Here is a 139,996-nt window from a genome sequence, read left to right on the forward strand (position 1 = left end):
TTTCTTGCCCCAAGTACTCAACAAAAATTCCAATGCTTCACTTTGATTAAACCCCACTGAGCCAATCACTGCGGCCCAGAGGTTTTCTTAAGCCTATCTAATCCTCTCCTCAGGAGTTGTAGGTGGGAGAGATCCTGCCCCCACCCCCCACCTCTGGCAGCCACTTCTTGCAGGGAGAGAGGGCAAAATGGGAATCCACCCCAGTGTCCTTATGTCGCCCCAAACCAGTATTTCTTCTTAACAATCTTCAAAGAGTGTAAATGCCCTGGTAAACCTCCACTCTGAGACCTGAAACTTTTGTCTAGAACCCACGGGGTGGATGTGTTTTCTACGCCCGAGGGCCCCTGCCTACAACAGTCCCATTGTTGGCTATTGGAAAACACAAAGCCACACCCCTCCCACTCCACCCACTTCCAGGAAGGGAACCAGCTTTCGGAATTAGTCATGCTGTCAGCGTCCCACACAACGAGCCCATTGACTCCAAAGGGCAGCCCAGCAGATGGACTGCTGATATTATTCCAGTGGTACAGATGGGGAAACTGAGGCCCGGGAAGGGAGACTTCCTTGCCTAATGTCACACAAGGAGAAAGTGGCTGTGCTAGGATTTGAACCCAGACTTTCAGGCTCTGAGCCCTTCCCTTTCTGTCTGTGGGCCTACTGTGTGCTCCCAAAGCTGTGGCCAAATTAGGGAGGTGGCATGCCTGATTCATCTGTGGTGGGGCCTGGGATATATAGTAACTCTCAACAATGGTGTTCATTAGTCCGGGCATGGAGGCTCACACCTGTAATTCCAGCACTTTGGGAGGCCAAGGCGAGTGGATCACCTGAGGTCAGGAGTTCGAGACCAGTCTGGCCAACATGGAGAAACCCCATCTCTACTAAAAATACAAAAAAATTGCACTTTAGGAGGCTGAGGCTGGCAGATCACCTGAGGTAGGGAGTTCGAAACCAGCCTGACCAACATGGAGAAACCCCGTCTCTACTAAAAATACAAAATTAGCCAGGCGTGGTAGTGCATGCCTGTAATCCCAGCTACTCGGGAGGCTGAGGCAGGAGAATCGCTTGAACCTGGGAGGCGGAGATTGCAGTGAGCTGAGATAACGCCATTGCACTCCAGCCTGGGCAACAAGAGCGAAATCCCATCTCAAAAAAAAAAAAAAAAAAAAAAGAGCATTCATTCATCCACTCATTAAAAACTTTCTGAGCACCTACTATGTGCCAGACCCTGGGCTCAGTGCTGGGGAAACAGCAGTGGGTGGAATGGTCAAGATCTCTCCGTCGTTGTGGAGCTGAGATTCCAGAGGAGAGACAGACAATAGGCCTCACCAGTATGAATTATATAGTTTGTCAGGAGGCCGTGTGCGTTCGTGTGAGGGAAGAACATACAGAACAGGATGGGGAGGGGCAGTGGTGGCTTCCAGATGGAAAAGATGGTTTTAAATTGAGAAGCCAAGGAAAGCCTCCTTGAGAAGGTGATATTTGAGCAGAACCCCAAGAAAGAAGAGGAGAGAAGGACTCATGTGTGCATCTCGGGGGTGAGTGAGTCCTGCAAGGGCTGGATGAGGCCTGGTGCGTTGGAGCTGAGTGAGGGGCTGGGGAGAAGAGACGATGAGGTCAGAGAGGTGACAGGGATCAGATGGTGGGGGACTTATGGGGCTAGTGAGGACTTTGCTTTTACCTGGAGCAAGGTGCGCCCAGGACAGGGCTCTGAGCCAGGTGGGCCCTAACGGGACTCAGGTGGTCCCAGGCTCCCTTTGGCTGCAAGTGGGAACAGACTGCGGTGGGGTGGGGACCAGAGCAGGGAGCCCAGGGAGGAGGCTCTGGGACGTCCAAGCTGGAGGGGACAAAGGCTGGGCCAGGGTAAGGGCAGTGGGAGGGGAGAAGTAGATGGTTCTGGAAATATTCTCTGGGGTCTTATCCCCTCTTCAAACCCTGCCGACTGTTCTTGGGGCCCTCAAGGTTACGTGGGCCCCTGGTTTTGTTTTTGTTTTGAAATAGAGTCTTGCTCTGTCGCCCAGGCTGGAGTGCAGTGGCGCAATCTCAGCTCACTGCAACATCTGCCTCCTGGGTTCAAGCTGTTCTCCTGCCTCAGCCTCCAGAGTAGCTGGGATTACAGGTGTCTGCCACCATGCCTGGCTAATTTTTATATTTTTAGTAGAGACGGGGTTTCACCATTTTGGTCCAACTGGTCTCGAACTCCTGACCTCGTGATCCACCTGCCTCAGCCTCCCAAAGTGCTAGGATTACAGGCGTGAGCCACCACGCCCGGCCGCCCCTGTTGTTTTTAGTACTCCTTGCACCTCCCGCAATCACACAGGGTGTGTGTGCAGCCAGACGTGGGGTGGAATCCTGACTGCCCCTTAATTAACTGGGTGACTTTCCGCTAAGCAACTAAGCCCAGGTGCTGCAGTTTCCCCAAGTGGAAGAATAACTCCCCGCAGGCAGTTAAGTCCTGCAGCCACAAGCACCAGGATTGTTGGTTGAGAATAGAGAGAGACAGTCAGCAATTGTAGGTAAATGACTCAGGCCCGAGCAGGGGTGTGGCGCTGGCGCAGGCTGAGTGCGGCACTGCCTTCTTGGATACCAGGGTGCAGGGGGAAGGGGATGTGGAGATGGGCCCCAGCTGCCAGCAGGCTGCTGGGTCAGTGCCTCCCCGCAGCCGAGGGTGCCAGCCAGGCTCTTAGAACTGCAGACTCATGGTCCTGCCTCTGCAGCCAGGAGGGAGCCTGCCAGCCCCAGCACCAGCCTCAGAGCCTTGGGGTTCCCACCGTTCGGAGGGCCGGGGCTGGGTGGCCAGGAGAGGTTAAGTCATCCACAGCCAGGAAAGGGCAGAGCTGGGCCCCAAGGGGCTGTGGACGGTGAAGTGATCCAGCAGGAAGGAGAAGGAAGACATTGTGGGAGGGCCAACAAGAACACAGGCAAAGGAAAAATATATAGACAGTAAAAGGAAAAAGATATAGAGATAAAATATTTAATATATAATCTATAGTAATATACATAAATATATAGTTTCTTCAGTTCATTTAAATTCTGTTTCCTTAACTGTTAGTTTACCAGATTCTAAATTTCCTTTTCCTTCCACTTTTTCGGTGTTGTTTTTTATCTTGTGATTTATTATTTTGTGTTAACTTTAATATTATATTTTTAAGGGCCGGGCGCGATGGCTCACGCTTGTAATCCTAGCACTTTGGGAGGACCAGGCAGATGGATCACTTGAGGTCAGGAGTTCGAGACTAGCCTGGCCAATATGGTGAACCCCACCTCTACTAAAAAATTACAAAAAATTAGCCGGGTGTGGTGGCGGGCACCTGTAATCCCAGCTACTCAGATGCTGAGACAGGAGAATTACTTGAACCCGGGAGGCGGAGGTTGCACAGTGAGCCAAGATCTCACCACTGCACTCCAGCCTGGGTGACAGAGCAAGACACAGTCTTGAAAAAATATATTGTTTAATTGATTTTTTCCCCAACTTTTGAGATTTTCGACTATAGAAAAGTCATGTAACCCGTACACTCCACTCAAATACTCTTCACATAGCTTCCTCAATTCTTAATATTTTGCCTGATTCGTTTTATCTCTATATATCTATGTAATTTTCTTCTGAGTTTCTGTGTCTCAGAAATCTTTTCCTGTCCCTGTTTACTTATCCAGGCGTTTTCCAAAGACTCAGTCTTCTCTGTTGTTGGTTGACCAATAAATAAATATTTAGCCTTTTTCTGGAGGGAGATCACAAAACAGGACAGAGCTCTTCCCGAATCCTTTAGGCGGATGTGCCCTCTCTTCCTGGTCTGGGGAGGACAGTTCTGGGTAAACCACGCCCCGAGGCACCCTAGATGCTGCATCTGTAGAGTCTGTGCTGTAATCATGGCCTTGAAGGTGGAAGGCAGGTCTGACATGGGAGGTGACCGGAACAGATCTGGGCCGGAGCAACCGCAAGCCCCCCTCTCCTTCTCTCCCTCCCTCCCTCCCTCCGTCAAACCAGGCAGAGCTAGGGCCTGGGTCACCCCAGGGAGACAGACCTGCCACCTCAGCAATGGCTTCCAGGTGGGAGTGGGGATCCTTTTAGTCCAGACCTTTCCAGAGATGCTGGAAACACAGCTTGTTATGTTGAAATGTCCTGCTGTTTAAATGTTCGCAATTATGAATTTTTGCAGTGCTTTGTAAACTAAAGGAAAGGTACAATAGTTGGGTTCCGCCCTGGGACCGTCAGTTTGCATTCCTTCTCTTAGGGACTGCGTCAGGCTGGGAGGGGGCTGCAGGGCTCCCACTTGAACCAGAAGTCCCTGTCCCAGATGTCTAGCGCCAAATGTGTTCCCTGCCCTCTCCTGCTTCCCTGCCCTCTCCTGCTTCCCTGTAGTTCCTGCCCACACCCAGGACCCCTAGCCATCCACCCAAGCCCTCCCCACCCCCATCACACCGCCCCCACTCCCCACATGATGGGGAAGCTGGCCAAGAAATTCATTCCTCCACACCCCCTGACCCCATCAGCAGCTCCACCCTCAGCACCCCCACCTCAGCTCCTGCAAGGCCTCCGTGGATGGAGTGTGGTGGCGGAGAAAGCCTTTCTTTTATAATTGTTTTAAACGTACTTTTATTTTTATTTTTTTAGAGACAAGATCTCTCTATGTTGCCCAGGCTGGTCTTGAACTCCTGGACTCAAAGGATCCTCCAGCCTCAGCCCCCCAAAGTACTGGGATTACAGGCATGAGCCACAATGCCCAGCCTGGTAATTAACAGATACTTCGTGACCACCCACTATGCACCAGGCCCTGTTCTATAATTCAGATGAAAATCCCTGAGAGGAGCTGACATGCTAGCAGGGGAGTCAGATAGCACCACAAAAAAAAAAAAAAAAAGCAAACAGAAGTTTCCTAGAATATGCTTTGAAGAGAGCTAAGTCACAAGGTCATAGAGAGATCAGGGGGTAGGTGCGATGGTGGTCGGAGAAGGCCACTTGAGCCTCATGGCTTTGAGCTGTCCAGATGTGGGAGAAAAGAGAGCCAGGCAAGGGAATAGGCATTGCAACGGCTCTTGGCCAGAAACATGCCTGGAGTGATCCAGGAACGGCAAGGAGGCCCAGGTGGCCGGAGCAGAGTGAGTGACAACAGGCGTTGGGGGGGACCATGAACCTCCTCTGAGTTTGCCTAGTCTGTAAGATGGGGGGCTCCAACTGGTGGCCCCAGGGCCTTATCCAACCACTGGATATTTTTCATTCTGTCTACAAAGTGTTAAGAAAACTAAGTTACCAACATTTAAAAATCAGGGCCAGGTGCAATGGCTTGCACCTGTAATCCCTGCACTTTGGGAAGCCAGGGTGGGAGGATCTCTTGAGACCAGGAGTTCAAGACCAGGTTGGGCAACATAGCGAGACCGCTGTCTCTAAAAAAATTTAAAAATTAGCCAGGTATGGTGGTGTGCATTTGTAGTCCCATCTACAGGGGAGGCTGAGGTGGGAGGATCATTTAAGCCCAGGAGTTGGAGGCTGCAGTGAGCCATGATTGGACCACCATACTCCAGCTTGGGCAACAGAGCAAGAACTCACCTCTTAAAAAAAAAATCAGGAAGGCCGGGCTCGGTGGCTCGTGCCTATAATCCCAGCATTTTGGGAGGCTGAGGCAGGTGGATCACTTGAGGTCAGGAGTTGGAGACCAGCCTGGCCAACGTGGTGAAACCCCGTCTGTACTAAATGTACAAAAATTAGCCGGGTGTGGTGGCACACACCTGTAATCCCACCTACTCGGGAGGCTGAGGCACGAGAATTGCTTGAACCTGGAAGGCGGAGGTTGCAGTGAGCTGAGATCATGCCACTGCTCTCCAGCCTGGGCGACAAGAGCAAAATTCCATCTCAAAAAAAAAAAAAAAAAATCAGGAGATTTCATCATAAAAATCTCCATTTCTAGCTTCTGTGGGTAAGTGATGACGTCAGAGCAGCACAGAGGCAGGTGTCAGGGAGCCTGTGGACTCTTGGCCACCGTGTCACCTCACGTGGCTCCTGGAAGCCAGGCGGACAGCGATACGTCCACAGCCACACCATCCCCATGGTGGCAGGACAGGGCTGCCTGCCAGTGCCCACTCTTCTCCCACAGATACTGAGACCACAACACTGTTCCACAAAGCCCCAGGAAGCCACATCACCCTGCCCACTGGCCCCTCTAGCCCCATCTTGCCCAAGATGTGGGACCTTGGCGTATCGCTGTGACCATACCTCCCAGCCGGTCAGCCTGGCTGCTCAGGCTCTACCTGCAAAGGCACGGCCCCACCCAACCAGCACCCCTCTCATGGCTGGGGGTGCCTCCAGGCTGTCCTCTCTAGGGCCAGGAGCCTGCAGAAACATTCCCAGCCTTAAATAAAGAGCAATGAAATTATTGAAACAAAGTCAATAAAAGTTTGAATCAGGGATGGTATAACATGCTCTGGCTTTGATTCTGTGCTTTAATTCAGCATTCCTGAAAACCTTGTGATGTCAGAAACTATCTGTAGGTTTGGTTTTTTTAATTTTGCAAGAATTCCCAGGATACGGAAAAATCACAGCCACTCACAGCCTTAACAGGTTCTTTAGGCCCAAATGATTCCAAAAGCAAAACGAGAGAAACTTTTTCAAATATGTTTGTTATGTATATTATATACAATATATTAATAAAACATATTACCTATGTGCATTTAAAATATAACTGAAGTCAAATCGGCCTGGAAGACTCACTCCAAAGGAGACCTAATCCCCGATAGGGTGCAAGTGACTGCACAAACTCTGCTCCTCACAGCCCTTCCTAAGGGTCTCAGTGTGCTCATCACACTGGGGTCTCAGAGTCCTCCTGACCATAAACCCAAGCCCCAGCCCCAGCCCCAGCCCCAGCCCAGCACACACTTGGATGCTGCATGTTCACGTCCAGCCTAGGAAGAATTTGTGGTTGACCTGGGTTGGGTGAAAACCGTAAGCATCTGTACATCAGAATGTAAGATCATAGTGTTTAAAACTACAGAACATTCAGAGGCTGTCAGAAGCCTCTAATTGCTGGTCCCTGAGACTGAAATCAGCCTTTAGATGTGTTTTGTTTGACCTGCACATTTTTTTAAAATCTGAATCAAATTTTTAAAATTAAACCTCTTTAAGGTAGTACATTTTCAGGATGCAAAATTCAAAAATATAAGAGGGCACGTGATGATGGGTGAGTCTCACTTCCACCCCATCCTCCAGCCTCCCAGTTTTCCTCCCCAGCAGCACCCATGGATGCGAGTCTCCAAAAATATTTTATTCATTACAAGTATAAGCATATGCATTATTTTACCGCTCACAAATGGTAGCACGCTCCACGGTTTCCCTACACCTTGCTTTTTTTCCCCTTAGCAAGCTGTCTGGGAAATACTTCTGTATCTATCCACGGGCAGGGGTGTTCCTGCAGGATTTTTAGACAACAGTTCTCCAGTTCACCCTGTTCCGGTGAAGGGCAGAGCGCCCCCCGCCCTTCCCAGCCTCCCCGCACACACCCCGACTAGCTCTCGGATGCCTGCAGTTCCCGGCCTCTCCAGCAGAGGGAGACACCATTCCACTCCCAAGACCACCAAGGGGTCGTCCCAGACACAAGCTTCAAGGGTCTGGGGAAGAGACGCTATCCGCCCAGACACAAAGCCCCCCTTAGCTAGACTGAGTTGGCCTCCGGGCCTCCCCTTTCTGTTTCTATCTCCTCCTGGACGTCTTGCTTAGAGCCCTACCCCGAGGTCCCCCCGCCTTCCTTATGGGAACTGGCACCGCCTTAAGGGTGGTAGGAGGGAGCCTTGTCCTTGTCTAGGGCCTGGGATTGACAGCTTGCCCCAGGGAACCACATAGAGAAAGGGTGTAGCGCTGGGTGAGCATTCCCCGCCCCCATCCCTCAGCGATGACAAATGGGGGGGGGTCCTTCTCTCTGCCCCCAGCATGCCAGTTTCCCGAAGAGCCTTGACCCAAACCTCCTTTTCCTGTCTTGTGCTCCACACTCCCAGCAGCTGCTTCTCCCTGGCCTGGCCCTGCAGCCCTCTTCCCCGCCCCCACGATGGTGTTGGGGTCGCCTGGAGTCCAGCTGGTGTCCAGGGCAGAGCTACCCCTTTCCTGGCCCTACCCCTCCCCGTGACCCCAATCCTCCGCCAACCGCTCAAAGGATCCTTGTTCTCCATCCAGCCCCCAGACAAAAGTCCCTCTGTCTAAGAAGGCGGAATTGAGGGGAGGGGGCACCCCCAACTGGGACCATGGGGGAGCCTGCACAGACCCCATCCGGAAGGAATGCCTGGAGGAGGAGGAGCAGGAGACAGGGAGGAAAGGGGGAGGGAGCCTTGTACAGTACAGGGGGCCTTATCTGGACTGGGAGGCAGCCGCCCCCACCAGTGCCCACTCTGCAGACCCAGGCGTCTGGCTCCCAGCACCCACGGAAAGAGCCTGGCTAGGAAACTCCAGCTTGGTGCCTGGGAGCCAGTTCTCATTCTCCCCAGGGCAGGGAGCAGGTTATGACCAGGACTAAGGTCCCAGAGTCCCCACCCTTACCCCTCCCTACTGTTCCAGCCGCTCCCTCATATTATCCACCCCTGCCCCATCTCCTGACTTTGGTCATGCTAGCATCTTCTGCTGGTCCTGAAATTGTAGCAGCAGCAAGATGTGGCCTGGAAGGGGACTTTAAGTTCCCCAAAACTACCAGCAATCCTTCCACCAGGAAAAACACATCGTCTAAGGAAAAGAAGTGAGGTCGGAACACCAACGCATCATCTCACTGCATGGCCCTGGAGGCTCTGCTGTTTAAAGACCCCAGAACCTTCCCCATTCAAGGTCCTCTCCTGTGCACAGGGGATTGGAGAAAGCTCCTCCCTTAATTCCAGGGACCTCGTTCCAGCCCATCCAATTATCCATCTCACCTGAGGCTGCTGTGGCCCTGGTGACCCCAGGGAGCAACCTGCTGCCCATGGCTGGGGAGGGGGTGAAGCTGTCTCTTTAAGAGCAGGAATGGAGCCCCTGGGCCTTAGGGCATCTGACTTGTTTTCTACCTGCCCAGGTTTGCTTAGGGCGTGGCAGCTTCGGATAAAGGCAGGACTCCGCCTGGCAGCCCGATTTCTCCCGGAACCTCTGCTCAGCCTGGTGAACCACACAGGTGAGCAGCTGGGGCCCCCTTCCTCCAAGCCCTCCTTGGCTCTGCCCCTAAATTAGGGAGTATCTACCTGCCCACTGACCCCGCCACATAGAAGCTCTGCTGTTAAAGAGCCTAAAATCTTATGAAATGCTTTTCTGGAGCCAGGAGATAGGAGAAAGTCCTTTCCCCTAATGTCCCTTTCCCCACCATTCTCCTCTCAGGGACTGGTTGAACCAGCTGGGGTGAGGGCAGGACCGATAAGTGTGGTTGGGGTGTCTGGGAAGACTGATGTCTGCATAGATTAGGGATATCTGGGTTGGGGATATCTGGGTGGAGGAGAGGGCGTGCCTGGGTAGGTGGGGGTATCTAAGTGGACCAGGGGTGCGTAGATGGACTGGGGACATCTGGGTGGATGAGGAGTGCTGGGTGGACTCGGGGTGTCCAGACATTGAGGGATCTGGGTGGATAAGGAGTGCTTGGTGGACTCGGGGTGTCCAGACATTGAGGGATCTGGATTCTGGAGACCTCTAGGAAAAACGGATGGAGCTGCTGGGGGAAGCTATAAATGGGGAGTTGCTTAGGAGATTTCAGGAGCACAGAGCGGGCAGGATCTTTCTACCCACCCCTGAACATGAGACCATTCTCCCCTGGTATGGAGGAATAGAGGGGATAGCAGAGGGCTGGTGGGGGAAACAGTCCTCAGGCCGGCCTTGGGACCTCATGGCCAGGAAGGATCAGAGCAGGTAGATAGAGCATCAGCTGCAGGGCTGCCTTCCTCTCTAACCTGCCCACCAACCACATCAGTTCGGAAGCAGCCCATAGCGTCTTCAGACAACAGCCTGAATGGGGAATGTGAGGGCAGACCCAGCTCCCGGCTCCCTGCAGCCTCCGGAAGCGTGGGACTGGACATTGTTTTGCAGAGGCTGGGGCGAGGAGGATACCATCTGTCAGTCTGGGCTGGATGACATCATGGGAAGGGGGTGTAGTGGGGCCTTGCAGGCCAGAGGTGGCTTGGAGGAGCCCCTGGAAAGAGGCTAAGAGGTGAGACTCAACAGCCACGGCGACAGAGCATAGGGCTTTAAGATGAATTTGCAGGGGTTACAGGATTACAACTGCAATGTGGGCTAATAATAGTGCCCCCTGCATTAAGCTGCAGAGATTGAGTGAGTAAGTGGGAAGCTGAGAAAATGCCCCCGTGGGGTAGACACTCAATAAGCGTGTGCTGTTATTACCAGGACTCGTATGGTTGTGGGTGACAGCTTCAGACCACAGGCAGTCCACCTACAACCTGTGCCCCTATCCACCATGCCATCCTGCCCACCCACCCACGCCAGCTCCCCCCAACCCCCAACACTTTTGGGGATCCTAAACACTTCCTGGGCCTCAGTAATGCTCCCCAAAGCCTCAGGCTTTCTTCCCACAAAAAAAAAAAAAAGGAAAAGAAATGGATGCTCCAACTAAAATTGTGAGTTCAGCATGTGGAATTAACTGGGAAGCTGAGAGGATTCCCAGGCCCTGGGGTATGCAGGCAGAGGGAGGAGTCTGTGCCAACCTGCAGGGACCACCCACACCATTGGTTGCGGGCACCACCCTCTCTCAGCATTTTTGCTGTTCGTGAAATGAGGACATAGTGGACGACCTCGGAGATTGCTGGGGGGTTAAGTGAGTGAGAACACGGCAAGGTCAATGTGCACTCCAGGGCAAGGTGGAGGAAGTGCTAGCTCTTGCTATCAAAATTATAACTAGGCCAGGCGTGGTGGCTCACACCTGTAATCCCAGCACTTGGGGAGGCCGGGGTGGGTGGATCACCTGAGGTCAGGAGTTGGAGACCAGCCTGGCCAACACGGTGAAACCCTGTCTCTACCAAAAATACAAAAATTAGCCGAGCATGGTGGCACACGCCTGTAGTCTCAGCTACTCAGGAGGCTGAGGCAGGAGAATCGCTTGAACCCAGGAGGCAGAGGTTGCAGTGAGCTGAGATTACGCCATTGCACTCCAGCCTGGGCGACAGAGGGAAACTCCGCCTCAAAAAAAAAAAAAAAAAAAAAACAATTATGATAACTATGCACTCAGCATTTGGGCAGGGACAGGGCAGGGGAGGGCATGCTCGGAGGCTAGGGCTTGGCTGGTGAGAGGGCAGGACTGATGCCAGGTCAGGAAGGAGAGAGAAACGAGTTCCTTATGCTGAGTAGGTCTACCTAAGAAAGAGAAAGTGTTTGCTGTCACCAGGAGCTCTGCGGGGCCTAGGGTAGGGTCAGGGGCTGGGCTGGGGACCCAGGCTAGGCAGGGCCAGGGCTGGGACCGGGAAGGGCATGGGTGTGGGATGAGGGGCAGGAGGTTCGGGGGAACAGAGATGGAGCTGGGGCTGCAGCCAGGAGGTAGAGTCCCCCTCTACCCCCTGTCCCAGCCTCAAGTTAATTCCTCCACACACGGTCCCACCCCAAGCAGCTTGAAGAACCTGCTCAGTCCGCAGCCTGAAGTCTGCAATGTCCTGGCAGGGCCAGGCAGGCTCTGAGCTGTCTACGGAGAAACTCCCGGGAAGCGGGCCTCCTGCCACCTGGCCCCCAATGCCCTGCTTCCCCAAACACCCCAAGGCCCTGACAGTCCCTAGTTAGGAGCAGCAGCTGGGGAGCCAGGCCTGGCTTAAATCCTACTTCCTGGCTAGAGCACCTAGTTTCGCCTCTCAGAGCCTCAGTTTCCCCATCTGTCCAGTGAGGACAACAGCGGGCAGTGGCGCCCTCGTTTGGTTGCGGGGCGATTCACAGAAAGCCTGAAGTCCATGTCCAGTGAGTTATTATGGCTCCTCCCGCCTCAGGCCCGAGTTTCACCCAGTCCCCACTCCACGGTGCGGCTGTGGCTTATCTCTCAGCCCAGCGAGATGCCGGCCTTCCTGCCCTGGGTGAGCTGCGCACCCTGCCTGGGGAGCAGGGGAGGAGGGTTGCAGAGCCATAGGCACAGGGCCAGCCTCCCGGTGGCTCTGCTAAGGCCGGACCTCCCGCCACCCCTCTAGGCCAGCGCTCTGACATGCAGAAGGTGACCCTGGGCCTGCTTGTGTTCCTGGCAGGTGAGTACCCATCCCCCGAATGCCTTTTCCTCTGGATCCCCTGGATGCAGGGATCCAGCCTCTGTCGCTCTCCTGTGCTTTTCTACCTCCCTGGGAAGGTGGTAAATGTTAGAACAGCATCTCCCTGAGGGTAAGAAAAGTCAAACTAGTGATTGCCAGGGATACACAAGACGAGCTGGCTCACACAGCTGCAAAGTCACCGTCTTCCCCATTCTCTCGCTCTCTTCTTTTTTTGTTTTCGTTTTTGTTTTTGAAAGGGAGTCTCTGTTGCTCAGGCTGGAGTGCAATGGCGCAGTCACAGTTCACTATAGCCTTGAAGTCCTGGGGTCAAGCGATCCTACTCTCTTAGCCTCCTACACAGCTAGAACTCCAGGCACAGCCACCATGCCCAGCGCATTTTTAAATTTTTTGCAGAGACGAGGTCTCACTGTGTTGCCCAAGCTGGTCTCAAACTCCTGGCTGAGTTTGATCCTCCCACCTCAGCCTTCCAAAGTGCTGGGATTACAGGCATGAGCCACACTGCACTGGCCTTGATTGACTATTAAACAGAAATAAGGGAAGCTAGAAGATGATGAAATGACACCTTCAAAGCACTGAAAGAAGTTAACTGTCCGCCAGTTCTCTAAAAACTTCAAGTAGAAGGCTCGGCTCAGTGGGACTGCATCTTTAACTTCCAAACACTTTTCCCTTTTCTTTTCTTTCTTTCTTTCTTTTTTTTTTGAGACAGAGTCTTGCTCTGCTGCCCAGGCTGGAGTGGCATGATCTCGGCTCACTGCAACCTCCACCTCCCGGGTTCAAGCGATTCTCCTGCCTCAGCCTCCCAAGTAGCTGGGATTACAGGCGTGTGCTGCCATGCCTGGCTAACTTTTGTATTTTTAGAAGAGACGAGATTTCACCATATTGGCCAGGCTGGTCTCGAACTCCTGACCTCAAGTGATCCTCCTGCCTCGGCCTTCCAAAGTGTTGGGATTACAGGCCTAAGCCACTGTGCCCAGCCCCTTTTTTACTTTTTCACTGCAGCCTTGACCTCCCAGGCTCAAGGGATCCTTCCACGTCAGCCTCCCAAAGCTTTGGGATTACAGGCACATTTTTTATCCATTACATAGGGCAAGACTAGTATTCCCTGCAGGGTAGTGATCTAAAATTACATTTTCTATAAAGTCTATTTAAGTGTATAATAGTGAGTCATTTTCAATGATGTGCAAACACCAGACCAGGTGGGTGAGGACATGGTGGAAGCGGAAGGATGGGCTTTGAGCATGATCAGACTTGGGGAAACAGGAATCTGGGAACTGAAACCATCTGTCATCTTGACCAGAAAAGTCCCCCGCTGCTGCAGGAGGCATGGATTAACCATGTGTCTGGAAACACGAGACCAAACAGTGGCCAAAAACCTCCTAGATTAGAACCAATTTCAGGTGGCAGAATGCTGGCGTGACTCGGAGGTGTGGGGCTGAGTGGGCGAGTCCACATTTCCACGCTGGGATATGAGGGGATGAGGTGGCTGCTCAGTGACAGGACCCCTGTCCCTCAGGGGACCCTTTCCCAAGGCCCCTGAAACTCCCCGGGCCAGGGCCGGCATCACCATCTCCGCTCCTTCCCCTCTTCTCCCACCAGGCTTGCCTGTCTTGAACGCCAATGACCCAGAAGGTGAGTCAGACTGGACTCTTTCACCCATCCCACCCCCAAATTCTCCCCTGGGTGTGGGGGGGCCTGCATCCTGGCTATAATCCTGGATTCATGATCTTTTTTCTTTCCTTGCAGATAAAAACAGTCCTTTCTACTATGGTGAGAGCCTGTGCCCCATTCCCCTCCCCCCAACCCCACATATTGCTTGGTGCCAAGGGTTCCCATACAGGGTTGGGTGAGGGTCTGATGTGAGCGTCACAGGACAAAGATAGAAAGGGACTAGGATGGGGGCACTGAACAGGCCACACAGTGGATTAAAGGAATTAGAGGCAGCAACCTGGCCTTTGGGAAGGTTCTATTCCAGCAAGATAGACACACGCAAGAGGTGAAGACAGTTTGCAAGAAGCCATTGTTTGGTTCAGATCAACTGCTGGGAGAAGCGTTGACTTGAGAAAACTTCCTGGAGGTGGTGAGCTATTTGGTCAAAACCCTCATCTGGCCTCCAGGTTCCAATGACCTGCTCCCTACTCCCCGCTCTGCCCTCACCTCCTCCACGCTCCTCACTCCTTCTGCTCCAAGCCTTTCAGACACAGCAGACATAATGCCAGCCTCAGACCTCTGCACTAGCTGGTTCCTCTGCCTGGAACACTTCCTTCCATAGAACCACATGGCTCCCTCCCTTCCCTCTGCTCAAATGCAGCCCCCTGAGAGGCCTTCCCTGATAACTCCCTCTAAAAGAGCTGCCCTCTGACTTTTTTTTTGTTTTAGAGACAGGGTCTCACACTGTTGCCCAAACTGGAGTGCTGTGGCGTAATCATAGCTCACTGCAGCCTCAAATTCCTGGGCTCAAGCGATCCTCCTGCCTCAGCCTCCTGAATAGCCGGGACTGCAGGCATACACCACCATGCCTGGCTAATTTTTGTATACTTTGTAGAGATGGGGTCTCACTATGTTGCTCAGGCTGGTCTAAAACTCCTGAACTCCTGAAGTCCCAAAGCACTGGGATTATATTAGGTTGGTTCAAAAGTAATTGTGGTTTTTGCAACTGCTTTTAATGGCAAAAATGCAATTTTTTTTTTTTTTTTTTTTTTTGAGGCAGAATTTTGCTCTTTCACCCAGAGTGTGACTGGCTGGAGTGTAATCTTGGCTCACTGCAACCTCCACCTCCCAGGTTCAAATTATTCTCCAGCCTCAGCCTGCTGAGTAGCTGGGATTACAGGCGCCTGCCACCAGGCCTGGCTAATTTTTGTATTTTTAGTAAAGACGAGGTTTCACCATGTTGGCCAGGCTGGTCTGGAACTCCTGACCTCAGGTGATCCGCCCGCCTCAGCCTCCCAAAGTGCTGGGATATCAGGCGTGAGCCACCGTGTCAAGCCAAAAACGCAATTACTTTTGCTCCAACCTAATAGGTGTCCGCCACTATGCCCAGCCTGCCCTCTGACTTTCCATCTCCCACCTCGCTTATTTTTCTTCAGATCACTTATCTCTGCCTGACCCTGCATGACAGATCTTGTTTGCTGGTGTGTGAACCAGAATGTGAGCACCTGGGATTTTGTCTGTTTTCTTACGGCGGTGTCCCCAGCACCCTGTGCATCCTAGGTGCTCCATATGTATTTGTCAAGAGGATGGGGGGACAGATGGAGAGGACACAGCCTGGCACTGAGGTTCCCTCCACTTTCCTCCTAGACTGGCACAGCCTCCAGGTTGGCGGGCTCATCTGCGCCGGGGTTCTGTGCGCCTTGGGCATCATCATTGTCATGAGTGAGTGGAGGAGCTGGGGGAAGCAGGTGGGCCGGGGCTGGGGCTCTCCTCCCCTGACCACTCAGCTCTCTCCAACAGGTGCAAAATGCAAATGCAAGTTCGGCCAGAAGTCCAGGTAAGATACTGTTCCGGCATGCCCGCCTCAGGCTGGCTGGACGCTTTTCAGGGTGAAAGGGCTAACTCTCCCAGCAGGAGAGGCCTCCGGGCTCTGCCTTGCAGAGTTCCTGCCACTGAGATTTCCAGGTTCATTGTTTCTAGCTGGTAACCCCCAGGGGGCCCCAAATCCTGAAATGCCTTGGCCCCTGGGATTGCACAACCCCCCAAATGGAAAAGCAGCCAGGAAGACATGTCTGGGCAGGCTAAGAACCCTCTACCCGGAGGGAGAAGGCAAATGGGGGCGGACACGGATCTCACCACTTTTGTCTCCTTAGTCACCGTCCAGGGGAGACTCCACCTCTCATCACCCCAGGTAAGATGGGGCAGCATGGGGCTCAGGGGAACATGGAAGTGGTGTGTGTGTGTGTGTCCATGCACATGCACACTGGAAAGAAAAGAACTCAATCCACCCTCACAAACGGACCCCATCACCTCCCCCAGGCTCAGCCCAAAACTGATGAGGACAGACCAGCCGAAATTGGGTGGAGGACCGTTCTCTGTCCCCAGGTCCTGTCTCTGCACAGAAACTTGAACTCCAGGACGGAATTCTTCCTTCTCTGCTGGGACTCCTTTGCAAGGCAGGGCCTCATCTCACCTCTCGCAGGAGGGTCTCTTTGTTCAATTTTTTTATCTAAAATGATTGTGCCTCTGCCCAAGCAGCCTGGAGACTTCCTATGTGTGCATTGGGGTGGGGCTTGGGGCACCATGAGAAGGTCGGCGTGCCCTGGAGGCTGACACAGAGGCTGGTGCTGAGCCTACTTGTTGGGAAAAGCCCACAGGCCTGTTCCCTTGTGGCTTGGGACATGGCACAGGCCCGCCCTCTGCCTCCTCAGCCATGGGAACCTCATATGCAATTTGAGATTTACTAGTAGCCAAAAGGAATGAAAGAGAGCTCTAACCAGATGGAACACTGGAACATTCCAGTAGACCCTGGACCATCCCAGGAAAACTGGGACATAGGATCGTCCTACTATGATGGAAGTGTTCAGACAGTTTATAACAGTAAGATCCCTGTGACCCTTTCACTCACCCCCGAGACCTCACTTTATTCCAAGATCTTTCCAAATACCCAAATGTCCCTGCAAGCCAGTTAAATAATTCCCTATGCTACCCTTAATAACATACAATGAGCACATAGTGTGAGAACTTCCAACAAGCCTCAAACTCCCTTGAGACTCCCCAGTACCTAATAGGGCATCCAAAATGTTCCCATGAACTACCCCACAAAATGCCTAAAACTCAAAACACCCAAAAATATCTCCTCCAATGTCCTGAGACATGAACCCAAAAAGAGACTCACAATAAACTCGTGACTTGTCCCCTCATCATGCCGTTTTATCCCTCAAACATCCCCTGAGTCCCTCCATAACCACGAACCCACACTCAGAGACCATGAGCTGCGGAAACGCCTCCCTGGGACCTCCGCCGCTCCGAGCACTGCTCCAGGGACACCATCCCCGCCCTGTGCCGTTCACAGGACATCCTCTCCCAAGGATCCACAACACTGGGCGGGGAGGGTGCACAGCGCATTTATTGAGCTCGGACTCTTCTTGTCCTTGCCTCCGTCGCCCATCCAGGAGGGCACCGGGCTCCCCGCGACACCTCCCGCTGTTCCTCCCTGTGCCCCGGCGCACGCGCAAGAGGCGCAAGAGGCACAGCTTGCTGGGCGGCCGCACGCATGCGCACAAGCAGCAGAGGGGACCCCGCCCAGCGCTGAGTTGTCTTCGAGGTTGGCGCTTCTCTAGGAAAGCGACTGGCTGCGTGGAGTTTAGAATGGGAAAGGAATGCCATCAACCCCTCAGTGCTTTCAGAGGGACCAGCGGGGGTGGGAGCGGGTTGAGAGGGGGGCTTCCGGACCTCATGGAGCTCTGCACGTGACCTCCACCTCGACTCCATGCAGTGCACCAGCCTGCACCCCCCAGGTTGTTTTTGATGGGGAATCTGCCCCAGCCGAGATGTCCAGATGTTGCTTTAGACCTGAAGGGCAGCTCGGGAGATCCAGTAGGCTGGGACCCTCTGTGTCCCCCCGCGGGTGCAGATCCTTTAAGAAGTGAGCTTAAGGCCTAGACGTGCGGCTGATGAACGTGGCCCATGGTCAGCAGCTCACAAGCGGGCCATCACCCCAAGTGGGGCCGGGGGCTAGCCAAGGGGCCGTCCAGGGGCCCCAGCCATGCCCAGCCAGAGTCCCGTTGGTGGTCTCAGGCACTGAGGTCGATCTCGTGATGCTGGTAGATCTGTGTGGGGCCCTTAAAGCAAGCAGCAAAGAGGAAGCGTCTGCCGGCCATAGTGATGTGGGCGAAGGCACGCGGGGCCACCAGGGCCGGGGGCCCCAGCTCCTGCAGTGGCTCCAGGAGCCCCTTGTCAGGCTCAAGGCGGAGGACCTGGCTGAAGGCGAAGTCGCTGCCTAGGATGGCCAGCTGGTCCCTGGCGATGAGCAGTGGCTGGAAGACGTGGGCACCGCGCGAGGGAAGTTGCTGCAGCAGACGAAACATGGAGCCGTCCCAGCGCATGACCTGTGGAGGTGTGGCCAGTGAGGGCCTGGGGTCCCGGGAGTCTCTGGGGGCCCTGGAACAGCTTGGAAGCAGAAGCCTGTCGGTCCCCAAACTCCCATAGCTTTCTTATCCTCATAAAGGTCACCACCCACCTGTTCGTCCACACACAAGCAGTTCTGAGCCCTTCCCTTGCCCTCACGCCCCACACAGAAGCACTCAGCCATGGACTCTGTCAGTTTCACCTTCTATAGTTGTACATTTCTCCCACCACCTCTGGCTGAACTCCATCCCCTCCCGACTGGACCATCCTGGCAGCCTCTTCCCTGGTCTCTAGGCTCCTCTCCCTGCTCCCCCAGTCTGTTCCCCACCCAGAGACCTTGTGAACACCTGAGTCAGATCAGGGCCCTTCCAGACTCAGAACCCTCCCCTGCCTGCACCTCACTCCAGAAAGAGAGTGGGCAGGGCTTAACCCCAGCGTCAGCCTTGGGGGCTCAGTGTCAGGGTGGGGACAGGTGTGGCTGTGGTGAAGTCTGGAATGCATCCGAGTCACAGAGCCAGCATCTGGGGGTAGAATCAGGATGTTGGGGCCAGCGTCAGTGTCGGGGACTGGGGAGTGGTTCAGAGTCAGCCAGCCTTGAGGGGGTCAGAGTCTTGGCATCAGTGTGGGGTGGGGTCCTGGTTCAAAGGTCGGCATGTGAGGCTAGGTCAGAGTTTAGAGGCTTAGTGTGCAAGATTGGGTCGGTGCTGAAAAGCCAGCCCCCCGCCCCCAGGCCCAGCCTCACCATGGAGTCCCCAATGTAGCGTGTGAGGCACAGGAACACGTCCCCACCAGCCTGGAAGTGGCGTGTGGCATAGACATCCTCGGCCTCAGGGATGTCTGTGCGTCTCTCGAAGCGGCCACCAGTCCAGTGGAAGAGCACTGGCCGCTGGGAAGCCGAGGCCAGCAGCAGATGGGGCCGGCCGTCCAGCTCCAGGGCCTCAGCGTCCGTGTCCCGGTGCCAGGCGTGCAGGCTCTGGTGCGGGTAAAAGCCGGGCCCGTCGCGGCACAGCAGCGTGGTGCTGCCAGCCTTGGAGGCATCGGCCACCACGAAGCAGGGCTGCCCTTCCAGCCACAGGAGCTCGGCGTCATTAGGCCGCAGCAGCCGCCGCGGGGCCAGGGTCTGCGTTGGGGCCAGGCGCAGGCCGGGACTGGGCCGGGCCCACAGCTGTGAGCCCCCCCACAGGCGGGCAGCCAGCACGAAGAGGCTCGGGCCCAGCACCAGTGGCTTGCAGGACACTACGGAGGCCGCTGTGGGGAGGTGGGGAGGCAGGTCAGGCCGGCCAGGCAGGCTGCTGGACAGGCAGAAGGACGGGGAGGGGGCTCACCGGGCAGCTCTTCCTCGGGCCGGAAGCGCTGCAGGCTGTAGTCCCAGGAGAGAATCAGGCAGCGGCCGGCGAAGGGCTGTGCCAGCACAATGTGAGGCTCCCCTTGGTAGGAGAAGGGCTCTACGCTCAGTGCCGACTCCCCCACCGTCTGGAACCAGGACAGCTCTGCGGGTAGAGAAGAGAGTCAGGCAGGCCCCAGGACCCCCAGGTCCTCATTGCAGAGCCTCAGTTTGCCTACATCTCTGAAATGGGGGCCATTCATGGTACTCCCCTCATAGGGACATATAACGGGAATCTTGATCTGTAGATGTTTGTTTGGTTTGGGTTGAGGGGTATTTTGTTTTGTTTTGAGACAGTGTCCCACTGTGTCTCCCAGGCTGAAGTGCAGTGGCACAATCATAGCTCAATGCAGCCTCCACCTTCTAGGCTCAAGCAATCCTCCTGCCTCAGCCTCTTGAGCTGCTGAGACTACAGGTGTGTGCTACCATGCCTGGCTAATTTTTTATTTTTTGCAGAGATGGAGTCTTGCTATGTTGCCCAGGTTGGTCTGGAATTCCTAGGCTCAAGAGATCCTCCTGCCTTGACCTCCCAAAGTGCTGGGTTTACAGGCATGAGCCACCTCCACCTCCTGGGTTCAAATGATTCTACTTCCTCAGCCTCCCGAGTAGCTGGAATTACAGATGCCTGCCACCATGCCCAGCTAATTTTTGTATTTTTAGTAGAGATGAGGTTTCACCATGTTGGCCAGGCTTGTCTCGAACTCCTGACCTCATGATCTGCCCACCTTGGCCTCCCAAAGTGCTGGGATTACAGGCGTGAGCCACCGTGCCCGGCCCATAAACCTTATTTTCTAAGCTGTGTGGCATCACCAAATAATCCCTTAGAAACAGCATCTGGATTAATTCATTTAACTTCACAACATCCCTATGAGGTACATTCTGTTATGATTTCCCCTTCGCAGATGAGAAAACAAAGGCTAAATGGCACAGGCAGCCTGTTATCCAACAAAATCCATCCTTCCTACCTTCCAGGAGAGAGGACTGGAGCTGGTCACCAGGCCACCCAGCTAGAGGCTGCATTATCCCGAGGCCCCCATTCACTGCCCTCCCTGAAAGTTAGATGTGGCTGTTTTGAGACTGAGTGACCAATGGAACAAAGGCAGATGTGATGAGTGTAATGAGCCACCACACCTGGAAACAGCTTGTCCCAACTTGGTCTCCTTTCCCACCATGTGGGTGTGCCACAACCTGGTTTCAAGCATGAAAGCAAGGATGATGGCCAGGGATTGCCCCACGCACCTGGACAGCTCACTCCAGATCCCTCTGTCCTTAATTCATGGTATTTTGAGAGTTTGTGACAGCGGGTTGGCTTTCATGGTCACTGGGGCACCAAGGCTCCTCCGCTTGTTAGTGGGGGAGCTGGGCGGTTGACTCCAGGCTGTAATATTTCACTCTGCGTGCCAGGCCCTGTTTCCAGGTCCCAGTGTTGAAGCAATGAGCCAAACTACATATAATGCCCACCTAAAGGGCGAATCTTTTTAAAATGGCTATCAAATCCCCTCTTGCTCAAAACTCTCAGCGGAGAGTGGTGGCTCACACCTGTAATCCCCACACTTTGGGAAGCCAAGGCGGATGGATCAGTAGAGCCCAAAAGTTCGACAGCAGCCTGGACAACATGGTGAAAACCCCATCTCTACAAAAAGTACAAAAAATCAGCAGGGCATGGTGGTGGTGCACCTGTAGCCCCAGCTGCCAGGGAGGCTGGGGCGAGAGGATCGCCTGAGCCTGGGGAGGTCAAGGCTTCAGTGAGCTGTGATTGTACGACTGCACTCCAGCTGGGCAACAGAGTGAGACCTTGTTTCAAATAAACAAACACACAAAAAAACTTTCCATTCTTGCCATGGCCCAGAATAAAGTCTCCTGTCCTCTCTGTGGCTTCCAAAATCCATACCTGTCCCTCCACTCACTACCCCTGAGCCACACCTGCCTTCTTTTGATCTTCAAACAGGGCACACTCTATGCTGCCTCAGGGCCACCAGCCAAGCTGTTCCCTGTCTCTGAAGAGCCCTTCCCTCTGTTCCTCACTTAGCCACATCCAGACCTAACATCCCCACTTGAGAGAAGCCTTCTCTGGCTCCCATAGGAACCCTCAGTCTCTCATCACTCCTTGTAGTTATCACAATGTATAGCACACATTGATCTGTGCAGTGTTTGTTAAATGTCCATCTCCCCCAAATTCCCAGGACTGTAAGTCCTGTAAGGCCAGGGCTCAGGCCCCAACCACAGTGACCATCACCTCTCACAGGGCTGGGCACTGAGTGGACTTCAGTGAACATTTGTTGGATAACTTGAATGAAGAGGGACTCCCTAAGTTAAATCCCTTCTTCTATGTGTCCCACAGACCAAAAATATGTCTTTCTTACACTTAGAATAATAATAATTATACATTGATAATAATTATGTATGTATATATAATTATATATATATTATATATACATGTTGTGGGGGAAAGGAAGAGAGATCAGACTGTTACTGTGTCTATGCAGAAAAAGGAAGACATAAGAAACTCCATTTTGATTTGTACTAAGAAAAATTGTTCTGCTTTGAGATGCTGTTAATTTATAAACTTAGCCCCAACCCTGTGCTCACAGAAACATGTGCTGTATTGACTCAAGGTTTGATGAATTTAGGGCTTTGTTAAAAACGTGTTTGTAGGCAGGATGCTTGGTAAAAGTCATCGCCATTCTCCATTCTCGATTACCCAGGGACAAAATGCACTGTGGAAGGCCGCAGGGACCTCTGTCCAAGAAAGCTTGGATATTGTCCAAGGTTTCCCTGCACTGAGACAGCCTAAGATGTGGCCTCGTGGGAAGGGAAAGACCTTACCGCCCCCTAGCCCGACACCTGTAAAGGGTCTGTGCTGAGGAGGATTGGTGAAAGAGGAAGGCCTCTTTGCAGTTGAGATAAGAGGAAGGCATCTGTCTCCTGCTCGTCCCTGGGAATGGAATGTCTCGGTGTAAAACCCAATCGTACATTCCGTTTACTGAGATAGGAGAAAACCGCCTTATGGCTGGAGGTGAGACATGCTGGCGGCAATACTGCTCAGCTACTCTTTACTGCACTGAGATGTTTGTGCAAAGTTAAACATAAATCTGGCCTACGTGCACATGCAAGCACAGCACCTTTCCTTAAACTTATTTATGACACAGAGTCCTTTGTTCACATGTTTTCCTGCTGACCCTCTCCCCACCATTACCCTATAGTCCTGCCACATCCCCCTCGCTGAGATAGTACAGATAGTGATCAATAAATACTGAGAGAACTCAGGGACCAGTGCCGGCGCGGGTCCTCACTTGCTGAGTGCCAGTCCCCTGGGCCCACTTTTCTTCCTCTATACTTTGTCCCTATGTCTTATTTCTTTTCTCAGTCTCTCGTCTCCACCTTGCGAGAAATACCCATGGGTGTGGAGGGGCAGGCCCCCTTCATATTGTTATAGATAATAATAATTATTGCTGTTGTTATTGCATTCATAGCATCTGTGGCCGGGTGCGTTGGCACATGCTTGTAATCCCAGCACTTTGGGAGGCTGATGTAGGAAGATCAATTGAAGCCAGAAGTTCAAGACCAGCCTAGGCAACGTAGCACGACCCTATCTCTACAAAAAAAGTTTAAACAAAATTAGCCAGGCACAGTAGCATATGCCTGTGGTCCCAGCTATTTGTCAGGCTGAGGCAGGAGGGTCTCTTGAGCACAGGAGTTTGAGGCTACAGTGAGCTATGATGGCGCCATTGCACTCCAGCCTGGGCGAGAGAATGAGACCCCAACTCTTAGAAAAGAAAAGCATCTGTGTAAAGACCCTTCAGGCTTAAACTCCTTCAGGAAGCCCTTCCTGTCCCCCCAGCTCTGTGTGGCCCTGGCCCTGACTCTGGGCTCCCTCAGCTCCCACGGCTTCCCCCATCCCTGCCCTGACCCCTCTGGCTGGGCCTCCCCATCCTGCCCAGATCGTCCTGGGCTGTCCTGTCTGGGCCTCCATTCCTCTGGACGTTGAACTCTTTGAGGGCGAGACCCAGGGCTGGCCTCATCATTCTGTGCTCTCTGCACTGCCCAGTATCCTAAAAGGCAACAAAATCTATTTATAGAAAAGGCAAGTCAATGTAAACGAGGTGACAGTGCACCTGCAGTTCTTAGCACAATACTTGGCACTTAACGAAGAATTTTTAAAGTGGTTGCTTTTATGTTAACAAGGGTGAACGTTTATAAGGACCTCCTGTCCCAGGCCCGGCGCCAAATGCCGAACACGTGAAGATGTATCATTGAATTCCCACGGCACTCCTATATCACTGTTTATTACCCCCACTTTACAGATGAGAAAACTGGGGCTCAGGAAGGCAATGCTGCTTGCTCAGGGTCTTCCCACTCCGGGAAATGGCAGGGCAGGGAGTGAGGCGAGCCCCTTGGCCCTGGCAGCTATTCCCCGGGATCTCCCGCCTCCCACCCCATCGGGAAAGCCCCCCACCTATGGCTCTGCACTTGAAGGTCTTGGGGTCGAGGTGGCGGAGCTGCATGTGGCTCAGGGCAGCGGGGCCCGTACAGGCGCCGGTCCCCACGCTGGCATTCACGGTGGGCATCCACTGCAGGAGCCAGAGGACGCGGCAGTCACACTGGAATGGGTTCCCGCGGAGGTCCCTGGGGCAAGAGGCCGGGGAGGGGCTGCGACCCGGCTTCCACGCCCTGGGGGCCATGCTCCTGCCCCCACCTCAGGCAAGTGTCCCCAGAGATGAGGCCCCATAGTGGTAAGAAAAATACGTAAGAACCACTGCAGCCAAATGCACGCACGCCAACCAGAAGTGGGCACGGATGCCCCCCCGACACAAACATTCCCCAACCCCCCACATTCCCAGCCCCCATGAGCCTCACACATGAGTAAGGGTGTCCAGGCCTCGGAACAGGAATCTGGGGAGGGCCTCCAGATGGTTATTGGCCAGGCTTCTGGTGGAAGAAGAGAAAGCACTGTCAGCAGCCACGAGGATGCCCTGTGTTCCCCGGGGGGTGGAGCGTGGGTGCCTCTCATGGAGGGCTGGGGCGGTGGAGGCACGCACAGGTGTGTAAGGGAGCGGAGTCCTCTGAGGGCATTCTTAGAGATGGAGCCAATCTCATTGTCCTCGATGAAGCTGTGGAGGGAAGCTGGGGTCAGGGGGAGGCCCACTGGAAGGTGCCGAATTCTCTTCCAATACCATGGACGATCCCAGGAAAAGCCTCTCAAAAACCTCCCCTCACCAAAGTCCCAGCCATCAATTCTAGGAGCCATGAAACTGGCCCCATAGTCATTGCCAGTTTCACTGTGAACATTGCCCTGCTGCCACTACCACAATCACCATCACAAGTGCTAACACCCAAATCACCACCAATGCCTCCAGCATCATTAGTAATGACCAACACCAATGCCAGCACCCTCAACACCCATGTCTTTATCACCGTCATCAACCCCAGGACCAATAACTGCCATTATCCCCAACACCATACCCTGCTACCACCATCACCACCACCAGTGCTAGCACCCACACCACCACATTACCTCCAGCATCATCTGTAATGACCAACCCAATGCCAGCATCCCCAACACCCATGTCTGTGTTACCATCATCAACCCCAGGACCAATAACTGCTGTTATCCCCAACATTATACCTTGCCCCTATCATCACCAACACTAGCATCATTGTCACCAATAACATCACCACCCACACCCATCAACACCAACACCAATATCATTACCAAACTCCACACCAACAACACTGATAATCATCACCAACGACACAACCTTCATGATCAATACCAAAAAGATTGTCACCCTCATCTCCAATGCTGCACTATCACACACATCAGCATGAGCGCCACCAACACTGCCAACACCAACAACATCTCCATTATGCCCAAAATGCACATATTCGCCCACCGCCAGTACTACCACTGCCAGAGTTTCCATAAATACCAACACCTTCACCATCATCACCAACCCAGTACCAACAACATTGCCATTCATACCAACCCCAACATCCTACCCACAGCCATCACCAACATCAACACCAATACTGTAATGACCCATCCCCACAACATTGATAATTATCACAGACACAAGCCCCAAGAACTTCATCATTGACTTCATCCATAGCATCATCACCACTGGAGCTACCATTTTTACCAACATCATCCCCACTCCATCATCATCAATAATGCCACAAACCCCATGTCAGCAGCAGCAGCAGGGTAATCACCACTGCCATTATCATCAACGCCATGACCAACACCAATGCCAGCATTGTCATGCTGTGACTGCCACTGCCCCCACCATCACCACCACTACCTAATTCAGAGTTGTTTCCTGGTCATTTGGAACGTTTCTTGTCTCTGACTTCTTTACACCCTTCCTGGGTTTCCATGAGTCAGGTAGAGCCAGAATCAGGCTCTGATTATCTGGGCCCTTTGTAGATCTTGAAGCAGAGAAGTGAGGTGATAATCAACACTGATAAGCATCATTGACACCAGCCCGGAGAACTTTGTCAATATCACCCAAAGCATCATCACCATTGGGTTCACCATTTTTATCAACATCATCCCACCATGATATCCAAACACCTGCTCCTCAGGGCCCCCTACTCTGGGAGCCACAGAAGGGTCCCTCCTTCTCCCAGGCCCACCTGCCTCCATCCCCTGGCCTCACTCACAGGTACTGCAGGTGGGACAGGCCCGCAAATGCATCGTCCTCAATCACGGAGAAGGAGTTGGAGGTGAAGAGGCTGGCAAGGGGGCAAGAAAGAAATTTTTCCAGAATTGCAGCCCCCATCTGACATTTTAACCCTGGCTTCCACCCTCAGCCTACACAGGCATGGGCACGCAGGTGTGAGTATGTGCATGGACACAAATCCTTTTGCACACACGCGTGCACACACCCCCACACACATGCATGAACGCCCACCTGACATCTGTGTGAGCATACACTCCCACACATGTGCATAAACGCCCACTCCCTTGAGCTGGTTGTCGGCCCAGCCAGGCCCCACTCACAGCAGGTGCAGAGACGGAATTCTCAGGAAGCTGCCAGCCTTCAGCTGGGTGACTCCAGTCCTGACGAGTGAGCTGGGGATGTGGGCAGTGGTAGGTGAGAGGGACACCACAGCAATGCTCCAGTTGCAAACCAGAGCCTTCTGCCATCCGGGAGACCCCAGCGTGCCACCCTGACCCTGGATGTGTCTCTCCTGCATGCCAGAGGAGGCAGGCATTTGCCCTCCTGGCTTGACAAGGACCCTGACAGCACTCAACCCTCCTCCTGGGCCCCAAATGCTGTCCTTTCCTTCTGGGGTTTCCCTCTGCTCCTTCCCAGATGCCAGCACCCCTCTTCAAGGCATCCCGACAGCCTTTGCTGTCCATCTCCTGAGATCCTGATGGGCCCCTGTTTCTCTGGAGACTTGGCACCACATCCCAACCTCTGGGGTCCCAGGACTTCCGTCCCCACCTTCGGGCATGCAGAAGGCTGGACACTCACAGTGACAGCAGGGTTGGAGAGAAGCTGACGGGCAGGTCCGGGGAGCCCTCACACAGGGCGCTGTCTTTGGAGCAGGAGCAGCGCAGGGGACACTTTCCCTTTGGGGGTCTCCAGGCCACCATCACCCCCGCCCCAGCCAGCAGCAGCAGCAGAATGCCTGCCCCTGCCATGCCCCCACCCCCGCGCTGAGGCACCCGCTTCTCCCGGCCCACCCAGCTCAGCCCAGGCCACTACGTCTCCTCCTCCACCAGGCCGCCCTCCATCCGCCTGCTGGCACGCTCGGCCCTGGCTTCTCTCTCCTCTTCTCCGTCTTTCTTTGAGTCGGCCTTCCTCCCTGTTCGTATGCCTTTGGTGTCTAATTTTCTGTTTCTCTTTCTCCCTGTCTTTCTGTCTGTATTTCTGACTCTGCGTGTTAGTCTGTTTCTATTTCTGTCTTTGTCTCTCTTTCTGTCTGTTTCTTTTTCTGTGTTGCTGTCAGTCTTTCAGGCTTTAGGTAGCTGTCTCTCTGTTGGCCTCTATGTGTGTGACTGTATGTGAGTGTGTGTGTGTCCCGCTGCCTGGTGTCTTGATTTCTTGTCTCCTGCCCCCCCACCCCCCCTTCCAGCTCCCTGCCTGTAGTTTCTTTGCCTCCTCCCACCTCCCTTCTCCCTGAAGGTTTGGGAAAGGGGTTCGCTGGACACCCAGTGCACCCGGCAAAGTAGGATGGGAAGGAGGAGGGGGTCAGAGGCCATGAGAAGGTCGGCCTTGGGGGAAGGGACTGGACAGCCCCACGGGAGGGGGAGGGGCCACTAAGGGCTGGAGCCGCCCCACCACTCCCGCCAGCCCCCTCCCCAGATTCCCCACTCAACCCTATTGAGGGAGCAGGAGGACGATGTCACCAGGGTGGGGACCGGATGGCTCTGCAGACTGGAGCAGGGTGGGAGGAGAGGCCCCTGGGGGCTGGGGACATCCCGTCCTGGCCACTCTCTGCCAGCCCCCTCCCCTGGCTCCAGGAGGGTGTGTTGGGCGCTGTCAGTAGGGTCAGATCAGGTCCAGCTGCTCCCTCTGGTGGTCATGCTCGGCAGGACCTCTGCCTGGCCTCAAGCCCTTAGCCTCCCTCCCCTACCCTGAAATTAACCCTCGAGTGCCCAACACCCACTGGGGGGCAGCACCAACCCGAGGACATGATGATGATGACGATGATGATGGTGAAGAAGATGATGATAATGATGCCACCCCTTCTTCAGCGTCTACTCTGAGCCTGGCCTTGTCCTAAAAGCTCATCTATTAACTCATTCTGATCTTGCCAAAGCCCTCTGAAGTTGGTGCTGTCATCATCACCACTTTACAGCTGAAGGAAGTGGAGACAGAGGTCAGGGAACCTGAACTCTAGGTTGCCCAGCTGAGGGCACAGCCAGGATTCAAACTCAGGCATCCGGCTCCAGGGCTGCTCCAGGTTACTTTGCATTCTTTCTTTGGAGATCAGAGTTCATGGACAGATGGATAATTGGTTGTTTTAATCTGGACTAAATTTTAGTCATTTGGATAGATTCTGTCCACTAAATAAGAAACATAAGTAAATGACACTTGTTAGCTAACATGAAATAGTAGTAATGTTTATACTCACTCAGCCTTCATAGCCACCCTGTGAGATGGGCAGTACTGCTATCCCTGCTTTACAGATGGGGAAACTGAGGCACAGGGAAGTTATGTGATTAGTTTCCTGGCTCTAGTCAGCTCTAAACCTAACTCCTAGGCTGTACCACCTCATCGCCTGAGGACGAGACTCGCCCTGTGATTGAGGAATGCATGCAGTTTCTCTCGACACTGACGCCCACGCCCAGAAGCCTCCTTGTAGGATAAGGGGGCTTAACAGCTTGGAGGTCAGGCAGATCTGGGTTCCAGGCCCAGTCCTGTGTGGCCTCAGTTTTCCCATCTGTCAAATGGGGACAATCGTGGCACCCACTTCCCAGTTGTGGAGAGAACTCAGGTGATGGAGGCAACTCATCCTTTTGGGGTTCAGCACAAGGTGGCCATCCCACAGTGGTCGGCAGGCTTGGGGATGGGCTCCGGATCCAGGTCCTAGAAGAGCAGACCCCAGCAGCTTGTGGTTTGAGCCATGCCCTTCAGCTCTCAGTTTCCTCTGCTGACTATTGGGTATGATAAACAGGGTCCCTGAAAGTGAAGTTGGAGAGCTGAGTGCCAGGGACACAGAGGGATCTGAACCCACTCTCAAAGGGTGCCCAGCCCAGCAGTCCAGTTCACAAGGAGAAGGATGACAAGGACAATAATAATGGGCAAGGCATGGTGGCTCATGTCTGTAATCCCACACTTTGGCAGGCTGAAATGGGAAGATTGCTTGAGGCCAGGAGTTCAAGACCAGCCTGGGCAACATAGTGAAACCGAGACTGTACAAAAAATTAAAAAATTAGCCAGGCGTGGTGTCACACGCCCATAGTCCCAGCTACTCAGGAAGCTGAGGTGGGAGAATCACTTGAGCCCATGAGGTGGAGGCTACAGTGAGCTATGATTGTGCCATTGCACTTCAGCCTGGGTGACAGAGCAAGACCCGGTCTCAAACAAACAAACAAAAAATGAAGTTAATCATAAGACAATGTCAAGTTCAGAGACCTCTGAGCACTGTCCAGGATTATACACGTGATCTTAGTGATTTTTCCATTTTGGAGCATGTGAAAATGAGGCACAGAGCTGCTCAAGTTTACACAACCAGGAGTGCAGTGCCTGGGCCTGATTCCAGGTTTCCCTGTCACCAGGACCTGTAAACCTGGCCTGCCCATGGGGACGCCAGGTGTGTTGTCCCCGACAAGAGCTCAGTGGAAGGAAAGCGTGGAGTTAAATACATATCTGTGGTTTTGGAATGTGTGAACATGCAAGTGTGTCAGCCTCCGCGTCTGTCACCATGGCCAACCATGTGCCTGTTTGCCCAAGCATAGGGTTTGAACCAGTGTATGTGTTTCTGCTTTTGTGGGTATGTGTGAGAGCAGCAGGTTGTCCTTGATGGTGTTTCTGCTTGTGTATCTGTGCCCATGGAAATCTGTCTGTATGTACACAAGCTCGTTGGCCTTCCTATCTTTGGGACTGTGTAGGAGTGCTGACTGCATGTCTGTACCTTTGGTTTTTTTTGTTTTGTTTTTGTTTTTGAGACACAGTCTCGCTCTGTTGCCCAGGCTAGAGTGCAGCGGCATGATCTCAGCTCACTGCAACCTCTGCCTCCCGGGCTCAAGTGACTCTCCTGCCTTAGCCTCAAGAGTAGCCGTGATTACAGGCGCACGCCTCCACACCCAGCTAATTTTTGTATATTTTTTAGTAGAGACGAGCTTTCGTCAGGTTGGCCAGGTTGGTGTTGAACTCCTGGCCTCAAGTGATCCTCCCGCCTTGGCCTCCCAAAGTGCTGGGAGTACAGGTGTGAGCCACCGTACCTGGCCATGTTTGGCCATGCATCTTTGAATGCATTTATGTGTGGTGTGCACATACTTGTGTGCTTCTGTATGGCCATTTGTGGGTGGGTCTTCACAGAAACATGCATTTCTGTGGCCAGTTTGTGAGTGTAGATGGTGGTGTGGCTATGTCTTTGACTGTATCTCTGTGTGGCCATCCATCTACATGAGCGTGCGTGGGTCTGTGTAGACATAAACGTGCTTGTTTGGGTATTTTGCGACTGGCATAAGAGGTGCTGGTTGTGTGTCCGAGTCTTTGCGTTTCTCTATGAGTGTGTCATTCTGTGTGTGTCTGCTTCTATGGATGTACATACATAGGTGGTTTTGTCTGGTTTTATACCTGTATATCTGGGTCTTTGGGATTCTGTGTGTGTGTGTGTGTGTGTGTGGTGCATTTCTGGGGATCTCACTGCAGCAGATAGTGCACGCACGTGTGTGCGCGCGCGTGCACACACACACACACACACACAGACCTCTCTCCCGTCCTCTAAAACAGCCATGTTAAGGACCTCACAGAGCACTGGGATCGGGGCTCAGTGGGCTCCTGAGAAGTCAGGCTGGGTGATCTTAGGCCCTGGCTGGACCCAATTCCCAGGGGGCAGCCGCCTCAGCCCAGAAGCTCTTGGAGGCGTGCGTGTGTGTGTGTGTATGTGTGTGTGTGTTCACAACCGTGTGTGTTCACAACCCTGTCCTCCACAATCCTCCTGGCCTCTCCAGTCTGCCTGCTGGCTGCCTGCTGCTCCTCTCTCTGAACTGAGAGAGTTAACCTAGCGGGCCAGGGCAGTCTGGGCTGGGGGCCGCCCCCTGGCCCCCCTCCAGCCCCAGCTCCAGTTACAGCTGCTGGTTGGGGAGGGCATGGGTGGGGTGGGGCTGGGAGGGGAGCCTGCTGGGGGCGGCGCGTCCAGCTCTGGGCCAGGGGGTCCAAAGTGTTCAGCCCCCGGGGCACAGCAGGACGTTTGGGGGCCTTCTTTCAGCAGGGGACAGCCCGATTGGGGTGAGCGTCTCCCACTCCTTCCCTCCAGGCCTCACCCCTGGTCTGGCTGGGCCGCCTATTTTGGGAGCAGGAGTGGCCAGCCCGAGGCTTCCCAGGCAGGCCAACCCAAGAGGGAGGGAGTGTGGTTGAGGCAGTGGGTTCTGCAGGGTGGGATGTGGGCGACTCCTCCCTGCCCTGCTGGTGCGTGTGCACCCTGGCAGGGTGTGGAGTTCGGACACACACGTGTGTAGGGCTGGTTGCGTCACTGCGTGGGGGCACCGGAGGCCCAGAGGAGGAGTACTGGATGCCTGACGGTGTTTACACCCCACGTCCTGCTCCAACCAGAAGTTTGGGGAGAGGTTGTTGTTCATGTCCATTCCAGCCCCACTGTGTGTGTGTGTGTGTGTGTGTGTGTGTGTGTGTGTGTGTGTATCCCTGCCCCAGCATGTGTTTTCTATCTCTCAGGCCCACTGGGCTGGGCCTCATGTCACTTGCCTGACATCCGATTGTGAAAGATGTCACCCAGAGGCGGGCAGAGGGGCTGTCTTTTCCTTTTCTTGTTGCTGCCCAGGGAGGAGACGGGGTGGCCTTTCCCACAGGGGCAGCCTGTGGCTATGTGGCAGCTGGGCCTCACCCCGGCAGGGCTGTGCGTGACCCCCTGAGTGGGGGAAGGCAGGCTGTTGCCATGGTGGCCTGAGAGAGCAGAATTCCTCCAGGGTGAAGTGGGAGATATTTATACCCGGGGTCAGACCGGGAGCGGGCGGGCGGAGAGGGCAGGGAGCTGGGATTTCGCGGGGCACGGTGAGGCCGGGCATGTAGGCAGGTGGGACTTGAGCGTGCCCTGCTGTCTCCTGCTCCGTGTTTGTGTGAGGCAGCGCCTCCTCTGCCCTGCCAGGGTAGGTCTGGGAATCGGGGGCCTGGTGCGGGAGGTGGAGGTCCAAGGGAGGCCCCCGGGGACTGTGTGTCTCACCCCTGTCCCTGCTACGTTGTGTTGTTGTGTGACCCCATCGTGGAGGTTGTTTTGGTGACACTGTGTCCCCACGAAGCTGGGGATACCCGTTTCTCTAAGCTTGGAGCCACCAAGCTAGAGGACGAACACTTCTGTGATTCAGTCCCCAAACTGTCTCTGACTTAATCCCTTGGGTTCAAGCCCTATGTGGGAGAGCAAGGGCACACACTGCCTAATCCGTGGTGTCCCCCCCAGGACAATGGCGTCTCTTGGCCACATCTTGGTTTTCTGTGTGGGTCTCCTCACCATGGCCAAGGCAGGTGAGTGCAGGGGAGGCTGCCTGCTAACCATCTCAGCCCCAGTGGTGGCGGCGGGGACCGAAGAACCAAGTTGGAGACCCCAACCTAGACTGAGTCGACTGGGGTACCAAGAAGTTTGGGGGTCTCCATGTGGGGTCCAGTCACAGGATGATATTTGTGGGAGGGGAAAGGAAGCCCCAGATCAGGCAAAGATGGGGTGGGATGGGGCTGAATCCCTGTGGGATAACTGGGTCACAGACAGCCTGCCGTGAGTCAGGGAGCTGGGGCGGTTAGGTGCCGCCTGCCCCGTCTGGGACAGTGCAGAGGGGGCAGCTGGGACCCAGAGAGGGTGGGCAGCCTGCCTAGATACCCTCAGACTCTCAGCCCAGCAAGGCAGAGCCCCCAGTGGTCTCCTTATGCCCCTTCCTGTCCAGGACCCCAGGAAGCATTCAACCCCTGATTTCTCTCTCTTTCCAGAAAGTCCAAAGGAACACGACCCGTTCACTTATGGTGAGCGGGGGTCTAATTTTGAGAGTCCTGGGGGAGAGCCTGGCTTTGCTGGTCCTTTGATTCCCCCTCGCCCTCCCCCAGAGTCCCAGTATTGATATCTCTGTCATTCTCCTTCCCTCTATTTTGTCCTTCCTCTCTGATTCCACCTGTCTGCATCTTTCCCTGTCTGTGTCTATCTGTGTCACTGTCTATGTGATACCTCTCTGGTTCTCTTTCTCTTGCCTGGGTCTGTCTCAGCATCTCGTGGCCCATCCTCTGCTTCTTCCCATCTTCTCTCCCCTCTGTCCTCCTCCTCCCTGCCTCCTCCCTCTCTTTCCTATACACCCGTCTCTTCTCCCTGGTCCCCCACTTTCCTCCTCTCATATCTGCTCCCCCCTAATTATCTTATTTTCCCCCTTCTCCCTGCTGGTCCTTTCTCCCTGTTCCCTCCTCCCCAATTTACCCCTGTCTTATTCTCCCTCCTCTCCTCCCTGCCCTCACCTTCCCTGCTCTGCTGCTCACAGACTACCAGTCCCTGCAGATCGGAGGCCTCGTCATCGCCGGGATCCTCTTCATTCTGGGCATCCTCATCGTGCTAAGTGAGTGCACCTAGCCCCCGCCCTCTATCCCACTTCTCCCTGGCCCGCCCTCTCCCTGGCCCCGCCTCGCCCCGCCCCAAGCCCTCCCAGGCCTTGCCCCGCCTACTCTGCCTTGGCTCCCGGGCCCCGGGTCTGGCCTCTAGCCCCGCCTCGTCCCCCAAGCCCCGCCCCTCGCGAGGGCGAGCTGGAGCTACAGCGCCGCTTGGCGCCCGCTGGGAGGGAGCCTCAGCCTCTCCTGCTTCTCCACGCCCACAGGCAGAAGATGCCGGTGCAAGTTCAACCAGCAGCAGAGGTAAGACACCCCTACCCGCCTTCTTCATCCGCTCCTGCTCTGGAGGGCGCCGCGGGTGAGGCGGGGAGTACCCCTGACCCGCAGCCCGATCCCCATCAGCGACTATGTATTAAGCACCTACTACGTGCCATGGCCCAAGCCTGGCCCTGGGACCAAGCGAGGAAAAAACCTCCCGCCCTTCCTGGCCGAGCTCCCAGCCTAGTGGAGGCGGTGGCCGTGGGTTCCAACAGCCCCACAGATAGAAAAATCACAAAGCGTGATAACACAAAGTGCAGGAAAGAAGAAACGGCGGTGAAATGAGATCATCTCGCACGCGGCCCAGTTTAGCTTAGAGTCCTGTTCCTAGCTCTTTGATTCCTCTTCGAATAAAATGTTAAAGCATGGACAATGTATGATATGTTAGAACAATTATAGATATTATCATAAGTAGTAGCTAGCATTTATTGGGTGTGTACCACGTGTCAGATACGGTTTCACTTCCTCTGGGAGGGAGGTGCTGTTATTAACCCCATTTGACAGATGAGGAAACTGAGGCACAGGGAGGTAAAGTCACTTTGTTCAAGATCACTCAAGTGGAAGATGGGGGGTTCTGGGCTTCCAACCCAGGCCATCTCATGGCAGTCTGCCAAGTCCCCATGACTATCCCTCCCCTACCAACTTCACATCCCTGCCCCCAAATCCGCGGAGGTACTCACTGTTAACCAGTTTAGAAGCCCCCTGCTAGCACTTAAGCTGCTCCTGGGTGCTCCTCATTTCTAGCGGACCCCGAGCCTGCTCTTCGTCCATATCTGGGCCTAGTTACACCAATCTGGGAAAGGCTTGTACTGGGGGGTTCCTAGAAGGCCAGCCTCTCCCTCTTTCCATCCCGAAATCCCTCTGCCTCTGCCTTCCCAGGACTGGGGAACCCGATGAAGAGGAGGGAACTTTCCGCAGCTCCATCCGCCGTAAGTCTGGGGAGACTGCGGATATTTTGGGGAGAGGGCTGGTTCCAAGGACCACTTTTCCCGGCCCTCCCTGGCTGCGTAGAGGGAGGGGCTGGATCTCCCTCCCCGCGGAGGGCGGGGAGTTGCCCCGCCGCGGGCCCCACCTGCCCAGGAGCTGGGGATGCCCCTCCTGAATGACCCCCGATCTCCGTGTTCCCCCCAGGTCTGTCCACCCGCAGGCGGTAGAAATTGCGCGATGGAATCCGGCCAGGTGCTGCAGCTCTGACACGGCGGTGGGAGGGAAGGAGGGAGAAGGGAAAGGCGGGAGAGGGAGGGGGCCAAGTGCCAGGGTTGGAGGGCGGCGAGGGGTGGGGCTGGACGTCCCCCCTCGCCTCTCACCCTTTTCACCCTCACAGGACTCCCCTGGCAACTGACGTCTGCCACGCTCCACCTGCGCGCCCACCGCCCCCTCCGCCGCCCCTTCCCCAGCCCTGCCCCCGCAGACTACCCCTGCCGCCCAGACTTCCAATAAAACGCGCTTTCCTCTCGACAGCACTTTGTCGGTCTCGGTCCCTCAGCGCGAAAGCCCAGCGCCCCTGGGCCCCAGCAGGGGGCGCCCCACCCTAGAGGAAGGGGCGGGGACGACGGTGGTGGGCGGGGGCGGGGGCGGGGGTGGACTGCACGGGGGCGGGCTCCCCGGGCCCCCATTGGCTGCAGGCCCCCCCACGCCAGGGCTCCCCCCAGCTCCCCCCCACATCGGTCCGTCCTGCTTCCAGCTGCTGCAGCGCGCCTTCGCCGCCAAAGCATCCAGCAGCCCCCTGCTCCGGCCCAGCATGGCGACCCCGACCCAGACCCCCACAAAGGGTGAGCGTCGTCTGGGGAAGGGGTTGCAGGGGGGCTCCGGGATCTGAGAGCCTAGGAGAGAGGGTGTCGGGAGATTCCAGCAATGGTAAGGCAGGGGAGTTGGGGGAGGGAGGTCCGCTTCTCCTGTGGGCGGAGGCCACTGTAATGCACCCCCCCCGATGGCCCCTCCGGGTCTCTGGGACACCTCCTCCCCGGCCGTCGTCCTGTGCCAGACCTGCGGTCGGAGAGTGGCAGTCCCGGGAGAAGGGATGCTCGGACAGGTCGCTATGGCAACCGGGTGCCTGGTCCCGCACCGTGGTGGTAGCAGACGGGGAAGAGATGAGCTTGCAGGGTGGGAGCGGGTGGGTCTGCGACCAGAGACGTTCTGGAAGATTTCAGGGTCCCTGGGGTGGGCAAGGGAAGGGGAGGAGGTTCATGTCCCTCTTCTTTCCAGTGCTGTCTCCTAGGGTGTCTGTTTCCTGAAACCCTTGACAGCCAGGTTCAGAGGAAAGGAGTGAGAGCTGAAGGAAGAGACAGAGAGAAGGGATATAGCAAGAGACAGACAGGGAGAACCTGGAAGAGACAGAGACCAAGAGAGGCAGGAGATCCAGAGTCACAGATACAAAGACGCAGGAAGACAAATAGATGGACTCAGAGAGATTCCCAGTGGAGGGGAGAGGCCGAGAGCAGTAGACAGAGATGCAGAGAGACAGAGAAAAAATGAGAGCCTGGGAGATAGCGGGATTGAGACCGCTAGGGAGAGAGAAGCAGAGAGACGAGGGAGAGAGACCCGTGGGGAGAGAGGGGAGTAGAAAGAGAAGAGAGCCGTGTGGGGTGGGGCCCAAACCACTGCAGTGAGCCCCCATGGGTGGGAATGGGGTGATGGGACCCTCCTTCCAGCCCACAGCAGGGGTGTTTTCCAATCCCAGAGGTGCACTTTGGTATACCTAGCTGCCCCTACTGCCCCCATCAAGCCGCACACTGATTTCCATTCCACACCCATTAACCCAGTTATGCACCCACTTAAACACCCGCTTCCACCGTCACCCCCAATAGACCCCACTGCTAAGCCTGCTTCTGCAGAGCAGCAAGGCACAGACTGCTTTACGAGGGAGCGGGTGCCCAGCAAGGGTCTCCAGCACTGAGGGCAGGGGATGGACCAGGGGTGCTGAGAAGCCCCTGACAGTGAAGGGAACCCGAATTCCACTTGGATGGCTCCCTCTCTTCCGCGCTTCCCAGCAGGCGGGGGCTGCTGCACTGAGCCATATCTGCAGAATTCCAAGCAGGGCGGGGGGTGGGGGGGGGGCTGCAGAGGCTGGAAGCTACCCTAGGGAGGGGGCAGGGCTGAGGCAGCAGGCCTGGCGGGAGCCCAAGGCTTCTTTTTGCAGAGGTGGTGGTTAGCAGGATCGATGGCAGCAGACAGGCAGAGGTGGGAGGACAGACTCCTCAACCCAACCTTCTCTGCCTCCCCCTTTCCCAGTCACAGCATGACAGGGGACCGCAGGTCTCGGGAAACCCCGGGGGAGGAAAAGCATGTTGTGCATTGCAAGCCGCTTAAGGAAACTAATTAATGATTGTTGGGGAGCGAGGGGAGAAGAGGGGAGATTGTATCCCTCCACGCTGCCAGAGAACAGGAGGGAGAATTAGGGGTGAACAGAAGAGGGATGCAGGAGCACAGCTGGGTCCAGGTCCCTATCCCTGAAATGGACCCTTAGCTTGGCCAGAAGCCAGTCCTGCAGGGGCAACAGCAGGAGGTGCAAAAGGAGGGGAGAGGGTCAAGATTGAAACCTGCATCTCACACAGGACCTCACAGGGGACCCCACCCAGCCTGGGGTGCCGGGACCTATCACCTTTCTTCACTTCGCAAGATGCCCCAGTTGCCATAGCAACCACCTCCTTCCTGATATCTCCTTGGCAGCTGGCCAGGAGTAGTGCACATTCCTTTGCCTGACTCTTGGCCCCACCCTTAGCCCAGCCACACCTGAGGGCCCAGGTTGCTGGGGCAGCAGGGACCAGAGGAGGATCTTCCGCATGGAGGAGGATCTTCCACATGGAACACCAGATTCTGGGACAGGTGCTCACCCAGTGGGCTCCCGATAACTTTGGGGAAGGGCGGGTGTGTGGAAAACAGACAAGTGAGACAATCCACCTTTTACAGCCTCCTGCAGCCTAGGACCGCCTCATAATCATTCCTTCATTCATTCATCCCAGAAAACTTGAAGAGCCTTTCATAAATGTCAGGATGAACAGCAGCGATGAGTCAAACAAATTTACTCTCTGGTGGGGAAACTTACACAGAGCACAAGGGACCCTGAAGCAGTGTTTCACCATCTTGGCGCTTTTGAGTACTACCATCACAATTTTTGCTTTATTCAAATATTCCTCACACTGCTATTTATTTAATTTTTTTCCTTCAAAGGATTAGCTTTTTTATTTTTATTTTTTGAGACAAGGTCTCACTCTGTTGCCCAGGCTGGAGTACAATGGCACGATCACAGCTCACTGCAGCCTCAACGTCCTGGGCTCAATCTATCCTCCCGCCTCAGCCTCCCGAGTAGCTGGGACTACAAGGCACTCCTGCTACACCCAGCTAATTTTTGTATTTTTTGTAGAGACGGGTTTTGCTATGTTTCCCAGGCTGGTCTCAAACTCCTGGGCTGAAGCAAATCACCCGCCTTGGCCTCCCAAAGTGTTTAGGATTACAGGCGTGGGCCACCATGCCCAAACCAGGAATAGCTTTTTAAAAACAATGAGCTTTATTTTATAGCACCATCACAACTGGAAAATTAATCTTCTTCTTTTTTTTTTTTGAGACAGAGTCTGGCTCTGTCATCCAAGCTGGAGTGCAGTGGCATGATCTTGGCTCACTGCAACCTCTGCCTCCCAGGTTCAAGCGATTCTTCTGCCTCAGCCTCCCAAGTAGCTGGGACTAGCAGGGGCACACCACCACACCCAGCTAATTTTTGTATTGTTAGTACAGACGGAGGTTTCACCATATTGGCCAGGCTGGTCTCAAACTCCTGACCTCGTGATCCGCCCACCTTGTGTTCCCAAAGTGCTGGGATTACAGGCATGAATCACTGCGCCCAGCTGGAAAATTCATCTTCTTTTTGCCTTAAATTGAAGGCAGCATAAGAGCAATCTGAAGCAGGTGATTTCGCTTTTCTGGGTCTGGTGTCCCCCTTCCAGGAAATGGGGATGAAGATAGCCCCCATATGAAAGAGTTGCTATGAAGATTAAGAGTAAATGCACTGATACCCCTCAGATGCTTAGCAGGGAGGCTGGAATGGAGTCAGGGCTACCCATTGCTGGTAACATCAATAAATAAAGGAGAAAACCAAATAATGCCACAAAATTCTGCCTAGATTTTATTGCCTGCTGAAGACCTGGAGCCCAAGGCCTGTTTTCTCTTAGGTAAAGAGGGAGATTAACAAGGGTTGGAAGATGTTAAAGATACCTCAGCACCAACCTAAGACATCCTCTTTGAAGACTGGACAGAGACCTGGGAAGGGTAAACTTGCACATTGCGTGAATCATGGTCTTGCTTTGGGGCCACCTCTATCAGTCAGTTTCGGCTAGAGAATGCTGTGGTAACAAACGGGTGTTGCTTTGGGGCCACCTCTATCAGTCAGTTTCGGCTAGAGTATGCTGTGGTAACAAATAGTACCAAAAGTTTCAGGGGCTTATGACAACCAGGTTCACGTATACGTCCATCACAGGTTGACCAGTCACCAAAGAAAACTAGAGCAGTCACCATCGTGAACATTCAGGCCACCAGGCTAGAAGTGAAACAGAGCTTTGGCCTGGAGGCCTGAATGTTCCTGAATGTTTAAATGCCCCAGCCTGGAAGTGACAGTGCACTTCTACTCACAGTTCCTTGGCCAGAATTAGTCACATGGCCCTACCCAACCTCCAGGGAGCCATCCATCTCTGAGCCTGGAAGGGGGAAGGAGAACACCAATGACATCAGGCATCACCCTGGCACCCTTCACCCTCTCCCCATGTGGCAGAGAGTCTGCTGCCAAATTCTGCTCTAGGGAAGGCCAAATATAACAAGAACTGTCAGAGGCATTCGAGAGCCATCAGGATGAACTTGTTGAATGGGAAGGATGTTCTGAGCTCTCCTGCAGGGGAACGTGATTAGGGCCAGGAAGGTGGGAAGTGGAGAAAAGTGAACCCAGAGATACACACACATTTTATCCACATGTGAACATTTCTGAAATCATTATGCGTCTTCTAATGGATGGGGACATTTCACGCGGTAGAGTTCCAAACATATTTACACATACACACACATACAGGGAAAACTATTACAAACTCAATTTTGAATCTTAAACTTGATGGTGTCTTAGAAATAAGTAATAATGGGCCAGGCACGGTGGCTCACATCTGTAATCCCAGCACTATGGGAGGCTGAGGCGGGCAGATCATCGGAAGTCAGGAGTCTGAGACCAGCCCAGCCAACATGGTGAAATCCCGTCTCTACTAAAAATACAAAAATTAGCCAGCAGTGGTAGTGCACACCTATAGTCCCAGTCCTTGGGAGGCTGAGGCAGGAGAATTGCCTGAACCTGGGAGGTAGAGGTTGCAGTGAGCTGAGATGGCACCACTGCACTTCAGCATGGGTGACAGAGCAAGACCCCGTCTCAAAAAAAGAAAGAAAGAAGGAAAGAAAGAAAGAGAAAGAAAGAAGGAAGGAAGGAAGGAAGGAAGGAAGGAAGGAAGGAAGGAAAGGAGGAAGGAAGGAGAAAGAAAGAAAAAGAAAGAAAGAAAGGAGGGAGAGAGGGAGGGAGGGAGGGAGGGAGGGAAGGAGGAAAGAAAAAGAGATAAGTAATGTGGGGTATGAATCAGCACAGCTTCCCTGTACTGAATGGAGTGTCAGGAGTGAGTGGATGTCAGCAGTAGCAGCAGGTGCCTGTCGGAGCCCTCAGGTGTTTAGGGAGTGTTTAGGGGAAGCTGAGACATTCATTGGTCCACCAGTGGAAATGGGGTCTGTTTTAACCTCATGACATCATGTGCAAGTGGGAGTGCATCTGTGTTTTTCAGGGAATGAGTCCATAGCTTGCATCAGACCTCCATAGGGGTCCAGAACCAGGACTGCCATGTAGTTTGGGTGGATTGTACACTGCATAGAGGATGGTGCTGACTGATGGAGTGAGTAGGGGCTGGAATCCAGCTTGAGCTATGCTCTTCCAGCCTTGCGGCCTGCCGTGAGGCCACATCATCCAAACCAAGGGGTCTCTATCTGACTTCCACAAAGAAATGATTGGGTGAGTGGCTCCAAGTTATCTGGATCCTAAAAAATATTAAGAAATACACTGTTAAGTTTTTTTTTCTTTCTCTTTTTCTCTGCTTCTTTCCCTCAGCTCCTGAGGAACCTGATCCATTTTACTACGGTGAGTGTTGGATTTGGGGATAGGGCTGGACTGGGGAGTAGCTGCAGGTGCTCACAGATCACTCCGGACATGGCTTCAGCTATGGCCACACGATACCTGCTGGGCCACTGGCCATGGGACCATATATATGGGTGTGATTCACATCAGCTGGGTTCGTGGAGGGCAGAACCAGATGGGGGAGTGGGGGTGCCTCACACTCTCTCTGAGCCCCCTTCAGGTCTCACCGGGATTAGGCTGGTGCCTTGATGTCGTCAGAGAAGCAGATGAAGGAAACCTTAGAAGCAATGACTCTGAGCCCAGGCTGCCTGGATTTGAATCCTGCCTTATCCACTCACTAGCTGTATGGCCTCGGGCAAGCGACTTTGCCTTTCTGGGCCCTTCTGTAAACAAGGGATAGTAATAGTTCCCACCTACAAGGAACGATACCTGGCGACAAGATACCTGGGGAAAGATACCTGGCTGGTGCCATTAAATCTCCTCCATGGCACTGAAGCTCAAATAAGTTACCCCAGGCCTGGTAGATCTGGCTCCAGTTTCCCCTCTGAACACCCTCCTGTTGCCCCCCACCCCACCCCTTTGCTCATTCACACTTTTCGCCTAGGTATCAATTTCTCTCCCATCTCAGGACCTTTTGCATGTGCCATGATTCTGCAGGAATGCTTCTCCTCTAGCTTTGTACATGGCTGGCTAAGGCTCTCCCTTATTCAGGCCTCAGATCAAACATAGACTACTCTGCTGGGATAGGCCCTCCTGACTCCCTGGCAAAGAAGAGCCACACCATACCCAGCTGGGGTCGCATGACTTGTTTTTTGGGGGGGTTGTTTCTTTAATGCTTTATCACAATACGAAAGTCAACTCCTTGAGGGTAGAGGCCTGGACCACTACTGGTACAGAGTGAGTGCTCCATAAATTCATATCTCAACAAATACTTAGTGGGCACAGGCTCTATGTCTGGCAACGCTCCAAGCAGCTGGAGACACTGCAATGAACCACACAGAAAAGAATTCAAGAATCCAAGAATTCCTGCCCTCCTCCTGGACCTTCCACTCAATGGGAAAGAGACAGATACTCAAGAAAGCAAAATATGAAAATTGTATATTAGACAAGAATATTATTGGCCAGGTACGGTGGCTCATAACTGTAATCCTAGTGCCTTGGGAGGCCAAGGCAGGAGGATCGCTCAAGTCCAGGAGTTTGAAGCTGCAATGAACTATGATTGTGATTTTTTTTTTTCTTTTTTTAGATAAAGTCTGACTCTGTGGCTCAGGCTGGAGTGCAGTAGCACAATCTCGGCTCACTGCAACCCCCGCCTCCCAGGTTCAAGTGATTCTCCTGCCTCAGCCTCCCGAGTAGCTGGGACTACAGGCCCACACCACCACACCTGGCTAATTTTCATATTTTTAGAAAAGACAGGATTTCACCATGTTGGCCAGGCTGGTCTTGGACTCCTGACCTCAAGTGATCTGCCTGCCTTGGCCTCCCAAAGTGCTGGGATTACAGGCATGAGCCACTGTGCCCAGCTCTACATAAAAAATTTAAAAATTAGCTGGCCATGGTGTGTGCCTGTAGTCTCAGCTACTTGGGAGGCTGAACAGGGACAATCTCTTGGAGCCCAAGAGGTGGAGGCTGCAGTGAGCCATGACTGCACCACTGCACCCCAGCCTGGGTGACAGAGTGACACTACGTCTCTTAAAAAAAAGACAAGAATATCGTTAGGCAAGAATAATTCCTATGAAGTAAAATAAAGAAGGGAATGAGATTGGAAAGTGTGGAGGAGAGGATGGAAAATTCTGAATAGGACAGCCAGAGGTTTTGCTCACAATCAAATAAAGCCCAGACACTGGTGAGGGAAGGAGCCGTGTGGATATTTGGGGGAAGAGCTTTCAGGCTGCAGGAACAGCCAGTGCAAAGGCCTTGGGATAGGATCATGCTGGATATGCCCCAGGAACAGTGGGGAGGCCACTGTGGCTGGAGTAGGATTGATGGGGAGAGTGAGGTGGGGTGAGGTCCAAGAAGGAAAGGAACTGGATCATATGGAACTTTGAGGGCCGTAGTGAGGACTGTGGTTTCTACCCGGAGGGCAATGGGCATGAGGAGGGCTCTGAGTAGAGGAGAACCCAGATCTCACTCAAATGTTGATGGGTCCTCATGGCTATCAGAGATGGGAGTGCAGGCAGGCCAGCAAGACCCTAGAGAAGGCTGCTGCAGAGGCCAGATGGGCGACAATGATGGACAGAACCAGGGCCAGGGAGGAGGTGGTAGAGGGAGAGTATTATGTATACATCCAGGGTGGAAAGCACAGCGGGAGAGGGCAGGGGAGGAAAGTAGAGGGTACAGAGGGCAAGGGGAGCTAACGGTGCCCAAGCCCACACCCTACGTCCTCACATCAACCCCCTGAAGGAGTGTCCAGCACGGCCCACAGCCTCCCTGGGCGATTCTGGGCCCCTGGCTGGGCCACCCAGAGCCAGGACTGGGCTCCAGGTGGAGCCGAGGTGCTGTCCCTGCCTCGATGTCCCCCGTTTTCTTCCCCAGACTACAACACGGTGCAGACTGTGGGCATGACTCTGGCAACCATCTTGTTCCTGCTGGGTATCCTCATCGTCCTCAGTAAGTGTGACCCATTCCTGGGCTGCCTCGGCCTCCGCTTCCTCTGCTGACTTTCATCCATATCCTACACCCTATGTCCTGTCTTCTTGTTCTGTCTCTCTCTCCCAACAGGCAAGAAGGTGAAGTGCAGGAAGGCGGACTCCAGGTCTGAGAGGTGTGGCAGCAGTGGGCAAAGAATGGGAGGGGGCCTCGGGGTGCCTCCCTAGCAGATGGGCAGGATCCGCTGGGCCTGCCATGTGTTTTCCCCAAAGCCTATGGTTATTTAACCTCTTTCTACTTTTCTCTCTCATCTCTGCCTCCACAGCCCAACCTGCAAATCCTGTAAGTCTGAGCTTCCCTCTTCAGGTGAGGGTGAGAAACTGTGTGATTCTGGGAGAGTTTTAGGTGGGGAAGGGAAGGGAACCCTCAGAAGGGAAGTTGCGTGGATGGACTGGACGGAGGGGGTGGGGGTGGGGGTGGGGCACCGGCAGACATCACAGGACAATTCCCTAGGAAGCTGAGGAAATTCTGCAGGTGAAAGATGCTAAACCTGCCCAGGTGCGGTGGTTCATGCCTGTAATTCCAGCACTTTGGAAGGCTGAGGCTGGCGGATCACCTGAGGTCAGGAGATCGAAACCAGCCTGGCCAACATGGTGAAACACTGTCTCTGCTAAAAATGCAAAAATTAGCCGGGCAAGGTGGTGTGCACCTGTAATCCCAGCTACTCTGGAGGCTGAGGCAAGAGAATCACCTGAACCTGGGAGGCAGAGGTTGCAGTGAGCTGAGATTGTGCCACTCCACTCCAGCCTGGGTGACAAAGTGAGACTGTCCAAAAAAAAAAAAAGAGAGAGAGGAAGGAAGAAAGGAAGGAAGGAAGGGAGGGAGGGAGAGAGGGAGGGAAAAGAAAGATGATGCTAAACCATGGGGAGGCTGTGGGATGTGACATGTCCCAGAGTCCACAGAGATTCCCAGAAACAAATGCTCAAGCCTATAAAAGCCAGGACAAGCTGATTTGCCAGGAGAGGAAGCCACAGGCCTGTGAAGAGAAGGGCCCCATGTGGGAGGAGCTCTGTCAATCAGGAGGGAGAGAGAGGGAGCACTGAGGAAGACGGGGAGAGGCTTTCCAGACTTGATCGTTCAGCCGGGCAGATCCAGGATGAAATAGCCGAGGAAGCGGGACAGAGGGAGGGAGGGAAGGTTTCTGAATAGTTGCATCAAAATAACAAAAAGAGAGATGAATAGAATGCAGATTTTAGAATTCACATTGGAAAAGAACATATGGGATGCAGGGAATGTGAGGATGGAGAAGAAAGCTGGGAAGCACAGGAGGGGATAGAGTGGAGAGGACGGAGGTGTTGGGGAGAATGTGGGAAGGAAGAGCCCAGGAAGGAAGGGGAGGATGGGAGGAGGAGGGCGTGGAGGGTGGAGGAGGGAGAATGGGTGTAAGCATCGAAAGTGTAAAGGGAGAGCGAGAGGGATGCAGGGCAAGCATGTCGATGAAAGATTTTGACTCCTTTGGGGCTGTTAATTTTAATTATGTAAAAATATCTTGACCTGTTTTTAGTGGAAATGCAGCCTTTCTGGAGACTTGTAAAAAACCAGAAATGGGAATTTCTGTGTCTCTTATAAAGTTCTTATAACTAAAAAAAAAAAAAAAAGCATGAGGGGGACACGGGTTATTCCATGGTTGAGGAGTATTTGGTGTGGAATTTGTTTCATGTTCCTTTTTTTTTTTTTTTTTTTTGAGACAGAGTCTTGCTCTGTCCTCTGTTGCCCAGACTGGAGTGCAGTGACACGATCTCAGTTTACTACAACACTGCAATCTGTGCGTCCCGGGTTCAAGCGCTTCTTCTGCCTCGGCCTCCCAAGTAGCTGGGACTACAGGCACACACCACCACACCTGGCTAATTTTTATATTTTTAGCAGAGATGACGGTTCACCATTTTGGCCAGGCTGGTCTCAAATTCCTGACCTCAAGCGATCCGCCCTTCTCGGCCTCCCAAAGTGCTTGGATTACAGGCGTGAGCCACCGCGCTCGGCCTGTTTCATGTTTATTTAATGAGTTTTAAAACATGAACAGGGCACTTATGGATGCGTGGAGCAGCATGGGGGTTGGCCTTGTCACCTGGGGCACAGCTAAAGACTTTGCACAGGTTTCTGGTCTATCCTAGGTGAATGATGGTCTGCAGCGGGTGGGGAATGGGGGAATTCCCGTTGTATCCAAATGTTCAGGACAGGGAGTGTAGGAAAGGAGTGAGGGTGTAGGAGGAGATTGCAGATGGGAAGGGAGATAGGGACTCCCTTTCTGGCAAGGGGACAGCCCCAAAAGCCCAGGTTGGGTCTGGGGTCGCCAGCCCCGTGGCAGGTGTTTCTCTCCATGACAGCAGCCACGAGGTGTCCCCAAGGGAACCAGACATTAGAGTCTGGGAGGCAAGACAGCTCCTCAGTGTTAGCTCTGGGGTGACAGTCCCTGGGATCTGGCTTCCATGGTGCCGGGGAATGGAGAGCCAACGAGCTGTGGGGAGGGAGGCAGTTTCCACCTCTCTGGTGGCTCACGCACCCCCTCTCTCACCAGCCCCTGGTGGCGGCGGCGTGTAACACCTGCCCGAGGAAACTCCGCTGCCGACCCTGCCTGAGCGCGGGAGCCTGAGGACCGGGTGGAGGCGGTGGGGACCCAGCCGCGCGCCGGGAGCGCTCCCCGGAATGAGCCGCCCCACCCACCCCAAGGCTGGAGCCGCTGCACCCTGCTGTCCCTCCCCAGGCCTTGGCAATGACGATCCCCCAAAGAGCCCGTCTGCACCCCAGACCCGGGGCCTCAGGCCTCCAGCTACTGGGATCTGGGAGTCCATCCCGGCCCAGCACCCCCAGCATCCCCGTGTACAGCCCCCCTGCACCTCCTTGTCTCATCCTCGAAGATCCGTCCCCTGGCCCCTCAGTGTCCATGTCTTCAGCTTAATAAATGTGCATTTGGTTTTTTCCCCTGTTCTGTCTGTGTGTTCTCATCTGTGGGGCACGGTGTGGGTAGGGGTGCAGAACTGAACCTGGGGTAGCTCTCCCCTGCGTGCCCGGGGTTTCCCCCTCTTCCTTCTCCTCCCCCAGTGCCCCGAGTTGCCCCCCTTCAATCCCTTCTCCTTCCTCAACACCTCCGGATTTGTCCTTTCCCTTCCTCCAGCGACCCCAGAATAGACCCCTCCCCTTTCTCCCCCTGCTCTCTCTGAGGCGCCCACTCACCCTAGACCTGCCTGCCCCATCCCCGTCCCCACCCTCCCCCACCACTATGCCCTCACCCCTGCCCCCCGTCGCCCTCAGCGTTTCCCCCTCCTGCTCCCACCCCGGGCTCTGAAGCCAGGAAACCCAAGAGGAAATGACTGAGCCCGTCTGGGTCCCCGCCCGCTCGCGCTCCCCTGGCCACACCCTCCGCCTGGACGCAGCAGCCACCGCCGCGTCCCTCTCCCCACGAGGCTGCCGGCTTAGGACCCCCAGCTCCGACGTAAGTCCCTCTCGCGCGCCACCTCCATCCGCTGCCCCTCTGCCCACGGGCCGGGCTCAGGTGGGTAGGGGTTTGACTCCTATCGCTCCTCTCCGCCCCCCATTCGCCCACATCTCTCTGCCTCCTCTCCTGGGCTACAGTGGGCCGCTCTGCCTCGCTCCCGCACCCCTGCCTCAGTCTCCCCAGATCTCTGCCACCACCCTCGGACCAGTGCCTCTCAGATCTCCCCAGCGCGCCATCCCTACAAGGCGGCCCCTGACACCAACTCACTTTTTCCTCTGAGCGCAGGAGGCGTTACTCACTCTTCCTCCTTCCCCTCCTCGCCGACTCCTGGGCTCTGGGCCCCTGGGGGAGGGAAGAGGCCTCCTATCTACTCCTCTGCCCCAGTCCCCTCCTTGCGTCAGTCCCAGTGAGGGATAAGCGCCTGGCGGAAGGCGTAGGGAGGTGTTTCTCTGCTTCAGGAGTGCCCGCCAGCCCTTGCAGCTGCTGGGAGACCCATTTATCTCATGCTTCTTGTTTTCTTTGGGGACCTGCAGGGGAAGGAAGCAGGGTAACGTTTTGGTATCCCCACCTAAGACCCTCCTCTTTCCCCTGAGGCCAGCCGTCAGCCCTGGCAGGGGGTCCTGGAAGCCAGAGGTGTTTGCCCAGGGCAGGGAAGGGGCTGCAGGATCCCCAGGGGCTGCCGGAGGTCGGCCTCACTGACGTCATGGCTGACCCCAGCATCGCCTGGTCCCACAGATGTCGCCCTCTGGTCGCCTGTGTCTTCTCACCATCTTTGGCCTGATTCTCCCCACCAGAGGTAAGACCCATCTCTGGCCTCCACCCTGCCCCAGAGCCCCCAGCCAGGTCAGCCCCACGTGTGCTGCGGGGTGGGTGGCTGGCCCGGGTGAACGTTGTCCCGCCCTGTCACCCTCCCACTGAACCGGCACCAGGAAGTGGAGATCCCTATGGCGGGGCGACGTTACACCCTCTTTGGACACCTCAGACCCGGGTGGCTGCTTCCAGTGAGTCTGGCCAGGGCCTGTCCCGCTGAGCAACCTCCAATTTCACCTCCAAGAAGAACTCACTGAGTTTGATTTGGCAGGGAGATTGGTGTCGGTTTTCTACTCAGCAGCCAGGAAACCTAGGCTCCCAGAAAAGAGGATCACTGGGTCCCCGGGCATTACACAGTTAGGCAAAGCTGTTGAGCTGGGGTTAGTCCAAAGAGTTGGCGACATCTCAGCCTTGCCTGGAAAGTGTCTCCTGAAAGACGGGAACCGCGGGGGGGCATTGAGCATCCTTTCTGCTGGCAGGTGTGATGTGTGTTAGCTCAGTTAGGCTTTGCCTCTGACAGTCAGTCACACCTGTTGTCATGCCCATTTTACTGATGAGGAAACTGAGGCTCAGTGAAGGGAAGTGCCCTGTGTCAGAGGAGAGTGGGTGGAGGAGCTGGGAAAACAACTGTCCTGCCTGCCCCCAGAACGCAGAGTGCATGTCCCACTGAAGGCGCCCTCATTTCTCCTTCATAAAATGATTTTCATATACTCATTCAGTCATTTGACAAATATTTATTGAGCACCTACTATGTGCTAGATATTCTGTGCACTGGGGAAACAGCAGTGAATAAAACAAGAGGTCACACTCTAGTGGAGAGAGACAAGTTAGTAAATTACATCGTGTGCTAGGAGGTGATACGTGCTTGCAGAAAAGTAGAGGTAATGAGGATTGTTTAAACTGGGTGGTCAGGGAGGGCCTCACTGAGGAGGTGACATTTGGACCAACAAACACTTAGAGGAAATGAGGGAATGAGCTTTGCAGGTATCTGGGGGCTGAGTGTTGTCTGGTGTGTTTTAAGAATAGCAGGCAGGTGGGGTGGCTGGGTTGGGACGAGAAGGGGCAGAGTGGGATGACGAGAGAACAGAGAAGTGATGGGACCAGATGGAGAAGGACTTATGGGCCACATGAGGGCTTTGCCTTTATGTGGAGTGAAGTGCAGCCAGGGCAGGGCTCTGAACCAGGCGGGCCCCGACCTGACTCAGGTGGTCCCAGGCTCCCTCTGGCTGCAGTTTGGAACAGACTGTGGGGGCGGGGACAGGAGCAGGGAGCCCAAGGAGGAGGCTGCTGGGATGTCCAGGCTGGAGGGTACGGAGGCAGGACCAGGGTGGGGGCAGTGGGGTTTTCCAGCACTGACCACATGGTAAGCCGTGTGGGAGACCCTTTCCCTGCTCTGTGTCATTTCACCCTAGCTACAGCCCTGTGAAGTAGATTCAATTATTTTCCCTGCTTTGCAGATGAAGCAACTGAGGCTCAGAGAAAGGACTTCACTTGTTCCAGGTCACACAGCAAGAAAGTTGTTGGGGGCAAGATTTGAAACCAGGGCCCAGGCTGACCCTAGCACCTGGGCTCACTAGACTAAACTGACTTTCCCATCCCACAGGGATGAGCGGGGAGGGGGCCTAGAAGAAGGGTTCCCAGGCATTGGCATAGCCGAAAACACTTTCAGAATTATGGATTGATACAGCCAAAGCTGAGTGATTCCACCAGCAGACAGGACCCCTAAGGTTTCACCAGGGAGGGGAGGGCGGGGGTGGTGAGAGCAGGGGGACCAGGCTCCCTCCTGACTTCTCATCCTTGATTCCCCAGGACAGACGTTGAAGGATACCACGTCCAGTTCTTCAGCAGGCTCAACTATCATGGACATTCAGGTCCCGACGCCAGCCCCAGGTGAGGAAAGGGACACATCTATCAAGATCCTGTCATTGCAAATAACAACAGCAACAAAAATCCCAAACTTGGACCAAACAAGGGAATTTATGGATTTATGTAATGAAAAAGTCCAGGTACAGACCTTCAGGCATGGCTTGATCTAGGTGCTCAAATGATGCTATCAGGAACCTCTCTCCACCTCTTGGTTCTGTTTTCTCTGTGTTGGCTTCATTTTCAGGAAGGGTCTCCTCTCATGGGGCCAAGATGATCCCTTGAAGCCTGGGGTTCTCATCCTGTCTGCTAAGAATCCCAGCAAGAGAATTTCCTTTCCCCAGTCCAGCAAATGTCCCAGAACTGAGTTATCTTTGGCCAGGCTCAGGTCGTATCCCTGAGCTGGCCACTGTGGCCACAGGCATAGAAAGCTGATCGGCCAGGCCTGGGTTCCATGTCCAACCTCCACCACGGCTGGTGTCAGCCCCACTGAATAAAGTGGACCAAGAGTCAGGGAAGGATGGTCCCTAAAGGAAGTTCTGGTGGCTTTTATCAGAGCAGGTGAATTTGGGAAGCTGCGTTAAACATGTTTTTTTAGGCAGCACTTTTCAGAGTCTTGAGAAAGCTAATTTGCAGCCAGCGTCTCGAAGAAGTAGCTGTAGTGTGGCAACTGTGGGATGTAAGGTCCCAAAGAAGGGGACATATTGGTAGTACATTTCAGCAGTTAGCAAATGGCTGGATTAATTAAGCCATTTCTATTACATTAAAGTTGAGTTGCTATGGGGATCTCTGGCATCTCCATCCATAGACCTTGTCCACTTCTTTTTCTCTCTCCTTTTCTCTCCCTGACCCCTTGTTTCTGGACTCCAGATGTCTACACAGAACTCCAGCCCACCCCTCCGACCCCAACCTGGCCTGCTGATGGTGAGTAGCACAGGGGCAGGGGGTGGGGACAGGACCAGGACAAACAAAGTTTCCCCTCTTCCTCTGACACTCTAGGTCTTTGGTTGCCCATTTCAGTCCCTACTCCCAGCTCTGAATGCCCTTGTTTACTTTGGGTGGGGCAGCCAGCCAACTCCATTCAATTCTTTAGAAAAACAAAACCAAAACACTTTTGAAATTGTGAAATTAACATGCATATAGAAAAATACAAAACCCATAAATTTACAATATAATGACTTACTCTAAATTGAATCCCTATATAACTACCAACCAGGTCAAGGAGCAGAACTTTGCAAACACCCCCAGAAAGTCTCTGTGTGCCAGTCCCATTTATTTCTTCCTTTCATCTCTTTTTTCTCTGATCCCTTTTTTGAATTTTTTGAACAATTTTTGGACATTTTCTTGGAGTATAATTCAAAAAGTGCTCCCGGCCAGGCACAGTGGCTCACGCCTATAATCCCAGCACTTTGAGAGGCCAAGGTGGATGGATCACTTGAGCTCAGGAGTTCTAGACCAGGCTGGGCAACACAGTGAGACTCCATCTCTACAGGAAAATACAAAAATTAGCCGAGTGAGTTGGCGTGCTCCTGTGGTCCCAGCTACTCAAAAGGCAGAGGTGGGAGAATCACTTGAGCCCAGAGGCAGAGGTTGCAGTGAGCCAAGATCTCGCCACTGCACTCCAGCCTGGGCAACAGAGTGAGACCCTGTCTCAAAAAAAAAAAGTGTTCCCGATTTTTTCAGTCGATGTTTAAAGACACAGTAGTACATAAACACATTCTACCTGGAAAGAATAAAACGATTGTAGGCAAAACTAAACCCCTTTGTCACCTCCTCTCCCCAATCCTCGTTCTCTCCCTCTGTCTCTGAGAGGTCCCCACTGTTAGCACTGGGGTAGGTCCCCAGTGATGCCATATCCCGTGTATATTACCTGGAGAAAATGCACTGACTGTGTGCTGTGTTTGTGTGAGCTTAAGATCATATGATTGCTCTGCAGCTTGCTTTGTTTCTTCGTGCAGTCATATGTTTGGAAGTTCTTCTCACATCACTGCATAAAGACTTGTTTTGTTTTTTCTGCTGCTTGGTATTCCACAAGGCGCCTATGTCACAGCTCATGGAGTCATACACTTCTTGGTGAACATGTTGGCCATTTCCAGCTTTTTCTGTCTACACACAGCGCCACAATGAGCAACCTTGTCCCTTCTTCCTTGAGCAAATGCACTTGGAATATGTACTGACTGTGTGCTGGTTACGGTTCTAAATATTTTGCATATGTTAACTCATTCAACCTTCACGCAAACCCTAAGAGGCAGAAATTACCATTGTCCCCATTTTACAGACAAGGAAACAGAGGCTCTGAGTAACTGGTTCGAGGTCTCACAGCAAGTGAGGGACGCAGCTGGAATCGAAGTCCAGGAATCTGGCACCAGAGCCTGTGCTTTTATCCAAAACAGTACAGGGCAAAGGACATGAATGCTTAATGTTTTAAAATTTGCCCTCCTGCCGCCCAGGCACGGTGGCTCATGCCTGTCATCCCAGCACTTTTGGAGGCTGAGGTGGGTGGATCGCTTGAGCCCAGGAATTTGACACTAGCCTGGGCAACACAGCAAAACCTATTCTCTACGAAAAGTACAAAATGATTAGCTGGGCATGGTGGCATGTGCCTGTAGTCCCAGCTACCTGGGAGGCTAAGGCGGGAGAATCACTTGAGCCCAGGAGTTCAAGGCTGCAGTGAGCTATGATTGCACCACTGCACTCCAGCTCAGGCGATAAGAGTGAGACCCTGTCTCAAAAATAAATAAAAATAAATAAAAGTAAAAATAAAAATTGCCCTCCCAAGTGGCTGTACCCATTTCCTAACCCACCAGCAGTGTGCAGGAGTGTCCCCCTTCCCAACCCTACAGTGACACTTGGTATATTGACATTTTCAGGTTTTGCTAGCCTCTTAGGTTTTTTCTGCGATGGAATTTTGCTCTTGTTGCCCAGGCTGCTGTGCAATGGCGCAATCTTGGCTCACCACAACCTCCGCCTCCCGGGTTCAAGCGATTCTCCTCCCTCCGCCTCCCAAGTAGCTGCGATTAGAGGCATGAGCCACCACGCCCAGCTAATTTTGTATTTTTAGTAGAGACAGGGTTTCTCCATGTTCGTCAGGCTGGTCTCGAACTCCTGACCTAAGGTAATCTGCCCGCCTCGGCCTCCCAAAGTGCTGGGAATACAGACATGAGCCACTGCGCCCGGCCCCAATTCTCTTTCCCCAATGACTCTTTCTTATCCTTCCCTCCTTGCTCTCCTGACCTGAATAGAAACACCACAACCCCAGACCCAGACCCAGCGACCAGCAGGAACGGATGGGCCTCTAGTGACAGATCCAGAGACACACAAGAGCACCAAAGCAGGTATAGCATGGGACTGAGAGCAGCAGCCTACGATTTTTGTTTAATTCTCTATCTAGGTCAACATTTCCCTCAGTACGTTTCTCAGTGCCCCTGTTTGGGGAATTGTTAATACATTTAAAAAAATGTTTTTGGTTTGTGGTCAAAGTTATTTGGGGAACCCTCAGTTAAAGTTAACCATGTTTCTTTATGGCAGGACTTCTGAGAGTCTTGATTAAGCTAATTTTCAGCAAAGGATCCCCAAGGGGCAGCGTGCAGTATGCAGTGTTTCCCTAACTGATAGACTTCGGAACTTTCTTTCTGTCAGTTCCCCTCGGAGGGCTGGGGCTATAAAATGTGTCTGTGGATATTTCTTTTTTGTACATCTTCTTAATGTTAGAGCAGGAGCTTTTCAGTTGCAAAACACAGAAAATTCACCTTAAACACACACACACACACACACACAAGAATGATTGGCTATATAAGTTCTGGAAAGTCCAGACGTAGCCAACTTCAGGGATAGCTGGATCAAGGTGAGTAAGCACTGTCATGAGTGCTTTGTTCCCTCTCTTGGTTCTGTTATCTTCATTCTCGACTAACTTCTCCCCTCTTGATGGCAGAGATGGTCCCATAGTTCCAACTTTAGGTATAACATGGTGGCTAGAGCACAAAATCTTTCCCATTATTTCTAGCCTGAGGCCTACAATTGACTCTCATTGGTCCAGCTGGAGTCACATGCTCATGTATGAACCAATGAGAGCCTGAGAAATGAGCTGCTCTCATTGGTCAGGACTGAGTCTTGTGCCCCACCCTGGGGCTAGAGAAGAGGCTCAGCCAGCCATGCCTGAACCACATAGACCAAGAGTCAGGGAAGGGGGGTTTTCCTCTGGACAAGTGAGTTAGTATTACCAGAAGGTGTGGGAAAGGAGACTGAGCTGAGATAAGGCAACAGATCGCCTCTAATGCCTGTGTGATGATTCTTATTTGAGGGGCAGCCCCACACTGGAAAGTGTTGTAGCATAGGCCACTCCCAGAGAGACATGTACAGTTGTGCAGACTGGGCACTGAACAAGAGCACCACCTCTCAGGCCATGCCATTCCCTTTGTTGGTCTTTATAATTGTTCCAGTTTTCTAGTGATAGCAGTAAGGCATCTCATTCTTACAGAATCTGTCTATTAAAACAATCCTACAACAGATGGAAATAAAGTGCCTTACAGAAGGGAACTTTTCTAGTTTGTACAAAAGTGCACCTATAGGGGGTGGGGGATAGCAGCTGTGTCCACACTTATCAACTGATAAAGCATTCACACATCTCTGCATTAATTTACTGAATCTTTGCTGACCTGAGTTGCTCTATGTATTGGTCCATGTTCCTGGATATATGTGACAGAAATTCATCAAGGACAAATGGCTGTCACTGCTGAGCCTCTGGCTTGCCTAGATGCTGGGCACAAAAGCCCCCAGGCCTCTCTTCCTCCTCTATCTTTGCTTCTCTTCCACCTAGGAAGGAAATGGCTCATGTTATTTGAGCCTCCTAGCTCAAAGCTTCCAGGCTTCACCTAGGGTTTTAATCTGCTCAGGTTACCATAACAAAATACCACAGACTGGATGGCTTAAACAATAGGAATTCATTTCTCCCGGTTCTGGAGATGGGAAGTCCAAGATCAAGGTGCCAGCAGGGTTGGTGTCTGATGAGGGCTCCCCTTGGGTCACAGACAGCCATTCTCTTGCTCTGTCTTCACCATGTCCTCTCCATGTGTGGATGGGCTTGTGAGCTTGAAAGCAAGCTCTCTGGTATCTTCTTATAAGGGCACTAATCCCATCATGAGGGCCCCACCCTCATGATCCTATCCTACCCTAATTACCTCCCAAAGGCCCTCGCTCCAAATACCATCACATATGGAATTTGGTGGGGTGGATAGAATTCAGTCTATAGTACCTAGCTGTCACTCAATATCCCTACTTGGGATTTCAAAGGTGTCAGGGAAGGACCAGACTGGGGTCACATGCTTCCTTTTGTAGCCTGGGTTATAACTGGGGAAGGGAGGGCAATGTCCTCCCACAAAGAAAGGGGGAGCTGTTCCAGAAGGAAGAAGGAGAGCTGAGCAGACAATAACAGCAAGGGCTGACTTTTGCTGAGAGCTTATTCATGCTGGGCACTGTGCTAAGCTTTTGTGTATTCAGTCATTCGATGCTTGTAATCATCCTGTGTGGTGGGAACTGTCATTACTCCCATTTTACAGGAAAGGGAACTGAGGCCCAGAGAGGTTACTCAGCTTGCCTTAGGCAATACAGCCAAGAGTGGCAGAACCGGAATTTGAGTCCAGACTGTCTCGCCCCAGGGTGCATGAGCATCACACACCAGTATGGCTGTCTTTGCATTCCTGTGGTCTCTGCCGTCGATATGGCTTATACCTTCCTCTGGGCAATGCATTCCCTGAATATCTTGTAGTCCTTGGCTGCCAGTTCCTATTTAGGGTGTGGGGCACTGAGATAGTTCCAGGGAACTTGGGTTTCATGAGGGAGCTTCTGTGCCTGCTGGCTTCTTGTTGAGGCCTCAGATGTGGTGTGGGGGCACTTCTCAGTGCTTGGGGGAGGCCTTTTCTTTGGAGGTACTGATTTTCTTTTTTTTTCAAGAGAAGAACCCTTTGGCATTTTCGGTCTGGGGGCAGAGGTGATATTCAGAATAGTTTTGTTGTTGTTGTTGTTGCTGTTGTTGTTGTTGTTGAGACGGAGTCTTGCTCTGTTGCCCAGACTGGAGTGCAGTGGCGAAATCTTGGCTCACTGCAATCTGCACTTCCCGAGTTCAGGCAATTCTCCTGCCTCAGCCTCCTGAGTACCTGGGATTACAGGTGTGTGCCACCAGGCCCAGCTAATTTTTGTATTTTTAGTAGAGGCGGGGTTTCACCATGTTGGCCAGGCTGGTCTTGAACTCTTGGCTTCAGGTGATCTGCCCGCCTCAGTCTCCCAAAGTGCTGGGGTTACAGACATGAGCCACTGCACTCGGCCAATATTCAGAATGTTTTACAAGTATCTCCAGACTATGTAGCTGGGTCAGAGTCCTTGGCAGGTGTTGTCCTTTAGTTCCTTTATCTCCTGGATTATAGTGTGGGCCAGAAGGTCCTAGGAGAGGGGTCTGGAATCCCTTGGGGATTGAGGCAGATCAGATAGTCGTAACTGGAGGTACATGCTTATTTCAGCATTTCAATGCCTGCCATTACTTATTGCCTCTAGGTGTGGAGTAGAGGGGATGCCTGACCCTGCACACCAGCTGTGTAGATGTGGGAGAGGGCTTTCTTCCAGATGCAGACTCTCAGTAATATCCCTTGTTTCTGCCTCCATGGCTCACTCCTGCCCTCCACTGATCTGGCCACTCTCTCAGCTCATCCCACTGATGACACCACGACGCTCTCTGAGAGACCGTCCGCAAGCACAGATGTCCAGACAGACCCCCAGACCCTCAAGCCATCTGGTCAGTAACTGCCTCCCCAGACTGGAAGCAGGCTATTTTCTGTTCATTGTGTATTTCCAGCACCTGGAATACAGCCCAGCACAGAATAGTTCTCAGTAAAGACGTGATGGGAAACTAAATGACTTCAAGCCTGGCAGAGGGTGGGCACATGATAAATGTCTGAATAGATAAATGAATGCATAAATTATTGCTGCATACAAACCACCTAAAAACTCAGTGGCTTACAAGGATAACCATTTATTTAGCTCTCATTTCTGCAATTTGGAAATCTAGGGTGTGCTCAGCTGGCTGGTTCTTCTGGTTTCAGCTGGACTTATGCATCTGAGGTCAGTTGTGGGTCAGCAGGGAGCTCTGTTTCTAGGGGCAATTTGATTCTTTCTCTGGTGATCTTATCCTCCACTTCCTGCCCAGTCAGCCCCCCAGTGAATGAATGGAAATGATATGCCCATGGGTCACATAGAGAGCCCATTCATCCATTCATTCAACAAATATTCATTGAGTACCTCTGTGTGCTAGGCTAGGTTCTAGGGGACAGAGATAGAGTGGTGAACAAGCCAGAAAAAATCTCTGCCCTCATGGAACTACTATTCTAGTGGTAAGAGAAACACAATAAGAAATAATCATAATAATTATGTATCACTTGATTCCAACTTGCTATCAAGAAAAATAAAGTAGGGTTAGAGAGTGACTGGGGAGTACAGGTTGAGTATTCCTTATCCAAAATGCTTTGGACTAGGAGTCTTTCAGATTTCAGATTTTAGAATATTTGCATTTTACTTACCAGTTCAGCATTCCTGACCCAAAAATCTGAAGTCCAAAATGTTCCAATGGGCATTTCCTTTCGGTGTCATGTCAGACTGTTACCAGAAAGGGGTCCCGATCCAGACCCCAAGAGAAGGCTTTTGGATCTTGCACAAAGAAAGAATTCAGAGTAGTCCATAGAGTTTATTAAGAAAGTAAAGGAATAAAGAATGGCTACTCCATAGGCAGAGCAGCCGCAAAGGCTGCTGGTTGCCTATTTTTATGGTTGTTTCTTGATTATATACTAAACAAAAGGTGGATTATTCATGAGTTTTCTGGGAAAAGGGTGGGCAATTCCTGGAACTGAAGGTTCCTCCCCTTTTTATACTGTATAGGATAACTTCCTGACATTGCCATGGCATTTGTAAACTGTCATGGTGCTGGTAGGAGTGCCTTTTAGCATGCTAATGTATTATAACTAATGTATAATGAGCTGTGAGAATGACCAGAGGTCACTGTCATTGCCATCTTGGTTTTGGTGGGTTTTAACTGGCTTCTTTACTGCAACCTGTTTTATCAGCAAGGCCTTTATGACCTGTATCTCGTGCCGACCTCCTATCTCATCCTGTGACTAACAATGTCTAACCTCTGGGGAATGCAGCCCAGTAGGTCTCAGCCTTATTTTACCCTATTTGAGATGGAGTTGCTCTGGTTCAAACACCTCTGACATGACATCAAAAAGTGTCAGATTTGGGAACATTTTGGATCTTGGATTTGGGGATTAGGGATAGTCAACCTGTATTTCATATACAAAACGAGGGAGGGCCCCACTGGGAAGGGAGTGAAGGAGGGAGCCATGCAGATGTCTAGGGAAAGTGTGTTCCAGGCAGAGGAAACAGCCAGTGCAAAGGCCCTGAGGTGAGAAGTTGTCTGCATGTTCAACAGCAGGGAGGCCGGTAGGGCTGGAATGCAGGGAGTGAGGGGGATGGGAAGGAAATGAGATTAGAGGAATAATGGGAGCCAGATTGTGTGCCATGTTTGAGGATTTTGGGTTTTGTTCTAAGGGTACCTAGGTGTCCCCCTTCCTGACTTTGCCATTCACGTATTCACTTCACAAACCTTTGCTGAACCCTGACTTGCTCTTTGTCTGCCTCTCCAGGTTTTCATGAGGATGACCCCTTCTTCTATGGTAAGTTATCCACAGGAAGATGTGGGGGAAGGAAAGGTGAGGTCCCTCTGACTCTACCCCTTCATTTTTCTCTCTGCAGATGAACAGACCCTCCGGAAACGGGGGCTGTTGGTCGCAGCTGTGCTGTTCATCACAGGCATCATCATCCTCACCAGTGAGAACTGGGGTTGGGTGGGAAGGGCACCAAGACCGGGAGGGGGACTTATGGCTGAGGGCTGGGTTCTCAAAGGTCCCTGGGCAATTTTGTTTTAAATGTATCTATTAGCTGCATATCCATACAAACCACCACAGAATTCAGTGGTTTAAAATAATGACCGTTTATTGAGCTCTCAAGACCACAGTTTGGAAACATAGGCTGGGCTCAGCTGGGTGATTCTTCTGGTCTCAACTGGATTTACTCTTGCATCTGAGTTCAGTTGTGGGTCAGCAGGAAACTCTGTTTCTGGGGCGCCTTGGCTCTTTGCCTCATCATCTTATCCTTCACTAAGCTAGCCTGGGCCTGTTTGCATGGTGGTGGCAGGGATCTAAGATAGAGTGAATGCATGCAGGCTCAGAACTGGCCATTATCACTTCTGCCTCATTCCATAGGTCAAAGCAAGTCACAAGGCTGGGCTTCATTCAAGGAAATAGACTCCACCTCTTGATGGGAAGACAGGCAAAGTCACATGGCAAAGGACATGGATACTGACAGGGAAGGGTAGAGACTAAGGGCCATTTGGCAGTCAGCATACCACCCCAGCAGTCACAAGCCCACTGCACCCAGGCCTGGCAGGGAACAAGGGCTGAAAAAGACTGTGTCAGGAGGAGATAACTGAGGATTAAATGCCTCATGGAACAACCCCACCCACTCAATCCAGCAAGAATAGAGGCTTGGAGCAGCCAGAGTAACTACTCTTTTAAGAGCTTAATGTTTCTGTAAAATCTTTTGGTACTCAAATGTTGACAGCTGTGTTGATCAGGGTCCTGGCAGGTGGCAGAAGGACCTGCAAAGGGTTAACTGGAGAACATTTAATAGAGTGATATCTCCGGAGGTACAGGCAGGGTAATGAGATGGTGCAGTGCCCTAGGACTAGCAAGGATGGGGACCTGTTATCGCCCAGCCTGAGGGACGAGAGGAGGCACTGGCTTTGCAGGAGGCCTGGTGAGAGATGGAACTGGAGGTGGGGCTGCTGGCAGGAGCTGTGGCCTCAGAAAGAGGGTTCCAGCCACTGCCTCACTTGTGACCAAACCAGGAGGGAGCAGGGGTGGTGGAGATCAGATACCTAAACCTCCCTCTCCTCCCACCCTCCTGTCTCCTGCCAATGCTTAACCAGAGGGCAAGGGACCCAGGGCCCAACTCAGGGAGAGGAAGTTGTGGGGAAAGGCAGAATAACAAGCAGAGAAACTAATTTTTAAAAAAGGTTTTTAAAATGTTGTGGGTGAAATAAAACACGAGCTATCAGTTAATCTGTATAACCAATGCCAAGTTTCATTACCTCTCTCGTCCAACTTCCTCATCAAGAAAATGAGCATAGCCACATCTTTTTTTGCCTTAAGGGGAGAGGCAGAATTCTAACAATCATAAGACATGATTCCTGATGTATGCGTGATCCCCACTGAATCTGAGAGTCAAGCACTATTGCCTCGGTCATACAACATGTATGTGTTGATCCTGACTTTGCACCAGGCCCTATTCTCACCCCAGTGGCAAAGTTAAGGCTCAGAGAGTTAAGGAGTTTGCCTAAGGTCACACAGCACATAAGAGTCAGAAAATTCATTTGCTGGCGGGACACGGTGGCTCACTCCTGTAATCCCAGTACTTTGGGAGGCCAAGGTGGGTGGATGGCTTGAGCCCAGGGGTTCAAGACCAGCATGGGCAAAATAGCAAGACCCTGTCTCTACACAAATACTTTTTTTTAATTTAAAAAAAAAAAGGATCAGTGAAGGATTGGACCCAGGTTTGTGGGAGAGCAAAGCCTGAACGTTAGGTCTGGGGCCACGTATTTTTCCAACAGCAAATATTTGTGGGCACCTAGTCTGTGCCAAACCTATGCTGGGTGATGCTGGGGGCATGGTGGTGACAAGCAGCCCTGGTCCCTCTCCTCAGGAGCTCACATCTGGTCGAAGATGATAAGCAAATAAATGCATGAATGAGTGGATACAGAGAAAGATATCTGCCAAATAAAGCAGAGTGACAGGGAAAAGAGGGGTAGGGAGAGAAGCCCTCCCTGGAGTGGTGAAATTGGAACTGATTCCTGATGATGAGATGAATCACCAGATAGAGAGAGCAGCAAGTGCCAAGCCCTGGAAGCAGGAATGAGCTGTGCCCATTGCTATAGCAGCAGAGGAGGCAAAGTAGCCAGGACTGGGTAGGCTGGGGGAGAGGAGAAGAAGACGAGGCCAGAGAGCTGAGGGGCTGGAGGAGGCAAGGGTGGCAGGTGTTTTCTAAAGTACCGTTGGCTTCTAAGTTCCCCCTTCCCTCACCCTGGAGCAGCCACAGATGAGTCTCTGGAACCCATCTGTGTCCTCCTACTTCAAGGCCTTTGCGCTGCTGTTCCCTCTGCCTGTAACACCCTTCCTCCAGGTGTCTCCCTTACCTCCTTCAGACCTTTGCTCAAATGTCACCTCCTTGGCGGGCTGCAGTGGTTCACGTATGTAATCCCAGGACTTTGGGAGGCTGAGGCAGGTGGATCCCTTGAGGCCAGGAGTTCAGGACCAGCTTGGCCAACATGGTGAAACCCCGTCTCTAGTAAAAATACAAAAATTAGCTGGCCTTGGTGGCACGTGCTTGTCATCCCAGCTACTCAGGAGGCTGAGGCGGGAGAATCGCTTGAATCCAGGAGGTGGAGGTTGCGGTGAGCTGAGATTGTGCCACTGCATTCCAGCCTGGGCAACACAGCAAGACTCTGTCTCAAAAAAAAAAAAAAAAAAAAAGTAACTTCCTCATTGAAGCCCCAGTAGCCATCCCTGTGAGGATGAGCCCAGCTCCTGGGCCTCCATGCCTCCTTCCTGGCCTTATTTCCCTTCGTAGGACTTAACACCCTCCCACTTAGCACTCGATACATTTGACTTTGTTATTTTTCTCCTTGTTGGTCTTTCCCCACAGAAAGACAACTCTGCCAGGGCAGGGATTTTTTCTTTGTCCTCAACTGTGTTCTTAGTGCCTGAATGAATGAATAAGTGACATACAAAATAATGGGAGTTTCCAAACGGCTCATCTGTGAGCGTGTGTGGGGAGGGCCTCTCGCAGGGCCCCAGCACTGGCTGTTCTCAGTGTGTTTCTCCATCATTTGTTTGTGGAGTTGCCTTTGAGCTTCCCCAGGGGCAGGGTTGATCAACCTGGTTCCCCAGCCCCAGAACACACGATAAGAATCAATATCGCTCTAGCTCATGACTGAACCATTTCCTTCACCCACAGGTGGCAAGTGCAGGCAGCTGTCCCGGTTATGCCGGAATCATTGCAGGTGAGTCCATCAGAAACAGGAGCTGACCACCCGCTGGGCACCCGAAGACCAAGCCCCCTGCCAGCTCACCGTGCCCAGCCTCCTGCATCCCCTCGAAGAGCCTGGCCAGAGAGGGAAGACACAGACGATGAAGCTGGAGCCAGGGCTGCCGGTCCGAGTCTCCTACCTCCCCCAACCCTGCCCGCCCCTGAAGGCTGCCTGGAGCCTTGGGGGCTGTCCCTCAAGTTATCTCCTCTGTTAAGACAAAAAGTAAAGCACTGTGGTCCTTGCCCCTGGATCTCTGATCATTTGGGACAGGGGAGTGGAAAGAGGAGGCAGGGGCTGCCTCAGGGCCCTCAAGGAATAAAGGAAAGGCCGGACGTGGTGGCCCACACCTATAACCCCAGCGCTTTGGAAGGCTGAGGCGGGAGGATCACTTGAGGCTGGTAGTTCAAGACTAGTCTGGGCAACATAGTGAGACCTTGACTCTACAAAAAATAAAAATATTAGCTGGGCATGGTGTTGCGTGCCTAGAGTCCCAGCTACTCAGGAGGCTGAGGCAGGAGAACTGCTTGAGCCCAGGAGATCGAGACTGTAGTGAGCCGTGATTGCGCCACTATATTCCAGCCTGGGTGACAGAGTGAGATCCTGTTTCTAAAAAAGAACAATAAAAAAAGCCAAGGCAGGGAATAAAGTGAGGGAAGCCAGTCTAGTGTGTGGCAGACAGGATGGCGGTGGGTGGGTGCAGGTGACTGTGTGCTGGGTGACTCTGGCCAGAGAGAGACCCAGGGCTGGCTTCTGCCTACAGGCAGTTTGAGAACACTGGCATGGTCCCCATAGGGGAGCAGGTACCTAGTATCAGCTCACCCCTAACATTTTTAAGGGTTTGGAGGTCCCAGATCACAGGGATCCCCTCTCCTTCCTACTTCTAGTCCCTTCCCACACTGGGAGGGGCCTTGCACACATGAGTGTGGATGCCACAGCCTGCACCTCCAAGCTCCATCCACAGCCCCCAATACACAAATGGCCACCCTCTGGGCCACTTCTTGGCTTACGAATGTGTCCACCAAGAAGACCCTGCAGGCCCCAGCATGGGCCTACAGCAATTTGACAGAGGAATTCAGGGGTCCTAGGGATCTAGAACGTGGTCAAGAAGAGCATAGGTGCTGGTGGGCACTTCCTGAAGGCCTTTTTTTTTTTTTTTTTTGAGATGGAGTCTTGCTCTGTCACCCAGGCTGGAGTGCAGTGGCACAATCTCGGCTCACTGCAAGCTCCGCCTCCCGGGTTCACGCCATTCTCCTGCCTCAGCCTCTCCGAATAGCTGGGACTACAGGCGCCCGCCACCATGCCTGGCTAATTTTTTTGTATTTTTAGTAGAGACGGGGTTTCACCGTGGTCTCGATCTCCTGACCTTGTGATCCGCCCGCCTCAGCCTCCCAAAGTGCTGGGATTACAAGCGTGAGCCACCACACCCGACTCCTGAAGGCCCTTGGGCTCGACCAGATTAGGCCAGAGCAGGTCCCCTGAAGTGCAGGACTTAGACCAGAGCTCTACCCAGGCTTAAGGTCGTGCCAAAGTGAAGAGACAAGGTCTTGGTCACAGGGCTTACACAACAATGTTTCACAACTTCAGGTCACAGCCCATTCATGGGTTACTAAATCAGTTTAGTGGGCTCTGAGTAGCATAAGAAAAAAGAGAGAAAGAAAGAATAATTTTTAAAAGACATTAGTACATCACTAATAAATGTAAGATTGTATATATATAATATACATAGCATGTCATATATATCATATGCAATATAATTATATATAATGTATAGAATATGACAACTATAATAACATAATTGTTATTAATGCATCACTATAAATGTTATTACTGCATCACTAATCTCAAATATAAGACTGTATATATATAATATATAGCATGTTATATACATTATATAGGTATACATATATACATTATAATATGTATATTATATACATACAGGGGGATACTAAAATTATTTCATTATTGTACCTACCACCTAAAGCAGAACAGATGTCTAACTGATCAGGAGGGGATGTCATCTAGATATGAGTATACATTTACATATACAATGGATTATGTCTTTTTTTTTCTTTTTTTTTTTTAGATGGACTCTTGCTCTGTCACCCAAGCTGGAGTGCAGTGGAGTGATCTCAGCTCACTGCAACCTCTGCTTCCCAAGTTCAAGCAATTCTCCTGTCTCAGCTTCCCAAGTAGCTGAGATCACAGGTGCCTGCCACCACGCCTGGCTAATTTTTGTATTTTTAGTAGAGATGGGGTTTCACCATGTTGGCCAGGCTGGTCTCCAACTCCTGACTTCAGGTGATCCACCCGCCTCGGCCTCCAATAGTGCTGGAATTACAGGTGTGAGCCACCATGCCCGGCCTGATTATATCTATTAAACTGAATCATTTGAAAATGTCAATATTCAAATGTGTTTGACCTATAAAACTAGCAATGTCATATGGCTCAACCTAACAGTATACATGATAGTGTGATATGAAATGCATTTCGTACTGCAGGTCACTTTTTGAAAACGTTGAGAAGCACTGGGGAGTGGGGGATATAGGTTGTGGCAGGGAAGATAAATTTCTGCTTAGAACAGAAAATGCTGGCAGCTAAGTTTGCCCACTGGCTGGATGGTGGCCACACCAGTGTGTGCAAGATGTTTCTAGTACGATAGTTCTCAAACTTCAATCATCACATATTCCCAACTTCTGACATATTTTCACCCCATCTGTACTATTATTCTCTCTTTTAAAATATCAACTCCCTTTTTAGCTTAAACATATTTATTTTAAAAGCTACAATCATGTATGGAAAATCAGTACTGCTTGTTATAGATAGAAGATAGCTATAAAGATAAATCCAAGGCCAGGCGCAGTGGCTCACGCCTGTAATCTCAGCACTTTGGGAGGGAGGCCGAGGTGGGTGGATTACTTGGGGTCAGGAGTAAGAGACCAGCCTGGCCAAGATGGTGAAACCCCATCTCTACTATATAAAAATACAAAAATTAGCTGGGCGTGGTGTCGCGCACCTGTAGTCCCAGCTACCCAGGAGGCAGATGCTGCAGTTAGGTGAGATTGTGTCACTGCACTCCAGCCTGGGTGGCAGAGTGAGACTCCATCTCAAAAACAAACAAATAAAAAAATAAGAGATATTCAAAGGTGATTTACTTTCTGACCACGTGACTCAATGTGATTTTACCTTGTTTGGGGCCTAAAGCCATGTCGTGTGCTACCACGTCAGTTCAGGAGAATACCTGACAGCTTCCTTGAGCAGAATACAGGCGGTGCTAACTCAAGGGGGGATGAGTGGGATTGGTCCTCTGTGTTCTCCCCCCACTCATTCTATCTTCCATGGGGTAGAGATGAAAACGCTAATACTATGTTTCCCAGATGCGCTCAAAGATGTGGTTTTGGGTGTGGATTCAGCTCTATGAATTAGAGGCCCTCACAGAAGACTTGGAAGACCAAAAGAGACCATCTTTCTGTGCCATTTGCTGTTTGCTGTGAGCTCATCGGATGGTGAAAGTGTTGGGTATTTTTTGGCTGTACCATTCCAGTGTCCAGTCACTAGCCTCATAGGTACTAAAAGGCAGTTATGGTCATAAAAGAATATCTAAATTGTCCAGGCGTGGTGACTCACGCCTGTATTCCCAGTACTTTGGGAGGCTGAGGCAGGCAGATCACCTGAGGTCAGGAGTTCGAGACCGGCCAGGCCTACATGGCAAAACTCCATCTCTACTAAAATACAAAAATTAGCCAGGCGTGGTGTAGTCCCAGCTGCTCAGGAGGCTGAGGCAGGAGAATCACTTGAGCCTGGGAGGCGGAGGTTTCAGTGAGCAGAGATTGTGCCATTGCACTCCAGCCTGGGCAACAGAGAGAGACTCCATTTTGAAAGAAAGAAAGAGAGAGAGAGACAGAAAGTAGAAAGAAAAAGGAAGGAAGGAAGGAAGGGAGGGAGGGAGGGAGGGAAAGGGAAATCTAAATGGCCAATAAGCGCATGAAAAGATGTTCAATATCAACAGTCATCAGTAAAAATAAATGAAAATCACAATGAGATACCACCACACACCCACTAGGATGGCTAAAATTAAAAAGACAGACACTTCCAAGTGGGAAGAGGATGTGGAACAAGTGGAATTTCCATTCGTAGCTGGACCAGAAAGGGATACAATCACTTTAGAAAACTGGCAGTTTCTAGGCCGGGCACGGTGGCTCACACCTGTAATCCCAGCACTTTGGGAGGCTGAAGACCACCTGAGGTCAGGAGATCAAGACCAGCCCAGCCAACATGGTGAAGCCCTGTCTCTACTAAAAATACAAAAATTAGCTGGGTGTGGTGGCGGGCGCTTGTAATCCCAGCTACCTGGGAGGCTGAGGCAGGAGCATCACTTGAATCCAGGAGGCAGCGGTTGCAGTGAGCCGAGATCAAACCACTGTACTCCAGCCTGGGCAACAGAATGAGACTTGGTCTCGAAAAAAAAAAAAAGAAAGAAAAGGAAAGAAAGAAAGAAAGAAAGAAAGAAAGAAAGAAAGAAAGAAAGAAAAGAAAACTGGCAGTTTCTTAAAAAGGTAAATGTGCACTTAACCTATCACCCAGCAATTCAACTCTTAAGTATTTATCCAAGAGAAATCAAACCATTTGTCCACACAAAGACTCACACACAAATGTTTACAGCAATATCTATAATACTAAAAAGACCAGAAACAACCCCAATGTCCAACAGCACAAGTGAGTGGACTACGAACTGTGGAAGGAAGAAAGACTGAGCTACACAACACATGAATGAATCTCAAAAGCATTGTCCTGAGTGAAAGAAACCACATATGAAAGAGCACAGACTGCGTAATTCCATTTATATGAATTTCTGAAATATGCAAAACTGATTAACAGTGATAAAAATCAGAACAGTAGTGGCCTCTACTATGTCAGCAGGAGGTGGGGAGAAACTGCAAAGGGGCATGAAAGAACTTTCTGGAAGGATTGAAATGTTCTGTGCCCTGATGACAGTGGTGCAGATTACATGTCCATATATTGATCAGAATGATCAAATTGTACATTTAAGTTTTGAGGGCTGGGTGCAGTGGCTCATGCCTGTAATCCCAACACTTTGGGAGGCCAAGGCAGGTGGATCACTTGAGGTCTGGAGTTCGAGACCAGCCTGGCCAACATGGTGAAACCCCGTCTCTACTGAAAATACAAAAATTAACCAGGCGTGATGGTGCATGCCTGTAATCCCAGCTCCTCAGGAGGCTGAAGCAGGAGAATCACCTGAACCTGGGAGGCAGAGATTACAGTGAGCCGAGATCGAGCCACTGGACTCCAGCCTGGGTGATGGAGCAAGACCCTCTCTCAAAGGAAAAAAAAAAAAGATTTGTACACTTTACTATGTGTAAGTGACATTTGGATGTGAGCCCCCTCCAAATCTCATATTGAAATGTGATCCCCGATGTTGGAGGGGGGCCTGGAGGGAGGTGATTGGGTCATGGGGGTGGATCCCTCATGAATGGCTTGGTGCCCTCCCCATGGTCATGCGTGAGTTCTTGCCCTTTTAGCTCACGTGACAGCTGGTTGCTTAAAGAGCCTGGCACCTCCCCCTCTCTCTCTCTTAGTCCTGCTCTTGCCATGGGACAGGCCTGCTATCCCTTCACTTCCTGCTGTGAGTAAAAGATTCCTGAGGCCTCTTCACCAAAAGCCAAGCAGATGCTGGTGCTGTGCTTGTACAGCCTGAAGAACCATGAGCCAAAGAATTCTCTTTTCCTTATAAATTACTGTTTCAAGTATTCTTTTATGGTAATGCAAAATGAACTAACACAGCAAGTTATAACTCAATCCAAAACAAGAACATTGAAAACAAAAAGGCAGTTCTGTCCTGGGTGGTGATGATTTTCTGATCCCTGGATCTCAGACAGAGCAGCCAGATGCTGAAGGTGACGTGTACAATGGGGGCTCCTGATTGGGGTGGAGGCAGAAGCTCCTTGGGCAAGTAGTCTGCTCATGTTGTGGAATCATTTGCAGTCTTTGCTTACAGCCCACTCCACTAGCCTTTCCAAAGAGCTTTTCAACCTCTAATTCCTTACACCAAGCCAGACCAATTTTGCTTAAAATCGACAGTCACAAATAATCTCAAACTCTCGTGACTTACAACAAAGGTTTATTTCTCGCTCTCACTACATGTCCCTCACGGTTCAGCTAGGAGCTAGGATGGGACCCAAGATGATGGGGAAGCCTGGGCTGGGCACAGTGGCTCACACCTGTAATCCTAGCACTTTGGGAGGCCGAGGCAGGCAGATCGCTTGAGCTCAGGAGTTCGAGACCAACCTGGCCAATATGGTGAAACCTTGTCTCTACAAAAAATACAAAAATTAGGCCAAGTGCAGTGGCTTACACCTGTAATCCCAGCACTTTGGGAGGCCGAGGCAGGTGGATTACCTGAGGTCAGGAGTTTGAGACCAGCCTGGCCAACATGGTAAAACCCCATCTCTACTAAAAATAGAAAGATTAGCCAGGCATGGTGGTGCATGCCTGTAATCCCAGCTACTCAAGAGGCTGAGGCAGGAGAATCACTTGAACCTGAGAGGGAGGTTGCAGTGAGCCGAGATTGAGCCACTGCACTCCAGCCTGGGTGACAGAGTGACAGAGTGGAACTCCGTCTCAAAAAAGAAATAAATAAATAAAAATAAGCTGGGCATGGTGGCTTGCGCCTGTGGTCCCAGCTACTTGAGGGTGAGGTGGGGGGATTGCTTGAGCCCAAGAGATGGAGGTTGCAGTGAGCTGAGATCTCGCTACTGCACTCCAGAGTGAGACCCTGTCTAAAAGAAAAGAAAAGAAAAGAAATGTTTCTGGTTATCATGGCAGGCAGAAGGCAGAACAAGGAACAAGGTGAGACACACACCAGCTCTTATAGCCTCTGTCGGGAAGGGACACACCTCATTTCTGCTCACATTGTCATTAGCAAAAGCAAATCACATGGATACATTTGAGTTCAACAGGGCAGGAAATTACAATCTTCTTATAGGAAGATATATTAATCCGTTTTCATGCTGCTAATAAAGACATACCCAACACTGGGCAACTTACAAAAGAAAGAACTTTATTGGATTTACAGTTCCAAGTGGCTGGGGAGGCCTCAATCATGGCAGAAGGTGAAAGGCACGTCTCACATGGGACAGACAAGAGAAGAGAGCTTGTGCAGGGAAACTCCCCTTTTTAAAAACCCTCAGACCTCATGAGACTCATTCACCATCACGAGACCAGCAAGAGAAAGACCTGCCCTTATGATTCAACCACCTTCCACTGGGCCCCTCAAACAATATGTGACAATTCAAGATGAGATTTGGGTGGGAGCACAGCCAAACCACATCAGAAGGGAACTGGGTATTGATGGGCAGTAATATTGTTTACTACAAAGGACATTTATTATCTCACACAGCAAGAGTTCTAGAGGCACAAACTGTATTCAGCTTCAGGAGATAGCCAGAAACAACAGTGACTTAAACAGATAATTTATTCCTCTCTCACACAGCAGAACTCTGAAGTATATAGTGCAAGGCTGGGAAAGAGGATCCCTAATATCATAAGGGACCAGACTTGCTGCTCTGCCACCCTAAGCATGTGGCCTGAAGCCTCAAGATCACAAAATAGCTGCAGAAGCCTCAGCCATCATGCCACATTCCAGGAGAAAAATCAAGAGGGGGGAAAAAAGTGTGGGAAAGGAAAGGCACCACTAGGCGATTCAGCTCCTTTTAAACAGACTTCCCAAGATTCCCTCCCAAAGATTTCTACTTCCTTCTGATTGCTACCTCTAATTGCAAAGGACACAGAAATGTGGTCTTTTAGCTGAGTCCATGACATCCCAAATACCATCAAGGAAAATAATTGCCCCCAGGAATTTGTTGATTAGGATGCTGAGAAGGATGGGGAGCTGCCACCAAGTCAGGAGATGGAGCTTCAAGTCATTTTTACTCCAATGTAAAAGGAAAAGATAACTGTTAATACTGGGGGTTGGCCAGGCACAGTGGCTCATGCCTGTAATCTCAACACTTTGGGAGGCCAAGGCAGGTGGATCAACCTGAGGTCAGGAGTTCAAAACCAGCCTGGCCAACAGGGTGAAATCCCATCTCTACTAAAAATACAAAAATTAGCCAGACATGGTGGACACATGCCTGTAATCCCAGCTACTCAGGAGGCTGAGGCAGGAGAATCACTTGAACCTGGGAGGCGGAGGTTGCAGTGAGCCAAGATTTCACCATTGCACTCCAGCCTGGGTGACAAAAGTGAGACGTCATCTCAAAAAAAAAAAAAAAAAAAAAAGAGTGGTCATTGTTGAAACTTCCAGAGGACAGCAGCACTGATTTTCAGACTTGATAGAGACCTCCAGACATCACTTCAACAGCGCCTCCAACGCTCTCAAAGAGCTTTTCATCTGCTGCCCAATCCCTTTCTGGCACAAGACATCTTTTTCTGTGGCATCATGGTCTGAAGTGAAGCCTCCTCCTCCTCCACCCTTACATCAGGGGAGATATCTTGCCAGGAGCTAATGGAGTGGATGTTGTAATTCAGCTAGCCTCCTGAGTACAGTTCTGTCAAGGTTCTTGTTTTGAAATTGAGGCCAGATCACATTAACTGGAAGGAATCTGCCTTTTCTCATCTGACACTAGATTGTGCTTTTCTTGGGGGTGTTGAATCCTCCAATGATTGCTTCGGTAAAGTCTGTTGGCTTCTCAAGAAGTTATTGAGTCAAGAACTCCAGCTGCTGATGGTGGGAGGTTAAACAGGGTTTGAAACATAGCCTGAGGTGGCTTTGTAATGTGTCACTTTGGCCAGGTTAAACTACACTTCCCAGAATCTTTTTCCCTAGATGCCTGTGTTTTCTGGTTAGGGTGAACCACAAGAGACATTCTCGTTGGGGATTTGCTGGGTAGAGGTGAAGCTGCGGACATTTTGCAGCTTATACCAGTTGTTACTTATCAGACAGCTCATCTCATTGGCATAAGGCAGCAACCAGGGCTGCAACTGTTCCACCTTCCCCTGGATCCTCCTTCAGCTTCCCCAGTGGTTGGGCCAGGCATGTGTGCTCAGCCCCATGATGAAGGACCGTGACTCCAGCAAGACACCCACAGCACCAAGGTCATAGACAACAAGAATTAACATGGGGCCGGGCGCAGTGGCTCATGCCTGTAATCCCAGCACTCTGGGAGGCTGAGGCGTGTGGATCACTTGAGGTCAGGAGTTCGAGACCAGCCTGGTCAACATGGTGAAACCCCATCTTTACTAAAAATACAAAAATTACCCAGGTGTGATGTTGCATGCCTGCAATCCCAGCTACTCAGGAGGCTGAGGCAAGAGAATCTCTTCAACCTGGGAAGCAGAGGTTGCAGTGAGCAGAGATCACACCACTGCACTCCAGCCTGGTCGACTGAGTGAAACTCTGTCTCAAAAAGAAAAAAAAAAAAAGAAAGAAAGAAAAGAAAAGAAAAAGAAAAAGAATTAACATGGGGTTCAGTCCATCCTTGTGGACTCCAGCTTGTGCTTGTGGGTTCTAACTTGTTCCATGCTCTCCCCAATCTTACCTCAATCTTCCCTTCCTGACTTCCTGCACCTGTGGGTTTCAGGTTCCAGCACCAAGACAACAGCCCTACAAAGAGAGCTTCACTAGCAACTACAATTGTTGAAGGTCAAATTCGTGTAGCAAACTGTGTGTGTGTGTGTCTGTGTGTTTGTACGCCCACATATGTATTAAAGGTTTGGCTTTGCTGATACAGAATTTGGTACTAAGAGTGGTTCCAGAAGACCAGAATCTTAACAATGAGATCTTGTTTTTCTTTTCCTTTTTCTTTTTTTTTTTTTGAGATGGAGTCTCACTCTGTCGCCCAGGCTGGAGTGCAGTGGCGTGATCTTGGCTTACTGCAAGTTCAGCCTCCCCGGTTCACGCCATTCTCCTGCCTCAGCCTCCCCAGCAGCTGGGACTACAGGCACCCGCCACCACGCCCAGCTAATTTTTTTGTACTTTTAGTAGAGACGGGGTTTCACCGTGTTAGCCAAGATGGTCTCAATCTCCTGACCTCTTGATCCGCCCGCTTCAGCCTCCCAAAGTGCTAGGATTACAGGCGTGAGCCACCACGCCTGGCCGAGATCTGGTTTTTCTAGAATTGGTTCTCTAATTAAATTGAAAGTCATCAATGACCTTGTTTTCCGTGATGAAGGGTACACTGATAGGTCATAGCATGGAGTGGCAAGGCAATCACTCAGACCATCCCCAGTAGCTTCCTATGTTAGGTTTCCATAGAAGGAAAAGCTCTGGGTGACTAAATATTTGCTTCCACAGAACAGTTTAGTGAAAATAAGAAGTGTAATGGGGTTGGCTCATTGCTTCTCACTGTGCTGGAAAACTTGGAGCTGGGGTGGAATGATAGCACTCAGAACTTTACCTTCCCAGCTCTGGTTCTGTATAAGGGACTTGAAAGCTTCTGTGAGTGGTGGCCCTGAAAGAGACTTGTATTTCCCATAGTCATAGGGCTGAGATTTCTGAAAACTAAAGCTAAAGTATAATCCAACAAAAGTTGAACTTCTAACCTCGCAGGGTCTTTTTTGTTAAAGTTAGGGCTTTGATTGGGGAGGAATGGGATCCTGAAAATTGGGATGGAGACATATGAGCAGATTCCAGTGAAGCTGAGGACTTTAAGACCCCTAAATTCTGCCAAGTCTCTTTGACTGCAGAGGCAGCCCTTTTACTCTTGTCTGCAGAAGTGAGTCTCCTCTTCCCTGAAGAAATTGTAATGGCCTTCCATAAGGCAAGGCATCTATGCTCCTCAGGACCTATTCCTATCACTTCTTACTTCTAAGACCTATGACTAGACCCAAGGCTCAAGAGAATGTGAAAGATGAGGTATAAAATGTGACCCATGAGGGGGTACAATACACACCCAAATAATTGCTAATTTCTGTTTGCCAATTTATATCAACAGAGAACTGGGGAATATGTGCAGAAATGGATCTTAAGGGTGTGGAATCAAGGTGGAAGACAATATAGTTGGATCAAGCCAAATGTACTCACATTGACCCACCAAGCAGAGATGTAATGTTTGAGCTTGAGGGGCTAGGAATGGCTCTGACAATTTGCTTGGTTGGCTGATTGATATATGGACCCATACCTGGGCCTATAATAGGTTGAAAATGCCAGAATTTCCTTAGGTGTACTAAAGAGCATGAATCAGCACATTTCTTTTTTCTGTAAAAAGACATAGAGTAAATGTTTTAGGTTTTACAGGCCAGTCTCAGTTTTTCACTCTTCAGCTCTTCCATTGTAGCAATAAAGCCATCAAGGACAATTTGTAAGTAATTGAGCATGGCTGTGCTCCAATACAAGTTTATTTATAAACACTGAAATTTGAATTTGTATCATTTTCATGTGTCACAAATATTATTTTTCTTTTGATTTTATTTCAACTAAAAAAATGTAAAAACCAATTCTATTTTGTGGGCCACATGAAAACAGCCCAGGAATTAGATTTGGCCCATGGACTGTCATTTGACAATTCCTGCTGTAGTGAAAGGTGGCCAAAGGCTCAGGGAGATTGGAACACTGGAGTGGCTTTATCATGTAAGATTTGCTCATCTATACACATTGACAGCGCCAAGGGGACACGACTTTCACACTAGCTATCGGAAATAAATTTGTGAAGGAGAGTCCTGGCATCCTTGAAGAGCTCTGTGGTGGCTCTTCTTTGAAGGTCAGAAACTCCAATGGAGGTCATCAAGATGGCTGACCAGAAGTGCCCAACACTCAGCTGCATAGAGTGTCTAAGAGAAAACACTGGAATTCAGCAACGAAGTGACAAAAACCCAGAACATTGTGATGGCAGCATAGACAGGGAAGCAAAGCACCTGAGCAGTATTGGTGCAGAGCCAAGAGGACTCCCCATTACAGGTAAAAGGTAAGTAGGAGGTGCCCTGCAGTCCTTGCCGCAATCCTAGCTATAGGAGGACCTTGTGGTCCTCAGAGGCCTGAAGCCCAGTCTAGGGAGCTGCCTAGAATCCACATGGCTACACTGCCCCAGAGAAGGAACTCACACTGAGGCCCCACTCCCAAAGACCCAGGCTGCTACCACACAGGGCTATTTTGAGAACAGAGCCCACTGCTAGAGGGCATTCTGCCTTGGGGGCCAATAGCCCCTGCATCTCCACATCCCTGGGGTCCTTCTATTATTCCACCATGTCCACACAAAAGGTTGCAATGCCACAACACCAATTAGATCCAGAAGTGCAGCTATGACCCCAGCATTTGAACTCATACAGTGGCCCACACCCCAGGGAACAGGCAATCTATCACAGCAGGGTGGCAGCCCAAAAACATGGGGAACCAATGTGCAAATCCCTCAGGGACCAACGACTTGCCTGCCTGGTGCCCACTAGTGATGGCAATGCTGCCTCACAACTAGCAGAGCCACCATGCCCGGTGCACACTTCCCTAGGGTTCACCCAGCTCCTTCCTCCAGCAAAGCCACACCACTGCCTCCTCGAGCACCTGAATATTAGGCCACTGAAGTATTCGCAGACACTGCTGACATTAATTACAGCCAAAGAAATCATATGGAGATCATACTACTGTGTTTATCCGGAACCACAGCCAAAGCATCCTACACAACCGACACTATAGGATACATATACAGGAAAAAGTCTTTACTTATGAAAGTTACTCCATAAAATTGGAAGAGGTAACTATTACACCAGATGTGTAGGAACATAAGAAACATGAAAAAGCAAGAAAACATGACACCTCTAAAGGAACACAATAATCCTCCAATAATAGACCCCAAAGAAAAGAACATCTGTGCAATTCCCAAAAAAGAATTCAAGTGATCTTAAGGAAATTTGATGGGATACAAGAGAATACAAATAGACAATTCAACAAAATCAGGAAAACAGGGCCAGGCGCAGTGGCTCACGCCTGTAATCCCAGCACTTTGGGAGGCCGAGGCGGGTGGATCACCTGAGGTCAGAAGTTTGAGAGAAGCCTGACCAACACGCGAAACCCTGTCTCTACTAAAAATACAAAAACTAGCCAGGCATGATGATGCATGCCTGTAGTCCCAGCTACTCGGCAGGTTAAGGCAGAAGAATTGCTTGAACCCTGGAGGCGGAGGTTGCAGTGAGCCAAGGTCGTGCCACCGTACTCCAGCCTGGGCAACAGAGTGAGACAACATCTCAAAAAAAAAAAAAAAAATCAGGAAAACAGTTCATGATCTGAATGAAAAAATTCAGTAAAGAGATGGATATCATAAAAAAAAAAAAACCCACACATAAATTTTGGAGCTGAAGACTTAATAAATGAATTTTTTTTTTTTTTTTTTTTTGAGACAGAGTCTTGCTCTTGTCACCCAGGCTGCAGTATAATGGCATGATCTTGGCTCACTGCAACCTCTGCTTCCCAGGTTCAAGCAATTCTCCTGCCCCGGCCTCTGAGTAGCTGGGATTACAGGCCCCTGCCACCACGCCCAGCTAATTTTTGTATTTTTAGTAGAGACGGGGTTTTGCCATGTTGGCCAGGCTGGTCTCGAGCTCCTGACCTCGTGATCTGCCCACCTCGGCCTCCCAAAGTGCTGGAAATACAGGCGTGAGCCACCGAGCCAGGCCAATAAATGAAATTTAAAATATAATTGAGAGCTTCAACAACAGACTAGGTCAAGCAGAAGAAAGAATTTCTACACTTGAAGACAGGTCTTTTGAAATAACTCAATCAGACAAAAAATGAAATAAAATAAAATAAAATAAATAAAATAAAATAAAATAAAATAAAAAAGAATGAAGGAAGCCTACAAGACCTATGGGACACTGTTAAGCAAACAGATATTCAAATTTCCAAAAGGAAAAGAGATGGGAAAAGACACAGAAAACCTATGTAATAAAGTAATAGCTGAGAACTTCCAAAGTCTCAGGAAAGGTATGGACATCCAGATTCAGGATGCTCAAAAGTCCCTAAATAGATTCAACCCAAAAAGATCCTCTCTGTGGCACATTCTGGTCAAACTGTCAAAAGTTGAAGACCATGAGGGAATTTGAAAAACAGCAGGAGAACAGTATCAAGTCACATATAAGGGAATCTCCATTAGACTAATAGAAGACTTCTCAGCAGAAACATTATATTACAGGAGCGAATGGGATGATATATTCCAAGTGATGAAAAAAACCTGGCAGCCAAGAATGCTGTAACAGCAAATCTATCCTTTAGAAATGAAGGAGTAATAAAGTCTTTCCCAGACAAGCAAAAACTGAGGGAATTTATCACCACTAGAATAGCCTTACAAGAGGCCGGGCGCGGTGGCTCACGCTTGTAATCCCAGCAATTTGGGAGGCCGAGGCGGGCGGATCACGAGGTCAGGAGATCGAGACCACGGTGAAACCCTGTCTCTACTAAAAATACAAAAAATTAGCGGGGCATGGTGGCGGGCGCCTGTAGTCCCAGCTACTCGGAGAGGCTGAGGCAGGAGAATGGCGTGAACCCGGGAGGCGGAGCTTGCACTGAGCCAAGATTGCGCCACTGCACTCCAGCCTGGGTGACAGAGCAAGACTCTGTCTCAAAAAAAAAAAAAAAAGAATAGACTTACAAGAAATCCTCAAGGAGTATTAAATCAGCAAATTATCTGAATAGGCCTTTCTCAAAAGAAGACGTGCAAATGACCAACAGGTATATATGAAAAATACTCAACATCATTAATCATCTGGCAAATGCAAATTGATACTACAATAAGATATCATCTCACTCCACTTAGCATGGCTGTTATCAAAGAGAAAAAATAACAAAAGCTGGCAAGGATGCAGAGGAAAGGGAACTCTTATGCACTGTTGGTGGAAATGTAAATTAGTACAATCATTATGGAAAACAGTATGGAGGCTCCTTAAAAACACCTAAAAATAGAACTATCCTATCTATGATCCAGCAATACACTCTAGGGTATATATTCAGAGGACAGAAAATAAGTATGTCAAAGAGATATCTTTACTTACTTATATGCCAAAGATAAGGTAAGCATGGTTACTATAGTTGATAGTGAAGTCAAAAGAGTAATAAGAATAATCTGACTCAAATAGACCTTTGGCATTCACTAGTTTATCATGGTATGCCTCGAAATGAAATAGATGGGGGAGCCTACTAAACTCTTGCTTGATCTGTCTAGGTGGGTAAGTTCTGAGTCTGACAGACTTGCAGCACCATTCTCAATAGCCAAGATATGGAATCAACCTAAGTGTTTTTCAAGAGATGAATGGATAAAGAAAATGTGGTACAGATACACAACGGAATACTATTCCACCGTAAAAATAATGAAATCTTGTCATCTGTGGCAACATTAGTGAGCCTGGAGGACATTATGTTAAGTGAATTAAGCCAAGCATGGGAAGATAAATACCACATATTATCATTCATATGTGGAAGCTAAGAAAGTTGATATCATAGAAGTAGAGAATGTAATAGTGGTTACTAGAGGCTGGATAGGGGTTGAAGGGGATAGGAAGATGTTGGCAAATGGATACACAATTACAGCTAGACAGGAAAAATAACTTCTAGCATTCCTTAGCACTGTAGGATGACTATAATTAGCAATGATTTATTGCACCATTCCTCAGGACAATCAACCAGTCTGCTGATGGCTGATTAATTACATTGAACTGTCTCTTTTTTTCTTTTCTTTTCTTTTTTGACACAGAGTCTCGCTTCTCTCACCTAGGCTTGAGTGCAATGGCGCAATCTCGGTTCATTGCAACCTCAGCCTCCCAGGTTCAAGAGATTCTCCTGCCTCAGCCTCCTGAATAGCTGGGATTATAGGCATCCATCACCACACCTGGCTAATTTTCATATTTTTAGTAAAGACAGGGTTTCATCATGTTGGCCAGGCTGGTCTCAAACTCCTGACCTCAAGTGATCCACCCATCTCAGCCTTCCAAAGTGTTGGGATTACAGGCGTGAGCCACTGTGCCCAGCCACATTGAACTATTCCTATCGTGGAAAGGGCATCTCTTTTTTCTTATTTTAATTTTTTATTTTTTGGTAACAGCTTTATTGTAATAGAATTCACATACCATACAATTCACATGCCATACAGTTCACACATTTAAAGGGTACAAGTCTATCTGATTATTTCACATTGCATGCCTGTATCAAAACATCTCATGTTCTCCATAAATATATACACCTATGATGTACCCACAGCAATTAAAAATTTTTAAAAATCACGTACAAGTCAATGGTTTTGAGTATATCCATAGATATGTACAGCCATCATCACAATCAATTTTATTTTATTTTATTTTATTTTTGAGACAGAGTCTTGCTCTGTCACCCAGGCTGGAGTGCAGTGGCATGATCACGGCTCACTGCAAGCTCCATCTCCCAGGTTCACACCATTCTCTTGCCTCAGCCTCCCGTGTAGCTGGGACTACAGGTGCCCACCACCACGCCCAGTTAATTTTTTGTATTTTTAGTAGAGACAGGGTTTCACCGTGTTAGCCAGGATGGTCTTGATCTCCTGACCTCATGATCTGCCTGCCTCGGCCTCCCAAAGTGCTGGGATTACAGGCGTTAGCCACCGCACCCAGGCCAATTTTAAAATATTTTTATCACCCCCACAAAAGAAACCCAATGCTCCATAGCTATTTTCCTGCTGTCCCCAAACGTCTCAGCCCTAAGCAACCACTAGTCTACTCTCTGTCGCTATATATTTTCCTGTTTTGGACATTTCATATAAATGTATTCATATAATATGTGGTGTCTTGTGATTGGCTTCTTTCACTGAACGTAATGTCTTCAAGGTTCATCCGCATCATAGCATGTGTCAGTACTATGTTCCTTTCTACGGTTGAATAATATTTCATTGTGTGGATTTACCACATATTGTTTATGCATCTGTCAGTTGGTAGATATTTGGTTTTGTTTTCACCTTTTGGCTATTATGAATAATATTAAAATAAACATTTATGTATGTGTTATTATGTGGACATAAGTTTTCATTTCTCTTAGGAATAAAATTGCTGGGTCAAATGGTGACTGCATTTTTTAAATTACTTTATTTTATTTATTATTATTATTTTATATATTTTTTTAATTATACTTTAAGTTCTAGGGTACATGTGCACAATGTGCAGGTTTGTTACATATGTATACACGTGCCATGTTGGTGTGCTGCACCCATTAACTCGTCATTTACATTAGGTATATCTCCTAATGCTATCCCTCCCCACTCCCCCAACCCCACAACAAGCCCCAGTGTGTGATGTTCCCCTTCCTGTGTCCAAGTGTTCTCATTGTTCAATTCCCACCTATGAGTGAGAACATGCGGTGTTTGGTTTTTTGTCCTTGCGATAGTTTGCTGAGAATGATGGTTTCCAGCTTCATCCATGTCCCTACAAAGGACATTAACTCATCATTTTTTATGGCTGCACAGTATTCCATGGTGTATATGTGCCACATTTTCTTAATCCAATCTATCATTGTTGGACATTTGGGTTGATTCCAAGTCTTTGCTATTGTGAGTAGTGCTGCAATAAACATACGACTGCATTTTTAACAGTTTGAGGAACTGCTGGACTGTTTTCCATAGTGGCTGCACTGACAAGGTGCAGTGGCTCATGCCTGTAATCCTAGCACTTTGGGAGGCCAAGGCGGGCAGATCATCTAAGGTCAGGAGTTCAAGACCAGCCTGGCCAACATGGCGAAACCCCTTCTCTACTAAAAATACAAAAATTAGCCTGGCATGCTGGCAGGCACCTCTAATCCCAACTACTCAGGAAGCTGAGGCAAGAGAATCCCTTGAATCTGGGAGGCAGAGGTTGCAGTGAGCTGAGATCACACTGCTGCATTCCAGCCTGGGCAAAAGAGGGAGACTCTGTCTCAAAAGAAAAAAAAAGTTTTGTTGGCCAGGCGCGGTGGCTCACGCTTGTAATCCCAGCACTTTGGGAGGCCGAGGCGGGTGGATCACGAGGTCAGGAGATCGAGACCACGGTGAAACCCCGTCTCTACTAAAAATACAAAAAAATTAGCTGGGCGTGGTGGCGGGCGCCTGTAGTCCCAGCTACTCGGAGAGGCTGAGGCAGGAGAATGGCGTGAACTCGGGAGGCGGAGCTTGCAGTGAGCCTAGATTGCACCACTGCACTCCAGCCTGGGTGACAGAGAGAGACTCCATCTCAAAAAAAAAAAAAAAAAAAAAAAGTTTTGTTGAACTAACTCATGAAGCCATCTTGTTTAAGACTTTTCTGTGTCCATTAAAATGATCATGTGGTTTTGTAATTTATTCTATTGATATGGTGTATTACACTAATTTTCAGATGTTAAGCCACTGTTACATTCCTAGAATAAGTCCCACATGGTCATGGTGTATAACATTTTTTATATGTCTCTGGATTTAGTTTGCTAGTATTGTGTTAAGGATATTTGCATTTATATTTATAAGAGATATTAGTCTGTAGTTTTCTTGTGTCTTTGTCTGGTTTTGGTATTGGGGTAATACTGGTCCCAAATAATCCACTGGAAAGCGTTGCCTCCTTTTTTTAATTTTTGCAAGAGTTTGAGAAGAATTGGTATTAGTTCTTTAAATTTTTAGAAAAATTTACCAGTGAAGCTATCTGGCTTTTGGTGTGTATGTGTGTGTGTGTGTGTGTGTTTCTTTGGTCATTAATTCAATCTCTTTACTTACTAGAGGACTATTCAAATTGTCTGATTTCTCTTGAATCAGTTTCAGTAGTATATATCTTCTAATAATTTATTTCAACTGGGCGCGGTGGCTCCTGCCAGTCCCAACACTTTGAAAGGCCAAGGCAGGTGGATCACTTGAGGTCAGGAGTTTGAGACTAGCCTGGCCAACATGGTGAAACCCCATTTCTGCTAAAAATACAAAAATTAGCCAGGCATGGTGGCGGGTACCTGTAATCCCAGCTACTTTGGAGGCTAAGGCAGTATAATCACTTGAACCCGGGAGGCAGAGGTTGCAGTGAGCCAAAATCACACCACTGCACTCCAACCTGGGCTACAGAGCAAGACTCCATCTCAAAAAAAAAAAAAGAAGAATTTAGGGCCGGCACGGTGGCTCACACCTGTAATCCCAGCACTTTGGGAGGCTGAGGCGGGTGGATCACTAGGTCAGGATTTCAAGACCAGCCTGGCCAACATAGTGAAACACCGTCTCTACTAAAAATACAAAAAAATTAGCCGAGAGTGGTGGCGGGTGCCTGTAGTCCCAGCTATTTGGGAGGCTGAGGCAGGAGAATCGCTTGATTGGTGGAGGTTGCAGATCGCCACCATGCCTGACTAATTTTTGTATTTTTAGTAGAGACGGGGTTTCGCCATGTTGGCCAGGCTGGTCTTGAACTCCTGACCTCAGGTGATCGGCTCACCTCAACCTCCCAAAGTGCTGTGATTACAGTCATGAGCTACTGTGCCCAGCTGCATGATTTTGATTTTAATATACAGATTTGTTTTGTTGCCTAGTGTGGGTTCTATCCTATAGAATATTCTGTGTGCAATGGAGAAGAATGTGTATTCTGCTTTTGTTGGGAGAAGTGTTCTATAGTTGTCTGTTATATCTGGTTGATTTATACTGTTCAGATCTTCCATTTTCTTGTTGATTTTATGCCTAGTTTTTCTATCCATTATTGGAAGTGAGATACTGAAGTCTCCAACTGTTATTGTGGATTTGTTCATTTCTCCATTCATTTTTATTAGTTTTTGCTTTATGTATTTTGGTGCTTTATTATTAGATGTATATATGTTTATATTGTTATATATTCTAATGGACTGACCACCTTATCATTACACAATGCTTCTCTTCATCTGTAATAACTTTTTTGTTACAAAGCTTATTTTTTCTGACGTTAGTATTGCCACTCCAGCTTTCTTATGATCACTGCATGATATATTGATATATTATCTTTCATCATTTTACTTTATATTTTTGAATCTTATATGTTTTTCCTATAGATAGCTTTTGGTTGTATCTTGGTTTTTAAAAAAATCTAGTCTGAAATATTTGACTTTTAATTGAATTGTTTATTTCATCAACATTTAATGTTATTATTTATACAATTGGATTTACATCTGCCATATTAGTTTGTGTTTCCTACAAAATTTATTTATTAGTGCCAGGAAGTTTTTGTTTTATTTATTGATTGATTTTATATTTATTGAGATTTTCTACATAGACAATCATTTCAACTGGGGATGGGAACAGTTTTATTTTTTCCTTCCAATCTATATGCCTCTTACTTCCATTTCTTGACTTATTACACTGGCTAAGACTTTCAATATGATATTGAATAGAAATGGTGAACATGCTTGACTTGTTCCCAACCTTAAGAAAGAAAGCATTCATTTTTCACTATTTGGTATGATATTAGCTGTAGGCTTTTTGATGGTCTTTATCAGGTTGATGAAGTTCTCTTCTATCCCTAGTTTGCTAGGATTATTTTTTGCAAAACAAAACAAAATATATGAGTGTTTTGTCAATACTTTGTCTGCACCTATTGATATAATCATGATTTTTCTTCTTTAGATGGTTAATATGGTAACAGTGATTGATTTTAAAAAATTGGACCATTGTTGCATTCTTAGCATAAATCCCATTTGGTCATAGTTTATTGTACTTATTCATTTATTATTATTGTTATTATTATTTTGAGAGAGAGTTTCGCTCTTGTTGCCCAGGCTGGAGTGCAATGGCAGGATCTCGGCTCACCGCATCCTCTGCCTCCCGCGTTCAAGCGATTCTCTTGCCTCATCCTTCCAAGTAGCTGGGATTACAGGCTGTGTACCACCATGCCTGGCTAATTTTGTATTTTTAGTAGAGATGAGATTTCTCCATGTTGGTCAGTCTGGTCTTGAACTCCCGATCTCAGGTGATCCGCCTGCCTCGGCCTCCCAAATTGCTGGGATTACAGGCGTGAGCCACCGCGCCCAGCTGGTCATAGTTTATTACTCATTTTATATATTGCCGAGTTCAATTTGCTAACATTTTATTGAGTATTTTTGCATCTATATTCATGAGGAGTATTTTAGTTGTGTTTATTATTATTTTTTGTACTGTCTATCTGGTTTGTCATCAGGGTAATGCTGGCTTCATAACGTGAGTTGGAGAGTATTTCTCCTTTTGTATTTTCTGGAAGAAATTATGAAGAATTGGTGCTATTTCTTCTTTAAATGATTTATTTAAAACCATTGAAACCACCTGGGCCAGGAGATTTTTTTAAATGGCATTAACTATACATGCAATTTATTTAATAGTTACTATTCATATTATCTATTTCAACAGTGGTGAATGTAGTAGTTGGTAGTTTTTGAGAAATTGGTCCATTTCATCTAAGTTTTAGTATTTATGTGTATAGAGTTATTGCCGATATTCCTTTATAAACTTTTTAATAATTATAGAGTCTGTGGTGATAGCTGTCCTCTTCCTACCCTAATATTGATAATCCCTCCCTTCTCTCTCTTCTCTCTCTCTCTGTATCTCTTTCTCTCCCTTCTTCTCTCCTCAGTCTTGTTAGAGGTTTATCAATTTTACTGATCTTTTCAAAGAAACAGCTTTTGGTTTTATTGATTTCTTCTATTGCTTTTTTGTTTTCGTTGATTTTTGCACTTATTTTTTCCTTGCTCTTCGTTTGGGTTTATTTTGCTCTTCATTTTCTAGTTTCCTACGGTGAATACTTAGATTATTGACTTGAGATCTTTCTTCTTTTCTAATATAATCAACACTTAAGACTACACATTTTTATTTAAGCACTTCTTTAACAGAATTCCACAAATTTTGATATGTTTCTTACTTTCTTTCAGCTACAAATATTTCCTAATTCTCTTTGGAATGTCCTATTTTTCAAATGATTAAAGATTATTCTGTTATCTTCCTGTTATTGATTTCTAGTTTAATGCTGGCCAGGTATGGTGGCTCATGCCTGTTATCTCAGCACTTTGGGATACCAGAGCAGGAGGATCACTTGAGGCAAGGAGTTCGAGACCAACCTGGGCAATATAGCAAGACCTCATCTCTACAAAAAATTTCTGAGCCCAGAAGTTTGAGGTTTCAGTGAGCTATGATTGTGCTATTTCATTCCAGCCTGGGTGACAGAGTGAGACTATGTCTCAAAAAAAAAAAAAAAAATTCTAAATGGTCAAAGAACATACTTTGTATGGTTTCAAATTTTTTCAACTTCTTAACTTTTGTTTCATGACTCACAATACCATTTGTCACAGTGAGTGTTCCATATGCATGTAAAAAGGCTGCTTATTCTGCTATTTTGGGGGGAGATGTTCCATAAATATTGATTAAAGCCATTTGGTTGATGGGTAAGTTCTATGTCTGTGATGTATAACTTCTATATCCTTAATTTTCTCTCTACTAATTATATTTATTACTGACAGGGGCATGTTGGTCTCTAACTACACTTGTAGAATTATTTATTCTCTTTCCTGTTTTGTCAGTTTTCACTTTGTGTTATTTTTTTTTCCGGGAAAGAAAAATAAAATGGGTATTTAATACCATATATGGATATTTCATTCTTGGGAATGGTGCTGTGCAATTACTGTGCATGAAATCAGATTATTCAAGAAAACTGGTTTTTAAACACTGGTGTAATTGCCCCAAAAAAGGCCCAAGAAGACCTGCAGCCTGTTTCATGCATGAGACATTTAATCTAACAGCTTCATCGGCTCTCTCTCTGCTTGTCACGGCTTTCCATATTTTGAAGCTCTGTTAGGTTAATACATCATAATTGACCCTTTTATCAATATGAAATGCTTCTCTTTACTCCTGGTAATTTTTTTTCTGAACTTTGTCTGATATAACAACTCCAGTTTTCTTTTGATTAATTTTACAGGTATAACTTTTTTCACTCTTTTACTTTTAACCTACAAATTTCCTTAAATTTAAGGAGGTTTTTGTTGAGAGCATATAGTTAAGTGAATTTTTTAATCTATTCTCATAATCTCTTTTAATTGGTATATTTAGACCATTTACATTTAATGTAATAATTGATATGTTTGGGTTGGGTATACCATTTTATCATTTGTTTTCTATTTGTTTCATTTATTTTTTATTTTTATTTTTTTCTGAGATGGAGTCTTGCTCTGTTTCCCTAGCTAGAGTGCATTGGAGTGATCTCAGCTCACTGCAACCTCTGCCTCCCGGGTTTAAGCAATTCTCCTGCCTCAGCCTCCTGAGTGGCTGGGATTACAGACACCTGACACCATGCCCAGCTAATTTTTGTATTTTTAGTAGAGACAAGGTTTCACCATGTTAGCCAGGCTGGTCTTGAACTCCTGACCTCATGATCTGCCTGCCTCAGACTCCCAAAGTGCTAGGATTACAGGTATGAACCACTGTGCCCAGCCTATTTTGTTTTTGTTCCTCTCTTTTTCCTTTTCTGACCTTTTTTTTGCTTATTTGAACATAGTTTAGTATTCCATTTTAAGTTATCAATTATGATTTTTACTGTAACTATTTGTAAAAGGTTTAGTGGTAACTCTAGGGATTACAAAATGCATACTGAACTTTTTACACTGTATTTAGAAACAATATTTTGTCACTCAAAACTTTATCACTAGTAGTAGGTCCCTTAATTCTCCCCCTTTCGTGTTATACTTGTCATGTATTACATATACATTCATGAAAATTCCATGGCCAATGTTATAGTTTTTTTTCCAACTGTAAAACAGATTTTAAGGAACTCAAGAGGAGAATAGCCTATTCTATTTACCCAGGTAGTTATTACTTCTGTTGTTCCTCCTTTATTCCTGATGTTCCAAGTTTCCTTCCTGTATCATTTCCCTTCTGTCTGAAGCAATTCCTTTAGCAATGTTTTTTACAGCATTTCTGCTGGGCATGAATTTTCTTAGTTTTACTTAATCTAAAAATGTCTTTATTTCGCCTTTATTCCTGAAATATATTTTCACTGGAGATAGAATTCCAAATTGACACTTATTTTCTTTCAGCACTTTAAAAATATTAGGCCATTTCCTTCTGGCTTCCATGGTTTCTGCTGAGAAATATGCCATCATTTGAATTATTCATATGTATTGGCTTGTTGGGTTTTCTTTTCTTTTCTTTTTTTTTTTGCTTCTTTCAAGATGTTTTCTTCATATTTAATTTTTAGCAGTTTAATTATCATTTGTCTGTGCATGGATTTCTGTGGGTTTATCCTGTTTGGGGTTCACTTAGCTCCTTGAATCTGTAGGTTTAAGTCTGTATATAGGGAAAACAAACTGTTTTTCCTCTTCTGTACTCACCCTCAGCACTCAACACTTCTGACGCCAGATGTGTGGGATTCTCCCCACCCCTCAACAAGCAATTCTCCTATGGCAGTTGGGAGTCCTACAATTTAATTCAGTTCTAACACTATTTACCTAGAGACAGTGTCAGATCCCAAAAGTTAAGGGCTCAGTCCCGTAAGACTGCATCCCACTTCAGATGTCAATCATAAGTGATGGGTTCTCAGGTTATCCACAACTTCTGTCTGACTTGGCTACAAATTACAGGTTCGCAAGATCATTTACTTGGGTTCAGTCATTTGCTAGAATGGCTCACAGAACCCACTCTGTATGCTGAAACCGAGAATTAACTTGATTAAGCCCACTGAACTTCACCTGCCTTACTTACTTTCAATTCCTTACTTCTAGTTAATCTTAATACCTATATAGCTAAAAGTTACGTAACTAAGCAATCTACTAGCTTCCTTATAGATAACATCTCTGATGTATAGGTCACCATGGTAACAGTTGCTTAAAGTTGTTTTTCATGAATTTGGGGTCAGCTCTTGTCCAGTTCAAGCCACTTGAGACCACTTCACCTGGGCCTGCGCGAATGTCCAAAAGGTGAGCTTTTGACATCAAAGGGCCATAAAGATCTTCCTACAGATCATACTAACACCACCATTTTCTAAACATGCTTCCTATGAAGAGCCATGAGGCTTGGCTATGTGTGTGCAGATTGCCAATTACCTCACTTTTTCTTATCCCAATTCCCTTTCTCCACACCTCAGACCACTCTGCTTCTTTATCTCATAAATATCCCTAAATCCCACCTTTGGGGAGGCAAATTGGAGACCCATTCACCCACCTCCTCACTTGGCTGTCTCATGAACAAACCCTTTATTTTTTGCAAAACCTTTCACCACAGTGATTGGCTTACTGACTGCAGGCAAAATGAACCTTGCTCAGTATCAATATTTACCCATTTGTTATAAAGAATACAAACCAGGAACAGCCAGATGGAAGATGCATAGGGCAAGGTATGAGGGAAGGGGTGCAGAGCTTCATGTCCTGTCCAGCTGTACCTGCCTCCTAGCATTTCCACTTGTTCAGCAACCCAGAAGCTCTCAGAACCCCATCTGTTTGGGTTTTGGTGGAAAGCTTCATTATATAGGCATGATTGATTGCATGATTGGCCTTTGGTGATGAACTCTACCTTCACTCCCTGTCCCCCTCCCCAGAGATGGAGGTGGGGTGTGGCTAGAAGTTCCAGCCAACTCATCACATGTTTGGTTCTCTGGGCAAGGAGCCGTCATTCCGAAGCTGTCCTGGATCCCCCAACCATCAGTCATCTCATTAGCATACAAAAATATTTCAGTTGTTTTAGGAGCAGTGTGTCAGGAAGTGGGGGAAGGCATAGATCAAAATTTATTTCTTGGCTGGGTGCGGTGGCTCATGCCTGTAATCCCAGCAGTTTGAGAGGCCAAGGCGGGTGGATCACTTGAGGTCAGGAGTTGGAGACCAGCCTGGCCAACATGGTGAGACCCCGTCTCTACTAAAAATACAAAAATTAGCCAGGCATGGTGGCGCATGCCTGTAATCCCAGCTACTCGGGAGGCTGAGACAGGAGAATCGCTTGAACCGGGGAGGCGGAAGTTTCAGTGGCACCACTGCACTCCAGCCTGGGCGACAGAGCTAGACTCTCTCAAAAAAAAGAAAAAAAAAAATTACTTCTTATTATGTCACAATGGCTTTTGCTGAACTTGAGATGTTTTCTGTCATTATTTCTTCAAAATATTTTTCAGCACCACACTTTCCTCTGGCCTCTGGGATACAAATGTTAGAGCTTTGTGGTTGTCCCACAGGTTCCTAAGGCTCTGTTCAGTTTTTTTTTTAATCTTTTTTCTTTCTACTATACAGATTTGGTTATTTTTATTGATGTATCTTTAAGTTGACTGACTCTCTTCTCCCATCTCCATTTTGTTATTGAGCCCATTCAATGAATTTTTTATTTTGGTTATAGTGTTTTTCAGTTGCACAGTTTCATTTGTTTCTTCTTCATGTGTTTTATTTCCTTGCTGATATCTTTAATATTTGTTTTAAGAGTTTTTTTTTATATAATTGCAAAGTTTACATCATTGCAATAGCATGAATTGATTGTTTTTTCCCATAAGAGTTAAGAATTTTGGTATCCTTTGTATGCCAAGTAATTTTGGACTGCATCCTGCATATTTTGAACATTATATGATGACACTCTGAGTCTTGTTTAAATCCTATTAAGAATATTGATGGTTTTGCTTTAGTGGCCAATTAATTCAGACTGCTAAGTTCCTACTTTCCTTCTATGCCCTGTAGTTCCAATGTCAGTTCAGTTTTTGAAGCATTTGCAATGCTATTCTGATCTATCTTCCAAATGTGTCATCCAGTGGTCAGTCTGGGCCCTGGGCAGAAGTCTAATCATTAGCTCAGTTTCCAGTCTGTGGCATGCTAATTAGGGCCGGATGAGTCCATGAGTTCATAAATAACTTTATGGGGTGACTTTCTCAAGCCCTTCCCTCTCTGCTATCTTCTGATACTTTCTGGTTCCCTGGGCTCCCTTTTTGATCCTCTAGTCAGAAACTGCCCAATTTCATCATTGTGCCAGGTCTAGGATCAAGAGGTTGGAGAACAGAGAGGGGGAAAAAAAGCAATGGAGTCTGATCCTTTCCACTGAATGGAGAGAAAAGTCCTTTCCTGAATTTTTGGCTTCTGCCAGCTGCTCTACTACTGCAATGGGATTGCTTGAAAGAAAACAGAGAAAAGGGGGAGAAAATAAATTCTCCCCACTCTCAATGAACTTTAGGAGTACCCTTTCCTGCTCCTTCAGCCAGGCCTCTTCTAGGTTTCTCCCCGTCTGCACCACAGTGCTCATTTCCAAGTTTTGGACTGTATTGAGTTCAGGTCAGGGGATACAGGAGGAAAATAAAATAGTAAACTCATCATTGATTTGGTGGTACTTTGAATTTTTGTGTCCTTTCCCAATGCAACTGTTATAATTGACTTTCCAAAATTGTCAGATAGCTGGGCCATGTATTCTGTCTGGATTTTCTAGTTGTGTTCAGTGGAAAAGAAAGTGTAGCTTGTGTTTACTCCTTCTTGCCTGGGTTTACTACTTCTTTCCCACAACTGGAACTTGAAATGGACTTTTGAAGATTTGGTTTCAGTGTCATCTGTCTTAGTCTATTCAGGCTGCTCTAGCAAAAATACCATAAACTGGGTGGCTTAAACACTGGAAATTTATTGCTCACTGTTCTGGAGGCTGGTAAGTCCAAGATCAAGGCACCAGAAGATTCGGTGTCTGGTGAGGGCTTACTCTCCGGTTCATAAACAGTCCCTTCTCACTGTGTCTTCACATGGTGGAAGGGCAAAGTATCTCTCTTGGGTCTTCTTTACAAGGGCGCTAATCTCATTCATGAGGGATCTTCCCTCATGACCTAATCATCCTCCCAAAGGCTCCACCTCCAAATACTATCACCTCAGGGGTTAGAATTTCAACATATGAGGCCGGGTGCAGTGACTCACACCTGTAATGCCAGCACTTTGGGAGGCCGAGGCAGGCAGATCACTTGAGGTAAGGAGTTCGAGACCATCCTGGCCAACGTGGTGAAACTCTGTCTCTACTAAAATACAGAAATTGGCTGGGCGTGGTGGTGTGCATGTGTAGTCCCAGCTACTCAGGAGGCTGAGGTGGGAGGATCGCTTGAACTCGGGAGGCGGAGATTGCAGTGAGCTGAGATCATGCCACCACACTCTGGGTGACAGAGCGAGACTCTCTCTCAAAAAAAAAAAAAAAATTCAACATATGAATTTGGCAGGGAGGACGCAGACATTCAGATCGTAGCATAACCTATACAGCAACACCTGTGGGGCTGGTGCAATGTCCTCTAGGATGTGGTATATGCCCTAAATCGATGACTAATATATGGTGCTGTCTTTCCCCAGGCAGGATTCATGGGTTCCCGACACAAAGGGATGAAAATAGGATTGGATTTTCTCATTATTTCCCCTAGTGATCCACTATCAAAATTTTTGCTATCTCCCACAACTCTAGGTTCTTCTGGTCTAGAGGTCCTATTTCCAAAGAGAGTGGTGCTTCCACCAGCAGACACAACAACGATTCCAGTGAACTGGAAGTTGAGAGTGCCCCCTGGCTACTTTGGGCTCCTCATGCCACTGAATCAACAGGCCACAGGGGAGGTCACTGTACTGGCCAAGGCAATTAATTCTGACTTTCACAGGGAAATTGAGTATAAAGAGTATGTCTGGAATACAGAATATGGTCTAGGGTGTCTCTTAGTACTATCATGTCTTGTGATTGAAGTCAATGGAAAACTACAGCAACTCAGTTGAGACAGGGCTGCTAACGGCTCAGGTCCTTCAGAAGTGAGGGTTTAGGTCACGCTACCAGGCAAAGATCCAACCAGATGAGGTAGTTGCTGAAGGCAAAGTGAATACGGAATCAGTAATGGGAAAGGTAGCTGTAAACATAATTATAAATGCCAGCCATGATTATGTGTCCAGAAATAAAAAACTGTAGTGGTGTAAACTGAAACTAAAATCCTAAACCCCCCAAACAACTGAACACACCCCCCTCGGCTGAGGGGATCACAGAGAAACCTGAAACACTGAATTCCCAGCCATGACAGGAAGGGAGGTCAGACATGCCTCATTTCAGCCCCTCCATTTTGGAAGTTAGGCACAACTGACCAGCATTAACATTAAAATGGGGCCAGATATGTGTGTTTTGCCCATGATAAAGGACCCTGGCTCCACCAGGATACCCACACCACCAAGGTTGGAGGCAACAAGAACTGAAATGGGGCTGGGCGCAGTGGCTCATGCCTGTAATCCCAGCACTTTCAGAGTCCAAGGTGGGAGGATCACTTGAAGCTAGGAATTTGAGACTAGCCTGGGAAACACAGCAAGACCCCATTTCTACAAAAAATTTTGAAAAATTGGCCAGATCATGAGACTGGCTGGCAAAACAGACTCTGTGGCAACAAGATACCAGTTCCAACTGACCCTGGTGCAGCATCACATGCTGTCTGAGAGCTGCCACCCATGAGACTTCATCTGTATAACAGGAACCTTGACTTCTACCACCAACTTTATCTTAAGCATAAGTTCGCTACTGACTTCAAGTATTTAGTTTAGCCCTTTCAACCAATTGCCAATCTGAAAAATTTTTAATCCACCTATGACTTATAAGCCCCACCCTCCACATCCAGTTTCCCAACTTTCCAGACTGAACATGTATATATTACATGCATTGATTTATGTCTTTGCCTGTAACTTCTATCTCCCTAAAATGTAGAAAACCACACTGTAACTCAACCACCTCAGGCACTTTCTCAGGACCTCCTGAGACTGTTACCCTAACCACAGTCATTCATATTGGCTTAGAATAAGGCTTTTAAATATTTTACGGAGTTTGATTTGGTTTTTTACTACTTATAACAGTTGTTATAAGTATTTCTTCCTTAATTTGACATGGATATGTTTGTACATATATTAACCACATATTTTTAGCTTGTTCCCCTCTCTCTATTTATTGTCTAACATAAGGTGTGTTAATAATAGTTCACTTTATATTTTGGTATTGAAACTACAAGATGTCAATGGAGTGGTGTGAATCAGCTGGGAGAAGAAGGAACATCATCCAAAGACTAAAAAGGGTTATTGTATCCTCTTTTTGGGAAAAGGTTGACATGTTTTAAGTTTTAACTGGAAACATTTAGGTAACAGCATAACTTTTTTTTTTTTTTTTTTGAGACGGAGTCTCACTCTGTCACCCAGGCTGGAGTGCAGTGGCGCGATCTCAAGCTCACTGCAAACTCCGCCTTCTGGGTTCACGCCATTCTCCTGCCTCAGCCTCCCGAGTAGCTGGGACTACAGGCGCCCACCACCACGCCTGGCTATTTTTTTTGTATTTTTAGTAGAGACGGGGTTTCACCGTGTTAGCCAGGATGGTCTCCATCTCCTGACCTCGTGATCTGCCCACCTCAGCCTCCCAAAGTGCTGGGATTACAGGCGTGAGCCACCGCACCTGGCGGTAACAGCATAACTTTGTTATTCTCTATTTGGAGATGAAGTGTGGTTAAAGGAGATGCATATGGTTGCAAGGTGACAAGGGGTAGACTGTGGTGGCTTTGTAATGTGCCTAACTTTAGTTGGTTGAAGAGATGGATTTGAGACTTGTCTCCCATCTTCTGGCTTACATCACTTGCAATAAAATCTTTCATCCCTGGCAATACTCATTGTCTCAGTGATTGGCTTTTTGTGCAGTGAGCAATCAGGCCTAGGTCAGACCCTTTGAGCAATACGACTTGGTGAGGCTGAACTACATTTCCCAGAATTCCCCTTTTGGTATGTTCCCAGTTAGGTTGAGCCACAGGAGCGATCCTTGTGGGAGATTTGGGGGCCAGGGGATGTAGCAGCCATTTAGACTCTCACGCATATTTTCATCTCCCGATTCACTTCATTGGCTCTTCAATGCTCCACCTTCCCCTGGATCCTCCTTCAATTTCTCCAACTGAAACTGGCCCAATTTTCCCATAGAACTGATGTTTATGGGGTTTTTTGTTGTTGTTGTTGAATGAACATAGAAACTGACCCTCCCAGTCTTAAAGGTTGAGAAACTTACATGTGTCTTACCTGAGTTCCTTTCTCGGGAAACCAACCATCAGGTCTCCCAGATAGTATCAAGGAACTAAAACTTTCCAAATCAACACATCTAGAACAATGAGACACCAGACTGCTTATCTGACCACTGCTGCCTGTTGATCAGCTTCTCTTCCTCACCCCTCCCTAATTCCTATTTTCTCGCATGTAGTTACATTCCTTCCCCTCTATATAAATCCCTAACTTTAGTTGGAGAGAGAGATGGATTTCACACTTGTCTCCCATCTCCTGGCTCACATCACCTGCAACAAAAGCCTTTCTTCCCTGACAATACTCATTGTCTCAGTAATTGGCTTGTTCAGTGACCAATCAGACCTAGGTGAGACCCTTGGCATTCAGCAGCACAACTCTTGGGGCTAGATATGTGTGCTTGGCCCCATGATAAAGGACCCTGGCTCCAGCAGTATACCCACACCACCAAGGTTGGAGGCAACAAGAGCTGACATGGGGCTGGGCATGGTGGCTTATGCCTGTAATCCCAGCACTTTGGGAGTCCAAGGTGGGAGGATCACTTGAAGCCAGGAATTTGAGACCAGCCTGGTAAACACAGAAAGACCCCATTTCTACAAAAAATTTTGAAAAATTAGCCAGGTGTGGTTGTGCACACCTAGTGTCCCAGCTGCTTGGGACGCTGAGGCAGGAGGATTGCTTGAGTTTGGGAGGTCAAGGCTACAGTGAGCTATGATCGTGCCACTGCATTCCAGCGTAGGTGACAGACTGAGACCTTGTTTCGAAAATATAAAAAATAAATAAATAAATAAAATTTACAAAAGAACTCACATGGGGTTTGGTTTGTCCTCGTGGACCCTGGCTTATGCGTGTGGGTTCCATCTTGTTCTTTGCTCTCCCCAACCTTTCTTCCATCTTCCCTTCCTGACTTCCTGCACCTATGGGGTTCAGTTCCAGCATCTGACTCAAAGATAACAACCTAACAGAGACCATTCAACCAGCTCCCTAAATTGCATAAGATCAAATCCAGTAACAAGTCCTTTTGTAGCAGCTAATCAGTCTATAGGTATATCTTAGTGGTGCTTCAGCCCCCCGCCTGTGATTGAATCCTGACTGATCCAGGCACCAAATTCTAGCCACTTCACAACCAGAGACTGGAACACGTGTATGACCCCTTAAGAACAGGAGATCTGGCTGGAGGAGAGCTTCTGTTATTATCTGACTGAAGCCTCAATTAAAAAAAGAAATGCAAGGATGGAATTTCACAGGAAAGTAGAAGCACCCCAGACAGGAGGGCTGCAAAGAGAAGGCTGTTGGAGGGAGGCTGAGAAGAGAAAAAGGGAGCAGGAGAGAGCAGCTTGCACTTCAGACACCTCTTTTTCCAAGCCTGGGAGGCAAGAAAGGTGGGTAAAGTCACATCCCAGAGCCCTCCAAGAAGAGATCTATCTGCATGACTATAGGAGACATATGTTGCTGCACCCTGCTTAGCTACCATTTTCTCCTCTATGGGTCACAGCACTCCTGTTTTCCTTTAGGGCACACTTCTACCCATGTTTAGCCCCTATGATTTAAGTAAGATGTGATCCCCTCTCCAAGCTCTAGAAATGGACATATGTCCCAGGCCTGGGAAATGGGAATCTATGTAACCCTGGCGACTGTCCTTGATTCTGGGATAGATTCATGGTCACACTGGACTGAGACCCAATTCTAGGAACTTTGCTGATCCTCTGTCTGGGTGGCTCAGATGGTAGAATGTGAACGTGGAGCTGCTGGTGGCCACTGTTTCCCCCAGAAGGGAGGAGTCAGTTTGAGAATGGGATCAACACAGAGGCACATTGAACTGGCAGTAGGGACAGGGAGACACTCCTCACGTCATCCTTTGAGCACCTGGATACAACTATGCCTGAAGCTAAATATAGCTGGACTTTTTAGTTATGTGTACCATTAAGTTCCATCTTTGTCATTATTATTGTTGTCTTTCTGCTTAAGTCAATTTGAAATTGGGGTTCTGGCACTAGCAACAGAGTGAAAACTAATAAACTGACCCTTCAGTAAAAGAATTTGTTAACGCCCATCTCACATCTCAGGTGTATTTGATTTGGGGGAAAAGCAGGGAGGCTGGAAATACTATTACCGATGGTAGCTAACTTTGTCAAGGACGTACTATGCACCAGATGCTCTTCAAACACTATACGCGTTGTACCTTATAATCCTCAAAACAACCCTATGAGGTGGCTACTAAAATTGCCCCCCACTTTATTTATTTATTTTTATTTTTACTTTTTTTTTTTTTTTTGAGACGGAGTCTCACTCTTGTCGCCCAGGCTGGACTGCAGTGGTGAGATCTCAGCTCGTTGCAACCTCTGCCTCCCACGTTCAAATGATTCTCCCGCCTCAGCCTCCTGAGTAGCTGGGATTACAGGCACTCGCCACCATGCCCGGCTAATTTTGTATTTTTAGTAGAGACGGGGTTTCACCATGTTGGCCAGGCTAGTCTCAAACTCCTGACCTCAAGTGATCCGCTTGCCTCGGCCTCCCAAAGTGCTGGGGTTACAGGTGTGTGCCACCGCGCCCGGCTGCCCCTAGTTTTAGATGTGGATCCGAGAGCTTAGGCAGCCACCTCAAGGTTATACAACAAGCAAGAAGCATTGTTAGGAAGGGAGTGTCCAGCGCTTCCTGACAATAGTGGCTGTGCTGACTTCCGGGGCATGGGAATGGGAGAGGGAGACATTGAATCCCCCAATTTGGACCCGTCCAGGTTATCTAAGCACAACCTCTTGCAATGCTGAATGGGAGGGGTCCTGCCTCTGGCTAGTCAGGAAAGACCTTCTTTATTTTGGGCTAGAAGTGCCCCCTCATAATTGCCACCTAACTGTCCTCCTTCTGCCTTCTGTAGTCACAGGTAAGTGGAGCTCTGTTTCTCTCACTCTAAGACTAACAGATGCTAGAAGCAGCTGTGCCCTTTCACTGTCAACCCCTGGTTTCCTCGATTGTTACTTGGAGGCTTTCCTGGCTGCCCTCAGAGTACCTTCCAGATGTGGGCTGATTAGCTCCCACATTCATTACCTCCTGACATCACCTCAAAGCTCACTTTAAGCTGAAAGAAAAACCATAAGGTAAATGCTTCTTATTTTACTGCCAGTGAAATGATGAGCTTTTCAGTGCTGTGGATTTTTTTTTTTTTTTTTTTTGCTTATCATGCTCACGTCTGACTTTTCAGAGGCTGATTTCTAAAATGCAGGTTAGCAAAAGTCATGTCAGGAGGAGATGGAGATGTCTCCTCTCCTCTGCATCTGTGAAGGGGGCAGTGAGTGCAATCTGCACCATAAATCTAGTTTGCAGAATCTGATAGGATGAGGTGTAAAAGAGGGCATGGTAACACAGGAATAGCTTTGTGAGAATTGCTCTTTGCATGAAAACCAGAGGCCTCGTGCTGCCTCAGACCCCGCATGGCCAGGATGCTCACATCTCTAGCCTGGTATCTCCGTCTCTCACTCTGCTCCTACTTCCTCTCCACTCCAGCTACGCTGTGCAGACTCACCATTCTCTCTCAGCACTGGTCTTTTGCACACACGATTCCTTCTCCTTGAAATACTGTTCCCTGCATTCTTCGTCTAGTTAAATCCCCTCATCCTTCAAGCTCTGCTCAAACTTTATGTCCTTGGAGAAGCCTTGTTCGAATCCCTTCTGTTATCTTCTCTCATGAATTCCTATACTTCTCCTTCATAGCAGGTGTATAGCACATAGCACACACAAGGCACGTGTTTATATGTGTTTTTGTGGTTGAGTAAAGTGTGCCCCCATCCTTTTAGAACAGGCTGTGCCAGGGCAGGGACCAGGTCTTGGTCACTGCTGACTAGCAGTGTGCTTATAAAGGTTTGACAACCATTGCAGGGGTTGGGAGCTGCTGACTCACAGAGTTTCTGATTCCGTGGTGTAAATCTTCCACCACGACTGATTTCAAGCTACCAATGTGAGTTCAACCATAATTCCTGAAAAACTTAGCAAAGGGCTCTTGTGAGTTGGGATAAACTGTCTTCAGCATGTGATATGGTTTGGCTGTGTCCCCACCTAAATCTCATCTTGAATTGTAGTTCCCATAATCCCCATGTGTCAGGGGAGGAACCCAGTGGGAGGTAACTGAATCATGGAGGAGGTTACCCTCATGCTGTTCTCATGAAAGTGACGGTGTTCTCATGAGATTTGATGGTTTTATAAGGGGCTTTTCCCCCTTGGCTCAGCACTTCTCTCTCTTGCCACCATGTGAAGAAGAACATGTTTGCTTTCCCTTCCACTATGATTGTAAGTTTCCTGAGGCCTCCCTAGCCAGGCTGAACTGTGAGTTAATTAAACCTCTTTTCTTTATCTTTTCTTTATAATTACCCAGTCTCAGATACGTCTTTCTTTTTTTTTTTTTTTTTTTTTTTGAGACAGAGTCTTGCTCTGTCACCCAGGCTGGAGTGCAGTGGCGCAATCTTGGCTCACTGCAAGCTCCGCCTCCCGGGTTCATGCCATTCTCCTGCCTCAGCCTCCCGAGTAGCCGGGACTACAGGCGTCCACCACCATGCCCGGCTGATTTTTTGTATTTTTAGTAGAGACGGGGTTTCACCATGTTAGCCAGGATGGTCTTGATCTCCTGACCTTGTGATCCGCCCGCCTCAGCCTGCCCGAGGATTACAGGCGTGAGCCACCACTCCCAGCCTTCAGGTATGTCTTTATTAGCAGTGTGAGAACAGATTAATACAGCACGCCACTGCTGCTGACCCTCCAACACCTGGTACAGATTTGTGGAATGAGTGAATGAAGTTAGGCCCAGAAAGCAGAGCCTCCTCTGCCTGTGCCTATCCATGGTATACTCTCCATCTGTCTGCAGTAGAAATTAGCTTTGAGCAAAAGTACAGCATTTTCTATCAAGTAAAATACATTCAGTATAATGTAAAGGAATATTCTATGAGTAAAACTTTCCCATTTTCCCCTGGTGTTAAAACATACTTTCTAGTGTGTAATTAGAGCTTTGCAAGCTGTGAGTAGTGACTCGTTAGTGGTTCATGAGATCAATTTAGAAGGTCCTAACCAGCAATTTTTTTTGAAATGGAATTAAGTAGAAGAAAAAAGAAATTTCAGAGTATTAGAGTTTGTCTCCAGCCTTAAGTAAGTGTTACTTTGGTAAACTCTTATTGTAAGTGTGTATTGTTGACAAAAAAAGCCAAACTTTGTAAAATATTTAAAGAGGTTTATTCTGAGCCTATATGAGTGGCCGTGGCCTGGGGTACTGCCTCAAGAGATCCTGAGAACATGTGCCTGAGGTGGTCAGGTTACAGTTTGGTTTTATACATTTTAGGGAGACAGGAGTTACAGGCAAAGACATAAATCAATACATGGAAGGTGTACATTGGTTCAGCCTAAAGAGGTGGGATATCTTGAGTCAGAGGGTGGGGAGCAGGGCTTACAGGTGGATTCAAAGACTTTCTGTTTGCCATTTGGTTGGAAGAGTTAAACTTTGCCGAAAGACTTAAGAAGTCCTTAGAAAGGAATGCTTGAGCTAACATAAGGGGTTGTAGAAGACAAGGCCCTTGTTATGCAGATGAAGTCTCCTAAGTGGCAGCGCTCAGAGAACATGTGACCAGGGTCGGCTAGGAATTTGGGATCTGATTGCCATAAAGAGTCTACTCTGTCAGTCCTGTGATCTGTATTTTAATGTTAATGTTGGTCAGTTGTGCCTAAACTCCAGAAGGGAGGGGCTGGAATGAGGCATGTGCACTTCCCATTTCATCATGGCTAGAATTCAGTTTTTCAGATGTCTCTGGGGTCCCTTTGGCCCAGAAGGGGGTCCACTTAGTTGGGGGGCTTAGGATTTTATTTTTGGTTCAAAGTATATATTCTAGGTTGTGATGTCAAATGACTCTCTTACAGTTAAAAAAAAAGTGTGAAAGCTACTGTGGTTGATAGCAATATCCTCTGGTTTAGTAGCTTGATTTTGTTTTCCATGTTATTACTTGGAAATTCTTTTCCCCTGGACTTTCCTAAGTCTCTGTCTCCTATCCCCCAGAGACCTAAAGGGTGAAGACACTGAGCTTCCAGATTTGAGGGCAGGAGAGTCCTAGTGAGGCCTGGCTTGGAGGCCAGGGAACTTCCTATTCTAGTCTGCAATGTTACCCTTCATTCTCCAGCTCCCCTGGCTGTTGGTGCCCAGCCCAGAGTTGTGGAAGCCCTTTCAGTCTAGCTGCCCCACCTGGTGACAGCATGGGCAGGACAGGGAGCATCATGGGGCTGATGCTTTCTGCCGTTCAGCCTCCCTACATGCAGGGCGACGGCCCCTAGCTGACCCTTGAGAGCTGAGGGGAGGCTGGGGAGAGGGTTAAAGGCAAAGCCAGACCCAGGCCATCAATGAAGTCACATGGCCTGCCAGGAAACCCCTCTCTATATTGTAGCTTGTTGAACTAATTATATTATAAATACTTTTCCATTTTCTGCCTAGAACCATGCTCTAGACATCTGCATGAGGTCATTAAATCTGCACCACAGCCATGCAAACACACACGTGTGTGTGTGTGTGTGTGTAAAAGAGAGACATGAGGTATAGAAGAGCAATATAGAGGTCTCCATATTATGGGGGGACAGACAGTCCCAGAGCAGGGAGGTCACTTGGACGGGGTCGCAGAGGCAGGAGGCCACGATCATGGCTGGACACTGCAGGGCCAAGCAGGTAAACACTGTGCCTGACTCCCACCCAGACTTCGCAACAACCCTAGAGTATTCATAAGTCAGTAATAATAGTGTTACAGGAAAGGAGTCCCTATCCGGACCCCAAGAGAGGGTTCTTGGATCTCGCACAAGAGAGAATTCAGGGCAAGTCCGTAAAGTGAAAGCAAGATTATTAGGAAAGTAAAGGAACAAAGAATGGCTACTCCATAGAGCAGCCCCGAGGACTGCTGGTTGCCCATTTTTATGGTTATTTCTTGATGATATGCTAAACAAGGGGTGGATTATTCATTTCTCCCCTTTTTAGACCATAGAGGGTAACTTCCTGACATCGCCATGGTATCTGTAAACTGTCGTGGCGCTGGTGGGAGTGTAGCAGTGAGGATGACCAGAGGTATTATCTGGCTTCTTTACTGCAGCCTTTTTTATCAGCAAAGTCTTTATGACCTGTATCTTGTGTTGACCTCCTATCTCACCCTGTGACTCAGAATGCCTTAACCATCTGGGGATGCAGACCAGCAAGTCTCAGCCTCATTTTACCTGGCCCCTACTCAAGATGGAGTTGCTCTGGTTCAGACGCCTCTGACAGGGTGACAACTGTGACCACAACAGATTCACAAACATGACATTTTCAGAGAGAGGAAGGTATGCAGGGTGGTGTGATTTGGAAGAGGCTGTGGGAGTAGAGGGATGAGTAATTCAGTTGGGGTGGTCAGGGAGGGCTGCTTGGTGGAGGGGACTCTTGGCTGAGACCCGAGGGCTGTGAAGTTCTTAGAGAAGGGTGTTCCAGGCAGAGGGAACAGCAAGCACAAAGGCTTGAGATGAGAGCTAGCTTGGTATGCACAAGGAACAGAAAAGAGGAAGTGAGAGTGAGGCGGGGGAGGGAAGCGGCAGGGAATGGAGGCTGTGGAGGGGGGATGGTTTCCAGGCAGCCCAGGACCCTCAAGGAGAGCAACGTTGGACGTAGTCTCCCAGGTAGGGTCCATCTGGCCCTTCCTCCTGGCTCCCGGGGAGTCCGAGTGGCTCTTTCCCTCCTTCTTCCCTCCTTTCCCCTCTTCCTTCTCTCCCTCTCCATTTTCCCTGCAAGGTCTGCAGCCCAACTCCAGCTCTTCCATTACTACAGGGGCTTGTGAGTCCTTCTGAGAAAGAAGATCGGGCTCTTTGTATACAGTGTCTGTCTATAGTCATTCCTTCACTCATTCATTTAATCATTCACTCATTCATTCATTCATTTAGCCACTCATTCGTCAAATATTGATTTTTCTCAGGTGTTTTGCCCTCACAGGTCCTGCCACCTAAAACACTGACTTCTTATCCCTTAAGGCTTTGCTTTCAACACTGTCTCTTCCAAGACCCCTCCCTGACCACTCCCAACTTACTAAGCCCCATCACCCTGTTAGCTTTTGAATTGCTCTTCATGGTAAAACAGGACAGGTTGATGCTCTCCGGGGCTTTCTCTACATATAAGAGAGAGATTAGCCTGACGGGCATTCGTTTACCCTTCTCATTTTCTTTGGGAACCAGCCTCCCCTGCTCTTAGTCTATGTGATTCAGACACAGCCAACTACATTCCCCAGATCCAGAAATGAACACACCATCCAAGTAAAGCCAATGAGAGACAGCTGCAGGACTTTTGCTGGAACTATTGGGAAAGTGCTGTTTCTTTTTCTGCTATGGTAACTTATCTGCTATGCTCACTTATCTGCTATGCTCTAAGCCTGGAACTGCTGGAGGTCATCTTTGCTGCATGAAAATGAAGTCAATATTGAGGACAACAGAGGTGAGAGGGAGAGAGGCATAATCCTGAGTGTATTGTAGAGGCACCTGGATCCAGCCATACCTGAAATCCGAGACTTTCCAGTCTAAGAACCAATACATTCTGTTTGTACTTAAGCTAGTTTGGGTTTTAATCACTTGTGACAGAAGGCCTGATTGATAATAAAACCTCAAAGATAAGCAGGCAGTCAAGCTTAGGTACTTTCCTTTTAAGAGATGTGGGCAGGTGCTTCCTTCTCTCAGAAACCACTCCTCCTCTAGGACCTTCTATTCTAAGAAGCCTGGGTGTTTGAGGTTCGTTCATCCTGAGGCATAAAAACAAGATCAAAGTGCCAGGCCAGACGGAGGCAGAGTGTCTACAGAAGCAGCTGTACAACTAGCAGCAGGAATTGGGAATCTGCATTATTAATAAGCAAGCCCATTTTCCTTTACTTCTTTGTAAGCAGAGGCTTAATTTTATTAGCCTGTTTATCAGCTCTGACCATGTGTTCAGAAAAGGTACCCTCAGCCTCTGAGTGATCTAAGCCAGGCATCGTTCTCCTGTCTCCTTGTTGGTGATTGGTTCCGGAAAAGGCTGGGACACACTCCTGGCCAAGGAGAAGTCACAGCAGTGACTGACTTGAAGGGGGAGTCTGCTGGGGGCTGGCTAGTGGAAGGCATCTGGGGTAAAATGTTTTTGCTCTTAAAAAATACTGTAGGAGGCCAGGCATGTTGACTCATGCCTGTAATCCCAGCATTTTGGGAGGCCAAGATGGGCAGATCACTTGAGGTCAGGAGTTCGAGACCAGCCTGGACAACAGGGTGAAACCCCCATTTCTGTTTAAAAAAATACAAAAATTAGCTGGGCATGGTGGTGTGCACCTGTAGTCCCAGCTACTCAGGAGGCTGAGGCAGGAGAATCACTTGAACCTGGGAGGCGGAGGTTGCAGTGAGCGGACATTGCACCACTACACTCCAGCCTGGGCGACAGAGTGAGACTTCACCTCAAAAGAAAAAAAAATGTACTGTAGGAGGCCAGGTGTGGTGGCTCACACCTGTAATCCCAGCATTTTGGGAGGCCAAGGCAGGAGGATCACTTGAGCCCAGGAGTTCGAGACCAGCCTGAGCAACATAGCAAGACCCCATCTCTAAAAACTTAAAAAAAGATACACAAAATTTGCCAGGCGTGGTGGTGTGTGACTGTAGTCCCAGCTACTAAGGAAGCTGAGGAGGGAGAATCACCTGAACCTGGGAGATCAAAGCTGCAGTGAGTCATAATCACACCACTGCACTCCAGCCTGTGTGACAGAGTGAGATCCGATCTCAAAAAAAGAAAATAAATAATGCAAGAGAAATAAACTTTTTCTTTGCCTTGCAGAGAGAATGTGGCAGTGTGAGGAGGCATTTGCTGGCTGAAACTAGGCTCTCAAACTCTTAGTCTAGAGCAGAGTTCTAACAGCATCACGTGTTTTTGTTTTCCCTTTCATCCACGTTGAAGAAGAGGGGGTGGTAAAAATATTCCTCTGGTTTAACAAAAAGTTCACAAATATTTATCCTTTTTCAGAATCTACATGCAATTTAAGTATTAGTCCCAGGCGATAAATCAGAATCACAGATGTTGGAATGTTAAAGTTTCCTTTGACAAGACATACTGATGATCTCTGAAGTCCCTGCAGCCTGCAAAGAATATTTGCAAACAGAGTTTTATGATGCTGAGGAGTGTCTGATTTTCTGAAGCCACAGAGAAAGACACCATTTTTCTTCTTTCTGCAATTTCTTTCATTAGCACTTAGGAGAGCCTATAGTCACCATGAGTTGAAATCCCATGAGTTAGCAGTAAGAGCAGAATCAGAGAGGCTAAAGACTGAAAATACAGAAAGGAAATGGGTAGAGTAGGATTTTAGCAAGAGGAAGTATACGGTTGTGATGCTTTGCACCTACAGGAAATGATGGCTGGGGCTGTGGCAGCCACGTTACCACCATAAGGGATGACGTTGCCCACATGCTGAGGAGCCTGACTCTATAAGGACATCATTCGACTGATGCATTGACCCCTGGAGAACCTCCCTGCCTTTGGGGGACTAGCAGACATGTAAAATAATACATGTCCTTATTGGTTTTTTTGTGTTTGTTTGTTTTTTGAGACAGAGTCTCTCTCTGTCACCCAGGAGGCTGGAGTGCAGTGGCGCAATCTTGCCTCACTGCAAGCTCCACCTCCCGGGTTCACACCATTCTCCTGCCTCAGCCTCCCGAGTAGCTGGGACCACAGGAGCCCGCCACCTCACCCAGCTAATTTTTTGTATTTTTAGTAGAGACGGGGTTTCACCGTGTTAGCCAGGATGGTCTCAATCTCCTGACCTCGCGATCCGCCCGCCTTGGCCTTCCAAAGTGCTGGGATTACAGGTGTGAGCCACTGTGCCTGGCATCCTTATTATTTTAAGATGTTTAGAATTTGTTCTTCTCTTACTTGCAGCCAACAGCATCCTACATGAGGCAGCCAGTGTAGGTGGTCCACATACAATGGGTGAACTAGTGCTTGTCCAGGAATTGAAACAGCCTGGCTCATTCAGTGCTAGGACCAGAGCCCTCAGTGGACATTGTCCCAGCTCTCAGCACTGAGGATGCCTCCTCCCGTCCAAGCCAGTCATTGCCGTGTGTGATCATGTTAATTAGGTATCCATATTCCGTAGGAGGCAGCAATGAGGTTTTCTTTTTTTTTTTTTAAGATGGAGTCTTGCTCTGTTGCCCAGGCTGGAGTGCAGTGGTGCCATCTCAGCTCACTACAACCTCCTGGTTCCAGCAATTCTCCTGCCTCGGCCTCCCAGGTAGTTGGGATTACAGGTGCCCACTACCACACTGGGCTAAGTTTTGTATTTTTAGTAGAGATGGGGTTTCACTATGTTGGCCAGGCTGGTCTCAAACTCCTGACCTCAAGCTATCCGCCCACCTCGGCCTCCCAAAGTGCTGGGATTACAGGCATGAGCCATCACGCCTGGCTGCAATGAGGTATATATATATATATATATATATATTTTTTTTTCAATTCGAGCCGCCAATCACAAAATTTAACTAAGGTCCTTCCCAGCACACACCTGTCATCCATCCTGAAAATTTAAAGTAAAGGTATAAAAATATCAAAACCGTGATTGCCTTTGGGGGTGGAGTGGAGGTGGGGATTATCTGGGAAGGGGCATAAGGGGACTTTGCAGGGGTCATGGAGATGTTCTTTATCGTAACAGGGGCTTGTAGTCTAAAGCAGAAGTGTGTACTTATTACATAAGTGCATTCACTGGTCAAAACTCAGCAAATGGAGGTGGGAACAGTGGCTTATGCCTGTAATCTCAGCTACTGAGGAGGCTGAGGCAGGGGGATCACTTGAGGCCAGGAGGTCAAGACCAGTCTGTGCAACACAGAGAGACCTTACCTCTTTTAAAAAAAAAAATTGTTTTAATTCCCCAAGCTTAGAACTCACCCTGTGGAGAAAAAAAAAATTAGCCAGGCGTGGTGGCATGTTTCTGTAGTAGCAGCTACTTTCCAGGCTGAGGCAGAAGGATCGCTTGAGCCCAGGAGGTCAAGGCTGCAGTAAACTATGATTACACCACTGCACTCCAGTCTGGGGTACAGAGCGGGACCGCATCTCTAAATAATGACAATACTAATAAATTCAGCAAATGGATGTTTCATATGTGTGCATTTCATTGCATGCAAATTTATAAAATCTCAAAAATAACTGCAAACATTGAACTCCAGTTGGTGAAATGAATCCTGAAATGTTTAAGGGTAAAGAGTACTGATGTCTGCTTTAAAATTCCTTAAGCTTCTTTAAAAATACATTTTTAAAAAATCAGATGGCTTGATAAATAGAGGAATGGACTGATAGATATGTAATAAAGTAAATACAGAAAAATGTTAACAATTGTAGAATCTAGATGATGGGGCCAGGTGCGGTGGCTCACACCTGTAATCCCAGCACTTTGGGAAGCCAAGGCAGGTGGATCACCTGAGGTCAGGAGTTTGAGACCAGCCTGGCCAACATGGTGAAACACCGTCTCTACCAAAAATACAAAAATTAGCCAGGCGTGACGGCACATGCTTGTAATCCCAGCTACTCAGGAGAATCGCTTGAACCCAGGGGGCAGAGGTTGCAGTGATCTGAGATCATACCACTGCACTCCAGCCCGGGTGACAGAGTGAGACTCTGTGTCAAAAAAATAAAATAAAATAAAAGTGATGATGATCATAGTTATGAACAACAGTGAGAGTTCACACGCTGCCTGTACTGCGGGCAAAGCCCTGTTCTCAGTGCTTTGTGTGAATGAATTTGTTCACTCCTCACTACAACCTTCTGAGATAGGTACCGTTATTCTCATTCACAGATGTGGACCCTGAGACCAGGGAGGTTGCGTGGCATCATTACATCAGAAGGAGAGTGGTCTGAATCTACTCCTCCCCTTCCAGGGCACGAAGTCAAAAGAGAAGGGCTCTGTGGTAACGCTGACAATCACAAATCAGTGGCATAAACATCTCCTTAAGACATGCGGAGGCAGCTGGGCCTGGTGGCTCACGCTTGTAATCCCACCATGTGGGAGGCCAACGTGGGAGGATCACTTGAGGTTAGGAGTTTGAGACCAGCCTGGGCCACATAGTGAGACCCTGTCTCTACCAAAAAAATTTTTAGAACTAGGCAGGCACGGTGGCTCATGCCTGTAATCCCAGCACTTTGGGAGGCTGAGGCAGGTGGATCACCTGAGGTCAGGAGTTCGAGACCAGCCTGGCCAATGTGGTGAAACCCCATCTCTATTAAAAATACAAAAATTAACCAGGCATGGTGGCAGTTGCCTGTAATCCCAGTTACTCGGGAAGCTGAGACAGGAGAATCACTTGAACCATGGGAGGTGGAGATTGTAGTGAGCCAAGATCGCACCAGTGCCCTCCAGCCTGGACGACAAGAGCGAAACTCTGTCTCAAGGAAAAAAAATAAATAAATAAAATTAAAAATTAGCAGGGTGTGATGGTGCATGCCTGTAGTCCTAGCTACTCAGGAGGCTGAGGTGGGAGGATTCTTTGAGCCCAGGAGTTCAAGGCTTCAGTGAGCTATGATTGCACCACCGTATTCTAGCCTGGGCAACAGAACAAGACCCTGTCTCTGAAAAAAAAAAAAAGTGGAAATTGTGAGAGACACATGACAGCAGAAATGTGACTACTGCTTGCCTCTAGAGGAAGGAAGAGGTGGTGGAGGAGAGATAGGTGGCTGGGCACTGTGGCAACACCAGCATGCCAGGGGCTGGGGGTGGGGGGCAGTCAGGACATGAGGCCAGAAGCTGTGAATCTTGGAATCTGCAGAGTGCCCCTTATGAGACCCCAAGCATTCATGTAAGCGTCCATGCCCCCACTGATGATATCTGGGCAGAGAGGCAATAAAATCAGAGTTGTTGATTAAGGTTTGGAGGCTGCGGTTGGAGGCCGGACATCCCGTCTGCAGGGCAGGCTTCAGCTTGGAAGCTTGTGGTCCAGAACAGTCCCCATGGGCACACCCAGGCACACGGTTTTGCTATAGGTGTCTGACCCAGCTTCCAAAGCCAGGGTCTAATAACAACAGCGCCACCAACAACAGGAAACATTCATGACGCACATGCTGCCAAAGCACTGTTCTAAGCACTCCATATTACAGTTTAATCCTCCCAACAATAAGAATAAGGTGGGTACCAGTGCTAACCCCATTTTACATATGGGGAAACTTAGGCACAGAGAGGAGACCCCATGAAAGGCAATGGGGACACCTCCAGGAACCTCCCACCACAAAAGCTCACTGCACAGTAAGGGCAAATCGAACATCAGATTTCCTCAAGGGTGGGCACTTTCTTGATGCATTTCTGGTGCCCTCTTTTGGATTTCAGCCTCAGTGGCCACAACACCACAGGTGTCAGTGACAGGAGCAAACCAAATCACACATGCACTGGGGACTCAGCTGGGAGGAGCCGCCCTGGCACTCCCACTATGTATGTGAAATGGGGGGAATCGTGGTATGTACTTGAGAATCAACAGAGGCTGGGCGAGGAAGAGTTGGGATACTTGTGAGCCCATTCTAACATCAGCAGTTGCTAATATCATGTTTATTGCCTTCAAAAAAAGAGATAAAGAAATAAAGGAAAAAGAGGAAAGGGAGGGGGAAAGGAATGAATAAAGGAGAGACAAGAAATAAAGCATTTTCGGCTGGGCACGGGGGCTCACACCTGTAATCTCAGTACTTTGGAAGGCTGAGGTGGGCGTATCGCTTGAGGTCAGGAGTTCAAGACCAGCCTGACCAGCATGGCAAAACCCCGTCTCTACTAAAAATACAAAAACTAGGCTGGGCGCGGTGTCTCACGCCTATAATCCCAGCACTTTGGGAGGCCGAGGCGGGCGGATCACGAGGTCAGGAGATCGAGACCATCCTGGCTAACACGGTGAAACCCCGTCTCCACTAAAAAAAAAAAATACGAAAAAAATTAGCTGGGCGTGGTGGCATGCACCTGTAGTCCCAGCTCCTCGGGAGGCTGAGGCAGGAGAATGGCGTGAACCCGGGAGGAGGAGCTTGCGGTGAGCCAAAATCACACCACTGCACTCCAGCCTGGCTCAAAAGAAAAAAAAAAAGAAAAGTATTTTAATATCAAAGAGGAAGGAAGAGGGCAAGAAAGAAGAGATAGGGCTGAAAAAAGCAGGCAGGAAACAGGCAGAATGTTTCCAAAGAGTCCCATGAACTATTCAGAAACGAGTTGTTTTGTTTTGTTTTGTTTTGTTTTGTTTTGTTTTGTTTTGTTTTGTTTTGCTTGAGACGGAGTCTCACTCTGTCGCCCAGGCAGGAGTGCAGTGGCACGATCTCGGCTCACTGCAACCCCACCTCCTGGGTTCAAGCGATTCTTCTGCCTCAGCCTCCTGAGTAGCTGGGAATATAGGCACACGCCACCATGCCCAGCTGATTTTTGTATTTTTAGTAGAGATGGGGTTTCAACATATTGGCCAGGCTGGTCTCGAACTCCTGACCTCGTGATCCACTCGCCTTGGCCTCCCAAAGTGCTGGATTACCGCGCCCCGCCAAGAGTTTTGTCTTTAAAGGAGTTGACAGTGGGGTGTGGACCGTGCAGCGGAGACAGCTTGCAGGGTGAGTTAAGAGTCCGCCTGGATTCCATCCCCAGCCCTGCCACACATTATCCATGAGGCAAATAACTGTCCCTTCCCAAGCCTCAGTTTTTGCACTGCAGAATGGGGACTGTTGTCTGTGGCATTCCCACAGGTTGGCGTGAGAACCTGTTGAGCCCACGCAGCAAGGTGTGCCTGTTGTCTGTGGTAAGGGGCAGACGGCATTGCCTACTTTCCACTCGTAAGATGTCATTGCATGTACCCAGTTCTCACTTGGCAGATGAATCAAAGGCCTATAAATAGCCACGTCTTGGTTTCTCATAAACGCATTAAATATGACTTGGCATCTTGCCCAGGCTTCCTGTCAGGGCACTGGATGAGGATTGTTTTGCAGAGGTCTGATGAGTGGCAAGGTTATAGTCACGTGCAGGTGCGTGAGGCAGGACTGAAAGCGAGCTCCAGCTGCCCTGGGGAATGAGGGGGTCTTCCCTTCCACCCCCATGCCCTCCTTGGCATAGGTTTACACCAGCCACTCTGGGCCCTGGCAAGCCCCGCCTTGTGGCTCAGGCTGGGCCACTGGCCTCTTTGCTGGCTTTGCCTGGACCCACCCCTCTGGTCCAGGTTGCATTAGGTCAGTCTATTCACAGGTGAATTCTGGGAAGACTGGACCAGGCTATGGGAAGAGGGAAGAGGAGGGAAAGGTGGACACATGACTCGTGAGCTCGCCGGTCTGTCCTGGGCACCTCCCTCCATCTTACTTCGTGAAGTTCTCTGAGGCTGACCTCACCCCTGACTCAGGGATGAGGCCCTGGGGGTGGCAGATGTGGACTCTGGACCCCCACTGCCTGGGTTCAAGTCCCAGCTGCTCCATAGGGGACCTCAGGCTTGTTTATGCTCTCAGTACCTCAACTTCCTCCTCTGTGAAATGAAATGAAGATAATGCCTCATAGAGCCTACCTCATAGGGCTGCTGGAAGGATTCAATGGATGTTGATCATGATCATGATTTCCTGATACTCAGAATAATGCCAGGCACAGATTATCTGCTCTGAATAACAGTTTGCTGTTATTATCTTTCTGCTAGTGACAGTGAAGAGCAAGGACTCTAGCGCCAGCCCAGTTGGGTTCAATGCCCAGCTCCACCACTTGCAACCAATGTAACCTTAAACCTGGATATAATCTCTCTGTGTCAGAGGCATGTGAAGCAGAACAACTCCATCTTGAATGGGGCTGGGTAAAATGAGGCTGCATTTCCAGACAGTTAGGCATTCTAACTCACAGGATGAGATTGGAGGTCAGCACAAGATACAGGTCATAATGACCTTGCTGATAAAACTGTTTGCAGTAAAGAAGCCAGCCAAAACCCACCGAAACCAGAGTGACCTCTGTTCGTCCTCAATACTACACTCCCATCAGCGCCATGACAGTTTACAAATACCATGGCAACATCAGGAAGTTATGGTCTAAAAGGGGGAGACAGGAATAACCCACCCTTTAGCATAACATCAAGAAATAACCATAAAAATGGGCAACCAGCTGCCCTCAGGGCTGTTCTGTCTATTGAGTAGCCATTCTTTATTCGTTTACTTTCTTAATAAACTTGCTTTCATTTTACTCTACAGAATTGCCCTGAATTCTTTCTTGTGCGAGATCCAAGAACCCTCTCTTGGGGTCTGGATCCGGACCCCTTTCCTCTAATGTCTGTGGATCACTTGAGGTCAGACCAGCCTGGTTAACATAGTGAAACCCCATCTGTACTAAAAAAATACGGCCGGGCGCGGTGGCTCACGCTTGTAATCCCAGCACTTTGGGAGGCCGAGGCGGGCGGATCACGAGGTCAGGAGATCGAGACCACAGTGAAACCCCGTCTCTACTAAAAATACAAAAAATTAGCTGGGCGTGGTGGCGGGCGCCTGTAGTCCCAGCTACTCGGAGAGGCTGAGGCAGGAGAATGGCGTGAACCCGGGAGGCGGAGCTTGCAGTGAGCCAAGATTGCGCCACTGCGCTCCAGCCTGGGCGACAGAGCGAGACTCCGTCTCAAAAAAAAAAAAAACAAAACAAAACAAAACAAAACAAAAATTAGCCAGATGTGGTGGCATGCATGTGTAATCCCAGCTACTCAGGAGGCTTAGTCAGGAGAATCACTTGAACCCGGGAGGTGGAAGTTGCAGTGAGCCAAGATCATGCCACTGTACTTCAGTCTGGCCGACAGAGCAAGACTCCGTTTCAAAACAAACAAACAAACAAAAAAGAAGTGATACAGCTTAAGAGAGTAGGCCACGTGGAAGCCACATGCATCGTGGGTTAGAATCCAGGCTGTTGCTGAGAGCTTGTGGTAGGATGTTGCAGAATGGACACACTCTTTCAAGCCTCCTTGTGTACATTCTTACAAGGTGATTTTGCCACTCTTCCCATCAAGGCATGGAGTCTATGTCTCCACCCCTTGAATCTGGGCTGACTTTGTAATTTGTTTTGGCCAATCAAACATGGTGAAAGAAATGCTGTGCTAGTTTCAAGCCTAGATTTCAAGAAACCGTGCTGCTTCCATGTACTCTCTTAGTTGACCTTGCCATAACCTTGTGAACATGACTGGGCTAGCCTGCTGGAGGATGAGAGGCTGGAGGCTCCCCAGTGAACCACCATCCAGCCCCCTGAGGCAGAGCCACCTAGCTACTTAGCGCTGGCCACAGATGCATGAGTGAGCCCAGCCTACATTACCAACCTGCAGAATGGACAGATAAATCCACCAATGTTGTTTTAAGCCATTTTAGATGATTTCTTAGGCAACAGTAGAGAACTGCTTCATCTGGTTTAACTCAACCTTGCCCAAGGGCCTTCCAAAACCCTGACCTCCAGGTCACATGACAAGGTGAGGCCTCTACATCCAGTCCCTGGTGATACTGTGCTAGCTCGGAGGCTGGGTCTCAAGTGACCTTGCAACTTCCATTCACTTTCTTGGACTCCTGCCCCCACCTTGTGGACACACCTGGGTTGGCCTGCTGGAGAATGAGCGACCAGGTGGAGGAGAACCCAGTTGCTCCAGCTGATGAACATCTGGTCCAGCCTACAGAGAGCCAACTATCGAGTCGGCCAAGATCAGCAGAGCCAACCCCAATTCACTGCTGCTGATCAGAGAAGCAAGAATGATCACAGCTGAAACCAGAACTGCCCAACTAATTTGTAGACTTGTAAGCAATAATGAATGCTTACAATTATTATTAAATAATAATTTAAATCTCTGACTTGGGGGATGTTTTGTTTGGCAGCCATAACTGATACACTAACCGATACACTTTGCAAACATGGGCAAATGAACTCACATCTCTGTACCAGAGTTCCTCTTGTGAAAAACAGGAACCATTTGGGATGGTCATGAGGATGTCATGAGTGCATGATCCTAAAACTCTTGGCACAGAGCCTGGCTGTCTTAGTCCATTCAGGCTGCTATAATAAATTACCATAGCCTAGGTGGCTTCAACAACAAACTTTTATTTCTCACAGTTCTGGAGGCTGGGAAGTCCAAGATCAAGGTGCCAGGAGAAGTGATGTATGATGAGGGCTGTTCCCTGGTTTGCAGATGGCCATCTTCTTGCTGTGTCCTCATACAGCAGAGAGCAGAGAGAGAAAAGGCAAGCTCTTTGGTGTCTCTTATAAGAACACTAATCCTATCATGGGGCTCCACCCTCAAGACCTAATGACCTCACAAGGGCCTCCCCGCAACACTATGCCATTGGGGGTTAAGATGTCAACATGAAAATTTCTGAGGGGACATGCAGTCCATAACATTGGCAGAGAGTGAACATTCAATTTAAAAAGAGGTAAAATGAAAGGCAGAGAGACAGTTGACTAACACCCTGCCCACCATGAACCTTTTTGCCTTGTCCAGACAGCTGTGGGTCATTTTTCTTTTCTTTTTTTTTTTTTTTGAGACGGAGTCTCGCTCTGTCACCCAGGCTGGAGTGCAGTGGCGCAATCTCGGCTCACTGCAAGCTCCACCTCCTGGGTTCACACCGTTCTCCTGCCTTAGCCTCCTCAGTAGCTGGGACTACAGGTGCCCGCCACCATGCCTGGCTAATTTTTTGTATTTTTAGTAGAGACGGGGTTTCACCATGTTAGCCAGGATGGTCTCGATCTCCTGACCTCGTGATCCACCCACCTCAGCCTCCCAATGTGCTGGGAATACAGGCATAAGCCACCACACCTGGCCAGCTGTGGGTCATTTTAATGTAGCCTCCCAACGGCCCATAGGTCCCCAGCCTCTTAGCCCTTAATATCACCAACACAGAGACATTCCTTGGTGGCAGAACCAAAAACCCTTGGGAATAAGTACCAAGACCTGGTAACCTGGGACCTACCGATTCAGAACAGGTAGCAGCACATTGTTGTAACAAGCTCTGGATTCAGTTAGACCTGGATTATGATCCAATCTCTGCCATTTACCTAACATGTGACATTGAGCAATCAATGCAACCATTCCAATCTTCCATTTTATCCCTGTAAAATAAGGATAATTGTACCTACCTCCCAGGATTCTTGCTCAATCATTTCTTCCTTCAGTTTAGTATTTTTTTATTTTTATTTTTTTTTAAACAGAGTCTCACTCTGTCACCCAGGCTGGAGTGCAATGGCACCATCTCAGCTCACTGGAACCTCCGCCTCCCAGGTTCAAGCAATTCTTGTGCCCCAGCCTTCTGAGTAGCTGGGATTACAGGCCTGTGCCACCATGCCCGGCTAATTTTTGTATTTTTAGTAGAGACGGGGTTTCACCATGTTGGCCAGGCTGGTCTGGAACTCCCAACCTCAGGAGATCTACCCACCTTGGCCTCCCAAAGTGCTGGGATTACAGGCATGAGCCACCATGCCCAGCCCTTCAGTTTAAATTTGTTGAGCTCTTACGTTGTTCCAGCTCTTTCAGAATCTGGGGATACAATGGAGAACAACAACCACAAATTCCTGACCTCATGGAGCTCTCAATTTGTAGCTTAAAGAAAAATACTAATCTGATAGTGACAGAAGCAGTGAAAAATTGCAAAAGAGACAAGTGTTTTGGAAGGAGAATGTATCAGTCAGAATAGGCTGGGTTATGCTGTGGTAACAAACATCCCCCAAGTCTTAGCACCTTATACTAACAAAAGTTTACTTCTTATCTGTCACATCTATTGTAGGTCAGTTTCATTTCTCCTCCTTTTCAATCCAGGCTGGCAGAATGGCCTCCACTTCAAGAATTGTGGGCTCTGTGCAGAGGGAAAGAGAATCCTAGAGTATCTTTGCCCAGGCAATTAAGTGCTCTGGCCTAGAAGTGACTGTATTACTTCTGCCCACACTTCATTGGCCAGAGCTAGTTGCAAGGCCCCATCCAACCATAAGGAGGACCAGAAATGGCATTCTGTCCTATGCTTGGAAGGGAGAGAGCCAGGGGGATTCAGGGAGCAGCACTAATGACCATTCTGAAAACATATGTGTGATGGGAAGACTTCCATGAGGCAATGATGCTTGAAGTATAAGAGCAGTTAACTAAGAGAAGGGGAAAGTAAGAGTTTTCTAGGTTAGAGGGCACAGCATGTAGTGAGGAGAGTAATGAGTAGAAACAGCTCATGCAACCAGTTTGATTGGAGCTGGAAGGAGCATGCGTGGTGCAAGGAAAAGGGAAAAGCGAGCAGTCGTCCATCGTGCAGTAAAGAGGTTTTCTTTTGGAGACAGAGTCTCACTCTGTTGACCAGTCTGGAGTGCAATGGCGTGATTTCGGCTCACTGCAACCTCCACCTCCTGGGTTCAAGCAATTCTCCTGCTTCAGCTTCCCAAGTAGCTGGGGTTACAGGCACCCACCACCATGCCTGGCTAATTTTTTGTATTTTTAGGAGAGACGGAGTTTCGCCATGTTGGCCAGGCTGGTCTCCAACCCCTGACCTCAGGTGATACACCTGCCTCAGTCTCACAAAGTGCTGAGATTACAGGCGTGAGCCACCACACCCTGCCTGTAAAGAGGTATTAATAGATGCCAATGAACTTCTTATGTCTGAACATGGAAATGATAAGTATATACAAGTTTTAGGAATTCAGAGAAGTCCATATTATTCTCAGGTCAACAAATTATTTGTACGAGGAATCAGAATTACAGATTCTTTTCTTTTAGTGGTTAGAATTGCTTTCACAGGACATGGCCACAATTTCTGAATCCCCGCCTGGGTGTTAATTGGCCAGATGGCCAAAAATTTACCTCCTCTTCCTGGGCACGCAGGCAGCCATATTTCCCAGCTTGCTTTGCAGTTGAGGAGGGGCCATGTGACTGCGTTCTGGCCAATGAAATGTTCTGGCCAGTGGACAAAACAGATGACACTTCTAGGCCCAGCTCTACCCTTCATACTCGGTTCCATGTTCTCTCTGTCCATTGTGTGGTGACCTTGGAAGCCAGTACTTCAGATGGCAGCCTGCATTCCTGAGTTATCTGAATTAAGTGAAAGAAAGCCCCTGAGCTGAGACTATGGTATTGAAACCATGCCCCAAAGAGTTAAAGAAATCAGTAACTAACAGAAATTCTTGAGTTTGCAGGATGGCAGATAAGAAACAACTTGCGGAAATGTGAACCACTCCCTCCACTTATGAGATAAAAGAACTGGCTGAAATCAATTGGAAACAATATGGCTAAGTGGAGTCTGTGCAGAACCAGTTTGCTGAAGTCACAGCCCAAAGTTTCATACTAACCCCTCAAGTTTGCACATGGGACCCCCTAAGGAGGCATGAGAGAGAGCTGTGCATGCCAGAGGACTTTCCAGACCTCCCCTTGGCTTCCACCAATCACCGGCTAATCCCAGAATCCACCCCCTGAACCTTTCCTGGTAAAATTACTGCCTTAAAGCCAGCATAGGGAGACAGATTTCAGTGGGACTCCTGTCTCCTTGGAAGTTAACCTGCAATATAAAGCTTTTATTTTCTCAAAAAACCTCGTGCCATAGTATTGGCTCATTGTGCATCTAGCAGCAAGCCCCTTTTGCTTGATACCAATGTAAGCAGGAAATAAACCTCTGTGTTTTATTCTGGAGTGTATTTATTGCTGCAGCAGAGCCTATCCTATACTGACTAGTACAGAATAACAAATGAGACTCCTTCAATAGCAGTAGGATTTGCCAAGACAATTTTTTTTGAAATGGAGACTTGCTCTGTTGAACAGGCTGGAGCGCAGTGGTGCAATCTTGGCTCACTGCAACCTCCACCTCCTGGGTTCAAGTGATTCTCCTGCCTCAGCCTCCCCAGTAGCAGGGATTACAGGCATGTGCCACCACACCTGGCTAATTCTTGTATTTTTAGTAGAGGCGGGGTTTCACCATGCTGGCCAGGCTGGTCTCGAACTCCTGACCTCGTGATCTGCCTGCCTCAGCCTCTCAAAGTGCTAGAATTACAGACGTGAGCCACTGCGCCTGGCCTGCCAAGACAATTTTATGATGCAGAAAGTGTCTGCATTCAGGGCTGTCATGTGGAGTCCCATGTCCAGCCAGGGGATAAGGGGAACCCACTCCTGCTCCACTCACCAGGCCTTTATACAATTTATTCTAAGGCGACATGTAGGCTAGTGGCAGCTTTGTCTACATTTCTGCAGCTTTAGAAAAAAAGGGAATATTTTCTCCTTTTCTTTCTCTGGAAGAGTAGAAGAGCCATATAGCAAGACTAAGTACTGGAATTGCATTTATAAGCAATTATTTTTTTCCCAAAAAACATAGGCCTAAGAAGTTAAAAAATCACAACAAGAAAAGGAAGAGGAAAGAATAGGATGGTTAAAAATGGAATCTGTGGCATGTTTTGTCTTATGCTGTACTCTGTTGTGCAGGGGAGGGTGGCAAGGCTGGGCCTGACCATGTCTCCTGCTTGGTGAGGAAAGTTTCTCATTGTACAGCTGGCCACATGCAAAGCAGCTGCTACTCCCTGCTCCAACCTGGGGGACAACCCACCCTTACCTGTAAGGAACCCCACCTTGTCAGAATAACTTTTTTTTTTTTTTTTTTTGAGATGAAGTCTCTCTTTGTTGGCCAGGCTGGAGTACAGTGGCGCGATCTCGGCTCACTGCAAGCTCTGCCTCCTGGGTTCGAGCAATTCTCATGCCTCAGCCTCCCAAGTAGCTGGAATTACAACCCCGCCACCACACCTGGCTAATTTTTGTATTTTTCGTACAGATGGGTTTTCACCGTGTTGGCCAGGCTGGTCCCGAACTCTTGACCTCAGGAGAATCGCCATTTTAAGTGGACATAGGTCATGTCTCTCCACTGCTCAAAACCCTCACATGGCTCCCATTTCATCTCAAATAAAGCCCACAGCTGCTACCCTGGCCTACAGGCTCCCACACACTCTGGGCCCTGGTGACCTCCTTGATGTTCTCTCCACAGTTGCCTTCCTGTCCTAATCAGCTCCATCCATCAAGTAGATACCCACCCCCAGAGCCCTTATATATGCTGCCTGTGCCTGCAACTGCTAGGGGTAGGCTGAATAACACCTCCCAAAGATGTCACTCTAATCCCCAGCACCTGTGAATGTTACCCCTGGGGACCTCCAAGAGGATGTGTAGAGTGTGCCTTGCAGGGGTGAGGAAGCTGGGTGCTCCCATTCCTGTCCCTCGAGGTTAAGGACTGCTCCTGGGGTGTCAACTGCCCAGCTTCCAGCCTGCTCAATGAGTGGCTCAGCAGGCTTCTTGTATGAGTTAGGAAGCCCCTGGCACCCACTGGAATCATGCCCATGACTGCTAAAGCTGCAGGGGACTTCCAGGACTTTCCAGGGATATGGGTGAGTGTATTTGTTGTCTGTTGCTGCCAAACAGATGGCCAGAAATTCAGTGGCTTAAAATAATACACGTCTATGATCTCACAGTTTCTGTGGATCAGGAGTCCGGGCACAGCTTAGCTGAGCCCTCCATCTGAGGTCTCAGAAGGCTGCTGTCAGACATGGATCAGGCTGCACTTTCATCTGGAGGCTCGACTGGGGAATGAATCTAATTCTGAGTTCATCCGGGTTATTGGCAGAGTTCGTTTCTCTCTGGCTGTGTGACTGAGGGTCCTGGCCTTTTGCCTGCTGTCAACTGGGAGCCTCCCTCAGGTCCTAGAGGCCACTTGCCTCTCCTAGAGGCCACCCACAGCTTCCTACCATGTGGACTTCCTCAATGTGGCTGCTTTCTTCATCAAGCCAGCAAGGCTCCCTCCCTCTGATCTGCTAAGACAGAGTGTTAGATAACATAAGGCAAGCTAGGGAGTGACAGCTCAACACCTTCACTGTGTGCTATTGGTTAGATGCAAGGTCACATGTCTGGTCCACACTGGAAGGGAGGGGATCATACAAGGCATGGATACCTTAGGAGCTGCCCTGACAGCCTTGGAGCACTGGGGCACTGACAGCCTCTGCTATGGGTTGTGAGACTTCAGTGCTGTGAAGAACAAACACCCTGAATGTGGGACCCGTGCTTGGCTCTCCCTGTCCCACCTCCAGCTCCCACACCATGGGGGCTTCTATGGGTGCAGGAACTGGGGGGCTACCTGGGACCTGGGGTGGATGCTTCAGGTCTCCTTTCACCTTCCAACCACTGGCCCCTTCCCAAGCTCACTGTGTGACCTCAGGCAAGTTGCTTGAAGCTTCTGAGTCTTGATGTTCTCAGCTGCAAAATAAGGTTAACAGCAGCACTGGCCTCTTGGGTGATCGTGGGGACATAGCACTTATGAAGGGTTTGAGTTTTGACCACACCAGGAAGTCCCCAAATGTTTGCTACGATTATCATTATTATTGTCTACCTCTAGTTCCCAGGGAGGCCTCTTTAGTTCTCAGGGAACGCTGCCTCATTCTGCAGGAATCTTTGAGCATCTGGGCACCACATGAAGCCTTAAGTGTTTTGACAACAGTGTCTAGTACATGAGGGATGAGCCCTGCCCTATCCTGGGGGCAGAGGTTCTGTTCTGGGAGAGTTTCATCTCTGTCTAGTCATGGCTTCACCGCACTATTAGGGCAATGAATTTTAATGGCATGAATTATTTTTCACTCTTGCACTCTGCTGAACAGTGTGTGATTTCTGGGAACAGCCAGGCCTGGTGATTCCTGCAGGTCAGCTGAGCCAGGCCTGGCGCGTTGTACCAGCAGAAGGGCCTGTCTCCCCTTCCAAGGGCCTGAGGGGCCTCGCTCCACTGCAAGAGCCTGGAAAAGTGGCGCGTATCTGGCAGTGCCTCTGACTTGGGGAGTGGTGGCTGGGCCCGAAGGCCTGGGCACAGTGGGGAGGGTGGGCAAGGGACGGGCAGGGAAAGACAGCAGGGCCCAGTGCAGATCTGGGGAGCCTAGAGGTGTCCTGCTCATATCCCCCATCTTGTAGTTGGGGGAATGGGGTGAGTGAGGAGGCTATGAGTTACCACCCTTAGGGAGACACCCCAAGAATGGCCTCATTCCATCTCTCCCTCCTTCTGAAGAACACAGGGCTTGGGCCAGGCAACCTGGTTTGAACTAGAATCCCCAGCCTCAGTTTCCTCATCTGTGCTATGGAAATTACTAATGAGTTAACAGAGCAAGACCTGACCCAGGGAAGAGCTCGGTCACCCTTGGCTACAGGGCACGGGGGCGAAAGTGACAGAAGGGGCGGCTGTGGCTAAGAGGGAACCGGAGGCTGGGTCCGCTTGTGCACCGGGGGCTTGCTTTATTTCACCACCAGCACCTGTGTGCTTCTCTTGCCAGGGGAAGGGCGGATGAACTTGAGCAGCGCCCCCAGCAGGGCCAGGACGGTGCCCACGAGCAGCACCAGCTTCAGCCCCTTGAGCACGGAGTCCGCCCTGCCCCGCAGGGCCTTCCTTGCCTCCCGCCACTGGGCATCGTTCTCTCTCCACTGAGCCTCCAGCGTCTCCGGACTGGCGGCGGGGTTGAACTGGGCCACGAGCTCCTGCTGCACGTAGCACTTGTAGATGGCCGGCTGGAAGACCTGCAGCTGCCTGCCGCCGGTAGAGGGGTCCAGAAAGGTGGTGAAGTCCCGGCCGGAGAGCTGGCTCTCCCACGTCAGGGGGGTGTCGTTGGCACGCCAGTTGACGGTCCTGTGAGGAAGACAAGGTCAGGTGCAGGGCCAGGGAGAAAGGAGGGACCGACGTCTCCCTGAGGAACAGAAAATAAAGCACAGCCCAGCTTCCCTCCTCACCACCCCCCACGGAGCAGTGTGCAGCCGTCAACAGTGGGGTGGAGGCGGCACAGCTGGAGGCTCCCAGGGCTCCACCCGTTACTGGCTCCACCCCTTACTGGCCCCACCCCTTACTGGCTGGGTGACCTGGGCAAATGCCTCCAGCTCTTTGAACTTCCATTTCTTCATGTAAAAATAAGAGTCTAGATCAGGCTTGGTGGCTCACACCTGTAATCCCAACACTTTCAGAGGCAAAGGCAAGGAGGATGACTTGAACCCAGGAGTTCAGGACCAGCCTGGACAATAAAGCAAGAACCCATGTCTGCAAAAATTTTAAAAAATTAGCTGGACATGGTGACATGCGCCTGTGGTCCCAGCTGCTCAGGAGGCTGAGGTGGGAGGATTACTTGAGCCCAAGAGGTTGAGGCTGCAGTGAGCCAGTCACAGCACTGCACTCCAGCCTGGGTGACAGAGCAAGACCCTGTCCCAAAAAAGAAAACAACAAACCAAAAATATGGAGAGTAACGATTGTACCTCATAAGGTTATTTGGAGGAGTTAGCAAGGGCACTCCCTAAATGATTTGTCCACCTGCCTTTGCCTGTCTGGTCTCATGTCCTTCACTCTTCCCTTTACTCACTCTGCCCAGCCACGCTGCTCTCCTAGATGTCCCTCTGACATGCTGGGCACAGCCTCGGCCCTGGCTGTTCCCTCTGTCCCCAGGGCTTCCTCGCCTCCTTTCAATATGGGCTGAAATGGCAGCTTCTCAGAGGAGCCTTCCCCGACCCCACCACTTTACACTTTTAACCTCCCCTATTCCCAGCATCCCTCCCTGCTCCGTCACCATCCAGAATACTATAGGTCAGGCACAGTGGCTCAGGTTTGTAATCCCAGCACTTTGGGAGGCTGAGGTGGGAGGATCACTTGAGCCCAGGAGTTTGGACTCAGCCTGGGCAACAAAGTGAGACCTCATGTCTACAAAACTTAAAAACTTAGCCGAGTGTGGTAGTGCATGCCTGTAGTCCCAGCTACTGTGGAGGCTGAGATGGGAGAATCACCTGAGCCCGGGGAATTGAGGCTGCAGTGAGCTGTGATTGTGCCACTGCATTCCAGCTAGGGTGACAGAGTAAGACCCTGTCTCTAATAATAACAACAATAATAATAATAAAACTATATATTTATGCACCACGAGGGCAGGAATCTCTGTTGGTTGTGTTCTTCACTGTTTCCCAGGTCCCTAGAATGGAGCTTGGCATATAAATGTGCAGTGAACACGGGTTTAGTGGAGAAATGAATCAGGCACCGACACACCCAGCGTGGTGGAAGAACAGAGAGGATACACCACAGACAATATCATAAAAGCTTGCATTCCCACCTAGGTACATTGTGGAACTTCTTATTGGATGCTGTGGCAGGCACTCTGTAGTCTTTAGTCCCCTTAACACATCACAATGACCCCGTGTGGCCAGGGGCTGGCAAGACCTCTGCACTGAGTTAGACAGTGGCCCCCCAAAATGCATGTCCTTCCCAGAAGCTCAGAATGTAACCTTATTTGGAAATTGGATCATTTCAGATATAATCAGTTGAGATGAGAGCATATTGGAATAAGGTGGGCCCTCAATCCCATCTGACTGGTGTCCTTTTAAGAAAAGGAGAAGAGAGACAGAGACACAGACACCCAGGAAGAATGCCAAGTGATGATGGAGGCGGGCATTGGAGAGAAAGAGCCACAAGCCAGAGAAGACCGGGATCTCTGACTGCCTCCAGAAGCTAGAAAAAGGGAGGATTCTGCCCAGCTCACTCAGAGGGACTGAGAGGGAGCGTGGTTCTACTGACACCTTGGTTTCAGACTTACAGCCTTCAGAAGGGTGAGACAATGGATTGCTGGGGGTTTATTTGTTTTTTGTTTTTTGTTTTTTGAGTCAGAGTTGTCTCGCGATGTTGTCCAGGCTGGAGTGCAGTGATGTGATCTTGGCTCACTGCAACCTCTGCCTCCCGGGTTCAAGTGATTCTCCTGCCTCAGCCTCCCAAGTAGCTGGGATTACAGGCACGTGCCGCCATACCTGGCTAATTTTTGTATTTCTAGTAGAGACAGGGTTTCACCATGTTGGCCAGGCTGGTCTCAAACTCCTGACCTCAGATGATCCACCCACATCGGCCTCCCAAAGTTCTGGGATTACAGGCATGAGCCACCGTGCCCAGCCTGCATTTCTTATTAAGGGGCAGGTGGACTCAGGGAGAGGAGGGGAAGTATTTTCCAGAGGCTCCTGGCAGGAAGCAAGAAGATGAGTGTGAGTTCTGGGAGGCAGGCCTTGATGGGAAGCCCCGGGGGCACCAGCCTCTCTTCCAGGGTCTCACTGACCTTCCCAGATGAAGCAGGGGCCTGTTAGAGCCCCTAAGCTTCCTGGGCTTCCCCTGTCACAGCCCCATCTGTCTGCCTGGGCTTCTCCCATCCCGGCTCGCACCACCCTGGGCTGTGTCACCCTTGGACTGTTTAAGAGCAGGACCTGGCACTGTCCTGATGACCGCTACGAGGCTGACCTGCATAGAACGCCCCCTCATCCCTCTGCACATATTACCATGAAGGATCCCCCGACCGGAAGAACCTGGCTAGGGGCCAGAGGCAGGGATTCCATCACCTGTACATGGATCCTAAGGGACAGTCGAGCCACACAAATTCTGTCTTCTCATCGAGACTGAAGTTGTCAAAAATGACGTAATCCACCCTTAACTGTGTGTTATTGGTGCACTGGACGTGGCAGGCTTCCACCTGCAGCTCAGGCCGCAAGCGGCTAGACCACACCAGCACCTCTCCCAGATAGAGCCAGCAGGGCATGGCTTCCTCCAGAGGCTCCTCAATGTAGCAGTACTCCAGGCGTTTACGCTCGCCCGGCTCCTCACAGAGGTTGCAGTCCTGCCAGGGCTCCCACCGGGTAAAAATGAGCTGTTTGCTGTCCAAATGCAGGGTCTCGTTCTGCAGGGGCTTCTGACCCAGGTCTTTGTGTGTTATATGTAGGGTGGTGACGTCCTGGAAGTCAATTTCATATTGCACCACTTGGCGGCCATTCTTGTTCCAGCAGTGGTAGAGGCCCGTCTGGGAGGGCAATGGATCTTTAATGAGAAGGCTGCCCTCGGGCACTATTTCCATATTGGAAATATTGGTGAGGCTGGTGAGCCTGCCCTTCTTGCCTTGTGTGAATAAGTAGTACCAGTGTGCCCCCGAGGAGTTGCAATACAGGAGAATATCATTGCCGGAGAGTAGGGCCTGTTGGCAGTGCTTACCACTGGGGCAGCTGATGGAAAAGTAGAACCCCAGAGCCGGGGCAGCAAAGTGGAGCAGCAGCCACAGCATGGGTGGCATGGTGGACTGGGGCTGTGGCAGTGGGCCGGTGCCACCCTGAACGTTGTGAGGTCACCCATGAACTCCGGCCTCAGCCCTGGGCAGTGGGATGAATTGCAGCCACCACATGGGTGTGTGAGGTCACCATCCCCTTTTGTTTTGTGACAAGCTGACAACACTATTTTTTTTTTTTTTTTTTTTTAGACAAGGACTTGCTCTTTTACCCAGGCTGGAAGGCAGTGCTGCAATCACAGCTCACTACAGCCTCAAACTCCTGGAATCAAGCAATCCTCTCACCTCAACCTCCTGAGTAGCTGGGACTACAGGTGCATGCTAACCATGCCCGGCTAGTTTAAAATTTTTTTCTGTAGAGACGGGGTCTTGTTACATTGCCCAGGCTGGTCTTGAACTCCTGGCCTCAAGCCATCCTCCCACCTCGGCCTCCCAAAGTGCTGAGATTACAGGCGTGAGCCACTGTGCCCCGCCGACCATATTTAATTTCTATTCCAAGCCCTCCATTTTGTTGGGAAAGGAGCAAACTTAATTTGTCTATTCAGAGTTTTCTCTATTACCTGCCCCCCTTCCTTTCCCAGGGGTGAGACTACATTCCCAGGGATGGAACAAGAGCATGAAAGTGTCACATGTGAACGCTCAACATATATTTCCTGAACTCTTACTATGTTCTGGGCATACTTCTTAGCACTGGGGATAAAGCAGTAAACAAATCCTCTCTGGGGCTGGGCTCAGTGGCTCATACCTGTAATCCCAGCACTTTTGGGAGGCTGAGGTGGGCGGATCACCTGAGGTCAGGAGTTCAAGACCAGCCTGGCCAATGTGGTGAAACCCCCGTCTCTACTAAATAGCTGGGCGTGGTGGCAGGCACCTGTAATCCCAGCTACTCGGGAGGCTGAGGCAGGAGAATCGCTTGAACCTGGGAGACAGAGGTTGCAGTGAGCTGAGATTGCACCACTGCACTCCAGCCTGGGTGACAAGAGTGAAATTCCGTCTCAAAAAAAAAAATAAAAATTAAAAAAAAACTCTCTGGTTACTGTTCTGACCTCCTGCACCTCTCCCCCTACTCCCTACCCTCCAGCCACGCTGGCCTCCCACTGTTCCCTGAATCTGTCAGGCAGGCAGAGGGGCTCTTGCCCCAGAACCATTGCATGTGCTGGTCCCCGTCTCTTCCCTCAGCCATCTGCATGACTCAATACATCTTCAACAAATATTTTTCTCAGTTGCTCCCTTTCCTTCCATCCCCTTTTCTAAACGCCTTCTCAGGCGGTGGCTCACGCCTGTAATGCCAGCACTTGCCAGCACTCTGGGTGGCCAAGATGGGAGGATCACTTGAGGTAAGGAATTCGAGACCAGCCTGGCCAACACGGTGAAGCCCCATCTCTATTAAAACTACAAAAAATTAGCCAGGCATGGTGTCGGGCACCTGTAATCCCAGCTACTCAGGTGGCCGAGGCAGGAGAATAGCTTGAACCCAGGAGGCAGAGGTTGCAGTGAGTGCAGATTGTGCCACTGCACTCCAGCCTGGGTGACAGAGACCCTGCCTCAAAACTAAATAAATAAAATAAATAAATGAAATTGATCTTCCAAACTTTTCCCAAAATAGAAAAAGACGGAACATTTCTATGAGACTTGCATCACCTTATATCAAAACCTTATAAGGATATTACAACAAAGAAAAACCTCAGGTCAATCTCTTTTGTAAACATAGACACACTATCCCCAAGAAAATATCAGCAAATTGATTCCAGTGATTTTCTTTACACAGGGATAAATATAAAGACCAAATTGGGTTATTTCAGGAAGGCAAATTTGGGTTATATTTGAACATCAATCAATGTAATTGACCACATTAACAGAATAAGGGAGAAAAACCATATTATTATCTCAGTAGATACAGAAACAGCATCTGATAAAACTCAACATTCATTTATGGCTCAAAACTTTTGGCAAACTAGGAACAAAAGGAAATTTTCTAAGAAGATGAAGTGTTTCTATTAAAAACCTAGGGCAGGCCGGGCACGGTGGCTCACACTTGTAATCCCAGCACTTTGGGAAGGCTGAGGCAGGTGGATCACCCGAAGTCAGGAGTTCGAGACCAATTAGGGTAACATGGTGAAACCCCATCTCTACTAAAAATACAAAATTAGCCAGGTCTGATGGTGGGTGTCTGTAGTCCCAGCTACTTGGGAGGCTGAGGCAGGAGAATCATTTGAACCCAGGAGGCGAAGATTGCAGTGAGCTGAGATTGCGCCATTGCACTCCAGCCTGGACAACAAAGTGAGACCCTGTCTCAAAAACAACAACAAACAAACAAACAAAAACACCTAGGGCTAAATTATACTTCATAGTAAAATACTGAGAATAACACAAGTATTTCTGCCATCAACTTTTCCATTCAGCATTTTACTGGAGGTAAGATACAAGCGAAAAATTAGATACAAGATCATATATTAAATATTATTTATATACCAGCAACAAAGAATTAAAAGATGAAACTTAAAAGATTCCTGTATGATAGTATGAAAAAAATTAAATACCTAAGAATAAATATAATAAAAGATACATGAGTCCTCTACATTAATAACTTCACATTATTGGGAGAAATTAAAGAAAGACTAAACAATGGAAGTATTTGCCACATTCATGGATTGAATATATATTGATTTTCCCCAAATTTATCTTTAGATTCAATAAAGTCCCAATTAAAAAAAAATAAGAGTTTTGGGGTGGAAACTACAAACTTATTCCAAAATTTGTATATAATGGGCCAAGAATAACAAAGACAATCTTGAAGAACAAAGTTGGGAAACACTTACTACCACATATCATGACTTATTGAAAGGTATAAAAAGACACTGTGGGCTGGGTGCAGTGGCTTGTGCCTGTAATCTCAGCACTTGGGAGGCCAAGGAGGGCAGATCACTTGAGGTCAGGGGTTCGAAACCAGCCTGGCCAACCCCTTCTCTACTAAAAATATAAGGATTAGCCAGGCATGGTTGCAGGTGCCTGCAATCTCAGCTACTTGGGAGGCTGAGGCAGGAGAATCGCTTGAATTTGGGAGACGGAGTTTTCAGTAAGCTGAGATTGTGCCATTGCACTTCAGCCTGGGCAACAGAGGGAGACTCTATCTCAAAAATAAATAAGTAAATAAATAAATTAAAGGAAAAAAAAGAAAACCAAAGACACTGTGGCATTGGGACAAGGATGGATAGATAAATTGTATCCACCAGGGTCCGATCAGGAGACAGAAACATCAGTATCTACATTGGCATGAGCCCATGGGCCTGAGTAGCTTGGTCTCTAGATTCTACATTTGGCCTCCCCCTGAATATCAGAAGCCTATGTAGACAAGAACTAGGTCATTGCTGTGTCGCTAACATCACCTGCCCAGGGCACACTTAGAAGAAACACCAGGGAATTCTTCCTGAATGCACATCTTAGCAAGCCAGTGAGGAGACATTTTCCTGTGCAGAACCACCATGAAGGCTTATGGGCTGGGAGAAAGAGCCTGGTTTTCTGTTGGAAGGTAACCCCCGAGCCCAGGTGAGCACAGAAAATAAAGCCTGGGTGAGGGTCAAGGGCAGGGCTACGGCCCTGGTCCTGTCACCCGTAGATGGAGGCCAAGGGGCAGGTGAGCCACCTATTGTTCATCCACTTGCTGGGCTAGTAAATGTCAAAGATGAGGTATGGCTGGTGAATTTCCTTGACGGGGTTGCAGAGTACGTGGCAGGCTTTCACCTGCAGTTCGGGCCGCATGCGGCTGAATTGCATCTTCTCATCTCTCAGATACAGCCGGCAGGGCATGGGTTTTTCCAGGGGCTCCTCAATGTAGCAGTACCCCAGGCGTTTGCGCTCACCCGGTTCCCCACAGCGGTTACAGTCCTGCCAGGGGTCCCAGTGGGTAAAGATGAGTACCTTGCCATCCAGGATCAGGGTCTCATTCTGCAGGGACTTTTGTTCTAGGCTCTTGTGCGTAACACGAAGGGTGGTGACATCCTGGAAGTCGATCTCATATTGTACCATGAAGGTATCATCATTGCCCTGGCAGTAATAGAGGCCGGTCTGGGAGGGCTGAGGGTTGGTCAGCTGAAGGCTACCCCCAGGCAGTTTCCTTATGTCAGGCATTGAATTAAGCAGAGAAAGATCTTCCCCAAGAATGGAAGAGAAGTACCAGAGTGCCATGGGATGGTCACACTTCAGGACAGCATCACTGCCTGAGAGTAGGGCTCGCTGGCAGAGGTCCTTGTAGGCACAGCTGATTAACATCTAGGCCCACAGAGTGGGGCAAGAAAGGCTAAGCAGCCACAGGGTGCCCAGCATGGTGGACCAAGGCTGTAGAAGGAGGCTAGGAACTCTGTGACCATTGTGAAGTCACTCAGAAAACTCGAGGATCAGCCTAGGCAATGGAATGAACCTTGATCCAGTGTGTTTCCAGGAGTACAATTCAGTTCGTGTCATCAAATGGCTTGTCATAAGTTGTAGGGTCGAAGGTCAGATATCCACATGAGCTAGGCAGGAAACAAAATGGGTGAGCTTAAATCAGAACAAACGAACTACAAAGGCAAATTATTGGCCCTCCACATACTCAATATATAATGACGGAATGGGACAAAATGACTTTATGACCATCAGAAAGTGGAAGAAGAGGCAGGGCCCAGTGGCTCACGCCTGTAATCCCAGCACACTTTGGGAGGCCGAGGCGGGTGGATCACCTGAGGCCAGGAGTTCAAGATCAGCCTGACCAACATGATGAAACCCCATCTAACCCCGTCTAACCCCATCTTTATTAAAAATACAAAAATTAGCCAGGTGTGGTGGTGCATGCCTGTATTCCCAGCTGCTTGAGAGGCTGAGGCAGAAGAATCTCTTGCACCTGGGAGGCAGAGGTTGCAGTGAGCTGAGATCGCACCACTGCACTCCAGCCTGGACAACAGAGTGAGACTCTGTCTCAAAAAAAAAAAAAAGAGAAAGAAGAAAGAAAGAAAGAGAAAGAGAGAAAGAAGAAAGAAAGAAAGAGAAAGAAAGAAAGAAAGAAAGAAAGAAAGAAAGAGAAAAGAAAAGAAAAGAGAGAGAAAGGGAAGACACACAGAAATCGCTGCTCTGTACCACTTCTGAAATCCAGTGAGAAAACATCACAAGGACCCCCTATCTTGTAGATGGGAAAGATTCCTTAACTAGCACTGAAGCAGCTCCTTGGTGTGTGTGGGGAGGGTAGGGGGATTCCCAAATCATTGTTCTCTGTGGGTCATATCTCACTCTCCAGGGAAATATCTCCTTTTCTCATATTCTCCTTGGCTACATCTAAAAATGTGCCCTCCTTGAGACACTAGCAGTTTACTCAGCCTGCTTTCTATCTCCCACAGTTTGGGACCTACAGTTCTTATAAGCCTCCAGTCAACTAAATATGTAAACAAACAAACAAACAAACAAAAACACACACACAGCCATAGTTCTGTTCGAGATGTTCTCGGGCTGGGCACGATGGCTCATGCCTGTAATCTCAGCACTTTGGGAGGCCAAGGTGGGAGGATTGCTTGAAGCCAGGAGTTTGAGACCAGCCTGGGCAACATGGTGAAACCCTGTCTCTCCTAAAAATACAAAAATTAGCCAGGCGTGGTGGTGGGCTCCTGTAATCCCAGCTACATAGCAGGCTGAGGCAGGAGAATTGCTTGAACCTGGGAGATGGAGGTTGCAGTGAGCCAAGATCACACCATTGCACTCCAGCCTGGGCAACAGCACAAGACTCTGTCAAAAAAAAAAAAAAAAAAGATGTTCTTATCCTCTCTCTCTCTCTCTCTCTCTCTCTCATTTCAGGTACCTTAAATTCTATCAAGCATCCTTGGTGAGCTATATCTCTTATCTCTCTTTCATGGAGACATTTGTCCACCTGAAAGGGTTTTCTGCTAGTATCTTAATTCATTCAGAGAATTTTTAAACAATGGGTAATAATTATTTACCTAGGCATATACTTTTGATTTTATCCTTGTCAAAAGCTAAGTTCTAATTGGACTTTGTCTCTCAAAGGCCCTCTCAATTTTTAGCTAACTTTGGCCAACATCTACTGCTAACATCTTATATTCCAGCAGCTTCCTTGAACGCTACAAGTCCATTAAATATATTATCTGCCTTCCAGAGTATCTCAGGCAATAGTCTCCATCTTTCTGGTTTCAAATAAGTGTCTTAGTCCCAAATGTATCTAAGCCAATGCTGTCTTTTTATTTTTGATTACCTCAGCACCCTACTCCTGATACTATTTTGGTATCAATCTAGATAAGTTATTTGCTACTATAATAAACTTCTAGCCAGGTGTGGTGGCTCACGGCTATAATCCCAGCACTTTGGGAGGCTGAGGAGGGCAGATCACCTGAAGTCAGGAGTTTGAGACCAACCTGGCCAACCCTGTCTCTACTAAAAATACAAAAAATGACAAAACCCTGTCTTTACTAAAAATACAAAAATTAGCCAGATGTGGTGGCATGCACCTGAAGTCCCAGGTACTTGGGAGGCTGAGGCAGGAAGATCACTTGAACCCAGGAGGCGGAGGTTGCAGTGAGCTGAGATCACGCCACTGCACTCCAGCCTGGGTAACAGAGCAAGACTCCACCTAAAAAAATAATAATAATAAATAAATCCCCCCAAATCTCAACAACATAAAACAAGAAAGGTTTACTTTTTACTCATTGTGCATTGGTATTGGAATCACTCAGGAATCCAGGGTGATGGCGCAACTGCCATCTCAAACATTTTCAGTTTCTTCCAAGGAGAAAGAAAGAGCTTTCTGTAAGATTTCGGGCCTACATTAAATGCTTTGCCCTTAAGTAACATGTCATGTCACTTGCTCACAAACCATTGGCCAGAAACAGCTACATGGCACCACCAATCCACCAATCCAACAAAAGAAATGGAACTCTAGCCGGGCGCGGTGGCTCACGCCTGTAATCCCAGCACTTTGGGAGGCCGAGGCAGGCGGATCACGAGGTCAGGAGATCGAGACCATCCTGGCTAACACCGTGAAACCACGTCTCTACTAAAGATACAAAAAAACTAGCTGGGCGTGGTGGCGGGTGCCTGTAGTCCCAGCTACTCGGGAGCCTGAGGCAGGAGAATGGCGTGAACCTGGGAGGTGGAGCCTGCAGTGAGCGGAGATGGAGCCACTGCACTCCAGCCTGGGCGACAGAGCGAGACTCCGTCTCAAAAAAAAAAAAAAAAAAGTGAAAGAAATGGAACTCTACTATTTCCAGGAATCCTTTGGCAAATGGCAGTAATGATTTCCATGGCTAATGTCTTTTACAAGGGATTTTTCCTCTGATATTCTCCTTTATATCACAGAGTTAAAACCATTTCCAAAATCCTCACATCAGCTCTCCCCTAAAGTTCTACTGGCCAGGATTGGGGCCCATGCCCAGGTCTAAACCAATCCCTGATAATAAATGAAGCTTACATCGTTGGCTTAAACCAATTAGAATTTGTTCCCTAGGATTGGGTAAGGTCAGCTTTTTCTTAGCAGAAAAGCCACTGAAGACCCAAACAAAATCAGGATTTTGTATGCAGGAGAATTGTAGAAAAGAATGCTGATTTGGTGTAGCCAACCATGTCTTCCATAGCATTGACTGATGGGAAAATATTAGTTGTACCAGAATTGTGCTAGGCGCTGTGTGAGCCACATGACCCCAGGCAAGTTGCTGAGACTTTCCTTTTTTTTTTTTTTTTTTTTTTTTGAGACAGAGTCTGACTTTCCAGCCCCCAGGCTGGAGTGCGGTGCTGCAATCTTGGTTCACTACAGCCTTTGCCTCCCAGGTTCAAGCAATTCTCTTGCCTTAGCCTCCCAAGTAGGTGGGATTACAGGCATGCACCACCACGCCCAGCTAATTTTTGCATTTTTAGTAGAGACGGGGTTTCACCATGTTAGCCAGGCTGGTCTTGAACTCCTGACCTCAAGTGATCTGCCTGCCTTGGCCTCCCAAAGTGCTGGGAATATAGATGTGAGCCACAGCACCCGGCCAGAACTACTGGAGACTGGTTAATTTATAAGGAAAAGAGTATTAATTGACTCACAGTTCTGCATGGCTGGGGAGGCCTCAGGAAACTTCCAATCGTGCAAGGCGAAAGGGAAGCAGGCACCTTCACAAGGTGGCAGCAGAGAGACAGCAATGGGGGAACTGCCAGCTACTTTTAAAGCATCAGATCTCATGAGAACTCCCTCACTGCAAGGGAGAAACCACCCCCATAATCCAATTACCTTCCACTGGGTCCCTCCCTTGACCCGTGGGGATTACAATTCCAGATGAGATTTTGGCGGGGACACAAAACCAAACCATATCACTTATCCACCTTGCACCAGACACCAAGGATCCAGGCTAAGTCCCTGACCTTTTGGAGCCTACATCCTAGTGGGGAGGTATTAGTCAGGATAGGTTAAGTTATGCTATGTAACAAAGGATTCTAAAATCTTGGTGGCTTAATAAAATTGTTTTTCATGCGACATGCCCAAAGTTGGCTGGGGAGAGCTCTACTCCACAAAGTCCCTTCAGATACTGTGGCTAACAGAGGTGGTACCATCTGCAACATCATTAGTTGCTATGGCAGGATAAGGGAGTATAGCAAATCATGAACTGGCAATTGAATAATTTGGTCAGTGATATGGTTTGGCTGTGTCCCCCCAAACCTCATCTCATATTGTAGCTCTCATAATCCCCACATGTCATGGGAGGGACCCGATGGGAGGTAATTGCATCATGAGAGCAGGTTTTTCCCATGCTATTCTCATGATAGTGAATAAATCTCACAAGATCTGATGGTTTTTTTTTTTCTTTCTTTTTTTTTTTTGAGGCAGAGTCTCACTCTGCTGCCCAGGCTGAAGTGCAGTGGCACAATCTCAGCTGACAGCAACCTCCGCCTCCCCGGTTCAAGCAACTCTTGGGCCTCAGCCTCCCGAGTAGCTGGAATTACAGATGTGCGCCACCATGCCCAGCTAATTTTTGTATTTTTAGTAGACAAGGGGTTTTACCATGTTGGCCAGGCCGGTCTTGCTCCTAACCTCAAATGATCCACCCGCCTCGGCCTCCCAAAGTGCTGGGATTACAGGCATGAGCCAATGTGCCTGGTGAGATCTGATGGTTTTATAAAGGGCAGTTCCCCTACACATGGTTGCTTGCCTGCCGCCATGTAAGATACGCCTTTGCTCCTCCTTTGCCTTCTGCCATGATTATGAGGCCTCCTCAGCCATGTGTAGCTCTGAGTCCATTAAACATCTTTTTCCTTAGAAATTACCCAGTCTCAGATATTTCTTCATAGTAGTATGGAAATAGGCTAATACACAGATGGTAAACAAATAAATGACTAATAAAACAACAGGTCATGGTAAATGGTTTGAAGAAAAGAAGAAGGTGCGAAGAGAGATTGGGGATGGAGACTATTAGGGGATGAATTGTGACCCCACAAGTTCATATGTTGAAACACTGACCCCCAATACCTCAGAATGTGACTGTATTGGGAAACAGGGCTTTTAAAGAGGTAATTAAGTTAAAATAGGGTTGTTAGAGTGGGTTCTAATCCAATATGACTAGTGCCCTTAAAAGATGAGGGAATTAGAACACAGGCAGAGGGATGACCATGTGAGGACATAGTGAAAAGGGAACCATCTGCACACCAAGAAGAAAGGCCTCAGAATGAAATCAAACCTGCCAACACCTTGATTTTGGACTTCTAGCTTGCAGAATTGTGAAGAAATAAATTTCTGTTGTTTAAACCACCCAGTCTCTGGTGTTTGTTATGGCAGTCCTAGCCAACTAATGTAGAGACTATTTTATTTTTATTTATTCATTTATTTTGAGACAGGGTCTCATTCTGTCACCTGGGCTGCAGTGCAGTGGTGTAGTCATAGCTCACTGCAGCCTGAAACTCCTGGGTTCAAGTGATTCTCCTGTCTCAGCCTCCTAAGTAGCTAGGACTACATGGACAAGCCACCATGCCTAGCTAATTTTTAAAATTTTTGGTAGAGATGGTAGACTGGATAAAGAAAATGTATACACCATGTAGAGGCTTGTCTTAAACTTACGGCCTCAAACTATCCTCCTGTCTCATCCTCCCAAAGTACTAGGATTACAGGTGTGGGACACCATGACCAGCCTGTGGGGAGAGAGGTAGGTGAGAAGAGAAGGCTTCTCTGAAGAAGTGGCATTTGAGCAGACCTACATAAGATGGTTATGAAGATTCACACAATGGCTCATGCCTGTGATCCCAGCACTTTGGGAGGCTGAGGCAAGCGGAGCACCTGAGGTCATGAGTTCAAGACCAGCCTGGCCAACATAGTGAAACCCCATCTCTACTAAAAATACAAAAATTAGCCAGGTGTAGTTGTGCACGCCTATAATCCCAGCTACTCAGGAGGCTGAGACGGAGAATTGCTTCAACTTGGGAGGTGGAGGTTGTAGTGAGCTGAGATTGTGCCACTGCACTCTAGCCTGGGTGACAGAGTGAGACTCTGTCTCAAAAACAAAAACAAAAAATTCCAGAGAAAGCAAGGTCTGAACTAAGCACACTGCACATGCAAAGGCCTTGAGGTGGGAACAGGTTTGCTATGTGAATACCCGTCAGCCAAAGACAATCAGGCATGCACCTATGAACAAAGTTAGGTTTTTTGACTTGCTGCAGTGAGAGCAGATGTACACCATGGGGAATGGTGTGGTGTCTCAGGAAGAAGGGGTCAGAGAAGACTAACAGAATTTGGGCCATGTTGTATGACTGTGGGAAGGATTCAAAGAAGTGGGGATTTGCTTTGGGTTGGGTGCTATCAAAAAGTGTAACCAATACTTTTTTTTTAAACTTTTTATTTTAAGTTCAGGGGTATGTGTGCAAGTTTCTTATAGAGGTAAATTTATATCATGGGGGTTTGTTGTACAGATTATTTCATCACCCAGGTATTAAGCCTAGTACCCATTAGCTATTTTTACTGATCGTCTCCCTCCTCCCACACTCTACCCTCTGATAGGCCCCAGTGTGTGTTGTTCCTCTTTATGTGTTTGTGTTCTCATCATTTAGATTCCACTTATAAGGGAGAACATGCAGTATTTGGTTTTCTCTTTCTGCATTAGTTTGCTAAGGATAATGACCTTCAGCTCCATTCCTGTTCCTGCAAAGGGCATGATTTCATTCTTTTTTATGGCTGCATGGTATTCCATGGTGTATATGTACCACATTTTTTAAATCCAGTCTACCATTGATGGGCATTTAGGTTGATCCTATGTCTTTGCTATTGTGAATAGTGCTGCAATGAATATACGTGTGCATGTGTCTTTATGATAGAACAATTTATATTTCTTTGGGTGTATACCCAGTAATGGGATTGTTAGGTTGAATGGTAGTTCTGTTTTTAGGTCTTTGAGGAATTGCCACACTGTCTTACATGCTAATTAACACTCCCACCAACACTGTGTAAGCATTCCTTTTTCTCTGCAACCTCGCCAGCATGTTGTTTTTTGACTTTTTAATAATAGCCATTCTGACTGATGTGAGATGGTATCTCATGGTGGTTTTGATTTGCGTTTCACTAATGATTAGTGATGTTGAGTTTTTTATATGATTCTTGGACAGATGTATGTTTTCTTTTGAAAAGTGTTTGTTCATGTCCTTTGCCCTCAACAAGTGTAACCAATTCTATCTTTTCTAGAAGGTGAGAAGAATGGAGCAAAGCTAAAACTGAAATTGGTAAAGAAACAGCAGCCACTCAGATCAGCTGAGAGAAGGGGATGTTTGATATTTTGTGGTTTGGACAGTGTTCCTGTTTTGTATCTGTTCAGGCATAATTACAGAGCAGTCTTGTTTCTGTCTAGATGCATCACAGTCACAGAGAGGCCTTTGTTGTTGTTGTTCTGTGAAAATTGTTCACCTTCAACAGGAGAACCTCATGACCTAGCAGTGCATTCCAGACAAGCTGCTAGCAACACCAAGACCCAGTTGTTACTGTTAGGCCAGCTCCCAGCTGTTAGAGGCTGCTTTCTCTTTCTTACATAGATGAGGAACTTCAGTGAAGTCTCTTCCAGCAATGAAAGACTGATCAAATGGCTTTCACTCTGTGAACCTCTGTTTCCTTATTTTCAAAGGATTTTAATTGTACTGGCCACATAGGGCTCTTGTGTGGATTTGATGAGATGTTATCTATAAAGTATCAGCCAGTATTATTACCTAGGGGTTAGCAATATGGACTCATCCTCCAAATATCAGAGTTCTGTGTTGGGACTCTGGATTACTACTTCCGATCATGGTTGTGCAGACACAGGGGGTGGGCCACGATTGGCTTAATCCCCACCAGCTGAACTGGCTTCCAGAAGGTATAAAGGGATAGCCACTGGATTTTCTCCCCTTTTGTTCCCTTTGGAAGGTGGACATTTAGGGATTAGGACATTCAAAAGCAACTGTGTATACAAGGGAATTTAGAAAGTCACTGCACAAGCTCAGGGATAGATGCAAATTCAGAAAATACCTAAGATGATCATAAGCTTTCATTTTAGGTTGATCCTAGCACAGATACATCCTATAACAATAAACAAACAAAAAAACCAGCAAACCCTGGAGAATGGGGAAAAGCTGATTTCCAGAGTTAGCACATTGTAAGATTCAAATGTCCATTTTCAACAAAAAAGTCACAAGACATACATACAAAGAAACAAGAGAGTATGGCCCATTCAAAGAAAAAATAAATAAACAATACCTGAGGAAGCCCAGGTGGTAGACTTACTAGACAAAGACATAAATAACTGTCTTAACGATGCTCACACAGCTAACGGAGACATAAACTAAGACAGAAAAATGATGTATGAACAAAAGAAGAATATCAGCAAAAAGACAAAATGCAAAAAGGAACCAAAAGGAAAATTCTGGAGCTAAAAATACAATTACTGAAATAAACAATTCATTGAAGGGGCTCAAAAACAGATTTGAGCAGGCAGAAGAAAAATCAGCAAACTTGATGACAGGACAATTTATTGAGTCTGAGGGACAGGAAGAAAAAAGATTAAAGAAAGCTGAACAGAGCCTAAAGGATCTGTGGGACACCACGGAGGAGACCAACATACATATTATGGGAGGTCCAGAAGGAGAAGAGAGAGAAAAAGAGGAAGAAAGAATTGTAATTTTAAGAAATAAGGTTGAAAACTTCCCAAATTTGATGACAGACATGAATCAACAAATCCAAAAACTCAACAAACTCCAAGTATGAAAAACCCACAGATTCAAGCTGAGACACATTATAATCAAACTGGAAAAAGCCAAAGCCAGAGAAACAATCTTGAAAGCAGCAAGAGAGAAGCAACTTGTCACATTCCAGAAATCCTCAATAAGATTATTGGCAGATTTATCATTAGAAACCTTGGATGCCAAAGGCAGTGGGTTAATACACTTGACATGCCAAAAGAAGAAGTAGAGAAAAAATCTATCAACCAAGAATTCTATAGCTACCAAATCTATCCTCCAACAATGAGGAAGAAGTTCAGATATTCCTGGATAAACAAAAGCTGAGGGAGTTCATTACCACTAGTCCTTCCCTACTAGAAATGCTAAAGGAAGTCCTTCAGGTTGAAATGAAAGAGTGCAGACAGTAATTTGAAGACATGAAGAAAAAAATAAAAATATCTGCTAAAGATAAATACATGAGCAATTATAAAAGCTACTGTTATCATAATTTGAGTTTGTAATTTCACTTTTTATTGTCTACATGATATAAAATAAAATGGATGAAAACAATTATTAATCTTCATTATTGGGAAAACAATGTATATAGGTGTGATTTGTGACACTGACAACAGAAAAGGAATGACAGAGGCCAGGTACCGTGGCTCATGCCTGTAATCCCAGCACTTTGGGAGGCAGAGGCAGGTGGATCACTTGAGGTACTTGAGGTCAGGAGTTCAAGAGCAGCCTGGCCAACATGGTGAAATCTCATCTCTACTAAAAATACAAAAATAAAATTAGCCAGGCATGGTGGCAGACACCTGTAATCCCAGCTACTGGGGAGGCAGAGGCAGCAGAATTGCTTGAACCTGGGAGGCAGAGGCTGCAGTGAGCCAAGATTGCACCATTGCACTCCAGCCTGGGTGACAGAGCAAGGCTCCATCTCAACAAAAAAAAAAAAAGAAAAAAAAAGAAAGAAAGAAAGAAAGAAAAAGGAAAAGGAGTGACAGAGCTATGTAAGAGCAGAGTTTATATATATACTATTGAAATTAAGCTGGTATAAATGTAAATTGGAGTATTATAATTTTAGGTTTTATATATAATATAATCTCCTCTATGACCACAAAATAAAAAGCTACAAAATATACACAACTGGAAATGAAAAGAGAATCAAAACATTTCACTACAAAAAAAATTAAACATAAACAGTAATGGAGAAAATGTGGGAAAAGCCACAAGGTATATAGAAAACAAGTAGCAAAATGGCAGTAATTTTGCTGATAGTCATTTCTTTAAATCAAGACAGAGATTGCCAGAATGTATTTTTAAAAACATCACTCAACAATATGCTGTCTATAAAGGATTCATGTTACATCCAAAGACACAAATATGTTCAAAGCAAAAGATATGGAAAAGGATATTCCATGCAAATAGTAACCAAAAGATAGCTTGAGTGGCTATACAAATATCAGACAAAATAGACTTTAAATCAAAACAATTTACAAGAGACAAGACAGACATTACAAATCAATAAAAAGTTAAATATCTCAATAAGATATAATAGTTATAAACATTTCTGCACCTAATAACAGACCTCAAAATATAAAGCAAAAATTGATAGACTCAAAGGAGAAATACACAGTTCCACCATAATAGTTGGAGAGTTCAAAATCCCGCTTTCAATAATGGATAGAACACACAGACAGAAAATTAGCAAAGATATAGTGGACTTGAACAACACAAAAACCAACTAGACCTAACAGACACATATGGAACACTCACCCAATTAAAAAAAAAAATTCAAGTGCACATGAGACATTCTCTATGGTAGATGACATGTTAAGGCATAAGTTAAATCTCAGTAGATTTTAAAATACATATCAAATGAACTATTTTCTTTGACCACAACAAGATAAAGTTAGAAATCAATAATAGAAGGAAAAATGAAAAATTAAACAACACTCTCTTAAACAACCAATAGGTCAAAGAAGAAATCACAAAGGAAATCAGAAAATACTTAGGGACAAGCGAGAAAGAAAACAAAATATGCCAAACTTATGAGATGCCCCAAAAACAGTGCTCAGAGGGAAATTAATAGCTATTAATGACCATGTAAAAAGAATAACTATCTCAAATTAATAACCTGACTTACATCTTATGGAACTAGAAAAAGTAGAGCAAACAAAATCCAAAGCCAGCAGAAGAAAGGAAATAATAGAGACTAGAGCAGAAACTCATAAAATAGAGAAAGAGAATAGACAAAAAATCTATAAAACCAAAAGTTGGTTTTTTGAAAAGATTAACAAAATTGGCAAACCTTTGGCAAGACTGATGAAGCACCAAAGAGAGAAGACGCAAATAACTAAAATCAGAAATGAAAGTGGCAATACCACTAATTTTAAACCACCTAGCAAAGAAAAATCTTAAACCAGATGGCTTCACGAGTTAGTTCAACCGAACATTTATTTTATTTTATTTTATTATTTTATTTTATTTTATTTTATTTTATTTTATTTTATTTTATTTTATTTTATCTTATTTTATTTTATTTTTGAGATAGAGTCTTGCTCTTTCACCCAGGCTGGAGTGCAGTGGCGTGATCTCGGCTCACTGCAGGCTCCACCCCCAGGCGTTCACGCCATTCTCCTGCCTCAGCTTCCCGCATAGCTGGGACTATAGGCACCCACCACCTTGCCCAGCTAATTTTTTGTATTTTTAGTGGAGACGGGTTTTCACCGTGTTAGCCAGGATTGTCTCGATCTCCTGACCTCGTGATCCGCCCGCCTCGGCCTCCCAAAGTGCTGGGATTACAGGCGTGAGCCACCGCGCCCGGCCCAACCAAGCATTTAAAGAAGAATTCACACAAATAATTTTCAAAAACTTCCAAAAAATTGAAGAGAAGGAAACACTTTCTAACTCATTCTGTGCAGCCAGTATTACCATAATACCAAAGCCAAATAAAGAAATCACAAGAAAATTACAGACTAATATCCCATATGAATATGGATACAAAAATCCTCAAAAAAATTAGCAAATCAAATTCATTAGCATATTAAAAGGATTACGCAACATATCCAAGTATGATTTATGCAGGAATGCAAGGGTGGTTCAACATAAGAAAATTAATCAATATAATACATCACATTATTAGAGTGAAGGTAAAAAACACACACGATCACCTGAATTAATACAGAAAAGGTATTTAACAAAATTCAACACACCTTCATGATTAAAAAAAAAAAACCAGAAAACTAATCATACAGGGAAAATTCCTCAATGTGATAAAGGGTATTTATGAACAACTCACAGCTAACATCATACTTAATGGTGAAAGATTGAAAGCTTTCCCCCTAAGATCAGGAATAAGACAAAGATGCCCATTTTCACCATGGCTAGTAAACACTGTATTGGAAGTTCCACCCAGAGCTATCAGACAGAAAAAGGAAATAAAAGCCATCCAGATTGGAAAGAAAGCAGTAAAACTATCTCTATTCACAGATGACATGATCTATGTATAGAAAATCCAAAAGAATTCACAAGACAGCTACTACAGTTAATAAACAAATTGCAGGGTACAAGATCAACACACAAAAATCAGTCATGTTTCTATGCACTAGCACTGAACAATCCGAAGAGGAAATTGAGAAAACAATTTCATTTACAACAGCATCTAAAACAA

General features: G+C 48.5%; 6 protein-coding genes across 20 annotated transcripts; 4 read left to right on the forward strand and 2 right to left on the reverse strand.

Annotated features, from left to right (window-relative positions):
- Positions 1-8,393: 8,393 nt before the first annotated feature.
- FXYD3 (FXYD domain containing ion transport regulator 3) lies at positions 8,394-17,024 on the forward strand. 7 transcript variants are annotated; one of them, XM_058425716.1, is made up of 9 exons: positions 8,394-8,429; positions 9,015-9,110; positions 12,100-12,153; positions 13,771-13,803; positions 13,918-13,941; positions 15,469-15,543; positions 15,622-15,658; positions 15,975-16,012; positions 16,141-16,814. In XM_058425716.1, exons 3-9 carry the CDS (start codon positions 12,114-12,116, stop codon positions 16,155-16,157), a joined length of 264 nt encoding a protein of 87 aa, XP_058281699.1. In that variant the 5' UTR covers positions 8,394-8,429; positions 9,015-9,110; positions 12,100-12,113; the 3' UTR covers positions 16,158-16,814. The 7 variants fall into 7 exon arrangements, with proteins under 7 accessions (XP_058281699.1, XP_032026354.1, XP_032026356.1 ...); XM_032170465.2 differs by lacking the exon at positions 8,394-8,429 and adding an exon at positions 8,468-8,710 and having other exon boundaries at positions 16,141-17,024; XM_032170463.2 differs by having other exon boundaries at positions 15,469-15,658.
- Positions 17,025-17,212: 188 nt separating this feature from the next.
- LGI4 (leucine rich repeat LGI family member 4) lies at positions 17,213-27,978 on the reverse strand. Of its 2 annotated transcripts, none has more exons than XM_032170460.2 (9): positions 27,097-27,972; positions 26,619-26,690; positions 26,279-26,350; positions 24,655-24,726; positions 24,473-24,544; positions 24,072-24,241; positions 19,557-19,721; positions 18,974-19,479; positions 17,213-18,212 (listed from the first exon to the last, which is right to left on the reverse strand). In XM_032170460.2, exons 1-9 carry the CDS (start codon positions 27,264-27,266, stop codon positions 17,898-17,900), a joined length of 1,614 nt encoding a protein of 537 aa, XP_032026351.1. In that variant the 5' UTR covers positions 27,267-27,972; the 3' UTR covers positions 17,213-17,897. The 2 variants fall into 2 exon arrangements, with proteins under 2 accessions (XP_032026351.1, XP_058281696.1); XM_058425713.1 differs by having other exon boundaries at positions 18,126-18,891; positions 27,097-27,978.
- Positions 27,979-31,417: 3,439 nt separating this feature from the next.
- FXYD1 (FXYD domain containing ion transport regulator 1) lies at positions 31,418-35,607 on the forward strand. Of its 3 annotated transcripts, none has more exons than XM_032170474.2 (8): positions 31,418-31,527; positions 32,711-32,775; positions 33,232-33,264; positions 33,768-33,842; positions 34,098-34,134; positions 35,029-35,078; positions 35,281-35,328; positions 35,474-35,607. In XM_032170474.2, exons 2-7 carry the CDS (start codon positions 32,715-32,717, stop codon positions 35,301-35,303), a joined length of 279 nt encoding a protein of 92 aa, XP_032026365.1. In that variant the 5' UTR covers positions 31,418-31,527; positions 32,711-32,714; the 3' UTR covers positions 35,304-35,328; positions 35,474-35,607. The 3 variants fall into 3 exon arrangements, with proteins under 3 accessions (XP_032026365.1, XP_032026366.1, XP_032026364.1); XM_032170475.2 differs by lacking the exon at positions 31,418-31,527 and adding an exon at positions 31,767-31,865; XM_032170473.2 differs by lacking the exon at positions 31,418-31,527 and adding an exon at positions 32,238-32,402.
- Positions 35,608-35,661: 54 nt separating this feature from the next.
- FXYD7 (FXYD domain containing ion transport regulator 7) lies at positions 35,662-46,865 on the forward strand. Its single transcript, XM_032170476.2, has 6 exons — positions 35,662-35,921; positions 41,267-41,296; positions 43,829-43,903; positions 44,015-44,057; positions 44,208-44,248; positions 46,458-46,865. Exons 1-6 carry the CDS (start codon positions 35,891-35,893, stop codon positions 46,478-46,480), a joined length of 243 nt encoding a protein of 80 aa, XP_032026367.1. The 5' UTR covers positions 35,662-35,890; the 3' UTR covers positions 46,481-46,865.
- A 145-nt stretch (positions 46,866-47,010) lies between these two features.
- On the forward strand, positions 47,011-62,475 carry FXYD5 (FXYD domain containing ion transport regulator 5). Of its 6 annotated transcripts, none has more exons than XM_032170467.3 (9): positions 47,162-47,432; positions 48,111-48,171; positions 49,995-50,075; positions 50,919-50,972; positions 53,291-53,383; positions 56,743-56,832; positions 58,733-58,762; positions 58,842-58,916; positions 62,160-62,475. In XM_032170467.3, exons 1-9 carry the CDS (start codon positions 47,247-47,249, stop codon positions 62,207-62,209), a joined length of 720 nt encoding a protein of 239 aa, XP_032026358.1. In that variant the 5' UTR covers positions 47,162-47,246; the 3' UTR covers positions 62,210-62,475. The 6 variants fall into 6 exon arrangements, with proteins under 6 accessions (XP_032026357.1, XP_032026359.1, XP_032026361.1 ...); XM_032170469.3 differs by having other exon boundaries at positions 47,164-47,372; XM_032170471.2 differs by lacking the exon at positions 62,160-62,475 and adding an exon at positions 47,834-47,922 and having other exon boundaries at positions 47,306-47,372; positions 58,842-59,029.
- Positions 62,476-119,304: 56,829 nt separating this feature from the next.
- Positions 119,305-123,215, reverse strand: FAM187B (family with sequence similarity 187 member B). Its single transcript, XM_032171642.2, has 2 exons — positions 122,435-123,215; positions 119,305-119,717 (listed from the first exon to the last, which is right to left on the reverse strand). Exons 1-2 carry the CDS (start codon positions 123,154-123,156, stop codon positions 119,330-119,332), a joined length of 1,110 nt encoding a protein of 369 aa, XP_032027533.1. The 5' UTR covers positions 123,157-123,215; the 3' UTR covers positions 119,305-119,329.
- Positions 123,216-139,996: the final 16,781 nt, after the last annotated feature.

The sequence above is a fragment of the Hylobates moloch genome, unplaced genomic scaffold (genome assembly GCF_009828535.3).
Source record: "Hylobates moloch isolate HMO894 unplaced genomic scaffold, HMol_V3 SCAFFOLD_12, whole genome shotgun sequence".
Classification (NCBI taxonomy): domain Eukaryota; kingdom Metazoa; phylum Chordata; class Mammalia; order Primates; family Hylobatidae; genus Hylobates; species Hylobates moloch.

Coding starts and splice junctions, on each gene's coding strand:
- FAM187B (XM_032171642.2), bottom strand. CDS start 123,156: ATGCCACCCATGCTGTGGCTGCTGCTCCACTTTGCTGCCCCGGCTCTG. Junction 119,718..122,434: donor CCCTTAGGATCCATGTACAG/GTGATGGAATCC, acceptor TCTTCCTCACAG/GACCGTCAACTGGCGTGCCA.
- FXYD7 (XM_032170476.2), top strand. CDS start 35,891: ATGGCGACCCCGACCCAGACCCCCACAAAGG. Junction 44,058..44,207: donor GCGGACTCCAGGTCTGAGAG/GTGTGGCAGCAG, acceptor CTGCCTCCACAG/CCCAACCTGCAAATCCTGTA. Junction 44,249..46,457: donor GTCTGAGCTTCCCTCTTCAG/GTGAGGGTGAGA, acceptor CTCTCTCACCAG/CCCCTGGTGGCGGCGGCGTG.
- FXYD5 (XM_032170466.3), top strand. CDS start 47,247: ATGACTGAGCCCGTCTGGGTCCCCGCCCGCTCGCGCTCCCCTGGCCAC. Junction 48,172..49,994: donor CCTGATTCTCCCCACCAGAG/GTAAGACCCATC, acceptor TTGATTCCCCAG/GACAGACGTTGAAGGATACC. Junction 53,384..56,742: donor ACACAAGAGCACCAAAGCAG/GTATAGCATGGG, acceptor CCACTCTCTCAG/CTCATCCCACTGATGACACC.
- FXYD1 (XM_032170474.2), top strand. CDS start 32,715: ATGGCGTCTCTTGGCCACATCTTGGTTTTCTGTGTGGGTCTCCTCACC. Junction 32,776..33,231: donor CCTCACCATGGCCAAGGCAG/GTGAGTGCAGGG, acceptor CTCTCTTTCCAG/AAAGTCCAAAGGAACACGAC. Junction 33,265..33,767: donor ACACGACCCGTTCACTTATG/GTGAGCGGGGGT, acceptor TGCTGCTCACAG/ACTACCAGTCCCTGCAGATC.
- FXYD3 (XM_032170463.2), top strand. CDS start 12,114: ATGCAGAAGGTGACCCTGGGCCTGCTTGTGTTCCTGGCAG. Junction 12,154..13,770: donor CCTGCTTGTGTTCCTGGCAG/GTGAGTACCCAT, acceptor TTCTCCCACCAG/GCTTGCCTGTCTTGAACGCC. Junction 15,659..15,974: donor AAGTTCGGCCAGAAGTCCAG/GTAAGATACTGT, acceptor TTGTCTCCTTAG/TCACCGTCCAGGGGAGACTC.
- LGI4 (XM_032170460.2), bottom strand. CDS start 27,266: ATGGCAGGGGCAGGCATTCTGCTGCTGCTGCTGGCTGGGGCGGGGGTG. Junction 24,727..26,278: donor CTGTCCCACCTGCAGTACCT/GTGAGTGAGGCC, acceptor TTCCCTCCACAG/CTTCATCGAGGACAATGAGA. Junction 19,480..19,556: donor GCCCGAGGAAGAGCTGCCCG/GTGAGCCCCCTC, acceptor ACCTCCCCACAG/CGGCCTCCGTAGTGTCCTGC.